This window comes from Lepisma saccharinum, chromosome 23, assembly GCF_977018435.1.
Source record: "Lepisma saccharinum chromosome 23, izLepSacc3.1, whole genome shotgun sequence".
Lineage (NCBI taxonomy): Eukaryota > Metazoa > Arthropoda > Insecta > Zygentoma > Lepismatidae > Lepisma > Lepisma saccharinum.
In genome coordinates, this window is record NC_139251.1 from 27,237,139 (window position 1) to 27,381,317 (window position 144,179).

The 144,179-nt window shown below is 37.6% G+C and overlaps 4 protein-coding genes and 1 long non-coding RNA gene across 9 annotated transcripts; 2 read left to right on the forward strand and 3 right to left on the reverse strand.

The window, feature by feature from the left end:
* Window positions 1-15,522: 15,522 nt before the first annotated feature.
* Window positions 15,523-38,419, reverse strand: LOC146005280 (heme-binding protein 2-like). Its single transcript, XM_083144401.1, has 6 exons — window positions 38,315-38,419; window positions 27,620-27,746; window positions 24,773-24,853; window positions 18,156-18,279; window positions 17,781-17,952; window positions 15,523-16,752 (listed from the first exon to the last, which is right to left on the reverse strand). Exons 2-6 carry the CDS (start codon window positions 27,683-27,685, stop codon window positions 16,572-16,574), a joined length of 624 nt encoding a protein of 207 aa, XP_083000527.1. The 5' UTR covers window positions 27,686-27,746; window positions 38,315-38,419; the 3' UTR covers window positions 15,523-16,571.
* A 9,233-nt stretch (window positions 38,420-47,652) lies between these two features.
* Window positions 47,653-62,894, forward strand: LOC146005333 (uncharacterized). Of its 2 annotated transcripts, XM_083144502.1 has the most exons (15): window positions 47,653-47,780; window positions 50,364-50,458; window positions 50,609-50,680; window positions 51,564-51,647; window positions 53,525-53,596; window positions 54,476-54,556; window positions 55,389-55,466; window positions 56,409-56,501; window positions 57,045-57,137; window positions 58,443-58,520; window positions 58,876-58,950; window positions 59,760-59,846; window positions 60,690-60,779; window positions 62,124-62,210; window positions 62,582-62,894. In XM_083144502.1, exons 1-15 carry the CDS (start codon window positions 47,766-47,768, stop codon window positions 62,670-62,672), a joined length of 1,191 nt encoding a protein of 396 aa, XP_083000628.1. In that variant the 5' UTR covers window positions 47,653-47,765; the 3' UTR covers window positions 62,673-62,894. The 2 variants fall into 2 exon arrangements, with proteins under 2 accessions (XP_083000628.1, XP_083000629.1); XM_083144503.1 differs by lacking the exon at window positions 50,609-50,680.
* A 5,882-nt stretch (window positions 62,895-68,776) lies between these two features.
* LOC146005177 (uncharacterized) lies at window positions 68,777-77,083 on the forward strand. 3 transcript variants are annotated; one of them, XM_083144212.1, is made up of 7 exons: window positions 68,777-68,945; window positions 72,011-72,096; window positions 72,521-72,586; window positions 72,909-73,016; window positions 74,541-74,696; window positions 76,196-76,347; window positions 76,690-77,083. In XM_083144212.1, the coding sequence occupies exons 1-6, from the start codon at window positions 68,934-68,936 to the stop codon at window positions 76,341-76,343; spliced, it is 576 nt and encodes a 191-aa protein (XP_083000338.1). In that variant the 5' UTR covers window positions 68,777-68,933; the 3' UTR covers window positions 76,344-76,347; window positions 76,690-77,083. The 3 variants fall into 3 exon arrangements, with proteins under 3 accessions (XP_083000338.1, XP_083000337.1, XP_083000335.1); XM_083144211.1 differs by having other exon boundaries at window positions 76,199-76,339; XM_083144209.1 differs by having other exon boundaries at window positions 68,780-68,945; window positions 76,196-76,339.
* A 4,223-nt stretch (window positions 77,084-81,306) lies between these two features.
* Window positions 81,307-96,918, reverse strand: LOC146005249 (uncharacterized). Of its 2 annotated transcripts, XM_083144342.1 has the most exons (12): window positions 96,779-96,918; window positions 93,832-93,905; window positions 93,392-93,508; window positions 91,770-91,937; window positions 90,002-90,145; window positions 88,922-89,182; window positions 87,677-87,979; window positions 86,499-86,765; window positions 85,387-85,641; window positions 84,533-84,775; window positions 82,976-83,041; window positions 81,307-81,775 (listed from the first exon to the last, which is right to left on the reverse strand). In XM_083144342.1, the coding sequence occupies exons 1-12, from the start codon at window positions 96,797-96,799 to the stop codon at window positions 81,640-81,642; spliced, it is 2,055 nt and encodes a 684-aa protein (XP_083000468.1). In that variant the 5' UTR covers window positions 96,800-96,918; the 3' UTR covers window positions 81,307-81,639. The 2 variants fall into 2 exon arrangements, with proteins under 2 accessions (XP_083000468.1, XP_083000469.1); XM_083144343.1 differs by lacking the exon at window positions 90,002-90,145.
* Window positions 96,919-131,605: 34,687 nt separating this feature from the next.
* LOC146005407 (uncharacterized) lies at window positions 131,606-135,678 on the reverse strand. The gene is made up of 3 exons (XR_014444022.1): window positions 135,543-135,678; window positions 135,006-135,075; window positions 131,606-131,742 (listed from the first exon to the last, which is right to left on the reverse strand). It is a non-coding gene; the product is annotated as an uncharacterized LOC146005407 (long non-coding RNA).
* Between the last annotated feature and the right edge of the window lie 8,501 nt (window positions 135,679-144,179).

Genomic DNA, 144,179 nt, shown 5'->3' on the forward strand with positions numbered 1-144,179 from the left:
TTAGTTTATTTTACTTCGCGTTTTGTGTCTCTTGGCTAATTTGTGAAGATGGGGATTGTAAGCCTTGTTGTGTGTGCGTGATTTCTTATCTATACATTTACAAGACATACAAACACGTAGGTTCAAATTAACAACGTAACTTTAATACATGGAAGCCATTCACGTACATCTTACACACGGATACTATAACAACCAATCAATAACATGCTATAGAATACATATTCTTCTTCTTCCTCTTATCATGCGTCTATCATCTCCTCCTGGAGTCTCTTTTTGTTTTGTTTTAAGTGCTGGTCTCACCGTATCTATCAGGAGGTCTCCTAAGTCTATTCGATCTTCTGATTGGTGTGTGCCCAGCGTCTGTATATGGTTGGTTTTGGTTATCTCTTCCCTCTGCATCCTCCGGCTGTCCTGCTGGTATCGATTCAAAGTTTGGATCAGGAGTATCTGTTGATGAGGGGTTTGGTTCACACTCACGTTTTCGTAGCCACCTGACGTGTACCGTTCGTGTCGATCCGTCGAACAACTGCACTTTATATATTAGGCTGTTGCCAACTCTAGACAATACCATTCCTGGTACATGCTTCGGAGAATTTACCTTCGGGGTCTGCACCCAGACTGGATCATTCGGAAGATATGCAAGATAAGTTTTGTCAAGTCTCTTCCTCTCTTCTCGGCCCCGCCGTGATCCAAGAAATGGTGGGCGATCCACTCGCCTTTCCCGTTCAGTCATGTATTTATGTCTCTTGTATCGCAGTTGGTCACTTTCCCTTGATTCAACATCCTTATCTCTCATTGCCTGTGTTCGAATTCCAGCTCTCTCTTCTCTCGCCTTCTGAGCCAACTGCCTCAGATGCTCTTCTTTCTTCTCCTTTCCTTTCGGGTCAAGTTTCTTCTCCAGCTGTGCCCTCAAACCTTCACTTTCCGGTATTTTAGTATTAATATCTGCGTTATCATTTCGTTCGGACCCCGTATTTGTGAACAATGTGTTACATTGTGCTAACAGTTTTCTCCAACCCGGATGAATACTGTCCAGCCATGAACGTCCAATCAACGGATAACGCAGTTCTTCTTCACACAATATAACCGGCAATTGATACAATACATCATTCAATGATAAATCAACCAAGGTTTGACCTTTCAACTTTAACTTATCATTATTCACGCCTCGTAACGTTAGTGAAGTACAATGTGTTCGCCGATGTGGAAACAATTGTTTGAAAGACTTGTTATTAAACAAAGTAACCGTAGATCCAGTATCTACTTCACATTGTAAAATTCGCTTATCAATACACAAATCAACTACGCACGGTCCTGCCGACACAAGAACATTAGTGCCATCTATAGCTTGTGCTCTTGGCTTGAAACTAACACTCCTTGCTTTTGAACGAGTGAGTGTTGCATCTTCCACTTGTATATTTTCTGTGTTTGATGAAATAGGGCAAGTATTATCTTCTGGCGGATGAGAATCACTAACTTCGACGTGCAATAAAGACAAACCATGAAATTCGTTATGTATGTTTTGTTCAACAATAGCGTCTAAAGATTTAATATTAGACGTGGGTATTTGATCACTTGTAATTGTCTTAGTCGCAACTCCACCATTATTTTTCCTAAACTTGCATTTTACATGCCAATGACCTTTCTTTTTGCAAAATGAACATATCGAATATTTTGCTGGACAATGTCCAAGATCATGTCTTCTGGAACATCTATCACATTCTTCGGTGCTTTTATAACTTCTATTCTGAGGATTGACAAAGTTCTTTTTGTGCGCTTGCGAGAACTGGAAACATGGTTTAAATTTCTGTGTCCCAGCAAATGCAACTACATTAGAACTACATTTCTTTTCACGATGTGTGAACATTTGTGTTTCCCGCTCAATTAATTCCATTTGAAGCACAATATCTTGACATTTTGCTGTAGTCAATGTAGATTCAGACAGTAATTTCTTTCTAATGGCGTCAGACCGAACGCCTACAATTATTTGCTCTACAATGGCTTCTTGTAAGTACTGACCAAAACTACATTTAAGTGCTTGTTGCTTCACACGTACCATAAATCGTGTTGCATCCTCGCCGCTTTCCTGCATGCACTGCCTGAACTTAAAACGTTCCACATATTTGTTTATTTTGTGGCCATAATGTTTAAGTAGATTGTCCTTGAGGGTCGAATACGTTTGCCGTTCGACTGGTTCAGGTGCAAGGATAGTCTTCAGCACTTTGAAAGTTTCAGACCCTATAACTGCAATCAGTATGGTTACCTTCCTGGCTTCATTAACATCATGAGCCAAACAAAACTGTTCAAACCTCGTTAAATAATCTTCTATTTCTTCTGAATCTGGCCGGAACTCAGAGAATAAATTCAAACCGAACATATTCATAATTGTGGTCAACTAAATATCACAATATCTTAAACTCAATCCGTATCACACTGATTTAAACTTTGTTCTTGTACAATTATTGTAAATAATACACAAACCGTGTAATCTTGGTTCTTACCGTAGAAATTGATCAAGCCGACACAATTTCTGCTTGCATAAACCTATGCTGGAATGATGATCGTCGCGTACTCTTCGTGACGTCTTCATCCATACTTCTTCTTACGAAGGATTACCAAGAATATCCTGTACGACTGCGCCATAGATGTAAGCCTTGTTGTGTGTGTGTGATTTCTTATCTATACATTTACAAGACATACAAACACGTAGGTTCAAATTAACAACGTAACTTTAATACATGGAAGCCATTCACGTACATCTTACACACGGATACTATAACAACCAATCAATAACATGCTATAGAATACGTATTCTTCTTCTTCCTCTTATCATGCGTCTATCAGGGATGAGTGATGAAATTGATGAATGGACATTCGCAAACAACCAAGCCCGAGCGGGATTCGAACCCGGGACCCTTGGCGTCGCAGCGCGATGTGCTAACCACTCGGCCACAGGGTTCAGCTAGAGTGCACGAAAGAGCCAGATCTAGCTCCAAGAGAGCTAAGTTGGCACACTGCCATGGACGGAAGGGCTTGGGAAGACTCCCGTGGAAATTGTATCGCATGCCCTTATTTTTAAAGGTCCACGAATTTTAAATAAATTCAATTCCGGTCCAGGAGAGACATCATAAGCATGAATGGATTCTGGACCATAAGGAACCTTTTTATGTTTAAAGTATTTGAATTCGGTCCATTAACCTTCTTTCCGAATCAATTTAAATACTGTCAAGGAACCTTTTTTCCTGATCAATTTAAATACGGTGCAGGGACCTCTTTTTCTTGATCAGTTTAAATACGGTCCAAGTTCCGTATTGAAGTGAAAGAATACGTAACTTGAACCGAATTTAATTTGTGAGAGAAATAAAGTTTCCGCTCCTGTTACTGAACTCAATATAACCCATTAGAAATTATGGGTCCCTGGAACTTTAACCAATCGGCTTTAAACATGCCTGAAGGTAATTTTAGCATGAACTGATTCCAAGTCAGGCCTTGAGAGGGAAAATTAGCGATCAGGGAACAGATCACAAAATGCTGGTTGTTGTATAGATAAATAACAGCCTAGCCGGCAAGTGCGTTGCCACAAGATGGGTGAGGTGAGCTCTACTGAAGTAATAATTGAACTGTAAATAAACACCATATACGTAAATTGGATTGATTGAGTTGGTATTTTAAGTCCACTTGCACAGTAAGGCTAATTGGGACTGGACCTACAGCTTAAAGTGGGATCCGAGCCACTATGTGCCTCCACCGAGACCTTTTGATTCCAAGGCAACAACGGAGTTTGTTTTCACGGAGAAGAAGTTAATCCGTGATTCAATTGTTTACGTACATGCCAATTGAGGGATTCCAAAATAGAAAATGGCCCTACTTCAGATGGATACACCTATGATAAATACAATGTAGTAACTACTGATTCAAAAGGCACACTTGGGCAAACAAAATTACGTAACACATAATATTACGCATTAAAAGTCATAAGCCTCGCCTGACAGATGAAAAATTGTTTTTGTTTGAGGAAGAACTTAGCAGTCGCATGCGTACTGCTGCCCACAAGGAGGCTCTTACGTCACACCCTAACCAATTCCTTAGTTCGTCGCCTTCCGACCAATTTACAAAAGCAAATTTGTTCTAAGGCCCCGCACGAGTTCCAGCCTGTTTACGCGTGCGGACAGGCAAGGGCATGATTTACAAACGAGGATTAACTTCTTTCTCTACACATTCTCGCTGCTTCGCTGTACTTGTGAGTCAGTTTCATGGAAAACGTGGATTGATAAATATAGACCTCACGAACTCTCTGGAAATATTAAATCTTAACGCCCACTTTGACGCGGAGAAACACGGTAACATAACATCTGTTGTCTGCTTCTATTGAAATCAAATGATGTAACGCCCACTACGGGGAAACGCGCTGAACCGATGCGAGAATTTCCGTGCCATAAGTCTGCAGGTTATCTTGAAGCATATCGCGCCCACTGAGACGCTGTTCTGTTGCCGCGTCTCAGTGGGCGTAAAGCTTAATACTCCTTTAAGGCTACGAGGGACAGTTTCTCACTTGGAGGGCATTTCAATAACGTTGAAATGTGAACTGCTACTGAAAAAAAAAAGACAGAGGCAAAAGAGAACATGAATTTCTCCCCATGTTGGAAGTGGAAGCTGTTTTTAAAGTTGGTTATTAAGCCAGAAACTGTTTGTGAAAAATATAATGAATAAGTATTTACAGGATCCCATATATTTCTTATGGAGATGAAACTTCATATTACGTCTTATCGAATGGACATTTTCACGTTTCCGAAATGAAATCTTGAGCCTATTCTCTTTCCGTTCATATGTTTTTCTACGCCATCGGAAGTTTGGCATTCTCAAGAGAACAAGTAAAAAAATACACCCATAAGCGTAATGTTAAGTTTTCCCCCCCTCCTACAACCATCCAGCGCACAGGCCTCTTTCTCCAGCTCGCCGCGAGGAAAGGTCTGTGGGGTTTAGGGTCCTCGCGACTAGCTGGACGTGGAAACTGTCCCTCGGGGCCTTAACGTCTCTTTCCTTTCATTTTTAGCTAAATCGCCACGATGTGAATGAATGATGTTTGGATGAAATTAATTAAGAAAACCTTCAAAGGAACACCCATCCCAGTCCGATACTCGAACCCGAAACCAGCGGTAGCGAGATCGTAAGTTGATCGTTTAATCGCTGGGCCATCTAAGTGGCTGATACATCAGGAATGAATGAATGAATGAATTAATTAAAATTTTTGGCTGCGTCGGCATATAGCCTATGGACATTTTGCATCCTTCTCAATGCATACGGAAAATATCCCCTTATTCAAAATCCTTACCTGAGAGTTTAAAAGTGGTATAAAAAGTCCCTTGATGAGACCAGCACAGGACAAACACATTGAAAAACTAAACTCAGACTCAGTGGAAGAAGCCCGATTTCTAGAAAAGCTTAAAACAGTAGTTAAAAGTCTGACGTCATCAAGAAAATCATTGGAAGCATATTATTCCATAATGTATGTTCAGGTGGAATAAATGTTGATTTTAAATTAGTAGATCGTATGAATAAACTTCCACCTAGAATAAACACTTCCTGTGGATCGTTTACTTGACAGTATATCTAGGTACACGATATATCAGTAATACTCAGCCTTATGACAGCAGTTTAGGTCACGTCAAAGAGAAAGTTATGGTACCACTTACTGGTCTTACGTTTTCTAAACCAAAATTTAACATTAGAACTAATGTTCTATATTTTGCTACTCAAAGCGTTCTTGAAGAGTGGCAGACCTTATCCAGCATACTGGAGATTGTTTTCCGATCAATAAATCAAGTAGATTTGAGTCATCTTCCTGTAACATTCTTTCTTTCAAAATATAAGCACTGAAAAGGTCAGAGATATACTTGTGACACCTTGTTGCTTATGCGTCAGCACCTTAATGTAAGGAAAAGGAAATCTCGGCAATCATTTCCACATTTCTAATAACCATTACCTCTTTCTTCAAGAAAGACTTTTCAGGCTCACAAAGACTCTGCGATAAGTTACCAGTTCCTAGAACAACAATCACAATGTCTGTCATATATTATCTTTATCTTCTTCACAATACAGCAACGTCAAGCCTTAGTCATCAATTAGTAGAATATTATAATAGGAATTCCCTGATTAGGAGAGCAATGTATGCGCTCGAAACGTTGGACGCTAATGCCGACATAACCTGGCTGGTAATCAGAGAACACTTGTTCGTAATATACAGGGTGGCTCAATAAGTCACTTGACACCCTCAGTACAAGGCCACTGCGGCATGGAATTTGAAATTGGCGATGACCAATCGTTATCTGGCCAAGGGGGAACCACATTGACGCCACCCACACGGTCGGCGGCCATCTTGATGTCCGCCATCTTGAATTCAACTTCAGAATTTTAAATGGGAAGGGGGTCGTGCGACATATCAAAATGGGCTAGAATTTCACGAGAAATGCAATGGTGAAGGTTTTTTCGACGTATCTTTAACCAGTAAAAAGTTATGACTGAATTCTTGTACCAATTTGCTCCTTTTCGAGGTGTTAGAAAAATGCCTTAAAATTTGTTTAGCGCTTCGGTAATGCATCGAGATCAAAGTGACGTCTATGAAGAGACGTTCGCATGTCATTGCACAAGATTGTAATCGGATACATCCATGAAGAGCTGTGCATTATGAATGGTTGTCGCGAACAATTTACAGTGTGACGCTTCCATTGAATTAAAAGTCCTTCACAGTGACAAGGCTAATGTTTATGTTCATAAGGAAGTTCATAAACAGAATATTCGATGATTTTTATCTGATAACCCATTTTCGACAGATCAAAGCTGAATGGTTAGTGTTGGTAAGTTAATGGTGTGGCGTGCTGTGTACAACACGATTGGTTAGTCAATTTTCCATCAACGGAACCTTAAATGCTTAGGGCTACTTGGATTTGTTAAATAAACAGTTTTTTCATCCTTGCTTATGGAAGAAGGTACTTTTTACAGAGTTTTTTCAATAGGGAAGAACACCAGAACACTTATTATTATTATTATTATTTATTATTATTATTTATTATTATTAAAGTAGGGTTACAATTAAGCTTACATTTTTTTTACATTGATTCCGAACAACAAAAACAGCTTTTTGCCCTACATGAATTAATATACAGTTATGCTATTTGTTTATAAGTATACATACAATGGAATATTATAAATTTATATAATTGAAAAATATAAGAAATAGACTAAAATAAACATTTTTTTGCAGCTACGTTTTATGAAGGAAGAAATGAGGTAGAATAGGCACAGTGTCAGTATTCATAAATTAATGTCCTAATCTGTTGTTTAAATGTGGCCAAATTTCTCTCCTTTCTGCAATTTACAGGCAGTTGATTCCACGCTTTACTTGCCAGTGATGACAGGGATTTTGATCCGTATCTTGCCTTGTTACATTTTGGTACTCGGATACTGTTGGTGTTGTTGGATCGCAGATTGGGATAATTTCTATTACTAGATATCATTACTTTGTCCTTTAATAAGTGGTGGTGCTTGTTAATTGCCTGGTGAATTTTTAGTAGAAATGCATATTTTCGTCTGGATTCCAGCGTGGGTAATTGGAGTTCTTCTCTGCTTGCACGTGAGGTCGTGTGCGCTGTAGTTCTTATGCTACGAATAGCCCAAATTTGCATTTTCTCTAGTTTCGTGGTGTTATTTCTATTAATCCCATAAAGTACAGAGGAACAGTATTCAAGTAACGGCCTAATAAATGCTTTGTAGAACGCTAATTTGTGGGCAAGGTGTACATATTTGCAGACAAATTGAAACTGCTTGATTTTAGGTGCTGCGCGTGAACACATTCTTTTTACATGTTGTGAAAAGGATAAACTTTTATCTAGGTGCATACCGAGATATTTTAGAGATTCACATGGTTTTATATTGAAATTTCCTATTTTAATGTTGTCAATTAGCGTATTGTTATTATTTTCACTGGATAGTATTAATACTTGCGTCTTAGACTCGTTCACTTTCAACATGTTAGATTGATACCACTCAAGAACTTCGGGCATATTTTCCTCAATATTTGCAATTACTTTTTCTAATTTGCTTGACGCGCAGTACAGGAGGCAGTCATCTGCGTACAAATATAATTCAAACCCAAATTCCCTGTCTGCGATGTCATTCACAAACATGTTAAACAGTTTAGGACCTAGAATAGATCCCTGTGGTACACCGAAAGATACATTTACACGGTTTGAAATCGAGTTGCCTACTTTTGTGTCGATACTCCTATTCCATAAATAACTTTCGATCCAGTTGCATGCAAGGGCAGAGAAATTAAATTGCTGATGTAATTTCTGTATTAATAAATTTGGTTGAACACTGTCGAATGCTTTACTGATATCTAGAGAAATAATGCCAATGTATTGCTTCCCTTTACGATCTAATATATTTCTCCAGTTATGTATCAGTTCGTGCACGAGTAATTCTGTCGAGCGATTTTTTCTAAAAGCAAACTGTCTATCTGTCAGTAGATTGTTAGAATGTAAGTATTGTTCTAATTGCTTGTCTATTACCTTTTCAAGAATCCTGCTTAATGAGGAAGTAATTGATATGGGGCGATAATTATTAACTTGCGTCGGGGACCCCCCTTTAAATATAGGTGTGACCCTTGCGTGTTTCCAAGTGTTAGGAAAGATTCCGCTTTTTAAGGATGAATTAATTATATCTGTGAGAGGTTCGACAATCCATGGGGCGAGTAGATATATTATGCGATTACTTATTTCATTGAAATCTGGACCTTTTCTGACGTTAAGTTTTTGAAGAATTTTCATAACGTCATCACTTGAGACGGGCTTAAAACTGAAGCTGGTTTCTTGATATTTAGCGTCTTTTTCATTTTGTTTGCTACTTTCATTTTTCTTCGCCCTTAAATTGTTAGTGAATGTGTTGGATATTGACTTACCGACGTTAGCAAAGTGGTCATTGAGGACGTTCGACACCCTCGCATCTTCCGTAATTGTTTCATTGTTATGTTCAATAGATGCGATGGATTGGCTTTTGCTATCATTTCCAGTTAAGAACCTGAAAATCTTGAATTTGTTATTGCCTGAATATTTATCGGAATAGATCTGCGTAAGGATATAATTTCTTTTCGCATCTTTTACTGTTTTTGTTACATAGTTCCTTATGGTCTTATATTGTTCCCACGTGTAATTATTATTATTATTTGGACTACGTGCGCGCTTAAACATCCGGTTCTTGAGTGATATCAATCTAAGAATACCGCCAGTGATCCAGGGACGCTTGTTGCCCCTAACACGAAACGTTTTTATTGGCGCATAGACATCCAGAGCTGCGGTTATTAATGACTGCAAATATGTCACCTTATCGTTTATATCCGACATCATTGTTGTTTTGTGAAAGGGTAGATAAGAACAATGATCAACGAACTGTTGTTCAGGGAAATTTTTAAAAGAACGCTTAGTTACGAGTATTCTTGGAGATCTTTGTGGCCTTAGGTTAATTGAGGTGTATATCAGAAAATGATCGCTTAAATCATGCATTACTACGGCGGATTTATCATGCAATTCTTTCTTGTTGGTAAAAATGTGATCTATGAGACTCTCACTCGTGTCGGTGACGCGTGTCGGCAGGCGAACGAGCTGCTTGTACCCCGCTGATTCCATCGTATCGAAAAATGCATTGTCCGCTGCAGTTGGTTTCATGACGTCATGATTTGTATCCCCAACGAGAACCGAAGCGTGGCAAGCCGGAAATGACTGCAAAATATTTTCTAGTTTTTCATTAAAAGTGACGGGGGCCTTGGGATGTCTATATACGCATCCTAGAATTAAAGGTTTGTCATTCTGTTTGAGTTTTAAAGACACCCACAATCCTTCAATGTCTACATCTGACACAGAATATATAAGTTCCGATATTACAGCTGTTTTTACGTAAACAATAATACCTCCCCCTTGCTTAGGATAGTCTCGATCAAGTCTGTACATTTTGAACCCTTCAATTTCAATGTGTTTGTCTGGAATGGAATCATCGAGCCAAGTCTCGGTGATTGCAACGCATGTGAAGTTTATTATATGGGAAGCTGCGATTTCATCTATTTTGTTCTTTAGGCGGTTAATATTGATGTGGCCCACCGTGATATTTTCTGCGTTTTCGGGGAAAGCAAGGTCTTCTACGTGCGGATACAAGTTTGCAAGGAATCTCCGGTTTGCCACGCTCAGCCTGTGTAACGTCACGGGTGGTGGCGGCTCATTGCCAGGCGGGGAGGGAGGAAAACTATTTACAGCCCCAGCATTGTGGTCTCGACCTTGGCCTCGGGGGGAAGGGAGAGAGTGACCATTCTTGCAAATATCAGGGAACATCTTTCAGGGGTGCCCAACGAACTATCTGGCACTGACACTGCACATTGACCTCTTGCCTTCCTACATTTGAAACAACGAAACTCATTATTAATAAAATGACTGAAAAAAATATAATATATGTGAGACAAAAATTAAATTATTTAAAGAAGAAAGGTAAAACTAAAAAATATAAGATTCAGAAGCACATGATTGAAGTGAGTGAATGATTACGGTGGTTAATATATGCAACGAGTGCCAACCGAGGGCAGAGTTTGTCATTTTCCATACTTGTTTAGGTCATCCAGGCTGTCTATTTTAACTGTGGCGTTGTTGTGTAGTGCCAGGATGTTGCCATCCGAAGTCCACACGCGTTGAAAAGTTCCACTATTTCTTACCTGGTGAAACAGCTGCAGGTTTTGCCGGGTGAGGTTTTCCGTGATGGAAACGTGGGGTGCGGAATCCTTCAGGATCTTCTTCTTCTGAAGCACCAACCGACGAGTCCTGTAGGACACGAATCGCACGATCAGCGCCCTGCTCCTCCCGTCGCGTCGCTTCGCTCCCAGGCGGTGGCATCTCTGGATCTGGGATGCATCGACGGGAACCTGCACCTTGTCCCGGAGGATGTCCAGCACCTTCACCTCGCAGTTCTCTCCCTCAGATTCACCCACGCCATGGATCACGAGGTTCAGTCTTCTGTCATATTGTTCGATCGAGTTTATATGCAACTGTAATGTACTCACCGTCGACCTAAGAGCTTTGATTTCGGCATCGTATTTCTCCGTTGTTTTACAAACGGCTTCCTCCACCGCCTCGGCTATCATTTGAGTCAGGGAGCTCTTGATTAGCGACTGAACCTTGTCGCTAACAAAGGCCAGGGCTATCCTCTCGTCCAGATCCCCCAGTTGAGAGTTCAGTTCTTTGGCAACAACCCTTTCCATCGTGCTCTCGATTCTGTTCCATTCACCTTTTGTGATGCCCATGTTGCGCGAAAAATATTAATGCACAAACAATTAAACCTGTTTATAAACTTCCTTATGAACTTAAACATTAGCCTTGTCACTGTGAAGGACTTTTAATTCAATGGAATCGTCACACTGTAAATTGTTCGCGACAACCATTCATAATGCACAGCTCTTCATGGATGTATCCGATTACAATCTTGTGCAATGGCATGCGAACGTCTCTTCATAGACGTCACTTTGATCTCGATGCATTACCGAAGCGCTAAACAAATTTTAAGGCATTTTTCTAACACCTCGAAAAGGAGCAAATTGGTACAAGAATTCAGTCATAACTTTTTACTGGTTAAAGATACGTCGAAAAAACCTTCACCATTGCATTTCTCGTGAAATTCTAGCCCATTTTGATATGTCGCACGACCCCCTTCCTATTTAAAATTCTGAAGTTGAATTCAAGATGGCGGACATCAAGATGGCCGCCGACCGTGTGGGTGGCGTTAATGTGGTTCCCCCTTGGCCAGATAACGATTGGTCATCGCCAATTTCAAATTCCATGCCGCAGTGGCCTTGTACTGAGGGTGTTAAGTGACTTATTGAGCCACCCTGTATTATAAATTATATCAGCATCGAATTTCAGGATGAATAGTCTTGAATGAATATCAATGGCTCTCAAAATGTATACCTACTATTGAGAATAACCAGGGAATATTGGATTTAGTCTGTTATGAAAATTTTCCAAGCCAAGCAAAGTACATTTTATGTATCTCTTGTTAGGATACGACGTCAGGGGTCCCGGGTTCGAATCTCGACCTGGGCATGGATGTTCGTGAGTGTCCATTCATCAATTTCATCATGTCATCGCTCATCCCCATCTTCGCAAATTAGACAAAAGCGACACAAGTAAAATAAAGCAAATCAATCAATCAATATTTGTTAGCTTCAAACAAAGTGCATATAAATGTTTAGATGTGATTGTTGAAACAAACTTCAAATTTGCATCTCGTTTCGTTCAACCCCGACCTGCCTCCAAGGTGACACTTTAAGTTTATTGTGCGCAATGACGTATTTGGAGGTAAGGTTAATGTTTCACTAGAATATGAAACATTGAAACGACAGTGTTGCAATATGCAGATATTAAACACCTGAACAAGAACAATCTCTGTAATAATGTTTACCATCAGTGGCGTGCCCAAGGGCGGTTGGTGGGAGTTATAACCCTCTCTTTTGGCCCAGTATCCTAAAAAAAGAACGTCAATGTAGAAAAATATGACAAAATGAGGGCTGACTACCAAGAAAAAGTATACATAACCCCTCCCTTTCGAAAATCCTGGCACGCCACTGTTTACCATAGCCTATGGAAAGGCGAACGTGGAAGTCATTAGCGGTTGGACGGCAACTTTAAGTTACAAAACCATAGACAAGCAACAGGCGTTTGCGATTAGTTTGTGGCCGACACGAGACTCATGAAGCGATTTACTAAGTTTAATCATATTACATTGTAGATTGTATTGTTTGTTTTACATTTTGTGTTTATACCATAAATGCCACATCAAAAAATTCTTATCGGCCAATAGTTTCTATTTCATATTATGTATAATAAGTACCCGTCAGCATATTCAGTTTATCTGAAGCCAGAAACTGTAAATGTTTTTATTGCTTATGAAGAGGAAAGCAACTGACATCAGTAAATGCAAATTTGTGAACGCGATTAAGTGTGTTCAGTTGTTCGACATTTTTCTATGCGCACAGTGCAACACTAGCGCATAAATTTCGTATTCGTTTCATGATAAATTCATCTTCTACCGTCGTTACATCATCATCCATCTACCCAACCTATATTTTTCTAATAACCATGGTTTTATTATATGAGCATTTCTGGTCACGGCTTTTCCTGTATGTTCTTTTAAGACACTTAAAATTTGGTAACTTAGATTATTTTTCCACCATAAATGCATTTATATGGCATCTGTATTATTATAAGAACAAGATTCTGTATTTATTTTCTGAAAAAGAATGAGCACCGTTGTAAAATTCCTTAGATGTGTACACACGTTATCGAACTCAAATTCAATTCACTTCCCTGTTGCGAAAGTTAGATTCGCGAACAAGTCAATGATAAGGTTTTGCTGTATAATGGAATTTAGTTATAACATATCCAAGTACACCTTTTTCTTGTCAGACTTCCCTAATAGTTTAATGCGTTCTAGTTCAGTTCGAATGGGGCACACATTTCTTGTAGACTTTCAATATACGAAGTGAACTACTAAATAGCTATCAAACTGTGACTTGCTACCTGCTTTTCATTGCATTTGCAGTACTCAGTACTTATACAGGGTGTATCATAAGTAATAGCGCAAACTGACACAATTGAAAGTACACGATAATAGAAGCAAAAAAGTCTCAGTAAACATGGGTCTGCAAACGAGCCGTTTTCGAGGTAACTGCGATTGTATGGTTACAAGCCACCACTGACTTCATTGTTTGTAAACGTCGTTCTAGTTGGTAAAATGCTAATAATACAGTAAGAAAGGTCATTGGAGATCTCATTGCTTTTATTGAACATTCTACTTACTTTAACAAACGTTAGAATGTTACATGTTACAAATTACTGTACACTCGTACCCGTTAAAGGAGGTGTTCAAAGTATCGTCCTTGCATCTGGATGCAATACTGAACGCGATTCAGCATTGAGTTTCGAATTCTTTCGAACACTCCCCGGTTCATTTCGGAATTGGTCACAAGCATGTACAATTATCTGCACTGATTGTATCCATCCTGTTTGATTACAACGCCACCTCTCGGAAATGTTCTGTTTTATAAACGAAGAGCAAACCTTGGAACGCGCAAGGAGTAAAGCATTCGTTGTTTACAAAATGCAATCAGTGACTGCTTCTAACCACACATTCGCACACATTATTAGCATTTTACCAACTAGGACGATGTTTACAAAAAATGAAGTGGGCCTCCCCGATGGCGTAGTGCGTTGTACTTTCGCAGCACCTTCATATGAATGTAAACTGCCAAATATTTTGTTTTAAGGATAATATTACATGTAATAATGCAGTGTTGTCTCGCCGATGGCGCAGTGGTAGCGTCGCCGCCTTGTAATCAAGGGATCCAGGGTTCGATACCCGGTGGAGGCACATAGTGGTTCGCATCCCACTTTAAACTGTAGGTCCAGTCCCGATTAACCTTGCTGTGCATAAAGTGACCTTAAAACACCAAATCAATCAATGAATCAAGCAAACAATGAAGTCAATGGAGGCTTGTAACCACACATTCGCAATTATCTCGAAAACGGTGGCCATGCTTACTGAGGCTTTCTTGCTTTTATTTTCGTTTCAACTGTGTCAGTTTGCGCTATTATTATATACCCTGTAGATGTGATCAGGAAATGATTTCAAGATCTATAATGACAAGAAATCTATGTAGGACGGTTCCTATTGTCTTTATGTGTATTTCAAGTTCTGACTGTGTTTCAAGAGGGTACGCAACTCTCTCGTATCTTATCCTTTGTTTAGAAAATATACAAATTGATGCTTTTAGCTTGTTAAATCGGAAACGAAAAATACATTTGCTGTTGACGATAGGTTCTTGTCAAAACTTTTAACTATGGAATTCTCAAATTTTAGTCCTCTTTTGTTACAAGCAGCAATACAAGCCACCAAACATCCATCACCAATGCAACATCAATGTGGAATATACTATACAGATAAGCCAAACAGTCAGGTTCACTACGTGCAAAGATAATTGTAGGCGAATTATCCATAGCTTTTTCATTCATTTCTGTTCTAAATCCTGTATATTTAAAGTCGAATTTTACTATATCCGGAGAACAGGTGGTCGTGTAATTCGTTGGCATTTTAGTTTTTCAATACCTTATACTGTATAAAGCATGATACTGGACTATTTGCCTACTACTTTCCTTGCTGTTGACTATACTTCTTTGTTTACTGTGATGTTCAAGTGACGCGGGTTGGAAACCCTCACAAACTTACAAAAGATGTATATTCTGGACTAATTTCTAATTAAGTTTCTCCAATGTCAATCAATCATAAATCATGGTATCATACCGTTTAACTTTAACATTGAGTAAACAGGTGAAAATCATGTTTATCTCTTAAACATTGCGAACGTGAAAATGTTATCTTGAAGTATTAATCTGTGGTATTATTGTTTAAGAGCAGAAATACTGAAACACAACAAAATATTAACAATTATTTATTTTATGTCAACAACAATTATTCTAACAACAACAAATACATTGAACACCACATTAAGTTACATTAATTCACATCGATTTTCTTCTCCATTGTACATACGCACACTTTAACAAATCACATAAATTGAATAATTCAGTGTTCAGCATATAAATGCACACTTAACCTATTTTATTTATTTCACATATTTATTTTATTTATTTTGATTAAATTCCAGCCTATTTATTGCTATGTATCCGTTATCCTATTTGTTGCTTCCATCTTAAATTCTCTGCTACATTATGAATTAGATAATTCAAAATCTTTATTTACTAACAATAATATTCCACGATCGATATGTGACAATCATCTACATGGAAATAAAAGTAATATTCACGGTGGGTTTTTTAAAGTCCCTTTGCTTTTACAGTTCACTAACAAATAATAATAATAATAATAATACCTGAATATTTATTTTATTTTTTCATATCGCCTTATTTAGTAATGTATTGGGTGAATGACGATTATGTTGATCCAAATTCATTTTCTAAAAGCACTTGTGATGATTTTAGTGCAAGTACTATCATCTTAATTTCATATTTCGTTTAGCTTGTCCATAGTACAAATTTGATTGATATGCTGTGCTATAAATTCCCAGAACAGTGCTGTTAACATTCATTTTATATATTACTTTATTTGTTTATTTTTAAAAAATAACATAATTACTTTCTATTATTGTATTTAATAGCGAAATTTATTAGATACTACTTAATGCTGACAGTAGCTGAACACATTTTGGCTTTTGCTCCATGTATATTCGTGAACCAAACATAGGTAAATGGTAGTTTGACAATCTATTAAAATACATATAGCTTTCAACCTAATTTAATGCGAGACTTTATTGTTACATAACTCGAATTTGAGACCAGCATAGCAATCGTAAATGCATTTTCATTAGTCCGTAAGTGCTTTTATGGAGCTTATTATCTGAACACCTATGGTTAATAACAATTTTGAAATATTAACTTCGAGTGAAGTGGTTCCTTGTTTTTGTCATCTCATGGTTTTGCCAGGAACCACACTTCGTTTCTTCGGTTCCTTAGACGCCATGGAAACTCGTATGTGTTCCTGTAGTAAGCTTTGGAAGCGAGTTTCCGTCCTTTGCTGGCCAGCAACCTAACCAGCTCTTCAGCCTCTTGGCGCCATTCTGCATCAGACGAAACATAGCCACCGAATCTCCTTCGTTGAAAACAGAAAATGTTACATGTAAATGTTGTGATGTAATTCAAGATATTTTGTCACTAAGAGTTAAAAATATTTCAATACGTTATGCATACCGTGTTAATGTCAATCTCACGAGTTTCTAGGGTATTTAGTAGGCTAACGCGGTGGCTCAGTCGGTAACGCGTCTGACTACCATGCTCAAGGTCCCGGGTTCGATCCCCGGCCGGTTCAAATCCGGGAACTTTTCTAACGGTGGAAGCGGCCCCGGCGCCTACCCAGCGTCGAATAACATGGGTACCTGGGGGAAACCCTGGGGGGTAAAGGCGGTCAGGGGCGTGATGCTGATCACATCACCCCCACTCACGACCGGATCAAGAAAGTGTGGGGCGTTACCCCCACACCCCCTATACGCCTTCATGGCGTGGTGCTATGCACAGGGGAACACTTTTTTTAATCAATTCTCTTTTACAGTCTACAAGATAGTCTATCCAGTCTCAGTGGTTTCTTTCCTCACTAATTCGATCATATCTGGTCATTATAAATTTTGCTGTAATTAGTGTAATAATGTATAAAGTTGAGTCATTTGTATGAAACTTTTAGAGCGTAGTATCTTTTTCTGCACGTGCATGATAGTGTTTTTACTTTAAATTACCACTTCCTTGAATAGTTACTAAAGACTGACAATCATATAGTAGTCTACTTAAGATGTGAAGTTTTGTTTATGTGTTCACAACCATTTGATGGGTCGTGTGGGGTATTAAATGAACTTGGTTATGCAACACCACGTGCAGATTTTTTATTTTCTGATGAATAATAATATTATCACTTTATCAGTTTTTATGTGTCGACTTAGTGATTCCCCGATGATGTAGTGGTAACATTGTCACTTGTAATCAGTGGAACCCGAGTTTGGTTGCTGGTGGAGGTGCACATGGCCAATGGCTCCACTCCCCATTAACCTACCTAAGCATAGAACTAGTTTAAACTTTGTTTGAAATAACACTGATGAATTCTGAAAATGCAGGCTTGGGAATATGTCTTACCTTGCATACACAGTCATGGAGTTCCTCCTCTTCAGATAGATGTTTCGGTCCTTCGGGAGAGGCGGGTTGTCTTGGAGTGCCGACGACAGACAGAAGCATGTTTCGTGAATGTTCTGGGACTTTCCTCCTTCGATGAAGCTACTTTGGGGCATGGTTATTGTCAATTTGGTTTCTGAAAAGGAATCAAAATAACCAATGTCAAGCCATATCATCTAGTAGATCAAAGCCCATTACCAACAGGAACAGCTACGGAAAAGCAGATTTGACTCTCTATTTGTAAATATAGTTGTTCTGAGTTAATTACATAACTTGGTTGTCTTATCCGCCCACAAAATATAGAAAAAATGATTATAGCAATGGAGGAATTACGCTTACCATTTTGATTTTCGCCATCGAAGTAATCCAGCAACCTTAAGATGGCTGGCTTCTTCCTCTTCCCTTGAAGACCAGAGAGCGTGCACACCCACCAGGATGCTGGATAGAGCCTTTCTTCGAATTCCTGCACAAATAAATACCATATTATTAATATGTGTTATTATTTATTAGTTCAGCACAGCATACATCTCCCAATTATGTTGAACATAGTATACAGTACTATGCATAGAGAAAAACAGAATGAAAATGAAAATCTATATACACAATATTTACACTAATTTATGCACTTGCTGATGTATTTTTTTCTGCAGTGCACTAAATGAATCTGTGAATATATCAAATTCTACAGTTTTTAATAGTTCGTTCACTGTGCCCTGTATTCGCACTGCAGGTGAAAACCTATGAACGTTGACTCTTGATATCTGTGTGTAGAATAGATTTCGTTGTCTTGCACTGTGGCGACCTATATTAAATGTTAGAGTTTGTAATATCTCGGAACACTGGCAATCATTTTTCAGCAATTTCTGTAGGAAAATGACGTCACTGACAACTCTTCTGTAAAAGAAAGGGTCCAGACCAAAATGTTTATAATGTTTTCCTTGAAGTTATGTAAGTATATACACATGCGCATATTAAATCACAATAAAAAGAAGACGCCCAAGACGGTATATTGGGATATTTTATTCATGTTTGCCCTGTCCTACTTATTTTGAACGGTTGTTTCCACATTTATGAACAATTTTCATATTGTTACAAATCAACATAAAGAGTAAGTTTACATTAGGTCTTAAAGTATTGTCTCAATATGTATATTATAGAAATAACATTTGCTCTTAATCGGTCATATTCGTGTATCTACATAAAAATATTACAATATTTAATTCCACTTTATCAGCAAGAATAATTAAGTAAGTAAATTGAAAAATAAACAGCTATTTGAAAATTTGGAATGAACAAAATGCGATTCTTTGTCCAACACATTCGTTAATTTTAACAAACCATTTTCGAACTGTCGAAAACTAGTCCTTGGTGTTTGACACGCAGCCTAAAAGAACAAAAATGATTCGGTTTCAAGGTGGCAGACGCTGGTATGTAAATTTGTAGAAAGGGTTGTAAATTTTGCAAGAAGAATGAAAGTGACATGAATGGATATAACAGGAGGTCCCTAGTTTACAGGTGTTACAAATATTTAAACATTTTTTTTATGTATCTTTACGGGAGAGCACACGCTATCTTCATCAGACATTTGATCAATGGAGCGACAATAAGATACACATAAATTTGACAAAACAAAAAAACACGCATGTATACAATGAATCTTGTCAATAATGTTACGTTGTTATAGCATTTTATTCGTGTTTCCCTATCCTATTTCTTTAAACTTAATTAACCGTGAAATGAGGAATCATTTTCCGACTGTTATAACAGTAGCATTTATCAAGCTACAAAAGTCTGATACCTGGTGGAGGCACATTGCACAGTGGTTCGGATCCCACTTTAAACTGTAGGCCCAGTCCCGATTAGCCTATCTGTGCTTAAAGTGGACTTAAGAAACAATTAAATCCACTCAATACAAATGTCTGATGAAGCAAGCGTGTGTTCTCCCGAAACGTTACATCAAAAAACGGATTTAAATGCTTGTGACAACCGTAAACTTGAATAATAATTCTACGATGTAATCAATATGTAGGTACAAGGAGAAAGGTAGTTAGAGACTATCGAAAATATATAACTATGACGTATCGCAAAGAACCCCAAAAGTAATGTTTCCTGCCTGCTAGATGGTTAAGCGTAACTCGAAAATGAAAATGAGAGATACGCTACGGTATCAAATTGTCCTTGCTTGCGGAGGAGAATTTATGCTATTTTTTTATATGTTGAATCGTTTAATCTGAATCACATGAGACGACGCAGTTATCTATACAAAGCTATAGCAGAAATATCATCGCTTTATTGCAGTCATTCAATGTTGTTGAAGAAGATTTTAGCCAAGTATAATGACACATATTAATAATCCCTTTATCTCGTTTTTAAGTTGTTTATTAAGTTATTAGTTAGGTTGATACATGTCATTTATTGCATGCTATAAGTTGTAAATGCATCATATTAATCCCTATTGTTGGGCCACACCGACAAGGTATTACAGCTGTCGTCTTGTAATCAAGGGGTCCTGGAGTGGGTTTCCGTTGGGGACACTTGCTCGGATTCCTTCAAACTATAGGCTCAATCCACATTAGATTTTGGTCATCGAATGGCCTTTGCCTTTCTCAAACTTGAATCTACATTATTATTGCTTCATATAACTTTTTATACATTTTTGTATATTTCTTTCTAGTTTGGTGTGCTTTTTGTAATACTATCTGGAATATTGAGAACTATAATAGTTAAAAAAAATAAAAGGGAGAGATAGTTTTGTGTAAAATTGCCGTGGCTCAGAAGTCTCGTGGTTTACTTCATGTAGCTAGGTCAATCTGTGGCTAGGTTCTTGAAACTAAAACCACAGACCAAGGTACCTTTATTAGGTAGGCCATTCCCAAGGTTCCAAGATTTTTCCCATGATCCTGTGCGCGCTATGACGTCATGAAGAGGACAGAATCGAACTTACTTCGTTAGCGTATATGGAAGCTTGAAATAAATGGGTGAATTTCTTAAGGATACACACCTTTTCTTGAATGTCGGTATAACGAGTACGAATCACTCTGTTTGTGCTATTGCTACGTGCAATAATAATGCAAGAAAATCGTCTGAAATAAAGTAACCAACGCTTCCAAAAAAAACAGGATTGATTTAATTTGTTCCTCCAAACTTCGAACTTATTTCCACACTCGCCTTCCGCATCATCAAGTGTGCAACTTTCAAAAACCATTACACAATAGTAACTCAGTTTCTAATTATTGCTTTATTGAATATTAAGAGCAAGATAAGATCTTTTTAGCTTTGAAGTTGAAACATCGCCCACGAAAATAATGGTTTGAATATCTCGTGGGTCACTTAAATAACACTTGCACTCTGTTACTTTGACTCATGTGCGATTTTTGAGAAATAGTGCTGAAAATGTATTGTACAGTGGGATCCATGAGTATTACCGTGCAAATTGTCCATGACTATTTTCATTAATTTTTCTCTTAGATCCTGTGTGTTTTTAAGCGATGGATTTTTATGTATGCTGGTGAAGAAGTTGTCAACAACTTGTTTTGAGTTTTCTTTTAACTCTTGAGGCTCTTATTGGGTCAATTAAAGTGCACGAACATGGTGATGGATATTTTGCAAGGTAATACTCATGGATCCCACTGTACGACTTACATTACAAGACAGACGTTTTGCCCTTGCACATCCTTTCAACATTCTCGTCAAACAATGAGATAAGCTGTGTCATGTAGATAATGCCGAAAGAAGCTATTCAATGTTATGCATACTTATCAAAGCGAGTACAAGTTTATCAATATTTTATTTATTATCAATATAATATTTTATATACACGACTATTTTATTTATATATTATAACGTAAAGATATCGTACAAATATAATACTATTTTGCTGGCTTTAATTTATTTCCTATGTGCTTTAAAAACTGCTGTGGTCCAGTCGGTAAATAGTCTGACTGCTACGCTGGAGACGCGGATTCTCAGCAACGTCCTTGCATGAAAACTGTTTTGAGGGTCTAATAAAATATTATTTAAGTAGTGTTCAAGGGTCTAATGAAAAAATAGTATCTGGGGGTTAACACCACCTTTATAAATGGCCGAGATTGTGAATCATAATTCCTATATTCATTCATGGCATGCTGCAATGCGCAGAGGGTACTTCTGCTTTTAAAACTTAGCGCAAATTTGGTCCCACACCGTAGCCGTTCAGTTTAAGGCGGCATGCTTTGGGCTCCAGTTCCGGGATGAACCATGACAACTTTTCTCCTGAGATTTCTGCTTGTGTATGAGACCGATGGCCACCTACCATTGTAAGGAAATTGAGGAGCTATGAATGAGTAGCGTAACCCTCTCAGGAAAACAACAACAACGACGACTAGAAGTTCGTCTTGCTCACCACACGTCAACCCGTTGGTCGGATGATCTTGCGCCTCGGCAGGTGGAAGTGAGGTCGGCAGTCGGTAGGTATTTAGCACTCACGGGCTGTTGCGCCACGGGTTATTATTAATACTGACCCTTTATGAAATTTGTTTGACTCAACTCAAACATACTGTTAATAGCCGGCCTCCGTGGCATAGTGGTCAGCACATCGTGCTACGATACCAGGGGTCCCGGATTTGAATCCCGATTTGGGCATGGATGTTTGTGAGTGTCCATTCATCAATTTCATCATATCATCACTCATTCCCATCTTCGCAATTAGCCAGAAGTGACAGAAAAGCGAAGTGAAATAACAAAATAACCATATAAAAAAATCGTAGATTTAATATTTGATATTGTATTGCTTCAGAAGTCTAATTTTCTAATTGCGCACACTTAAAGACGCACTGCTAGGTCTATTATTTAGTAAAACACATTTTGTGTGTGTGTTGGATATGGTATGACGTAAACTGCTCTAATTGATTATGGATTTGCCTTTACCTTGCAATCTTGCAATAAACGAGATATTATTTTCTCACAACTTCCAGCCACTAACAAATGTCTTTCTAATTAATAACTCAGCTAAATCACTTAAAGTTATTATTTGTACACTCGCCTCAATTAGTACTCCGGCAGTTTGTTTATTTATACACGATATTTGCAGAAGATATAATTCAAAATACAAGTGTAGCAATATACGCTGTATAAAACACAACTTATTGCTAACTTAGTTGACCCTGTACAACCCATCATGGAAGTACAGCGCCACATTTCAACGTGGTGGCGAAAAATTGAACTACTTTTTTTATCGCCATCCTTTTCCCCATGGTCTGCATAGTGGATTCACCAAATTTCAGAGTTCTACTATGCCTCAAAAAAGCTACAGAGGGCTCTGAGTTGGGTAACTTTAATTCTGGCCACCCGGTATGTATTTCTTCTACTTTTACATCGCTTTTCTGTAACTTTTGCTAATCATGGCAATGAGGATGAATGGTTTATTTTATTATTCTCTTATCTAGAGTCGCTTTCTGCCACTTTTGGCTTATTGTGAGAATGAGGAAGAATAGTGAACGATGATGATGATGATGATGAGCAGTGTGGGGAATGGAGGAGCAGGAGGATCCATCATCCCAACCAGGCGTTTTTCCAAGTTTTTATTTTGAGTCCACTTTATGCACAGATAAGCTAATCGTGACTGAATCCGAGCAACTAGTGCCTCCGCCAGGTATCGAACCTGGGACCCTTTTGATTACAAGGTGAAAACATTTCCACTGTGTCTTCAGGGAAGGATTCCCAACAGGAAACTTAGATAAAGCATATCTCCATCTGTTGCTCATTTAGCTATAGCAAAGAATCATCCCCCAGCTATCTGCAAAGTTAGATCAAAAATCTAACGAATTACGCTCGTATGATAATAAATAACGTTTCCAGTAAGCGGAAAGCGAGTAGCGGACAGGAGTAGCGTAGCGAGCTACATTTTTGGACGAGTATGGGTAGCTGTAGCGAAGCTATTTTTAAAATGTAGCGTTCTGATCACTGTCTAAAAGCCACCGTTTACTTCTCCCACATCTAATTCATTCGCCGGCTTGGTAGCCGAGGGTGTTAAGTGGTCGACCTTCGATTTCGTCTCCGAAGTTCCCGGATTCAAGTCCCAGCGTGGGCATAGGTGTTCCCTATGTGTCCCTTCATCAATTTAAAGCATTCATCACTCATCCTTTTCGTCGCGATTAGCCAAAAGTGTAAGAAAAGCGACGCTAAATATAAGGAAAACAGAAATACAAATGTATCCTCATCGTCGCGATCAACTGGAGAATCTGAAAGGTAACGTAAAATATTAAAGGAACATTCCAGGATATTCAAGAAAAGTCATTTCAGAATACGTCCGGACAAGAACTTTCCTTACAATAAGACATTTAAATACGTCTCCCCAAATAAATGCAAAGGTTAGCTGCAAAGAAAAGCCGGACTACATGAACAAGATATCACGCAAACAATGTCTGAAAAAAAAACTATGCATTGTCTTGGAATAAATGTATTCTCCTATCGCGTATTTCATCTCTTGTTATTAAATTAAATTAACAATTTTGGTGTATAATATCAAAAGATGTATGAAAACACCGCGTTCCGTGGGCCATCTATTACATTCTCCGCATAGCTTCCTTCCGCTCGTGTCCTCTTTGTGACGCCACAAGCTCTAGCCAATACCGTGCAAGTCCCGGAGTGGCCCCCCTCTGACCACAGACAATAATTCATTTGTCTGTGCTAAAACTCACCACATACAACGATAATTTTTTTTCATAACACTTATAGTCTATTTTTAGAGTCAATTTGAGCGAACTCAATTATTCTACTGGAATACTTATTATCTGAAATGTTTTATGTTAATAGTGTCTATGAAAACAATGTTTTTTTTAATGAGGTTAACGATGGTAATTTACATAGCCCCATTCTCCTCGCGACGCCCATGGGGAAATATTAGAATTTACCAATTGGAATGAAGAAAACAAGATGAAAACAAAGAGTTAATATAGCGAAATATCTTTATAACTTACCCCGTAATCTTTAATAAGCGTATAAGGTGCTATTTGAGCATCAGCCGTCGCTTCTTGAAGTGCTAGAAGAACATCTACAAACTGTAAGAAATAAGATATTGCATCAATGCACAAAGTATTTGGAATATTATAAAGCAACTTGACAATGTTCATTAAGTTTGTATAAAATCATTCCAGGATAGATTTTTAAAATATACGAGTTTCAACTATTTATATTCAAACCCACTGTTCATACGAACCGTGAGATCTAGATAAATTGATTTGAAGCTAATATTATTACAGAACTCTTATACGAGAAGTAACAATTGAAATAAAAGTGTGTACATTTTTAATAAGTGTGTGCAATTCCAAAAGAGAAAATAGTTTCTCCAGTTATGTTTCTCATAAGAGTTTCGTCTGTAGGAAAAATATGGTGTGCAATTCTTTCGGAATAAATCTCTCTATACATCAGTTAAGGGTGATGAACAAAGCATTTTTTTGTAGTAAGTGCATATCTTCCAAGTAAAAATATTTCGCGGTTGCCTTGTTTTATATTTTCCATTTATATTAAATTAATGAACAAAACATTAACAAATGATACCAGAACGCAAACCGTGTGCAATTATTAAAGCAAATTCCACACTTATACAGAGTGAACCAAAAGTAGGTGGATAGTAGGTGATGAAGCTTCTTTCAAATTATCCGGTCATATTAACAGACATAATTGTGTTTACTGGTATAGTGAGAACATGCATTTAACATTAGAGCAACAACTAAACTGTCACTGTTTGGGGTGGTATTTCAAGTTCTGGTGTTTGAGGACCAATAAATGTCATCATTTACTGTCCACCTACTTTTGGTTCACTCTGCATCTAGGCGCCCTAAAATGCCCCATAATTTATGAATGACCAATTATGGGTATCGAATAATTATTACCGACATTATGCGAATATAAAAAGATCCGTTTATTCGGATTATCCGGGTTAGAAGGATATTCAGATCACTCGGAAATCCCTTATCAGTAGGCTAGAATTTAAGGGTGGAGCTACTCCTCTTTTCTACATTTTCAAAGGGACCTCCACTGGGGAGAAATTGTTTGAAAAGTGCCACAAAATGAAAAAAAAGAGATACTTGAAATGTGGTAAACATATAAATAAGGTAACTAACAATCTGGTATACTTTGGCCTGAAAGTTATAACTGAAATTGCATTGTAGCAGCGAGAGCTCACGATGTTGTTAGCTCTGAGTGAGTCTATCTCTATGGACTGGCTAAGCATGACGTCACCAGAGTCGGTGTTTCGGATGTATGTTTCCAATCAAAGTTTCACACGTCAAACCCCTATGCTTCGGCATTGCAAAACAGAAAGATGATGTGTATTGTACTTCAATGTAAAGACTAGATTCTGGAGAATATTCAGATATTTCACTCATTCCTCACGGATAAGGGGTTAGTGAAGAAGTAACATAAGAAAATCGGGTAGTTTTTCAAGTCTTGTGACCGGTATAATGTAGATATCAGTATTTTGTTTCCTAACTGCTGTCACAGAAACAAATAGTAATCTTCTTCGATCAGCTTTCACCACGTAAGATATCTTCATATATTTATTTTAATATGGGCTAAAACCGCCAATGTTCCGAGGGCTTCAATTTTCATGCGTTTCCGAAAAAAATACCCGATTTTCATACATTATTTATTAATTAACCCCCTCATCTGTAAGTAATTAGTAAAATATCTATGTATTCACCAGAATCTAATATTTACGCTGATTTTCATTTCACCTAACTTCTTTGCTTGCTAACTGCTCACTGAAACAAAAGATATCCGTTTCCAACAGGCACGTATCTAGAAATATGTTCCAGGAGGGGGGGAGGGCCCGAACCAAGTGTATCAAAATAATAATAATAATGTTTTAACAAAAATAGTTATTATATTAAATTAATTAAAATAGTATTAATTCAAATATTCAAATTATTTAATACATATTTATTACATGAATAGGTAAAAGGACGGTAAAAGGACGGTAAAAGAATAGTGATATAACAGCCCGTATTCATTATCTAGCTTACGTGTAGTTAAGGTCGGCAAAATTTGTACAAAGAAAAACTGCCCTGGAAGAAAATTAATGTCAAATAAATAAAGAATTGAATATTTATTACATATGAAAAAAGTTGTTAGATCCAGTTGGCAAAAAGTAAAGTTCCTCGTGATATTTTATGAATGTTATGTTGTAAGTAATAAAAAATCTTGCATAAATATAAGTACTTTGCCACTGTCATTCAAAATAGTATAATCACAATATAATCCTTGCCTTCCAGTAAATAACCCTAGATTAAAAACACAAGTATATTTTCATTATTTAGTTTTAGTTATTTTATTATTTCATTATTTAATTTTTGTAATCAGTAAGTGTTTCAGGAGGTCCGGACCCCCTGGACCCTCCTAAATACGCCCTTGCTTTTCAATACATTTTCAATGCAAAACGAGAGGAGCAAGCAGGTTCAATCTCTTGTTTGGAAACATACATCCGGGACATCAGCTGCTACTGACGTCACCGCTTAACCAGTTCATACATACACATAAAAATTCGGTCCTCGTTATCCGGAATCCCATCGGAATTATAACTCAAATTAAAACAACTCAACTTCTCATTTTTATCGTAGTACGTAAACATAAACATGTCTATATTCTTAATTAACTTGCAATTTAGAATTGAGTATTTCGGTAAACTGAATTGAATTGTTGTTTTAAGTCCATTTTATGCACAGCAAGGCTAATCGGGACTGGACCTACGGTTTAAAGTGGGATCCGAACCACTATGTGAGTATTTCTGTAAACACAATGCAAAAATATTCTCGTGAAATACTTACGTTTCCATGGGCAAAAACCGCCAAGGACAAGAGCGCAAAACCAAAGAGGTACAGCCTGGTTGTCATGGTGACATCCGGATCTGGGACTAGGATACAATAGACTCGCTCACTCTGCGGTGTTTAGGATCTGCACAAGAAAAAGAGGGAGAAATCAGAATTGGGGGTGTACTGGTTCCTAGGAGAAGGGGGCATCTGTTCCATGAACCCCACCCGTGCTCCGTTAAAACTCGATACTAATCAAAACATATTCCATAATATAAAATCGTTGTGAAATTTAGCATAAAGCACAATATATAACACTATTAAGGTGAAATTCATAACTAAGTTGTAAAAGATGCTACCTCTCATTCGTGGATAAGGTAAAGCTCCACGTTATGGGCGCCACTAATGCTACGCCCCTTGTGGGTACGTACTTAAATGTTATTTACCACGGCTACAGATATCTTAATCTCAGGGGGATAGGTTCTTTGTTTGAGAATTCCAAATAAGAAAGCGTTTTATAGCCAAGAGGATATAGTAAAATGCGGATCTATATTCTGAGAACTTGACAAAATACAGAGAATATATATGTATATGTATAATCGAAAAGGCTTCTTCTTCTTTTAAAAGGCTTCTTCTTCTTTTAAAAGGCTTCTTCTTCTTTTAATATGGAAAAAGCTTCTTCTTTTCTTATGGAAACGGCTTCTTCTTCTTTTAAAAGGCTTCTTCTTCTTCTAAAAGGCTTCTTCTTCTTTTAATATGGAAAAAGCTTCTTCTTCTTTTATTATGAAAACGGCTTCTTCTTCTTTTAATATGGAAATGGCTTCTTCTTTTTCTTTGAATTTCTTCTTCTTTTATTAAAGCGTAATCTTATTTATGTGCTCGCTTTCCCCCCGCTTCTTTGTCAAACAATACAAGCTATACTTGTAGAAAGAGTAGGGTCGACTAAACTGACAATAGCGCCACCTCCTATTTGACGACCAAAGGGGAATAACCAGGATCGCTAATAACGAGCGCTGCCAATGGCCCAGTGCGACTAATAAAAAGCGCAACCGAAAAGTGCTTCGGGGCGTCTAATTTGACACAGCGCCACCGGGGAACGGACAAATGCAAAAGCTGACGATGTTCTCCTCGTCAGAGAATCAAAAAGAAATTGAGATGAGATACATTTCTGAATTCATTTGGTCGCTTAATGACTTTCCTAAACGTTTCATATGCGGCTATATTCTGAATTATTTTACATTACTACATACATCATTCTATTTACTTCTATTATAGTATTTGAACTCTTCTTTTATATATTTCTCTTATTTACTATAATATATATAATCCCTCTTCTCCGCTCTAAGTTTTTTATAATTTCCTTCACTCCTCATTACATAGCGTGCTGCCATCTCTTGTCGATTCCGAGAAACCATTCCTCCTTGCAACATTCATTGTGTCGTCGAAACTGGCACGTGACACAATATCCCCCTCCTTGAGGATAAAAATTTATATATTGGAAAAAATCTTTTGGAAATAGATAAATTTTTCCACTTTCTCTACATCTCGTTTGACTTTTCTCATTGGTTCTCATTTCTACAGCTTACATTGCTTTTCACTTTCACTGTGAAATTATATCTCCTGGCAGGCAGCATTTTTCCTCATCTCTCGATTTATCTCTGCTTTCTATTTTCGTTTCTAGACATCTTATCACCGTTCCGGAAATATTCGTGACCTCTTAAGTTATTTTTAGATACAAAATATAATTCTTCAATAGTTCATCTCCTGCAAGTCTGCTCGTCTAATTTCTCCAAGATAGTCTTTACCTGACAATGTCATGCCAAAATAGTAATTTTCGTTTCACTCTTTTCTTCTTTCAGCAACCTCTCTACAGATTATCAGTTAGCTCAGATTTTTCCGTTTCAAAGAACTCTCTCTCTTCTCTAAGTTGACCATCTAAGTGTTTTTATCAGCTACACTAATTCTTCACATCAGCCTTAATTTCATATCAGCATGTATCTAGATATATTTATTTTCTGGGATTACTACCCTTTTCTCGGAATACAACCGATTCTTCTTTAACTTCTGGGATTACAACCCATTTCATTTGCACTTTTCTAAATACACGATGACTTTTCGTCGTCTAAGCTTACAAAGAATTCATTTTACTGATACTATTCGATCTTCTTTCATATTGTTTTCTCCTTTTTCCTGAGAGTTTTCTTCATAAATTACTTCATTCTGTGCCTAACTGTTCCATCTTCTTCGTTCTTCTGTTCGTACGATTGAAAAGTTTACTTCCATTTTCCATATTACTTTCTTTGGCTTCTTTCCTTTTACAGGTTTCATCTTCCACTATCGGTCTCATTGTTCACTGGAGTGGTGACATAAATTAGCAGTTATTATTCTTTCTTAACATATTACTTGCAGACTAGATTTTCCTCCAACGATGGGTATTATATATCTTCTTACAGGAACTAACATTAAAGAACTAAAATTTTCTTCTTTCAAATATATCATTAATATTTGCCCAAACTAATAATTCCACGAATTTTTCTTCTTGTAAACTGAAACTTTTTCAGAGAACTTTTTTAATCCTAGAAACGTCTGCTTGCCAGTCTAAATAAGTCATAACATCTCCTTCCTTTGCACTATTCAGTCATATTTGTTTCTTCCGATTCTTTCAGATACTCGTTGCTTGTTATTATCTTGTTTCTCTTTTCCTTCCTCTTCTTTTCTTCTCTTTCTTCTATTTTCTTTTCTATTCTTTTCAAGATTCTTCTTCCTCCTCTTCCAACTTTCTTCCAGTAAAGAAATTACTTTCATATCTCTCTTCTTCCAATCTGGTTTCTGCCAAGTCTTCTTCTTATGTTCTACATCTTCATCAAATGCATGCTTTCCTTGTCTTTTCCGTCTCGTCTTCTTCTTCCTTCTCTTTGGCGAAGTAGCATCAAAATCCATTTCATCTATGTTGACCCTTTTTATCATATTCTTAACTTTCTTCAGGTTCCTTTCTATTTTTAATTTCTTTCTCTTCTTCTTCTTCCATGTCTTTACGTGAATATATCTAAATCTCATTTTACTTTTCTTTCTTCTTTGTTTACATCTTCTGCTAGGCTTATACTTCTTTTCTTCTTCCTTCAGAGACTCGTCACTGGAACTTTCTTCTATCATCTTCACTTCGACATGGATTTCTTCACCGTTACATTGACAACTACATTTTTCCTCACTTTCTATTTCTCTTTCTTCTTCTTCTATTTTCTTATCTTCCTCTTCTTTGACCTCTTTAAGTTCCTGAGTGGTTTCTTCTCTTAACTTTATAGCTACTTCTTCTATCTTGCCGTCATGCTCGTCATTGGAACTTTCTTCTTTTATCTTCATTTTGACATGGATTTCTTCATCGTTACATTGACAACTAAATTTTTCCTCACTTTCTATTCCTCTTTCATCTTCTTCTATTTTCTTATCTTCCTCTTCTTTGTTTACTTCGCTTAACTTTATAACTTCTTCTTTTATCTTGCTGTCATGCTTGTCATTGGAACTTTCCTCTTTTTCTTCTTCTATTTTCTTCTCTGTATCTTCTTTGTTTACTTCGCTTAATTTTATAACTTCTTCTTCTATCTTGCTGTCCTGCTCGTCATTGGAACTTTCCTCTTTCATCTTCCAACTTCTATCTTCTATAAGGACCTTCGCTTCTTCTATCTTGTTTTCGTTTTCTTCTATTCTGGAAACATCTTCTGTCTTGCTGTCATTTTCTTCTGTTCTTGAAACAGCTATTTCTATTTTGTTTTCGTTTTCTTTTATTCTTGAAACATCTACTTCTGTCTGAGAATCGCTTACACCCATTTTCCTTTCCGGACTCTCATTTCTTCGTTCATTTTCTTCTCTAATCTCATAAACCTCATCTTCGCTGCTTCTATTCATTTCTAAACTCGTACTCTTGATCGACAGCATTGTTCCCTGTATTATTCTCTCCCTTTTGTCGATCAATGCCAACATCCTTCTGTAGTGCTCTTCTTCCTCTCTATTCCTTTCGTCAAGCATCTCCATCATCCTTCTATAGAACTTCTGGCACGTTTCCATCATGGTCATTTCTTCTATTTTCTCTTGTTTTTCCTTCACTTTCTCTTCTTCCTTTTCCCTTTTCTTCTCTTCTTTTTCATTTATCCTTTCTTCCTTGCAATTTTTGCATACGTAATCTCCTCTTTCACTTATTCCTATGTACTTTTCTCTTCTTATCTTCTCACATAGCCAATGTTTCATTTCTTTGCATGAGCTGCATAGGATAGTTTCTTCCTTATTTCCCTCTTTTCCACAGCAGTTTAATATTTCCTTTCTGTCTTCCATTTCATCTGTTATAGTTCCTCTGTTCTCTCCTTCGATATTATTTTCTTCCTCCATTTTGGCCTTCTTCCTTTTTCGCTTTCTTATTCACAATTCTGCTAGCCGCAACGTTGGTCGCCACTAATGCTACGAACTTATGTAATGCCCCACGTTAGGAGCGCCACTAATGCTACCTCTCATTCGTGGATAAGGTAAAGCTCCACGTTATGGGCGCCACTAATGCTACGCCCCTTGTGGGTACGTACTTAAATGTTATTTACCACGGCTACAGATATCTTAATCTCAGGGGGATAGGTTCTTTGTTTGAGAATTCCAAATAAGAAAGCGTTTTATAGCCAAGAGGATATAGTAAAATGCGGATCTATATTCTGAGAACTTGACAAAATACAGAGAATATATATGTATATGTATAATCGAAAAGGCTTCTTCTTCTTTTAAAAGGCTTCTTCTTCTTTTAAAAGGCTTCTTCTTCTTTTAATATGGAAAAAGCTTCTTCTTTTCTTATGGAAACGGCTTCTTCTTCTTTTAAAAGGCTTCTTCTTCTTCTAAAAGGCTTCTTCTTCTTTTAATATGGAAAAAGCTTCTTCTTCTTTTATTATGAAAACGGCTTCTTCTTCTTTTAATATGGAAATGGCTTCTTCTTTTTCTTTGAATTTCTTCTTCTTTTATTAAAGCGTAATCTTATTTATGTGCTCGCTTTCCCCCCGCTTCTTTGTCAAACAATACAAGCTATACTTGTAGAAAGAGTAGGGTCGACTAAACTGACAATAGCGCCACCTCCTATTTGACGACCAAAGGGGAATAACCAGGATCGCTAATAACGAGCGATGCCAATGGCCCAGTGCGACTAATAAAAAGCGCAACCGAAAAGTGCTTCGGGGCGTCTAATTTGACACAGCGCCACCGGGGAACGGACAAATGCAAAAGCTGACGATGTTCTCCTCGTCAGAGAATCAAAAAGAAATTGAGATGAGATACATTTCTGAATTCATTTGGTCGCTTAATGACTTTCCTAAACGTTTCATATGCGGCTATATTCTGAATTATTTTACATTACTACATACATCATTCTATTTACTTCTATTATAGTATTTGAACTCTTCTTTTATATATTTCTCTTATTTACTATAATATATATAATCCCTCTTCTCCGCTCTAAGTTTTTTATAATTTCCTTCACTCCTCATTACATAGCGTGCTGCCATCTCTTGTCGATTCCGAGAAACCATTCCTCCTTGCAACATTCATTGTGTCGTCGAAACTGGCACGTGACAAAGATCGTTACTTTTTCGTTAGTTAACGTTAGTAAACTATCTTTTCTTAAAAAAATCTAATACAGGGTCACACAGAAAAACGGGAACTTTTGAAAAACCCACCAGACATCAGAGAAATCAGATAAGAAAACATAATTGACAGAAACTGAACTGTTACAACTTGCCATTTAAGATACAGTAATCCACAGTATCACTTTTTGAAAATTACGACCTTGAGATGGAGTACTTTGATAGCTCTGCAATCTTGCAATCTGCCATTGGGGTCCCTCATTGATTGCTGCAACATGTCAGGTGGGATGGCACGAATTTCGTATTCAATTTGTTGCTTCAATTCATCCTTTGTTCTTGGCCGAGACGTGTGTACACCTGACTCTTAAGGTGGCTCCACAAGAAGAAATCACATACTGACAAATCCGGGGATCTTGGTGGCCAGGGAATGTAACCAAATTGAGAGATAACACGATTACGAAACAATTCTCGCACAGTTGTCACGGACTGCCTTGCAGTGTGCGCTGTCGCACCATCCTGTTGAAACCAGGCTTCGTGAAGTTGTGGGAACCTGTTAAATTCAGGTGCAGCAAAAGTTTTCAGCATCTCAACATATCGCTCCGAATTGACAGTCACTGTGCTCTGTTCTTCATTCATCTCAAGGACGTAATTTTCAAAGGGATACTGTGGATTGCTGTATGTTAAATGGCAAATTGTAATAGTTCAATTTCTGTCAATATATGTTTTTTATCTGATTTCTCTGGTGTCTGGTGGGTTTTTCAAAAGTTTCCGTTTTTCTGTGTCACCCTGTATAATTCTGAAAGGAATGAAACTATCGTAATTGTAAGACTGAACATGTTTGTTTTTAAGTGCATTCCATGCACATAGGCTAATCGTAACTGGACCTACAGTTTAAAGTGAAATAGGAAGTAAACTGACTGTGACGCCAGAGCCTCGTTAGTGTGCAAACTGCAGTGGAGGGCATAGAACAGATTTTGATATTTGAGTTCCTTCCGAAAGGATCATCTCTATACCCCTGTATGTGTCACAGTTCAACATTAAATCTTGTGGAACAGGTATTATTAACTTTGTTCTCTATCACTGCTAGCTAATACTCTCCCTCCTCGTCGTTCGTAGTAAGTGGTGTAGGTCAAAGTTCATTCATATAACACCGCATGCAATGGTAGATATCAAAAACCTTCAGCGGCCAGATTGACTTTAGTCCGCTAGGTTCTCCTAGCCTTCTTCTTCTTCTCCTAAACTGGCCCCTCCGAAACTTCCACATCCCCAACTTTCTGTGGCTAAAGCCCCTATCACACGGAACTGGATTTCTAGTACGAATGCCCTAGTTGGCGTTGAACTGACTTTCTAGGTAGAAATCATGGCCGCCTGGTTGACTGCTTGACTGGTTTTGAGGAATAGGACATGTTCTAATTGCTACTGGCTTTCCTCGACTAGATCCTGTGGAACAACCAATCAGAGCAAAGTTTGGGCATGTGAAGATAATCTGTGACTTCGCAAAAGGGAGTTTTTTGTCTGTGCTTTCCGAGTGTTGGCTGTTTTTGTTAGCAACGAGATGATGACGTGCATTGCATTCGTGTTCAGTTCATTAATATTAAGGTATTTATGCAAAGCCATGAGATGTGTACGTGACAAATAAAATGAGCACAAAATGAAAATCCTTATTATTAGTTACAAGTGTATTAAATTAATGTTTGATTTTTTTAAAAATCTGAATGAATTCTGCGAATCTCATGTATGAATATTGATATGCTACCAGAGTTTTTTTCTAGCCAATCTCTAGTCCATACTTTTATTTTTCTTATTTTTGATAAAAGCACAACATTCTTCAAATTGATCGTCCATCTTTAAGCCAGCTTTAGACGAAAGCATTTCCTTTTAACATTTTTGCTAGCATAAATGCTATGAATTACACCATCTATGCTGAGTGCACAGTATTTATTTACAATTGAAACAACTAAAATATTGTTCCATACGTCTACAGTAACCGTTATAAAGTATGTATTTTAGCAGTGCCATTGTTTTATACCTAATAACGTTTTAAACGAGACGTTATTCGTCCGGGTTCAATAGTTATCGGCTTTTAAAAATGTGAAGTGATTGTTTACATCTCACCCGGCAGCCATTACATTTTCACTCGTCTATCGACAAGTACGATACCAAGTATTGTGTGAGGTGAAAACTAGCAAATGGGTAGCCAGTCCAGCGCCAACTAGGGCATTCCTACTGGAAATCCAGTTCCGTGTGATTCAGGCTTTAGAGCAGTGGGTTAACAGTTTAGAGTGGGATCCAAACCACCATGTGCATCCGCCGCGTATCGAACCCCGGGACCTCTTGATTGATCATAGAGAGTATTAATTCCAGTACGTCTAGGCTTGTTGACAAACATAAAATTTGGTTTAAATTGGATGACAACTACAGACTCTAATGGAATCTTTAATTTCCTCTGCCCAATATCATTAAATTAACTCTGGTTGCAAATCGCTTCGGTTCTAACTCGTGAAAGGATTTCCTCTTATCGTTGATGAACCTCGAACCAAAGGTCATCTTTCCAGGTAGTTGCCAGCTTGGGCTGCAAGTTGCAAACTTCAGGAGAACCTCTCGTGGCCCGATATAATTGATGCCAGGGGCCCGCGGTTAGAGGAAAACTTACTTTAATATATTTTTTAAAAAACCCAAACAATTTATTTAGAAAACTTTGCATGTACTTCGCAATCCGTTCCATTTTTTATACGTGTTGTACTTGTAGGGATATAGATTAAGTTGAATATAAATGTAATCATGTGTTTCTTGCAAGTATTCAAAAAATATTCAACGTGCCGGTTATTATATTTCGTAAATATTGACTTGTGACTGTTCATGCTATATCTTGTTGAAATCCTCTCTTGTACACATAGAACTTGAAACGTAGAACGAATTGTGGTCAGGATCAATCCGTTACTTTTCATAGGAAGCTGTTATTTACTTTCCCTTCGTATAAACGACCGAGAAGCTAAATATACACAGAATGAACTTTGTCTGTTAATAGCAGTGAAAGTGACAAACAGGAAGAGTTCCGTTGCGTTTCATTTAGATATTGCAAATTCTCTCAATATTCTGTGTAGGGGTTTCACCACGGTTTTTTTTTTCATGATGTGTGTGAATTTTGCAGAAAGTTTAACCGTTTCCATATACGCTTCACGCTTTTCTTACACTTACCAACAAATAAAAAATATTCAATCATACTTTAATGCTTTGGACATTTTTAATTATCTACAATAGAATGGTTGGGTTATGTCAAAATAACTTCATTAAGCAAACGGTGGCATTATAAAAAGGGGATACAAGATCCTCAAATCTTCAGGAACTAAGAATTATTCTAGTTTTTATCCACAGGCTAATCCAGAACTTAATACTTTGTGCCTGGCACAGAACATGTAAGCGTAACATTGGAAATATACTGCGTAGATTTTTACGGGAGTAAATAAGAGAAATTTGTTTCAAATATGCCAAAATGAAGATAATTGTGTGTATGTCTTTTCACATACAAACAATCCCAACAAAAATATTTGTAATAGTCTATGCTCTGTGCGTTGATGAGTTAATGAGTGTGACAAAATCTTTGTATGTATACAGGGTGTATCATAAGTAATTATGCAATCTGACACAGTTGAAAGTACACGATAATAGAAGCAAAAAGTCTCAGTAAACGTGGGTCTGGAAACGAGCCGTTTTCGAGATAATTGCGAATGTGTGGTTACAAGCCGCCACTGACTTCATTGTTTGCAAACGTCGTCCTAGTTGGTAAAATGCTAATAATGTGTGCGAATGTGTGGTTAGTAGCCGTCACTGATTGCATTTTGTAAACACAGAGTGATTTACTCCTTGCGCGTTCCGAGGTTTGCTCTTTGTTTACAAAACAACATTTCCGAGAGGTGGCGTTATAATCAAACAGGATGGATACACTCAGTGCACAGTATAATATAATCGTACTGCGGGAGTCACGTCAGTTGTGCTGTACTGTGTAGTGAACCTTACAGCAACGAAGAGTACATTTTACCAACTAGGACGACGTTTACAAACAATAAAGTCATTGGCGGCATGTAACCACACATTCGCAATTATCTCGAAAACGGCTCGTTTGCGGACTCATGTTTACTGAGACTTTTTTGCTTCTACGTATTATCGTGCACTTTCAACTGTGTCAGTTTGCGCTATTACTTATGATACACCCTGTATGTTGAAGATATAGTATGGAAACAGATTAAAGATGTAAACTGGTGCAACACCAGGAGAGCTCCTCCCCCCTGCCTACAGAAAAACAAAGCTTAAACAAAACAAAGCTTAGCTTTAAAAGAGCTATTTCTCTCTATCCATATAATCTACAATCGTTAACTAAGCTTTGATATTGATACTTTCAGACCCGTAGCCAGAATTTAATTTCGGGAGGAACTCATCCCTTATAAGGAGCCCTGAAGATGAATTTCTCAGTATATTACAACTTACTATTCAAGATGTTTAATCCTGCTAAGAAAGTAAAATTAATTACCGCTGTACACTATTTAAATTAGATATTTGAAGGATTTTGGGGGTTGGGCTGAAGGCCCCGAGCCCTCCCCCCTGGTTACGTGCCTGATACTTCTGTATTTAGAGGTTCAGAAGTTTAAGAGGTTTAAGTTTACTTTATGCACAGAAAGGCTAATCGGGTTTGAACCTTCAGTTTAAATTACAGGATCCGAAGCACTATGTGCCTCCACTGGATATCGAACCCGGGACCCCTTAATTACAAGGCGACAACGTTACTACCACATCGGGGAAGCCTCACGCACCTATGGTTAACTGCTTATACGAAACATTCCCTTATCAAGTTAACTAACTCCTAAACCCGAATGTTTATGGCTGCAGCAACACAATCCTTCCATCTGTCCCTACCCTGGGCAAGATCAATTCAATATTTTCCATCCTTACCGATTTCCATTAGGTCCATATCAATGTTATCCCTCCATCTTCGTCTTGTCCTTCCTACAGGTCTCTTACCATCAGGACACCAATTTACAAAGAGAAAAACACAACTAAAAATAAAGGAATTGTAGTAACCTGATAAAAAATAAAGAAATAAAAAGATTACCTTCCAGTAAACACAACGTGCACACTACAATACCCGAAGAACTCTAGCAGCACGGATGACGGCCACGTCATATAAAGCGTCTGGATTCGAGTCAGGGGTCACTGAACAGACATTACAAGACGCTCTGCTGCAGCTAACAGTAAATCGTCATGGTAGGTCGCACGGAAACTCAAGGAAATGACCGTAGTGTCTGCTTCTTCCTTTATCTGCCTCCCGTCAGGGCCGTGGGCTGGAGCAGAACAAGAGACACGCTCGTGAACAATCCTTGTATTCGAGTCCCAACAAGGAAGAGCGAACAGAATGCACCGTAACATCATTTTCGTATTGTTGATGTCGCTTTCGGTAAAATGGATGGTTTCGTTCGATTTTTTAAACCCAGTGATTTATCCACGCTCCTAACACCACCCAAAAATTGTTCACAAATGTACAATTTTGGATCTAAATTTACTCTTATAGCTATTACCGTGTATAAGGGTCGTCTAGGCTTGAAATTTTACAGGAAAATAAGCAACAAGATGACAGTGTTCAACTTCAAAATGATATTTTAAAGTTAGAAACGTGGACAATAAACAATGATTTAACATAAATAAATGCCATTTTGTAATATATATCTACTCGAAAGAAAAACCCAGTTGAATTTCGATATCAAATATACAACCATACTTTAGCAAGAAATTTTACAGTCAAGGATTTAGGGTTTGTTTTTGGTCCAAACCTTACGTTTAATAAACACGTAGAACATAATTAGTGAAGCGTTCAAGAACCTTGGGTTTATTCTTAGAATGGGGGGGGGGGACTTCAAGAGTATAGATACACTAAAAGTTTTGTATTATTCATATGTAAGACCAAAACTCGAATATGCATCTGTTATATGGAATACAGACACAGCAAAGTACAGTGTAGCAATTGAAAGAGTCCAATCAAGATTTATAAGATTTTTAAGATACAAATTTCAGAAAGTTTACCCCACACTTTGAACACTACGAAAACCTAATATATGAATGTCGGTTTACAAAGCTGTGTCACAGAAGAACGTTACATGAAATAGAATTCTTTTGGAAATTGTTAAATCATGAGTTAGACGTTGAACTACTCTGTCAGATTAATTTTCGAATCCCGTCGTCGAAAACTAGACTCAAGAATGAAGTTTTTCTTATGAAGAAGGCTAGATCTGAGAATGAAAATAATCTCCATTGTGGACCATTGCCATATTTTCTATGAACCTAAGGGAGCTTAGTAAAGCCACTATTAACGCAATGGCAATGTCTTAAGCTTAAACACATAATTTCCTAATGGGATGGTGTTATAAAGTATATGTGTGTGTGTGTGTGTGTGTGTGTGTGTATGTATGTATATATCTAAATATAAAATTAATAATTTAAAATATATTTTCATTATATTTTTTCATCTACTTCTATATTATATATGTAACTGTATTCACTATGTATCCATTATATGGGCTCTGTAATTAGGTATGTACCTGTTGAGTTCAATACATAAATAAATAAATAAATAAATAAACATTTTGCACGAATTGTATAATAAAATAAACATATCGAAATTTCCGACCTCCGTGGGGGAAAGGTTAGCACATCGCGCAACAACATCAGGGGTCCCTGGTTCGAATCTCGCATAGGTGTTCTTTGTGAGTGTCCCTTCATCATTCATCCTCATTCTCAACAAAAAACGATCAATGAAAATTGGTGAAACCAGTACGTCGATTGTAAAGGTTATGAAATTATTAAGGAAATGAAATTACATTAATACGATTACACATGTACACAAAAAAGTAAAGTTATAAAAATACATGTTAAATGTAGCTATAATATTGATTTTCAAATCCTTTACAGCTAAGCTTACAACCCCCTTAAATATATACTTACACTCCCCAGGTGGAAAATTCTTGATAATCCCCTTCCAGAAATGAATTTACGCATTTTTTAAAAAATCATTGTGATAGTAATTAAGGACCTCAACTCTCGCAAAATTTCAGTAAGAATTGAGAACTGAAAGTGGTAAACGTTGTAAGTGCCAAAAGCGAAAGTGTTCCGCACATCAGCCCGTAAGAACGTGCACACGCCCTTTGAACTACTTAGAGGGCTACCAGCCACATTTCACGTTTACCACATTATAAAGCATGGCACATTTCACAGTGAAAAACGGTGTTTGATTTTATTCTGGCACTTACAGCGTTTACCAATTTTAGTCTTCAATTACAAATGGTGCAAAATGCTTTTACTATAGACATTTTCCAGCTAAAATATTCTATATTTTTCTTCCGATTTTAAATAGTAATCACATTCTTACTGTGGCAAACAGAAGGACTAGCTTTGTTTCATCCGCGGTATATCAGCAGTAGGAAAAGCGCAGAACCTGTTTTAAAAAACTGGATCCTCGCAACGATTTTCACTAATGTGTTTCCCTAACAATTCCAATTTACCCCAACACTCAGCCTTTGCCTGAAGATCATCTTTGAGTTCATTGTCTGAAAACATGCATAAATAACCCTACACGTTTCAGAGTTAAAGTACAAGATTTTTTTTTTAATGGAACAATTGCAGAGTCACGGCACATGCTGAAGGTATAAACAATTCATTGTGTGAAATTTTATTATTATTTTTATTTAAACAGTTTGTCAGTTTAATTCTCTATTTCGGACGTCTACCCCAAAGTCAACCTCACTATCACGTGGCACACCTGGTAACTACAATCTTGACGGCTAACAAGGCTCTGGCGTCTCGACCTATGGCCAGTATGATCCCCCGTGGAATTCGTGTTGTGTCGTTCCTATATGCCGCTTCATCCGTATCATCATCATCATTCGTCGCTATTAGCCAAGAGTGGTAAGTAAGAAAGCGAGGTGAAATCAATCAATAAATTATGTGTATTTCCTACAGGTATATATGTATTATTTAAATGTAGCTTATTTCTCTATGTGCAGCTTATATGCGTAATATTATATAGTTGTACAGTCACGCAGATTCGTGAGTTTTAAATATCCCAGGGGCTTTACATAATTTAAAGCTGCATTATTGATTGATTGATTGATTTGGTGCTTAAAGTCCACTTTATGCACAGTAAGGCTAATCGGGACTAGACCTACAGTTTAAAGTGGGATCCGAACCACTACGTGCCTCCACCGGATATCGAACCCGGGACCCCTTGATTACAAGACGGCGACGCTACCACTGCGCCATCGGCGAGACAACACTGCATTATTACATGTAATATTATCCTTACAACAAAATATTTGGTAGTTTACATACATATGAAGGTGTTGCGAGAGTACAACGCACATATGAGCCTGCTTGTTAAATTGCACGAACATAATTCCTCATATAGTCTTCCTGTGTTCGTCACGATTTCACTCTTGTCCTTTCTTCCGCCATCTCCCGCTTCAGTGCGGACATGCGCAAAAGCTGTCAACAATAATTGTAGAGGTACTACAAGCATTAGGATCAGTCTTGGTGACGCCCTCTGGCCCTACCACGACATCTGTCGGTTTAATTTGAAAGCCTAGGAACTGTATGGATTTTGGGTTTTCTTGTTAATTTCTTTGCATTAATAAGGCACTTTCTGCCTCACTCCCCAAAGAAGCTCAAGTAGAGGGGCACAGTACCATTTTACCCTCCCAGTATTCACAATCAGTTAAGACTTTTTACTTGGAATGGATAGTGTGAAATACGGCATATATAAGAAACCCTATGACGGAGTAGTTAGCACAGCGCGCTACAATGCCAGCGGTCCCGGGTGAGAATACAGACATGGATGTTCTTTGACAGTGTTCCTTCATCTACTGCATATCATCACACATCCTCATCGTAGTGATTAGCCAAAAGTGGCAGAAAAGCGACGATAAAATAGCAGAAATAAGTAAAATAAGTTAAGCTAAGTTTTATCTTAGTACAGAGCATTCCCTGACATTCGATACGAGACTCGTCGGCAAGCGGCCCGGCGTTAGGGCTTGTCTTTCCCGGTGAACGCGGTCCGCGACAGTCGCTAGAGTCGGCTATTAAAATTACAGTTTTCATATTGTGTACTAACCTTGACTACAGAAGGTGTTGAAAATGATGTCCCTCTGCTGCAACACATTCCTGGCATCTCCGAAGGAAATTGGCATTTACACGTGCAAGTTCGTCTACTGTAATTTTCCCGATTTCTCGTACAATACTCTCTTTTAACTCACGGATGGTGTGCAGATTGTCTTTGTATACTTTATTTTTTTAGATTTTCACATTTTTCTTTCCACTTTTATTTTATTTATTCAGAACTGACCCTGTTACTCTAAACTTTTTTACGAGGTTTAATATAGTGGTCCTATGCGGAACGGGAACACCAGGAAATTTCGTTGCAAAACGTCGTCGCACTTCTCCACTATTCCTCTTTCCGAAGTAACACTCGACAAGATAAATCCTTTGTTGTAATGTAAACTTTTGTGGTGCCATATTAAGCCACAATCTTCAACACACGGACACGACACGACACAGCACAACTTCCGAGGGAGGATTATGCAGGCGTCAACAGAAAGGGAAAGAGAACGAAGGCAGGGAGAGCGGAAAAAATACTGTAACGTGCGACTGTCGCGGACCCGTTCACCGGGAAAGACGAGCTCTGACGACGGAGCGCTTGCCGCCGAGTCTCGTAGCGAATGTCAGGGAATGCTCTGAGATACTTGGTTTTTGCAGCTTAGAATAGAAAGCACAGACAGCCACTGATGCCAAGCTGTTTTAACCGACCACAGCTATGGGGTGGTTATCACTGCACGCTACGACATCAGGGGTCTTGAATCCCGGCCTGGACATGGATATTCTTTGTGAGTGTCCCTTCACTAATTCATATATTGTTTGTATACGCATACTTTTCAATCCACAGTAATGTTTCATTTTTATACCCTGTTATTGATTTGACATTTAGCGTCACTTTTCTGCCAGTTCTGTCTGATCTTAAGGATGTGGATGATCATTGAATACATCTGAATATCCTGAAACTTATACGAAGCTAATTATCAAGAAATATTTATAAATTTCTTAGAACTATTTTAAATTGTTTACAAAAAAGCTTAACATATTCGGCCAATACTTGCATGTGGTGGCGAATTGTGTAGCTCAGCAACCTATTATCACATGACCAAATTAGAATCAATTCAGAAACTATATATTTGTCCGATTAGTATGCATGACCATTCAAAGTTGTTATGTAACATTTTAATATGAGGAGTGGTTCAAATCTCTTTAATTTACAAGGTATTCAAGACGATGTGAAAGAATAGTATGTATTTGGACAGAAAATGTTCTCATCCAAGACTGATAGCGACTCTTTTTTGATAGCCATTGCTTAAAATGTTTCTACAGGACTAGATTCTAAATCGGACTGTTAATCAGAAGAGAACGTCATGATTTGATTGACTAGAAATGAAAAAGTAAATGGAAATGAACACACTGTCCTTCAAACGCATAAATTTACCTATTCATGTCACGATACTGTGCAGTGGAAACTCCTCCTCTTCGTCTATCTTTATCACGCTGTCGTCTTGTGCTCATTTCTCCATAATATCAACCTTCCGCTAATGAAACCTCGTCGAAGAAAAGTGTAAAAATGCTTTTAGCGCAAGGAACTTCTCCGAAACACTGCAAATTTTGTTTTACGTCCTTCGCACTTCAAGGACAGACAGAGTGTCATGTTGCGACGAAACGTGCCGAACCGGTTTGAGGTGCAAACGATGGTGACTCAAGGAGTCCTTAGCACCAGTGAACGAATGACTTGTGAGCTAATTTGTCGCTGTCAATGCGTCTGTTGACGCTTGCACCGTCCTGTAGTCTGAAAGAGAACTGATGCAGCCGGCTCTAAAACCTTTGTGCATTCACTATTAATAGATAGACAGAATTTTCCCCTCTTCTCTCTTGCTTTATATACATACATCAAGGTGCGAAATCACTAAAGACTGGTTGGGGGAGGAAGTTCTTCATTTACAAATACACACCCACATTCATATGACTGATTATATAATGTACATATTTACTACATAATAAAATTAATAATATAAAAATTAAACATTCACTAAATTACTTTTTGTAATAACATAATGTTTTTATATTAAATTATTTTATTATTAATAAATAAATTAATTATATTATTAAATATAGTTTATAATGGTTGATTGATTGGTGTTTTAAGTCCACTTTATGCACAGTAAGGCTAATTGGGACTGAACCTACAGCTTAAAGTGGGATCCTAACCACTATGTGCCTCCACCGGGTATCGAACCCGGGACCCCTTGATTACAAGGCACGCTACCACTGCGCCATTGGGGAGGGTCTCGTATATAATGGAATTAATTTGTTATATATATACGTATATATATATATATATATATATATATATATATATATATATATATATATATATATATATATATATATATGTATGTATGTATGTATGTATGTATATAATATATATATATATATATATATATATATATATATATATATATAAAGTAGCAAACTAATACTTTTACCAACTGGTTAAAAATGTCAATAGGGCCTCCCCCATGGCGTAGTGGTATCGTCTTTGCCTTGTAATCAAGGGGTCCCGGGTTCGATACCCGGTGGAGGCGCAAGTGGTTCGGATCCCACTTTAAACTGTAGGTCCAGTCCCGATTAGCCTTCCTGTGCATAAAGTGGACTTAAAACAGCAACTCAAACTCAAAAATGTCAATAAATTACAAAATAGTTGAAATGTTTTTATTATGTATAAGTTTTTGATTGGTTTTTGCTTTCTATTAATATAAATCAATTAGTTTTCAAAATTATATTTGTCTTGCATTCTTGTTTTACTTTTATTGTGCATATATGGTTATTGGTGTAGATCTGTTACTGGTCTCTCGTCTTAAAAAGAAAGATAAAAAAAAACATACAACATTCACGAACACATATATTATTCTTCGTTCTTTCTGTGTATTTTCGATATTATCCTCAGTAAAGTATATTTGAAGTAAAAACAAATTGTTTATCTTTGATGTGAAACAAAAACTCTCCCCCCCGAAAGTTTTTTGCGGGGGGAATTTTTAGGACAATATTGTTGGTGGGGGAAACTCCCCTGTCCCCCCAGAATTTCGCACCTTGACATGCACACAGACACAAACATGTGAAGGGCACAATCCGTTGACCTAAAACTAAATCCAAACTATAGAGACTTATAAAGACCAGACGCTTTGGTGAAGAATCAAAGCTAATAACAAATAATAAACACAAGTATTACGGTCAACATTATTCGAGCTAACAATACAAACAAGCTTGCCAAGTAAACTGCTAAGCCAAAAATTACTTTAATTTTTCAGAAATCTTACAATGTAAACGCTCTAATGAATGGAAAGGTAAATCACAATGCATGTTTTGTCCAAGGTTTTACGTACACATTCAAATGGGATAAAAATAAATCATTATGAATTCTGTGTCGACGTTTCTTGGGTATTCATTCGTTCGTCAATTTTATGTAATCATCATTCATCCTCAGCAACGCGATTAAGTATAATGTAATTCTTGAAGCTTACGTATAAGTTGTAACACACAACTATTTTATTTGTTCATTGACAAATATATTTTCCGAATCAAGTACTAATTTGTAGATTGTCATACATTGAAGGAGAGATATCTAAAGTTACAATTTATAATAATAATAGTTTATTGTTACTTTTTACGTCTAATATGTCCACAATTAGTTCACATAATTATTAAAATTATATATTAGGGTTATTATAAGTCTGTCATCGTTGTTACAATTGCAATCACTGAGAATAGTAAATTTTGTCTATTCCTATATTTGATTGATTGACTCATTTGTTGTATTTTACTTCGTGATATCGATGAAAAGGCAATCTCAAAAACGTATTGACAGGACACATTGCACGCCCATAGAGGTTTATACTGGCTGTGAGTCCAGGCGCCAGAGCCTCGTTACTCTGCTAGAATGCAGTCCAGGGATATGTGGAAGAGAGATTGACATTTGAGTCTCTTTAAAAAGGGTCTGGTCATCTCTCACACACATAGTCCAACATTTAGGAATCTTGTAATCAGGAGGGTAACTTGGTGTCTAACTTTAGGTGGGGGCTATACATAAGCCTCAGGTCCCTGGAGGTTAACAAAAGTAGCATTATTTTATATACTTAACAATGTAAGGGGGGGGAGTGCCCCCTTCTCACAAAGTTAGTCTATCCTTGTACGCAAAATCTCTCAAAAATTAAGTACTATCAAACTTCGATAAGATAATATTTTGTACAAATACACCTTTTTACTCCTTCTTGAAATAATAATAATACGCTTGAAATCCAACATGGTCCTACAGTTATTCTATCCAGTAAATCTACTAGACTGTGTAGTTCCATGTCCAGCGAATGGGAGATTACTAGGACTTATAAACTCACCTTGCACAACTTTCTCTATTTCGGGGGCGTTCGAACCAAGTGTCTCAGAAATAATAATAAAATTTAAACAATTAAATTATAATTAAATATTAGTTAAAATATGTAAATTTATTAATATTACATTTTCATTATTGCATGAATACTTAAGAAGATGGTAAGAATATAAATTCGTATAACAGCATATATTTATTATCTAGTTTGCGTGTACTTAAGATCGCCAAATTGTGTAAAATAATGAAATTAATGTCAAATAGATAAAGAATTGAATATTTATTGAATAATGAAAAAAATAATGTTCCTGATTAATATTTTATACATATTTTCATAACTAGTATTGTGCATAAATCTTTTTTAATACTGTGTTACAAGTTCATATGCAATAAGATTATAGTACAACAAATGCTAAAAAGTACTTTTTCATTATTTTATTTTAGTAGTTGGTAAGTCTTTCAGGGGGGACCAGACCCCCCTGGACTTCCCCCCCTAAATACGTCCTTGAATATACGTCAAATGCAGGGAAACATGGCAAATATAGGAATGATTACTAAAAGGAGGGCATAATCCACCCTCTTTCAAAATTCTGGACACGCCACTGGAATTCTTCAAAGCACTAGGTTATCGGGAAGGTTTCCATTGAAGACCAAAATGAACCTTTATGGAAGAATTATGAGCTTTTCTCGAGACGCGGTTCAAGATCTTGACACCCTACACACTTACGAGTTTGTTTTGTTCCGCGGAAGAAAAACAAACAACTTCCGCTTACATTTGAAAGTGCGCGAGTCTATTTTCAATCTTCCGCATAAAATTCGCACCAATTTGCGAGCAAACACTTGCTTTCTCTCTTCCCCGACGCAACCTTGAAAGGTTTCTTCTGAGAATTCTCTTTCGGTTGCGAAATGACGGCGCCGAAGATGCGACTCGAGCCGGTTTTCCGATTGTCAACTGTTGGTATAAATATGTGTTGCCGGTTAGGTGTTGTTCTATTCAGTGTCCAACAGCTCTAGTGGTCTATTCATTCGACAGTGATCAGATATGGGAACTTTAAGCGTAAGTACAAAGTGGAAGTCGTTTGGTCTATCTGAGAACGAAATGAATTCAAAACGAACTAAGACAAAAATTATTTCACAGTTGTGTAATTTCATTTTTGTATAAGTTTAGCGTCGTCGCCTTGAATCAAGGGGTTCCGGGTAGGGCACAAGTGATTCTGATCCCATTTTAAACTGTAGGTCCAGTCCCGATTAGCCTTCCTGTGCATAAAGTAGACTTACAACCAAAAACTCAAAGCCGAAACTCTACTACATTGAACGGATCCATGCGTGTCGGAATGGGGGTAGAACCACCCCTGGAAATAAGCACCATTCAAATATAGTTACAAGAAAGCATAAAGTTATAGTTAATATTGTTAATAACAAATAAAGTTAAGTTAATATTCGAACAGAATAACTAAAGTAAAACGTGCGCTGAATGAAAAAGATTGAGTGTAAAATGCAGGAATTTTCAAAATTCCAGAAGTGAAATTTTTATCTTAGCGATCACAGAAAGTAAATTTTGTGACTAAAACTCCCCCATCACTTTTATTTTTTTTTCTTGGATAAAGTGGGTAAAAGTTAATAACAAAATATAGTAACTATGCATTTGAGTGTACTAAGTGTACGAAATGTAAAAAAAAAGGGTTAATGAAAAATATTTGCGCTGGATAATCAAGTCATGTGGTGGATCGAGTAGATTTGTCTCCCCGAATGATATTATTAGTAGTAGTAGTAAAATAAAATTGGTTTATTTTTATTAATTTATAATAGCTATAATTTTATATCAATAATTTTTGTTGTTTTTATTTCTACTATTAAAGTTTTACCGAAGGCCTGACCCAGCCACCCCTACAAAAGTCTCTGGCGACGCCAATGAGCGGATCGTCCAAATTGAAGTGCTCAACCCAAATCCCCACCCCGACGATATTATCGCTGCTTAGAATTTGAACCCAAACCGCTAGATTGCTTATAATATCTTTAAATACTACGAATTGAAAGCAACATTACAGATTAGAGATAGGCTTTTAATAAGAAACATATCTGAATAATATGTTTCAAACGAGTCAAATTCTACTGGATTTCAAGTAATGTCGTTATTTTATTGCAAAGATTAATGAATGATGTACTTCTGGAAGTTCTGTTCTCCATTTCATTGTTGTAGCTGCTGTAGAGGAAGTTTATGGTCCGTGACACAATACATTACCATGCTCTGTCAACAACTTGTACTGGAAAATTTAATTCTGCAACACTTCATGATTATACGAAAACGCCTCTAAGATTGGCTCATGAGTTTCATACTTTAACTTGTATCTTCAACAGTGACCTCCAGAAGCTTTATTTCAGCGACTATTTTGATCACAGGTTGTACTGGTGGATTATGGTGTTAACGTCAAACCCCACGGAAATTATGTAAACAAATTGAATCGAAAAATCAAAATAGTCATTATTCTCTTTCAAGGGAGCTTTCACATGTGATAATTCACTTTGGGTATCTTGAGGAAAGAAGCATTACTACTGCTGCATCTTAAAACACATACAATGAGTGAATAACTGCAATTTAGAGTAAGTCCTTGGGGTTATTGCTTGCTCTAAAATGGTCAAATATGAAAGTTTGATATGAGTGTGCTTTATACTTAGCTCGATCCGAACCACTGAAATATGCTCTCTCTCATCTTTGGTCAACCGTATCTGTAGAATAGTCTGAGTTCACATATGGCATTTTCAGAATGATTTGTTATGTAGTAGAGTAAGAAACACATACACAGAGAGATTCAGAGACACAAATAAGAAAGGAGGACCGTGATAGAAATATTGATTTAGTTTATTTTACGTCGCTAATCTTTCAGTTTTGGCTAATTTCGACGATGGAGAGAAATAGTGATAAGATAAAAATGGATGGAAGGACAATCTCTAACATATATAGACGTTACAAGTCCCACAGGAGAGTATCCAGACTGTGAGTCCAGGCACCAGAGCCTTGAATGTCTGCAAAAATGCAGAGGTTGACAATTGAGTGCCTTCAGCCAAGGTCAACCCTTACACCCATAGAAAGAGTTAAGAAAACAGGAAGAGAAAATAGAGACAAAGGAATATGAAAAGGAAGAGAATAGGGAAATCCTAGTAATCTTGAAAATATTTCGCCCACCGTATATCCCCTTGGAAAACGACATTCTGAGGACCACCCTCTGTGTTGGAGCACTGATTGAAGACTGAGGTTACAAAAAGGCTTCGATACAACCGGCGGAAGATTTGATGGTAGGGAAGAAAGAAACGCTGCTGGTTGTGACTCTATTTGCCACAGCATCGATAGTCTTCACGTTCAACCTCTCAGCATGCAGACATGTTGACAGTTTAGTTTCCATCCCTAGTAACATTAGCATTCTATCGGTACACTTTTACCTCCATTGTTGTTCTACAATGCTCAAATAACGGCAATAACATCAAATATACGCTCATATTCGCAAATATCCATATAAAAAATCCGTAAATCTAAAACATTCAGCAATTGTTTTCTTGCATCATCCTTAAAACCATTTCGTAATATGTAAACTCATGTTAGATTAATGTCAAAGATACTAACTTTTGCTCTTTGTTTGTGCAGGTAATCACCCTGCTATGTGCAGCATTTCTACTAGTCAACTGCGGACCTGTGGGCCAGATCGAAGACAAGTCTGACTCTGCTCTGGATAGCCATGAGTGAGTGAATTTGTACACTTGGCAAATTATTTCTTGAATTATGTTCAGTCTACTATAAACGTTGATTGTGCTTAGCTTAAAGGTATTTGCATGGTACATAGTAAGTATTAGCGAGACATGAAGAACATGGGCATTTCTTAACTTTTCCAGACTTGGTGAGATTCCAGACAAGTACCTTCCACTAAGAGGTGAACTGAATTATGACCCTCAAACAACTCCAAGGTGAGATTTTGATTGAAGCTTCTAGTATTGTACGTACACATATAAACACATGTGAAGTATAGCAACTTTCATACAAGGAGGGGAAAGGTGGATTATTGCTATTTATTTAGAAGTAAAGAAACACACAGGAGAGTCACTGTGGATCTCTTTGGTTCTTAATTTCGACTCGGCACTAACGATATAATTAATATAGCCGTAAGACTTTGTGTGAGTAGCTTATTTCTGACATACAAACATGGTAAATGAATATCTTCCCAGATAGCATGAAAGCCTGTGGCAAGCTTGAGGTTGCTTGCTTGCAGCTTGGATACGGCAAACTTGATATAAGCATGATGCAAGCTTATATGCTTGCAGCAAATTTGTTTCAAGCTTGTAGCAAGCTTATTGTGCTATCTGGGTTACTATCGAATCTACGATGAACGTTGCAAAAGATAACATTCTAACTCTAACTTTTTTGTCATCTTTATTGCTTCTACCTGTGCCTTCCCTTGACAAGATTAATCTACTCTTGACCAATTTTCTTCAGTCCCATCTTAAAATTTTCATCCCATCTTCGCCTTAGCCTCCCCACATTTCTATTACCAGGTTTCCCAACACTAAATAACCCTATAAACACTTCTATTCTTTCCCATGTGTGCTACATCACCTACGCATCAAATGCTTCCTGATTTAATGATTCTAATAATATTAGGGGATGAATATTGTTTAAGGAGTTCAGTATTATGAAACGTTTTATACTCATCTGTTGTTTTATATCTTTTGGGACAAAATATTTCTTAAGATTTTATTTCCAAAAACTCTGAATAACATATCTCAATTAACTGCATGTGGCGCAATATATATAAATTTTCCTTTGGTTTATTTCGTGTTCTTTTACTTTCAGTTTCATTCGTCCAGCTCCGTTACCTGAAGAAGCAGCACAGAAAGAGGAACGTCCTGAAGTAGGCCCTACAACTACCAAAGTAAAGTAAGTCTCGCATGCTGATGTTGCTTCGATTAAGACCATGAACGCATCATCCTCATGTTCTTGTCACATTTATTCCAGCATCCCTTCGACCCTTGGATGAGATTGATCAAAAAGCAAGGTTTTTAAAAATCGAGGAACGAAAAAATTCTAATGGGTTCTATAAGGTTTCCGCAACATCACCGGAACCTTTCTTCTCGCACAATTGAAATTCGGTCCAAGTTACGAATTGTTTCATTGAAAAAATGTTCCTGGACCGTATTTAAATTGATCCGAAAAAAGGTTCCTGGACCGAATTGAAATACTTTACAGATAAAAAGGATTCTTTACGGTCCAGAACACATTTACGCTTGCTGATTTTCTCTCCTGGACCGGAATTGGATTTATTTAAAATTCCTGGACCTTTAACAACCCTGCCTAAAAGAAAGTAGCTAATTAAAGGAGATCTACCACGGAGTTTCTTTCCCCTCAGTTGACCAACATTTGTAACAAAGGTTTTACTATTAGAGTATAAGATGTTAACATGTTCATGAAGCAAGCAGATGATTTATTGTTTTCAAACGTCATCAGTATACTCCAGCTTATTATCTAAAATGCACATTAATGCAGGAAGTTCACATTATAACCAGCATTTTGCAGGGCTTCTAGTTCGCCATTTCACATTACATTCTTGCACAAGAAGACATATTTGATTAACTGTTTTCTTAATATAAGTTCATTTAAATATGTATTCTCTATAAACACAGCTACATTTGTCGTAGAACGACAAAATAACAAACATATTGCAAATTGCAATAAAAATTGTACTAGGGTAAGTCAAAAATGATATGCACTTTTGCCACAACTTTTCTCAGGTTGGCCACACTGCCTTCAGCGCTTGTGTGCTATAAGGTTGTACTTTTGTGGTCATGTGGCCGAGGTTTGATCTTAATCGCTCCATTTTTCTTTCTTTTGTTGCAGATTGAACATGGCCGCTCCACTGGCAGTATGCACCAAGGAATTACAGCTATCAGTGTTCCGATTTCTCTGGTCTGAATGTGTGTCAGGGACTGAAATTCATCGTAGGCTTTCAGTACATCTGATGATGTCAGAATAATCTCTTTGGATGATGGGTGACCATGGGTTCATCAGAACCATCTCTCAAGCTTGTTGAATCTTTCCATCAGTGGTGGAGGTTGATGGGCATACTCCCACTTCGTGTTTCACGCTTGTCCAGCCATTTTTAAACCTCTCGATCACCTTATACACAATTCTACGTAGTAAAGCGCTGTTCCTGTATTGTACTGAAAGGCTGTGATGAATTTCAACCCCTGACACATCTTCAGACCAGAGAAATCGGATCACTCATTGCAGTTCTTCCTTGGTGCACACTGCCAGTGGACCGGCCATGTTTACTCCGTAACAAAAGAAAGAAAAATGGAGAGATTAAGATCAAACCTCTGCCACGACCACAAAAGTACCACCTTTTAGCACACGGGCACTGAAGGCAGTGCGGCAATCCTGAGGAAAATTACGGCGAAAGTGCATTTACTTTTTGACTTAACCTAGTATGTATCTATTGTATTTTAAAATTGGACATTATTGAATGTCTAGTGTTTTTACGTTACTTCTTCGATCTGCACCACCGGAAAAGAAAAGTTTGTTCATCTGAAGACGAGAGGAGGGGAGCTCTCACGAATAGTAGTGTTAGACTAAGTAGAGATAAAAGAAGTAGACAATGGATAATATTAAATTAATATTGCACGCAAAAAGCAAGTAGGTAAGTTATATACTTTAAGTTTAGGCTAAAACTATTAGATCTATAACTAAATTATTCTTGATTTGTATGACTTTACTTTTTAAAACTATTAATATCAATAAAAAAAACTTCCTCTTTTCAGACGATCATTAGAAGAATCGACATCGACGTCGACAACTGATTCATCAGGAATTATCAAAAAGAGTCTTGTTTCGTAAGTATATAATTTTTCATGATTTTTTATGCAATCGGTTGTATCTTGAGTTTAACGATTCTCACTAACAGAAAAGGCTAGGTAGTATAAATATGTTCTTTCTTTTGAAGCAATAAGAGCAAATATAAAGTTGCCTGGATTTAAAAGACTGCAAAACCCAATGTAAGAAGCAAAGATTTATGTATCCTGTTTCCTGAGTAACATGGAGCCCCGTTTTGGGGTTTTGTAGTACATCAGAGATATCAGCAACTGTCTGTTTACGTATCAAAATTAATTCCCCCAAAGAGAATTAGCTAAATATACGTCACTGAAAGCTAAAATGGTTTACCTGTTTGAAATACCTAAATGGGGCTAAGATATTTGAATTTCATGTACTTTAGAACCTATTTTCCTGTTTGAAATACCTAAATGGGGCTAAAAAAATTAATTTCATGCACTTTAGAACCTATCCGATGACGTGGTAGTAACGTCGTCGCCTTGTAATTAAGGAGTCCTGGGTTCACTACCCGCTTGAGGCACATAGTGATTCGAATCCCATTTAAACTGCAGATTTGTCCCACTCAACAATTCTGTGCTTAAAGAAGAGTAAAAAAACAAACTCATATGTACTTTATTGAAACTGTATCAAAAACTTTATTTTGTATTTAAATTATATTAATTTACAACAGATCCATATATGCCTGAGACGACATTATTAACAAATAATTAAATGTAATATTAATGCATACAAAACAGACAAAATTTGAAAACTATTTCCATGCTTAGAAAAATGAGATGAAAAACAACATTTTGACTTATTAGTTTGTGTAAGTTAAAGCATACAAAAAAAAACTCTTTCTCTTTTGTGCCCTTATTATTTTTGTTTATGTTTTTTTAAAGATCTTCAACAGATGCAGCGAAGACAGCAGAAACAAAACCCAGTGAAGGAACCTCTACAACTGAAAAACTCTCCAGAGAAAGGTAATGATTATTTTTGTGTACGTTGATATAGGTTCCTTACATTAGCTTCATAAAATATACTTCAGTAAATCGATTAATAAGCAGTGTCTATGCAGATGAGAGATTCAATGATGAGCTAAATTAATGGAAGATGACTTCTCAGTCAGGTATTATATTGTTCTAATTGTTGCTGAACGTATCAAGGACTGTGTCTATGATGTGGGGTGCGGTATCTAAAAAGAGAAATCGGAATGGAATTATATTAGACAACCAATAGGGTTTTTGAAGAGGCAAACAAAAGTATCACTAATTCAGTTACAGTGTTTGAAGATCACAATTAAAAGAAATACACTGATAAAGGAAGGACTTGCGAGGAATGGAATGACAGTCATAAGTTGAATCTCCGTTTATTATTATTATTATTAATTGGCCTGTATTTTGTTATAGGACATATTCATCTTATTTCCCGATTAAGTACAAATTTATTATTATCAGTATTATTACAGGTGACCCCTCCCGAAATATAGTTCGAAATGTAAGTCTGACGTAGCGTGATTGAATTCCACAGGAAATACATCTTCTAGTGTTCTGGTGACGAATGTTGTAGTTTTCTCTTATTATTCACTAGATAAGCTCTGGAAAAAATTTCAAGCTCTCAAGAGCCAACGCCATTCACTCAAAAAGGATTGGATAAGAGAATGAACTTATTTTCTTCCAAGCTTGTAATCTTCCTTAGTTCATCACACCCAACATAATTTCACAATTGTATAAAGACAATTAACGTGGAGGTGACTGTGAATCTAGCAGGTAACTTACTTGTTGGTAAATTTTCTCATCTTTTTTAAACTTTCAGGCGTGATGATGATGACAGCAGTGATGAAGGTGATGATGATGATGACAGCGAAGGAGATCAGGATTTTGTAAGAAGGAGGTGAGTAGACCAACCTTCTCTTGATTATTTCATCTCATTTCACTAATTCACAAACATTTAATGTGTCCTCGGTTAATTGAAATCAGCAAGACAAGTGACAGATATTTTTGGACTAACTGCCGCTGATGTATAATGCAGATTAACTGCTTCTGTGGTGTTCCAGCGATAATTTGCCTCCAGAAGTAGTGAAATTATAGAGGATAATGCAAATAACGGTGTATATTATATTATTTTTAAACATTTCCATGTATAATTGAGAGGTGACATAGTCAAGATCAAAGCTAAACCGTGTTCTGTTGTAAGTTGAGACTGATTGCCATATGTATTTAGCATGTGGCATACAAGCTACATGGTGACAGGCAATTTACTTTCAAATTCTTGTGTGCGAGTGTACAGTCAGCAGCATTAGTAATGGGACAACTATAGCTTGAAATATTCGCTTCCCTGCAAGATGTTGGGCGTGTTGCCTAACTCTGAGGCGAAACGTGGATTTTAATAACAAGCTTTCAATGACAAGTTTCATCACCGCCGTAAATTTAGGCAACACACATAACGTCATTCAGGACAGTGAGCATTGCAGGATCTAGGTGGCCCATTTCTATTGCCGGTTATTGTGCATCCAGTGGCTTTTGTAGGTATTCTCCATTACCATCATTAGCGTTGTAATGTTCGTCACCAAATTCAAACCCTTCATCTTTATGGAGAATTCCTTCCGAATTCTGAATTAAGTCCTATGTATATCTTAATTTGATCTAAGTTTTACAATCAAAAGTAAAGTAAAGTGCTCCCCTGTGCTTTGCATCACGTCATGAAGGCGTATAGGGAGTGTGCAGTTAGGGCGGGGGTGATGTGATCAGCACCACGCCCCTGGCCGCCTTTACCCCTCAGAGTTTTCTCTAGGTACCCACTTTATACGAAGTCTTCCATTTGTTGTATTTTTAGGAGAGCAGCTGTTGAAGAAGAGACTGAAGAAGATAAAACCTCTGAAGAACAAGGAAAAACAGTCCCCACTGCTAAACCTGGTGACAGAGTGAGGTGAGTTGTTCAAATTTGCCAACTTAAGTTGTAAAAATATCTATCGAGCATCAAATATTGAACTATTTATGCAATCAAAGCCTTAAATCCGATGTACTTACGAATTAATACTTACCACCAAATGTTCTAACAAAAACCGTACATCGAATTTATATGTATATGTTTCGTTCTGAATGTACCATCACGGATACTTCTGCGTTGTAGCAACCTCATTGACTTTCAATGGGTTCATTATATCCCAGAAGTGTCCGCTAGTGTACATCTGATATATTGAACTAAACACATAATTGACTCTAGAAGTACGTTCTCAATACTTCCCTTGACACACTAACATAATATTGTAAAACACGAAATAGGCTCCGAGAAACATACACAAAAAGTAACTTATAAGTGTCATATTATTACATAATGTACACATTTCACCCCAGCTATGTCACAGATTTAGGTTTTATGACAGCGAATTCAATAACTTTGGTAAGGAGAATGAAGGTATGATGTAATGTAAGTTGTAAGTTGTAAGTCTTCCATTTGTTGTATTTTTAGGAGAGCAGCTGTTGAAGAAGAGACTGAAGAAGATAAAACCTCTGAAGAACAAGGAAAAACAGTCCCCACTGCTAAACCTGGTGACAGAGTGAGGTGAGTTGCAAAATAAGGAACAAATGATAATGTGATTTGGTTCATAAGAGTGCATAAAATCAAGCGACTTGAGAAAGAGAACAAAAAAAAATCACAGACTCTGTGTTTTAAAATCATGCTCTGTTGATACAGACAAGTTTGTTAGAATGTCTTGTACCCTCCTCTTGTGTTCTGAATATGTAATTCGTACACCTTTCTCTGACGATCATGGTACAGACAAAATAATGCTAGATCGCTCTCAGCAAAAACAATGGCAGTGATTCTGCCACAGCTGTTTTCGTATGTCAGTAGAGAAGTGGAACTGTCGTGAGTATGGTGGTGGCCATTCACCAAACTTCGGTTATGTATCACAATGTGCTACTTGCGCGTTGGCGAAGTAACTTCAGAATTTGATCATTGCCTGCATAATCACAATCTGACCGATCAAGTCTATTCCTGACAGATTTATTCGCACATCTTCAACACCCATTTTTCATCAGGGCCTTATTTATTTTCCTTTAGCTCTAAATTATTCCTTACACCTCTTTAAAACGTTCATAGTTAGTTGATATAAATTATTCTGGTGCCTTAAGTACTTCATCAATGGAAAATATAGTATGTGATTAGCTACTGATAATAATATATATTTCCAAAACCAGCTCTCCAGAGCATGAGAAATTATAACGTATTTTAGATGTACTTCTCACGTCGAATTCTTACATTTTTAAGTTCAAGGTTGAATAGATAAGACACACGAAGAAATAAGCATCAAGGAAAACCGTGGCAAGATCGTGAATTCTCTCGTCCATATTTGTGGAGCTTATTTTAGATATATATTGACTAATGTTGTAGAGTTCTAATCCTTTAGAATAAGAATATGAAAACGGCTATGTTTTATGGAATTAAAGTTCTCTCTGGTTACCAATCAGAACATACCTTGGATTGACTTAAGTTTCAAGAACTATTGTCTTTAATCTCGCTACAGAAATTGAAATTACGTTTATTAAATGAGCGGCTCGGGAGCAAAACTTGATAACCCACAAAAGTATGAAACTGAGATAAACGAGGGTGAAAATTCATCCATTACATTGTGGCTTATGGGTTACCCAGATGTTCCCGTGTGTTTCTGGCTAGAAACTTCATTCACTACAGCAACTGCATCCAATGTTAACTCAATTTTGAATGGAGATTATGATTATTAGATAGCAAGTTTTATTCCCGAGCCGCCCAAATATTGAAGGCAAGGATACTTTTGAAGCTTTGTTCATATTTGCTTTCTCTTTTTAGAAGAATATAATAGTAAGATTGTAATGTTTCTTCTTCTAGGAGAGCAGAAGATGATGACGAAACTGACGAAGACAAAACCTCTGAGGAAAAGAAAGAATCTGCGACTAAACGTGCAAGGTGAGAGTACCAACATACCTTTCATGTTTCTGCAGACAGTAGTGACAACTACAATCGTTGAACATTCAATAGTAAATAAAACCCTCTTATTTTATTCTCTAATATTTCTCATTGCTAGTGCGGATCAAAATAAATCAGAAAATATGGACATTGTAAGAGATCATCCATTGATTGCTTCCTTTATAACGATTCCACTAGATTCCCTAAGTATGAGAAGGTCATTTCTATAGAAGGTCCCACTATTGTCTCCAGAAAGAGCAATGAGAGTTCTGATAGTTGAATTGGGTAGCAATCACATTATAAGATTATTGTATAGTAACAGTTAATGAATCATTTTTAATCATTCTACTTGCAGGAGAGAAACAGAGGAGGACAAAACATCCGAAGAAAAGGACAAACCAGCACCAACGCACCATGATAGACGTGTAAGGTGAGTAGTGTCCGTAAGCGTTTATCTTGTATACTCGTGGCAACATCACTTTGAAAACTCAGGAACCCAGTGTTTTTTTCCACACTGTTAACAGCTTTAAGCTTGGGTTTATTTTAGTAGTATAATCGTAGTGTATCTACCATTGAACTGATTATCAAGTCACTTGGATTTCTCATACTAACAATTAAAAGATCGAGTCGTAAATTCTTAAACTGACTGGTTTTTAATTGAGAACTTAACTGAAACAATTGATTAACAGTCTTGAAAATTATGTAACAAATTTTTGAATCACCCCCTCACCACTTCTCATTCTGGCGTTGTCAGTAAAGCATGGGCATAACTTGGGACCTAACTTTGGGGAGGGAAAGGTGGGGGTGGGGCCAGAATCAAAAAGTTTGCTATCCTGTAAAAATATGATCCAGGACTATTTTGCTAAATAATTTGAGAAATCATAAAAATTACTATTTATTACTTTGCTCCTCAAGTCCCAGGAGGTTAACAAAAGCACCTTGACCCCGCCAAGTTACGCTTATGCAGAGAAGTCTAAACAACACCTTCTTAAAGTCGGAGAAATTTGACTCTGCTATGAAAAGATAGGCTCTCAAACAGGTTTTTGTGGTTTCAGAATAATGGCTGAATAATATTTGATATGTGGTTTATTCTTTTAGAAGTGTGGACATGTTATTAATATCCCATGATTGGTAAAGATTAGTAAATTTTAGAATAACTTCTAAGTTACTGATAAAATGAATGTATACTTGTTTAATTTTATTTTCCTTATCGAACTCTTTATTATTTGTAACTTTCAGGAGGGGAACAGATAAGGATGAAACCGATGAGGACAAAACCTCAGAAGAGGACAAACCATCATCTGCACATCATGATAGTCGTGTGAGGTGAGTACTACCGTTTATCCTTTGTAGTCATATCAGCAGATCATTTTGAGGAATAACTTACAGATGAGGCGAGAGTGAGAGTTTTTATTTTTTTAAACAGCTTCGAACTCAGTTTTATTCTTAATAGTATAATTCACTGTGGATTTTTACACAGTAGAAGTTAAAACCTCAACTCGTAAATTCTTAGACTGATTTTTCAGTTCAGAGTGTTGAAAATTCTTCAGTTGATTTCGATTTGGTGGTGATGCAGACCGCTTCAATGAGCCTACCCTAAGTTTTTCCTCTGGTGTTGACATTAAACCCCCAATAAGAACTTTTTATTGTCGGGGAAAATTTTTAAGTAGATACGATATTGATTGATTGATTTGGCTTATTTTACTTAGCATTTCTGTCACTTTTGGCTAATGAGTAATAATATGATGACATTGATGGAGGGACAACCAAGGAACACACATGCCCAGGCTGGGATTCGAATCCGTTGTAGCGCTCTGTGCTAACCACTTCGCCAAGGAGACCGGCTATTTAGAGTAGTGCTTACTTTCAAATTACTCCCCGAAAACAGTTCTCATTGTAGCGAACACCACTCGAGTTACAATAGTACCTCTCTCTAACTCTCTAGCCTTCTTAAACCCGAAGGTTCATGGCTGCAGCAACACAGGCCTTCCATGTTTCCCTATCTTGAGCAAGATCTATAGTACCTATCCTGTTTATTTCTTAATTGGTGTCGATAAGTGTGTGGTTATTTAATAGTGAAATTCGGAATAACAAATACGTTGTGGATAAGAATAAGGTTTTTCCTCTAATTTACTTTTCTACATTGTTTCTTAATACTTGTATTTCCAGGAGAGCAGCAGATGAGGATAAAACCGATGAGGATAAAACCTCCGAAGAAGATAAGAAACCAGCACCTGCACATCAGGATAGTCGAGTAAGGTGAGTTGGTTTATCCTTCGCAATAGCTTTATGGAACTTTTGAGTGGTTCTTTTTCCATTCTTAAATAGCTATGAACGTAGTTGTATTCTTTAGCAGTGTAATCATCAGAGAATAGATTTATATGTAGTAAAAATGTGCTAAATATGTAAATACATATTTAGTTATTTTCACCAAAATATGGAGTTAAATATGTATTTAAAATTGTAAAAATGTACATTTTTAATCATATAATACACTGCACGAGCTACAGTACACCTACATTGACATTAATTATAAAACAACACAAAATGTGTTTTCATTTTCTGTTTCCAAAACAGTGAATATCAAAATTTCCTTGTAAGTGTTTGAACGTTAAATTCTTTCTGTTGTCTCTTAAAAATGGATTTATATCGACTAAAACTACGTTCAATATCGGAAGCGTATTCAAATTTGTCAGTTATTCGCAAGAAATCCACCGAACTCTTTCAAATATGGAGTATATGTTGAGAAATGTTCTGAAATATGGAAAGAATTTGTAAAAATAACTTATAATATAAAATATGAGCCAAAACCTAAAAATTTGGAAAATAAGAACTGAGTTTTTCGAGTCTACATGCCATGATGTGCAAGGATAATACAAAATATAACTGATTTCACCTTCATACATAAATATGTATTTACATATAGATCCATCCCTGGTAATCAATCACACAGTATCTGATATGGATTTTACATAATGAAAGTTAAAAGTTTGTTTCGTAAATTCTTAAACTGACTTTTTAGTTGAGAGTCTTGAAAATTCTTCAAGTGATTTTTTATTCGCTGTGGATGCAAACCCCTTCAGTTAACCTAGCCCTACTTTTACCTCTGGTGTTGTCATTATACTCACCCCCCACGAGAACTTTTATTTCTTAATTGAGGTCTATAAAGGGGAGATTACTGGTGAAATTTAGAATTCCAAATAAGTTGTGTATAAGAATAAGGTTTGTTTCAGATGAAGACAAAACTTCTGAAGAAAGAGACAAACCAGCACCTGCAAAGCATGATAGCCGTGCAAGGTACATAATAAGTTACCTGGCGTAACGATGTTAATAGATCCTTCTCTGTGATTTTGAAGCAAGATATTAGAACTTGTATACTCGTGAACTGCTTTTGAAATCGAATTTGACATTTTTTTTTAGCAGTATCAATTATCCTTGTACTGATATTTTTTTTGTATTAATACGTGAATTCTTGAATTGGTTGATTTCACTGAAAATACTGAGTAATGGATTTAAAGAATTCAATCGAGTTTCTGGTCGGAAACGTCTCGTTCTGGGACTTGTATGTTATCTTTCCTGATTATCCTCTGTTTGTCTTGACAGGAGAGAAAGTGATGAGGACAAAACGGATGAGGATAAGACATCAGAAGACGACAAAACATTCAAAACTAGCACCGAGTCTCGGGAAAAGTAAGTTAACTTATTTATTACATGAAATAATGTAAATCCATGGATAATATTTTCCTTGCATCCTTTGGAAACTATACACCTCAAGAAGTTACTGCCTATGTTCCTGAATATTTACTATCATTTACTTCATACACAAGGATTAATCAATTTTGGAAACTAAAGAATCGTAGGGAATTCTAAGGACTCGCTTTCTAACAACTAGACTTTATACCAAAGCTTTGTTTACAAATCTATAATCTTATAATCTGGACACCATATTTCCTTTTCCTTCATATGTTTGATTCCTCGTACGGACTACACTAAGCTTTAATGAAATTTGTTTGTTCACAATCCAAGCCAAAATATTGATACTATCTCTTAATCTTTTCCAGGAGACAAGTAAAAGAAGTCACCGAAAAGACGAGCAAAGAATCTGAAGAATCGACATCCACCAGTGCCAAGCCAACAACTGCTGATCTCTGATGAAACAAATGAAAATAATAACACCAAGGTTAAATCATAACTTATGGCCATAGATCAGCTAATGGAAATGAAAGATATCTTTGTAATATTGTCATTTAGCGATTTTATAAGTCGCATTGTTTAAATATAATTGAAACCAGTGTTTAATAAAGAGTTGTTGTATCTTGTAATGTATGTAAATTATGTGCATTTGTTGTATAATAAAAGAACACTGCAATTGTACACTATCTGCTTATTTGTAGAGTAAAATGCATAAGTATTACCAAGCAAATTGTACATCACCATGTATATTCTCTTCGTTTTAAAAAAATGAAAGTTTCAAGAATCGAAACAAATCACCAAACAAGCTTCTGACAAGCTCTGCACAAGTAGACGTACAAATTATTTTTTTTAAAACACATAGGATGGAAGAGAAAAAATAATGAAATTAGTCATGGACAATTTGCTGAGCAATACTTGTGTATTCCATTGTAAGTTCACTTTGCATCCACAATTTTCATACTTTTCACCATATAATAGTGAGAGAGAGAAAATAATTGAAACAAAGCTTAAATGGCCTTTCTTTCTTCTCGCATTATAGCCTACTTTATTTGCTTTACGCTTAATCCAGGCATTATCGAGTTACTGTTAATCAAACCTTACAAATGTGTGACCTAAACAACCGCATTAGAAGAACGAAATCAATATAATTTGATGCATTGAAATATTTGAATGACGCTTAAAGCTTATGAAAAGTTAAACTAATACTGAAATATATTCACTGTGATTGTACGATTGCCAGAAATGAAAGTCTGTGGGAAATATTGAGAAGCAAGTGGTCATGTCGAAATTCATTTTGTTCTCAATTAAAATAAAGAAAATATTTTGTTGTTCAGATACATTTGGATTCATTAGCAGAATCTCGAGTCAAGCAATCCGAAAAATATGCTCGATAATATCCCGCAACAAATGTAGCTAGGTTTTGACATAGTTCGTATCTAGAAACCATATTTGTGTTGTTTGTGTGGTATTTATGCAGTTAAGATATCTTAGATACAGCACATAGTGGCCATTTTACACTGAAATCATGAAAAAAACAAAGCATAACACATAAAAATTAAAAACAGAAACCTTGAGAACCTTTATTCTAGTAGATCACCCAAAGGAATACCCTGAGAATAATATTTCTACAGTTAATGGGAGGTCACTATTTTGTATGCGATATCTGTAGAAGAGAAAACTTTAAAAGAAAATCAGCCCAAGCTTTTGTGTTCGTATTACGTGCTCAGTGAATGTGTGTGTGTGTGTTAGAGATGAATTAAATACATAAAATAATGACACACAGCGCACGAAGATTGTGGAAATTATTATAGTAAAATAAAAAGTAGCTAATCAAATTATAGCATATATATATATATATATATATATATATATATATATATATATATATATATATATATATATATATATATATATATATATATACGTATATACTCCTCAGATATATTTGATTGAACTATTAGCAGAATTTCAAGTCCAGAGTCCAGCAATCTGCAAATCTGTGCGCCAGTGAATGTGGTAGGTGGGTGGGTGTATGCGTTCGACAATAATATCTCTCCTTAAAAGTCATGCGATGTCCTGTACTGTCTTAAAATGTTCACATGAAGTCCAAATATAGGATAGTAATATTTGCACCACAGATTATAGCTTACATTATTAGGAAATTCTGGCACATAATTTGAACGTAGCATATTTTCAGTTCAAAAATTATAATTTAAACAATTTTTAAAGCATACAATCAATAACAACACTAACCACATGTCTTTTGACAAGTTTTCTCAAAATTTTGCGTTTATATATGGTTTTAAAAGTCTTAACAGTTTAAGTCTTTGAAATTGTACAAAACCAAAACCAAACATTTACAGAATCTGAGAAAATTATTTCTCGCATCAGTCCACTGCAAAGACCCACTCGACATATGCGATTACCTGGGATGGTAAACAATTATTATGCAATTTTTAAAGATTCTGAATGATATTCTGTTTTGGGAATCTGTGGATCAAGACTGCGCATAACGGTAGAGAAGGGAAGAAAGCGAATGGTTGGAGCAAAGCAGTGCACGTTGCTGCAAATTGCTGGTAGCTGTAGCCGCGTTTATCCCTCTCGCACGTTCATTGGTCGAGCCCATTCGAGTCCTACTTGCACAGAGGAATTGTTCTCGTTCGCCTGATACCCGGGACAGAATATACTAGATTGGCTTCGATAGATAAACATAAGCTGAAAGTAGCGCGTTGGCATGTATCGAATCAAAATTAGCAGTGGTGAAGAAATGCCGCTTTGATTTGAAGGAATACAAAATTCACTTTTAAAAAAAATCATACGGGTACTTAAAGGTGAGATGGAGAACAGAGAATCAGCACACGATTGGGCGTCAATCGACTACCTCCTCCGAAATTCTATGAATTTGCGAAATATGTACGCTTCCAAGCAAAACACTATGTACAGTCACTGACAATAAAAATGGGACAGCTAGATTCTGTAATACTGGCATCACTCATCCCCATCTTCGCAAATTAGCCAAAAGTGGCACAAGAATGAAGTAAAATAAAGTAATCAATCAATCAATCCGGTGAAAACAGAACTTCCTATTGCAAAGCTGCTATCATCGCCGTAGAGTTAGGCAACACGTACAACGTAATACGGGAAAGCCAGTATTTCCGAATTCAGGTGTCTCATTCTTATGGTAGATGACTGTACATGATTGAAAATTGCTTTCTTTCAAAAAATACTGGTAAGAATCTGAATGATTTAATGCTAAAGAGCATTTTTTTTTTCTGTTTATTTGACTTTTCCATTTCTTTTGACTTTGAAATGAGATAAGAAAATGTTCTTAGTGATGTATCCATGCATGGTCTCGTGGGGCCAGAAGACCCTCCAGACATTTTGTCAAATTCCGCTGTCATATAACTTCAATTTTTACAGAAACGAAACAGAATTACTGTTCTTTACAGATTTTGGGGCGCCGTATTCGAAAATGACATTAGCTTGTTTTCATGGTAAGCAAGAAAATGTAATTGAATCTCCTCTCCGTGCCACCTATATGAAGAGATAGACCTTTAATATTCACAATCGATCAAACAATACAATTTTTGTATTTACGTAATAAATAAATGTATAACAGTCTGCAAAACTAGTGTTCTTTTAATGCAGTAGCCACAATTTATATATATAATGACATTTAAGTTCTCATTTTAGTGTGATTTCCCACTAGCTTCTTTATATCGAAGGTTGGCCCTTCACGAAAAAGTCTTGATGACTCCTCTACATGTTAACTGTAGTCTGCCCAGAGGAACTCTGAAGCGAGCGAAAGAGAACAATCTCTGCGCACGTAGTAACTCGAGAGTGTTCCATGAATGAACACATGAGAGGGAACGAGATTGCGTGGAGACTGCAGCTACCAGATTTTGCAGCAGCGTATACTGCTTCGCTCCGCCCACTCGATTTCTCCCTTTCTCTAACGTTATGCGCGACCTTGTTCCAGAGATTCTAAATATGGCTTCATATGTTTCAAAAATTAAGACTTCTTGAAACTCCGTACATAAAAATCACTACACAGAAAAAAAACTGATCTGTTTGAATTAACAAAACACATAAACAAAAAAAATGGTAGCCTTTACTAAATTTGGTAATTTTGACCAAATGGTCGATATTACCAAACTTATTTGATTCTAGAGAACAAAACTTTGTTTCTCGCCCATTTAAGCAATTATTTCGTTATCAGAAACTACTTAGTTCGATGCCCGGTGGAGGTACATAGTGGATCGGTTTCTACTTTAAACTGCAAGTCTATTCCCGATTAGCCATACTGTGCATGAAGTGGACTTAAAACACAAACTCAATAAATCAAAACCAGAAACTATTACTTGGTTATTCCAAATCTATGTATATTGAAAATAGTGTTGCCCACGGGACGAGACGGGACAGGTTTTTAAAAATTCGAGACGAGACGAGATTGATCATGTGTCCCGAGACAAATGAATATTTTTCGAGACGAGACAGCATTTCACAGCATTTCCACGAGACGAGACAGGCCAAAGTCTCGTCTCGTTGGCAACACTAATTGAAAACATGCCTTATTTTTTAAAAAAACACATGAATAACATTTCGTGTTGCGAATTGTGTGCTTTTGGTGTTAAGATGGGCTAAAAAATATGTTTAATATTTTCATTAAAATATACTTCGACCAATTGTATTGAACTTGTCAGGGGGGGAATGATGAATTTAGGGGATACTGGCCCCCTAAAAATTTGGAGTACAGTGCACCCCTGGACTCCCTCTTCCTGTGCTACTGGAGATTAGTATTGTCTTTATTCAGACCTTGGACACCGCTCTTCAAGGGCAAGTTAGGCAAGACTCAATGCTTGTCTGCTTCCTATTAGGAACTCTGTGTTAAGGCCGAATTGACAAGCATGCTCCAATGACTTACATAATCGACAGTCATTTGTTAACCGAAAGATGACGTCACAAAGTAAGAAGATGCACTGAAAATGCTGTGTTCGGTTTTATGTTATCTTCAAAGCCTTGGTCGAATTCTCAAAAGGCTCTCTATTTATATTTCGGTAACAGGGGCCAAGGAAGCTTAACTCCCCCTAAATTGTCCAAAAACTGGTTTCATTGTATTCCTTCATTTTCTTCTAATGATGCGTAATATACGTAAATAACGTATGACTTCAATCAAGGGTTAAAATGGAGATGGAAGGTTTTTTTTTTCAAAATAATAAAAACAATTTCCACGTCAATTATAAAATTAATATTTTAAGGCCTACCAAATTTTATTCTTAATTATTGTACTAATAAATGAATACCTGCGTATTAAGTAATATGGATATGACAGAAGCCGATTTCTGATGTAAGAATATCAGCCGTTTGTGGAATATCGGAATCAAAAAAATACTATATTTAACCGATTCAAATATTGAATTACCTTGAATATGATAATGAATTTTGACACCTTTAACAATGTATATTGCTAACAAAACAATGTGTTTTGGAAGCTCAGTTTTCTCGTATCGATTTCAAATCATTCTCATAAATATGTGAAATAATCTGTTTTTGTATCAGTGTAAGAAATATTTGGGTATTCCTAATACACAAAAAAAATCTTATACCATTTTTAATTTTACAATGCTGTTAATGGTACTATCTTTCTGTTAAATAATTACCCATCAATTCTTGACACTCAGGCAATATTTTCTGAAACTGCCTCTTCTCTTCTCTCCCTTGTCCAGCGCTTGTCCCTTCCGCTTTCATCTCCTATTGTATCTTCGTCTCTTGTTTCCAACCCCGTCTTTTTTACTGACTTATCTTCTCTCCTGTCTCCTGTCTTCCACTCTTCTTCTCTCCTCCCCTCCTCTGCTCTTCCTTCTCTCCTTTTGTCTCGTCTCCTTCCCTTTGCTCCATTCTTCTAATTATCAGCAATGAAAAAGTAGGAAATCAATTTTCTTTAAGTAGAAGTATGGGCATTTCTTTCATAAGTATTTTGTTATTTGCGATATAATACTGAATTATTTGTATTTTTAAATACATAATGCTTTTTTTATTCCCTTCGTGTATTTCAAACATATCTATTGTGCTTGTGCATGTGGCAACATTGAAATTGAGCCCCACTCACCAACGCCTTGTGAAAGTTGGGTTGCTTATAAAATGTTCTGAAACTTATGGTGAACGCTGTACAAGAAGTACCGATCATGAGAAATTTATTCGCAATAATTGACACCTTATTGCCCTGAGCTTTCATTTTTTTTTCAAACAATGAATGTTTCAAAGGTAGTGCAAAAATGTAAAATGCGATCATTACGTACACCTACCGAAATAAACTTTCATAGAAAAACACATAAAGCATGAGTCAAACTATTCCAAGAGATACCGGAAAAACTCCTGAAAATTTTATGATTCCGTACTGTTTGCAAGAACGTGGCAAGTGTTTTAACAAGCCATTTTACCCCCTGCGACACCTACTTCAAAGATTATTAACAACTGAGTGTGAGTTTCGTGGAACTTTTACCATTGTGGGAGAAATAGTTTACCTTGAGCGAGAGATGAAGTAAACTATCGCCCCCTCCCCCTTCTCGTGCATTAGTTCTTTCTATACGTTTAGTGTGTGAAGAAGAGTGAGTCATTCTTGCCCAACATGAGAAGCCAATCGAATAGAATATAAACTGAAGTATTGTTCACGCTGGGTCCGCATTCAGTTTGTGATCATTTGAAGGACTATCGTACAACATGAAGATTTCCGTAAGTATGCAAGCTTACAGCTTGCTATTATACACTTGCAGAAGGTTTGTTTCAAGCTTGAAGCAAACTTTCTGTGCTATTTAAATGTCTTCAGACACAAGCGTTAAGGTTTAAAATTTGTTCAGCAACGTGCTACATGTTGAGATTCCTAGACTTTTGTATGACGTGTTATTTTTCACCACATTTTTAATACCACATGTAATATATTTCATGGTTATATGTCATGAAGCATTTCTTTCAATGTTAAGTACAACTACAGATTACAGCTTCGGAAATTAATACGTAGTGTCAATCCGGAATGACAGATGTGACTGCTAGCAGTTTGTTAGAAGATATGCACAATCTGATAAAACTAGCCTCACAAATGACTATTATAGAGTGATTATTTACAGTTAAGGATTTTCAAGGGAATATAAGACATAAAACTGTTAAAATTATCGTGGCATAATTCTCCAGGAACTGAACAGCTTTCATATGACGCCATTTATCCTTGTTCATTGAATATTAATGGAATCTCCTGTATAAATTTTACCCCATGAGCCACTATACCGATAAGAATGATGCCAAAGTGCTGCAGCATCCAAGGAGGTGGATATATATCGATAATCAGTTACTTTTTCAAAGTAACTCCGTTACAGTTACTTTGTTAGAACATTAACTCAGTTGCAGTTACTCTTTTTAAAATGTAACTCCGTTATAGTTATTGCTACTTAAAAGAGGAACTAGGTTATTTTTACAATCAATTTATCCTAGATAAAGTATAAGTTGGATTGATTGATTGCTTTAGTTTATTTTACTTCGCGTTTTGTGCCTCTTGGCTAATTTGCGAAGATGGGATGAAATTGATATATGGACATTCACAAACAAAGAAGCCCGAGCGGGATTCGAGCCCGGGACCCTTAGCGTCGCAGCGCGATGTGCTAACCACTTTTTTTATTATTATTATTTTTATTAAAGGAATACCCCTACGCGGTGGTATACACCGTCATTCACACTTTTTCAACTTTTACACTTTTTCAACTTTTACACTTTTCAATTTTTACAGTGTTCTCAGTTTTTCACGTTTGGACAAACACAAATACCCATGCCTTACCCGGGACTCGAACCCGGAACCCGTGGCGTTGCAGCGCGCTGTGCTAACCACTCTGCCACGGTGGTCGACAACCACTCGGCCACAGAGTTCGGCAGTATAACTTGGAGAACGTGTTACATGTATGAACTGCAAAATGACGGTTCTTTATTTACTGATGACCGTGTGAAATTAACATTTACTTTCATCTATTTATATATATAAAAATGGATGTATGTGTGGATGTCTATATTTTCTTGTTCCGGCATAACTCTCGAACGCCTGGAGTAATTTCAACCAAACTTGGTACACGTATCACTTGCAATCTGGAAATAATATTTTGGGGTAAGACACCCCTGACACCCCTAGGGGTGGGGTGGGAAGGGGTGAAATGTAAAAATATTCGAGAACCACCGATATTAAATTCCGCACAAACAAACATCCGTGACTCTATGCAATCCGCACAACGATAGCGTTTCTCTGGTTGTCTAACATTCAGGCTGTGTTGCGAATGGAATCCATTGTTTTTGTGACACTCCCAATGCGGTTCAACTCCAAGTTCATCATCTATCGGCATGGAGGGAGAGAGGGGGTGAAAAATAAAATGCCACAAATGACCTAGGTTAGTGTCGAATCTATAGTTTTCGGAGTCGCTAAGCTAATTGGTGACATTCACGATCACATTTAAAATTAGTTATATTTTACACTACAGTTAGAATTCAATTCATTATTTTCCTGTCTAATACAAGATAGGGATAAATATATACCGGTCAACGGTAATCAGCTAGTTAATTATAATAAACCTCATATGTTTAAATATGAAAATATGAGGGAAGAAAATTCACAGTAAATCTTTATACTTTTAAAAATTTCATCATACAAAACCTTTCTTGGTAAGAAATGTATAACCTATTATTGAGATTTGGTTTTACCTTTTCTTAGCAACTCATAATTTTTTCATTACTGTTGAAACATACGGAAAAGTCATATAAAAGTAGTACTAACTGTTAAATCATTTGTGGCATCAGTCCAATAAGCTGGTTGGCGTCATTGAAAAGATCCAATCAACATATGCGTTTACTTGAAATGGTAAACAAATATTCTGCAATTTTCAAAGATTTTTAATGGCACTCACTAGTTTCTAGGAACTAAGTGAGCTTTAAAATAGAATTCCGCAGAGTAACCATGAATTTAAAGTTGCATGTGGTCAAGTATCAAGTCGAAATTAGTATTGACACATATTGTATTACATTACATAATAATTTACTAGTACAATTCAACATCACGTTAGAAAATTTTTCACAGACGCTCTATACTTTTGCTTGTGGCTAATCACAAGTCTGTAAGTTATTGTCTGTGGTAACAAAACTGTTAAGTGGATATTTTGGCCCGATTTTGTATAGGATTTTGATTCGCTTTTATAATGAGAATTCCCATACTCCATACAAGAGATGAAAACAAAATGGCCCATTTATTTCTCTAAGAATGACACTGATTTAGTATTGAGAGAATTTTATGCAAGAATTTGAAAGAAAAGTACTTTTCAAAAAATTAATCGAGTGAAATTTCTGTTAAGAGAAACGAAGAAAAACATCTAATATGTAGCAGATAGATCCTGGAGGACACAATAGGTTCAATGTAGACGAAAAACCTTGTAGAATACAAAGGATGAGGCTGTAAAATAGCAAAAAGTGAAACGGTTCTCGTTCTTCATCTCTCGGCGTTGTTGACCCAGGAGTAAATGTTTATTACGTTCAAATAACGAAATAAATAATAGACGAATGCGACTATCGATACTGGATTTATTTGCAGTAAAAATACAAAATCTCAATTTGTGATGCAGTACTTCAGTTCCTTAATTAGCGAATGTCATCGAAATCTGTCGATTGGTGGCGAAACAAACGGAAGAACATACTGTATATAACTTAACATTCTATTAAAAATGTATTATTTTAGGTAAGTCAATTTTACATATTTCTGTCTCATATTTCTGCAGGTAATATTAGTGGCCCAGTTCATTCTGCTGGTCAGCTCCTCGCCACTCACAGACGAGACCACAGAAAGCAGTGATACCTATGATTAGTGAGTATAATTATTAAAAAATTATGCGAATAAGATCTCCTAACAAGAAACTGTTGTTTCAAATAATGTACACCATATCATAGATTCAGTAATTTTCTTTACAGATTGGCAATATAGCCTTTCTTCACAGACATATTTTTCTGTTTTTACAATCAGTAATAGCCTGATAAGAAAATTAAAAATTCAATATTAATGGTATAATTAAGATTCTTATTTCAGAACTTCCAAACTAGATTTTATGAATGTTTGTATCAGTTACTGCAAGTCCTATGATTCCTTTTGTTATGAGATCTGAAAAATATTTCCATTGTTTCTAATTAAATTTATTATTGACAATGATGTTCTCAAAATCGAATCAATCTTTAAAACACACTAAATGCATAATCACTTAAATCTTGATTGTTCACTGTTATTTCTCTTCCAGTCGTGATTCGCGAAGTATAGATTTGGGAAGCTCAGAAAATGACACGAAGTTGGCGGAAGTTTACAGGTAAGAGTCTGAATTGCATTTAAACCTGTATTATCTTCGATTCTTTCAATTATTTTGTTAAGTCTGTTTTTGTGGCTTCGTTTCACATTATTCAAACTTAACACAACGGAGTTAAAACCATGAGATATAGGAACTAAGACAGAGTTTTATTTTATTGTTCGCAAGAAGTTGGGTACTGTCCTTCAAACTACTTCGTTCAAACAAGCAAGGAATATGAAGCAGTAAATTGAATCTAAATGGTAATTATACAAGTAGTGTACAAAATAATTCATATTATCTAAGTGTGAGCAATAAAATTAATATTACAACTTTGTTGTTGCAGTTCTGACTACCCAGTGTACGTAATCCATCAAGTGGTGATACAAAAATACTACGATGTTCCCACAAACTGTTCCTCAGAAGTAAAAGACGACAGCGAAGAACGTGAAAAGTAAGTGAATTAGAACTTACCACCCATCGCTAGTTGAGAAACAACCACAAGACATATTATTTAGGAAAATAATTTGGCATATATTCGAATTTTTGTTATTTTACGTCACTTTTATGTCTTTTTAATTCAATCGCAACGATGAGAATGAATAGTGAATTTATGAAATATATGAACACAAAGCCACTCAACTACGGAGGCTTGCACTGATTTATATTTCATGAACACTGCAACCGTTCTGGGGATGAATCCTAGCTCGTGTTTGTTCTTGCATCAAATCATCATTCCTCCTCATCATCCCGATTATTATCGAGAGGTAAAAGGGTGACGTTAAATGGCCCAAAAGAAACAAACAATTCTTTGTTCCTAATAATGATGGTTACAAGTAACTTGTAAATCAAAATTTCTCTTTCCACGTATAACATCTTGCAAGAAGCAACTCCTGATACATATTTCAAAAGTCTATTTACCTTGAAGAAATACTATTTTCTGATGCTGTAGCCTATAATGTAGAACTTGATTCGAGACACTGTACAGACAAGTTCAACAGGTACGTGAACCCAAATTTCCCATCACAATTTTCATTCCCTATGGGCTTACAAGGGAAAGTTTTGTACTAGTGGCTTTGGAAATGGTATGATATAATTTTTGACATGCTGGACGAAATTGGTATGGATTGGCGGATTGATCTTGAACAGCATAGGAACAGGTAGTCATTGAGATCTGTCTTGGATTAGCCCCACTGTGTCCACATTGAATGGTCCATTACAATGAACATGCGTTTTGCAAGAATGCAATTTTTCTACGCGGGTTTGAGATTTAATAGTGGCAACCCTGGTGTATAAACCCCATGAAACGGAGCCGGTGCTTCTCACTTATACCACACGTTAGTTTGATACCTAACCTACCTCCCAGTAAATGGACTCTTCCTTCCAAAACCAGGCGCATGCGCTGTAACGAGAGGAATAGAGTATCGTTGGAGTTGGCGGTCTAAGGTTGTGTAGTCAGTACCCCATTAATGTGAAAGTTCTGGTGATTCTCGCTGTACCTTTAGGACAGACCGTCAATGTCATTTTTGGAACATAACCTGCGACCTGCGTTGCAAAAGAGGAAGACACACTATCTGCTGAATCCTCCCATCATTTTGCTGGACAATGCTCGGGCGCATGTAGCGCAACCTGTGGCTGATTTGTTAGCTCGATGGGGTTGGCAGATGCTCTACCAGCACCTGCGACTTTGATTTGATCCTTAAGATGAATGTTCCGAACTGTTTCAGAGATTCTTCAGGCAACAGCACAGGCACTGCTACAGAAATACTACGGCTTCCACGTCGCTGGCAACGGTTGAATATGATGCTGGTGACTACCTCAAAGGGCTGTAAAAGTTTCACAGAGGTATCTTTTTTGTATCATATGTAAATAAATAGTTGCCACTATTAAATCTCCAACCCACGAACATAACACAAGAAGTTTACAATGTGCATTTATTATAACACGTTATGCAGCTATGTTGTTTTTATTCTTGCAGGCGTGACGTAATTGAATGGTTCAAGGAGAAATTAGGAATAAGTTCTGGTAACGATTCCGCCGAAGAAGCTAGCGAAGAGACTTCAACAATTCAAGGAAGCACAGAAAAATCTTCGACTGGAAGTTCAACATCCAGCACCACACAAAACGCGCTGAAGTAAGTTTCAAAAGTTAAACGAAAGCATATTAGACTATGTACGTATATTGTCGTAAGATCCGGATTTATACATGTAGAGTTGTTTTAGCGAACTTATTTTCAGACACCCGGTATTTCGAAGTTCAGTGTACACATCCCCCCCCCCCCCCCGAGAAGTTCGAAACTTGACACAGAATTTGAGAATGGTAATACAGTAATGATGCTATTTATATTGATAGTCATTTTTTTTCTAAAAACTCGGGTTCATTGCACGTGCCCCTCTCAATATCAACCAATGGTAAGTAACTTGAGGATTGCCAAGAAAATACTGCGGTTGCAATAGCGGAACATTACAGATAAGGGTAACAAAAGAGTTTACTGGTTAAAGGCATTTTTGTCACTGTTGAGTACTTGCTTTAATGAATAGCAATTCATTTGTATTCAGTTTGCATTAGTGTAGAGTAAATAATGAACTTTTCATAGACAAGATTCAATGATTAAGACCACTCCATTCAAACTTATGGAATACCTGCATAGTTATGCACAATTATCTTTCTTGTCACCCACCTCTGTCGTGGAGTGGTTATAACAGCGCCCTACAACATCAAGGGCCGGATCGAAGTGTTCTTTGTGAGTGTCCCTTCATCATATCATCACTCATCCTCATCTTCGGGATTAGCCAAACGGGGCAGGAATGCGAAATAAAATAAACCATATCACTCAACTCACAAATATCGTGTTGTAATCATAGGCGTAGCTACGGGGTGTGCCGGGTGTGCCTAGGCACACCCTAATGGGCTGCTTTATCAAAGAGAATTAAAGACAGATATTTCAATAAGAGAGAAAATAAGCGGCAGTTTGTAAGAAGTTGAAAATGTCATTACTTGGTACAAACTTGTGCATTGTTGCTGATGAAACGAATGTCTATAAATTTTCGATTTTTTTATGTCATTGGAGAAAAAAGATATTTACTGCATTCTATTCTGTACTACAGCGCTTTTCTTCTATACCTGTCACAAGCTGCACGTGTGAGAGAGCTTTCTCCAAGCTTACCCAAGTTAAAACTAAATTAAGAGCAACTCAGAAGCAGGATAGACTGGAAGCCCTGCTTTTGCTATTTGTGGAACAGGAAAAAGCTTAGTCTATTGATGTAAATGAAGTTATTGATGAGTTTAAGAACATTGTACCTTTTGACAGACGTCTCTTGTTATAGATGACGTGTATTTTGATTATTTGTTTGTAACATTTATGAACATTTTGTGTGTGTGTAATTTCTATGCAATTTGATTTTTTTCTAGTACAGAAATTTTCAACACTGTCATTTAGTGAATTTATTATATTCCTTTACAAACATCAGTGCAGTTAAAGAGTCAAGTGATTGTGTTGCACAATATGCTATTAACAAGGTACAAGACCTCATTTTTTTTCTTTGTGCACACCCAAATATAAAGTTCTAGCTACGCCTATGGTTGTAATGGGTTAAGTTAGTAGCTACTTCAATAAAATGTGTTTATTGTTAGCAGAAAACGAGACACGGAAGAGAAAATTTCTGATTTCGACGATGAAGTAAAGGACAGCAAACAAGGAACCAGGAGTGAACCTGCTCCAGAAACTTCTTCAAGTCCCAGTTTGGATGTGACAACATACGCACACGGAATCAGAGGGTAAACCAGTATGTTACTTATTACTAACTCAGATTTGCATTTTGTACCTCAAAATATCCAGTTTTTTTTCCTTGTTTAGTGTAATTGCAGTTAATGATTTATAAGATCAGCCATATTGCTGGAAAGTTGTCCACTTTCAGATACATTTTTGTATGTATTCATGTTTTATCTCCATTTTACTGTATCCCTGTAGATTAATATAAATTATTCCTATGTACACCTACAAAGTAAATGATTTTTCATTAATTCGACAAAAGCTACTTACAATTGGGAATAATAATATAGAATATGGTACTTACTGTACATTATAATTAAATGTCTAATATGAATTTATTTTTTACTTATTCCAGAGAGCGAGATGATTCACCGCCTGCGTCATAAGTTACCCGTAACTTTTCTTATCTACAACTGATAAAAAAAAAATGAACTCGAGACAGAGTCCATTTTTAAAGTCTCATTCATCAAACTGTGAAACAAATTATTTTCAAGAAGATTGCAGTTTGAAGCGATCATGCAGAACTGTTTATGTATGATTTGCTGTCATCATCCTAGAATTAATGTCCTCACATTTCAATAACATTCATGCACGTTGTGTTCAGTATTATTGTTGTATATTATCACACCATCACTTCACTGATTATATCTTGACATTTTATGTAAGTAAATGAAGATTAGTGTTAAATTGACGTGTAGTCGCTGTTTGTATTCGTAATGGGGAAATAAATCTTGGTGCATTACATTTAAGATTTTCTTTTATTGTCTTTTCACTTTTGTTATTATTGCCTTCTGTATTCAATGTCGTTTCTTAACGTTGATTGTAACGGTCTGTAAGCGCATAACAAAGTTTATATAGGGTGACCATCAGTAGAGTAAAAAAACACGCTCAGTTGTGCGCCCCTATTCGTTCATAAAAAAAGCTTTCCTTTCTAAAATATTAATTCAAGCCCACATTTATATTAGGTACATACAAATATGAAAATGCATGCATGTAATTTGAATCAATGTAAAAACGTTTACGAAAGGTTAAGACAACAAACTGTAAAAAAATATATATTACAATTATGTATGAAAAAACGTGAGTTTTAAGAAGTGAGTCGTGCCTCTCTATAAGGGCTTGTTGTAAGGCCAATTTGTAGTCAGATAAGCTAATCGGGAGTGGATCCCCAAAGTGGAATCTAAACTTCCACCAGGAAACGAACCCACTTCCCCCTGATTACAAAGTGATAACATTTTTGTGGTTCTTAGTTATTTGTATTAACAATGGTTTCAGAAAGGGATACGCATGAGAAATCATTTCATCAGGTGATACTGTCATAAAAATGTGAAATATTGATCTATTGCTTTGTGTCCATCGTTTAACATGCCATATTGCCTTGATTTTCCGGTGTTGACTTATTTAAGTGACTAGTAAATCTAGTCCCGATAATGTATGCCGGATAGTTTTACTGTTTGAAAAACGTTTGCTCGAACATTGTTCGTTGTAATAGAACACTATCAATACTTTTTGAAGTACTTAATCTCCCATTTTGGGGGGAGCACGTGCTCCGTGCCCCTCTCGCTAAATACACCAATTATTACTGCTGCCAGGTTTATAAAGGAATGAATCTTAAGATATTTCTTTGCCTTTTATTCATCTTGTTTCTTCCTTTATCGAAATTCAGCACAACTTGGACGTTTGTTTTAAATATTTCTCACTTCATTAACAATAACTACATAAGAAACTTAGAGGGAATTTCCGTAATATCTTTGGCTATTATGCATTTGAAGCATCGGAACGAGTCACAACTCTCGAATCAGCCAATTATCCAAGCGAGCCACTGACGTCATCACAACCCAGAATGTATCACTAAGCCCCTTGCTCAGGTTCTACACGCCCACTAGGCTCGCTAGACAGACTCGCGCAGTCCGCTGGAGATGTTCTGAAAGTAATTCGACTCTAACAACATACGGGAGCAGCTTAATTTCACCAAACCTTGCTGAAACGCGGGCGGTAAGTAGGGGCGGGGAGGGGTGAAAGCGTTGCCAGCGTATTTTCTTGCCTGTCGTCTACCCTTCGGCGACGTAATCAATGACTTGAAGTATTCAGCTAATAAAGCTTTTCTTCTAATCTGGTAATCCACTTTCTACTTTTATAGTGATTAACATATTCTGTTGTAGGGACATAAAACTATGAGATGTTTGGTTGAAAATATATTGTAACACCGAAAGGAAAACTTTTGTGAACTATCGGTCTTTCTTAATTTATCATTCTTACTGCGCCGCCAATGCTCGTGCGCCCCCCCACCCGCACAGCAGGGGTGTTATTTACGCCACTGGTGACCATGGGCGTAGCCAGAAATTTTCCTAGGGGGGTCGAATCGAAGATGTCGAGGACACCCCCTCCCCTCAAAAATATTCTGATACAGACCAGTGGCATGTACAGAAGTTTGTCAAAGAGGGGTTCATTTTTAAAATTATTTCATTATCGGTATTTTAAATTATTATTATTATTATTACTAGTAGTAGTAGTAGTAGCAGCATCAGTTGTAGCAGTACTAGTTTTAGTTTAGTTTATTTTAGCATCCAATAAGTTTATTATATGAATAATATAGTATTTGTTACAACCAAGATTACATAATAGTTACTTCGAACATTAGTAGCATTAGCAGCAGCAAACGCAGTAGTATAAGAAGCTTGAAAACGTGTGGAATTATAATTTACCGAGTTTCAGTGTTGCAAATTATGAAAGCTTCGTACCAAATTCGAGACCATTTTTAAACAATGACGCAAAATGAGGTGAAATAAAGTGCTTCGTTTATAAATTGCCATAAATTGAAAAAAAGTAGATGGAAATTTCCTTCCAACGCCCATGCTGGTGACCATAAAGTCATGAACCAGTGGAAGAATTTATGAACAGTGTTCCATTTATCCACCATCAGTACCTTCATCAATTTCATCCTATCATCACTCATCCTTACCTTCGCGATTAGCCTAAAGTAGCACCTTTCTCAACATGCTGGCCTCTTCTACCGACGATTGAGCTTTTTACTAGCTCGTGAACAGTATAATTGTTTAAGCCGAGCGGTGCCCTGCATTGCCTGTGTCTTGGGAGAGAGAGAGAGTGCGAGGCCCTTATGTATGCCCCACGTTAGGAGCGCCACTTGTGCAACGTCCCTCTAGTGCACTTCTTAAAATGTTATTTACCAACGCTACAGATATCATAATCTCAGGGGATAGGTTCTTTATTCGAGAATTCCAAATAAGAAAGCGTTTTATAGCCAAGAGGATATAGTTACATGCGGATCTATGTTCTGAAAACTTTACACAATACAGAGAAAATATATAACGAAGCTTGTATATACATTGAAAATATATATATATATATATATATATATATATATATATATGTGTGTGTGTGTGTGTGTGTGTGTGTGTGTGTGTTAATTCCAGATTTACGTCGGTTATATTCTTCTTAATTATATATGAATAATTGAAAGGAAATCTTCTTCTTTCTTCTCGTAATTTGGAAAAAAAGGCTTCTTCTTCTTTTCTTCCTTCGATTATGGGAAAATGCTTCTTCTTTCTTCCTTCTATTTTTGGGAAAAGGCTTCTTATTTTTTTCTTCTATTTTTGGAAAAGGCTTATTCTTCTTTTCTTTCTTCTAATTTATTGTCTTTCCTTTTAAAGCGTAATCTTATTTATTACATATATGCGCTCGCTTTCCCCGCTTCACAAGCTATACTTATAGAAAGATTAGGGGCGTCTAAACTGACAATAGCGCCACCTCCTATGTAACGACCAAAAGGGGAAAAACCCAGGATCGCTAACAGCAAGCGCTGCCTATGGCCCAGTGCGTCTAATAAGAAGCACAACCGTAAGTGCTTCGGGGCGTCTAATTGGACACAGCGCCACCGAGGGACGGACAAATACAAAAGCTGACGATGTTCTCCTCGCCAGAGGTATTGAATCAAATTTTGATCACTAGGATCAAAAAAGAGAGATACATTTCTGAATTCATTTGCTCACTTATTAACTTTCCTAATTGTTCCATATACGAGCATATTCTTATTTATCTTAATTGGCAATATACAACATTTTATTCACTTTTTCTATAATTTTTATACTCTTCCTTTATATATTTTGCATTTAGTATAATATATATAATCACTCTTCTCCGCTCCTAGTTTCTACAATGAACTCTGCTCTTCTTTACATGACGCGCTGCCATCTATCGTCGCTCTCCGGAAACATTTCTTCCTTGCATTTATCATTGTGTCGTCGGAACTGGCACGTGACAAGAGGCGTATGCCACGTGGAACATATATATTGTTGGAAGGAAAGAGGAAGTTAAAAGATGGTGAAAGATGAGTGGAGACTGGATATATTGCTCGATATTGCGAACTCTTGAGGATCTCGGCGGGGTTGGGGCGATCACCCGCTCAATGAAAAGCAAATTATTATTATTTTTTTTAAAAAATTATCATCATCATCATCTAGCCCGACAGTCCTCCCTTCACCAGTTCTTAAATTTCTGTGCTTACAGAAAGTATTCCAGCCAGATAATTTTGCGTACTTTGGTAGAATCTAAAAGTTGCTCATTTCATAAAAACATCGTCCATAGACTATTTTCTTAAATAACTGTTTAATATGGGAAATCACAAATTATCTTTTATTTCTTTATTCATCAGGTTCCAGGAGGTTAACAAAATTTTAATAAACGTGAACATTTTGGGAAGGCAATTGTCCCCTTCCCCGTCAAGTTACAACCATGCCAAGCACATTCAGTGGATAACTTTTGATGTAAGTTCATGGATTCGAATCCCGGCCTGGACACGGGCTTCCTTTGTGAGTGTCCTTTTATCAATTACATCTATAATCATCACTCACGATTAAACAAAAGTGGCAGAAAAGCGACGTAAAACCAAAAATACAAATAGAATGCACAGGAGTACACTTACTAAGATATTTGTAAACAAAATTAATGATGATTATGATTAATATTATCTTTATTTGGTAAAAATGTACATAAATCAAATTAACATGAGAATATTATATCACAAAATAAATGTTCGACAATTTCTCTGAAATATTCACAAAATGCATATGTTTGAAAATATTTAAGCAGCTGTTAATGTGAAATAAGTTAATAACGAAACAGAGTGACGATATTGCTTGAAAACTGGATAAATTATTTCGTAACTCCAATATTTATGAATGCACATATAAGTTCAATACTTCAATTAGAAAACAGATAGAAAACATCTTTATATATTCTAATCAGAAGACTTGTAAAAAATAGTTAGCTTTTAATTCATCACAGTTTATGCAGCTGCACTGGTTGGGTTATCGGTTTTGTCTTCAGGTTTTGGAGTTTTTGGTTCAGAAGTTGCACCATCATTGAAACCGTCAGCTGCCTCCTTTTCCACTTGTCTATTGGATCTGGGGAAACTTTCAGGCCTATAATTTAGCAAAAAAGGCACAGTTAGAATATATATAACTTTTACACATTTGCATAGACTGGCAGAACTTATATTTGTTATCAAGAAAATATACATGTGTGTGTGGAAAATAAAGCTATCACTGCACATTGCAATATGACATGAAGGCACATAGAGGGATACATATAAGCGATCTCGGTCCATTTGTGGAGGTGATGTGATCAGCACCACCCTACTCCCTAGGGTTACCCACAGGTAGCCATATTTATTTGAGGCTGAATAAGCTGATCCATGCAGGGACATTCCCACCACAAATCACCCACCCTGGGAAATGAACCTGGGTATCCCATGGCAGTCATGTTCCCTACTGGCTAAGACCTATTTGGCTCTGCATGCATGTACGTATGTGTGTGTGTGTAAACTGTAAGGTCCGTGGTGCAATAGGTCTGTGAGGGTCAAGGCCTGCCAAGCAGCTTTTCATTGTAGTTAGTATATCGAGTTCTATCTGGCTTTTGAGATCGGAATTTTCTATCATTACTATTATTATGAAGATATTATTATGCTGTAAGGTAGGTGAACCAAAGGTGGCACTAGTTAAGCTTCTAGGGCAATTTACAAATCTGTAATGGGAGATAAATTTATGAAATTAAATGAAAGAACTCCTATAACTAATTAACAACGTGTACCAAATTGTTATTTTGTAACATTTGCTTGTAACTTTAAGAAAAAATAATTACAAAACCGTTACGTCTGTTCCCAAGGTGGCCCACGACTTATAGGTGTCTTAGAAAATTATGCTTGTGCTCAAGAAAACATTTATTCATGTTTATTTATCTTATTAGAGACAATTGTTGGTGTCAAACTTTTGATTGTTGACATGCATTATATACAGCAATGAACAATAGCTGACCTCCGTGGAGGACTGTTCTGCACAGACCCTACGACGTTAGGGGTTACACAAGAACTTAAATAAAATGGCTGCTGGCCGCCCAAGACAGTTCATTTTCTGCATGGTGCACCTGAGGGAGACTGGGTATATTAATGTAGTGCCATTTAGCTGTGTTAAATATTCATATGATTTTCGTAACGTGGCACCTTGGGAATACAGGCTACCTATGGCTCACCTACCTTATATATTCTGAGTATACGACTGCTGGGAAGAACACATACTTTTGTATAACTCTTGAGAGTGTATTCGAAAACTATCATAGCTACTTACTTTTGGTCATTGCCAGTATGTTCAATTGGGGAGCTAGTGGTGGTAAATGCATTCACAGAGTCTCGCCTGAAACATACAAAGAAGTATTTAGAGTTTTGTGTACAGACAATGGAACTTTAATACATGCAAATAATTTTAGCCGAGTGTTTAGGAGCCTAGTTCATCGCGAAACCTCAACTTGTCTTGAATGATAAATTTACTTGCATTAGAAATATATTTCAGTTTAAGGTTATTATTGTTCCTGCATCTACATTTTGGTTATTTAGTATCAGTTTTTTCTGACACTTTTGGCTAATTGCGACAATGAGGTTGAGTAAAAATTAGATGAAATTGACGAGGGACCATCACAAAGAACGCACATGCCCAGGCTGGGATTCAAACCTGGAAACTTTGGTGGCGAGATGAAAAGTCGGCCACTTAACGTGCTCGTCCACTGAGTCAGTGTCAATGGTCTTAGCGAAGCATACGGGACTGTGTTAATCATCATGATCAGATTTTATGTATTCTCTGGACTTTTAAGTCTGGTGCATTCTAGAAACAAAATATGATTTATTTTTATACTTGCAGTAACAATGGCACTTCAAAATAGGAACACAGTAGCATAGTTCGACCCCACAACAATTATCTTAACATCAAGGATGTATTTAGGGAGATCCAGGGGTTCCGGACCCCCCCCCCCCGAAAGACTTACAAAGTACAAAAATTAAATAATGAAATTTTAAAATAACTAAAATGAAATAATGAATACACTTGTTGTTTAATCGAATGTTATTTACTATTTCAGCCGATCATTGGAAGACAAGGATCATACGACTTTGAATAACAGTACCAAAGAAGATTTAGGCAAGATTTATTACTACTTATAACGTAATATTTATAACATATTACCAGGAACTTTTCTTTTCGTCATTGGATCTAACATCCTTTTTGATATTCAATAAATGTTCAATATTTATCTATTTGACATTAATTTCCTTGCTACGGCAGTTGATAATTTTACAAATTTTGCCGACCTTAACTACACGTAAGCTAGAATGAATACATACTGTTCACTATCCTCATACCGTCTTTTTACCTATTCATGTAATAAAAATACATTAATTAATTTGAATATTTTAATTCATACTATTTCAATTAATGAAATATAATTATAATTATTTTAATTAAAACATTATTATTATTATTAGTAGTAGTAGTACGATACATTTGGTACGAACCCCCCCGCTCAAGATATATTTCTAGATACGTGCCTGCTTAGCATGTGGAATTACCTGATTAGGGCTTGTTAAAGAAATGACATTTGTAGTAGCCGTTTTTTTTTACAATTCTTACAACTCGTACAATCTGAAATTCTGAATAGATGATTAGCTTTCTGAGCATCAGAAAACTATTACCTTCTTTAATATTATGCAGATTTCGTCTTCCTGTTGATTGAATAACAAATATTCCACAGTCATTGTTGAAAATCTAGCTTAATTCACGCTTCACGGTGTTAAAATATTTCATTCGGCTTAGTTACTAATGTTAGTTTATTCTAATGAGAATCTATTCACATACTTCTCTCGAAGGCCTGTTCCGGGTCTGTTGAATTGCTCACTTTGCTGTCCAACACCTGCTTGTCCATATTGTTGACCTTCTGGATGATAATAATCATAGCGGCCTGCTTGTGGCTGAGATCCACCAGTTTGGCCAGAGCCTGCTACTGGTTGTTGATCGAATCCAGTGTTGGACTGGGAATAAATACCAGGCGGTAGCTTCGTTGTAGTGGTTGTAGATGTTGATGTTGTGTCAACCTGTCGTCTGAAATATGATCAATATAATAAAACAACAGTAATTTACTGATTGTTGATAATGCTTCTTAAATTGTTACATCCGATCATTGTTACATGAAATTAGTCTAACGTAAGCTACCCAAAATGCTCTGTAAATTCATGGTTGGATATGTATTACCACCAGAATACAAACTTTCAACCAATTTCTTTCTTAGACTTTCTCCCCGTCGCTAAGTGGTTAGCACAGAGATCGCGGGTTCAAGTCCTGGCCTGAATGTGGGTGTTCTTTGTGAACATGTCTTCATCTATTTCATCATATCATCACTCATCCTCATATTCGCATTTAGCCAAAGTGGCAGACAAGCAAAGTAAAATTAACGAAATCAATGAATCAATCTTATACTTTATCATAGCTAGTATATCTCAGCGTTGAATATTGAGAGGCAATATTCTGCAACCCCTTGTCCTAGCTGTCAATTTAAGTATTTTGTAATGAATTAAGTACTGTTTGCACATCAATTACTTTCATATTCTAATATAATGGAAATAATAGTTTCTAATTGGATTTGCATTTAAATACAAATTCTGAATAAGCGATTCTGAATATTTTTACAGGAAGCAGGTAATCTGACTACATACTTTTTCCTTAATCCTGTTCCTTGTCTGTTGTAAGTGTCACTCTGTTGTACACCATCAACTCTTGGCTGTCCACTATCATAGCGAGGAGGTTCCGGTCGGGTTTCACCTAACTGCCCATGCTGACCATATCGTTGAGTCTGTTGAGAGTCGTAATGCCCTGGCTGGTATTGATTGCTCCCAGAACCGGATTGAGAATAAATTCCAGGTGGCAACTGCGTAGTTGTTGTTGAAGTAGAAGTTGTGTCAACTTGTCGTCTGAGAGATCAATAAAATTTATCATTTACGTTGTTCACATTTGCAGTTGTAAACACACACAGTTAAACAAAAGTCCAGGAGTCACTATGGACTCATAGTGGACCTACATCACAAAATACATGGACACAGATACAAAAGATTAACAAGAATATGTTGCTAATGATCGAAATCATACATGAATATGCCAGAATATACAACTGATGATTTTGGTCAGTCTTAATGTGAAATTATTGTTCACCTTGTAGCAGAATAAGATGACTAACCTTTCTTGGTCATTTAATTTATCGCTATTTTTGTCAGTTTTGTATGACTTTATTCTGTAGTGGAAAATAGTTCATAATGCCCATAGGTGTAACTTAGAACCTAATTTTTAGGCTGCAGAATCGAACTTGGGGCTCAACTTTGGGAGAGGGGGTCCAGACTCGAAAAGTTTTCCAGGAGTATTTGCCAAACAATTGTGACATTTGCGAAATCACAAATATTACTTTTATGCTTTGCTCCTCAGGTCACAGAAGGTTAACAAAATTACTTCTAATATGTAATTTCAAATACTAATTGACATTTTCCCGGCAGCAGTAAAAGGTGTAAAGACTTTTCTATGGCTACAAAACAGTAAACGTGGATATACCTTTGAAACCTCATGTTAACAATTAAAAAGCTTCATTATTTCTATTGCTACATGATCAATAGACCAAGCCAAGAATGATTCTAGACTGTTGCAGGTTATTACTTCTGAAAGCAATGACTGAGCTGCAGTTCTAGTGTCTGTGTATTTATCCTAATGTTTGGCAAGGCTCTGCACCTATTTGTTCTTTTGGTTTACTATTACAATTTTAATTGTTCCCAGTTACACATACTTCTCTCTAAGGCCTGTTCCCGGTCTGTTGTAGTCACCCTGTTGTGCCGCTCCAAATCCTGGCTGTCCATAATGCTGGCTGTCGGAGCGAGAAGGTTGTGTCTGGACTCCTCCTGGCTGTCCGTACTGGCCATGTTGCTGATTTTGAGACCCACTTGATTGTCCGGTACTGCTACCTGGTTGATTGACTCCCGAACTGGATTGAGAGTGAATTCCAGGTGGCAGTCTAGTGGTGGTCGTTGATGTAGTTGTGGTAGTCGCTTCCCGTCTGACAGAAATAAATGCATTATCACTTTTGCACTAATAATTAGACCATTAATATCAATAATCATGCACTTTAATTAGTTGCACACATTTTAAATGGTTAATAGTAACAATTTTAACAATTCATAATTTGAAGTAGTAGATCATTGAATGAAACAGTAGGATTTGTAGTGTCATAAATAAGCTTGTAATTCGAAATGCACTATTTTATCCCTTAATTCTATAATTAAATAAACAAATTAAATTAGTTCAGGTGTGAGAACTGCATATCCTGAACCTCGCTTGGTCAGTAAAAATATTATTATTATTATTATTATTGTTGTTGTTCAGATGAAAAATTGTATTTGAGAGGTCATGGGTCAAACTCCACTCATGGTAGAGTGGTTAACACAGCATACAGCATGCTTTAAACACAGAGGATTTGGCATGGATGTTCTTTGTGAGTGTCCCTTCATCAATTTCATCATCCTCATTGTCGCGTTAACCCAATGTAGCAGAAATGTGACGCTAAGCAATAGAAATGAAATCATATCAAACTCCACAACCAACTATCTCGACTGGTTTTCCATGTTATCCTTGTTCTTCTTAAGGCATACAACTTTATACTATGAGGCCTTTTCAACTATATTCCTCCATTATATTCTATCCTGGATTCACTCTGTTCACTGTGGTTTCTCTTCTCAGGTTTTTTATAGGTAAATCTGTGACAAACTTCATTTAATGAAGGCCACAGATGGCTCCTTGTCCTTTATTTTCATCCTCCATGCAATATCCTTGTCACAGTCAACCCCATATCACAAGTAAGCGACATTAACGACATTTTCCAACCAACCATAGTTGACAATGAAAAATTACAGAAATTATGAACAGTCCTCGAAGATAATGGAAGACACATTTCTTCCCCCTCATACGTACTTCTCTCTGACGCCTGTTGCGGGTTTGTTGTACTGGTCGCTTCGTTGTGCATCGCCAAATCCTGGTTGTCCATACTGCTGGTTGTCGTAGCGGCCAGGTTGTGTTTGGACTCCTCCTGGCTGTCCGTACTGGTCATATTGCTGGCTTTGTGGCTGATAATCGTATCGGCCTGCTTGTGACTGGGTTCCAGTTGGTTGGCCAAAAGCACCACCTGCTGGATTGCTTCCAGAGTTGGACTGAGAGTAAATACCAGGTGGCAGTTGAGTGGTTGTTGTCGATGTGGATGTCGTGTCAGCTTGTCGTCTGCAATTGCAAATATTGGTTCATCATAAATATGGCATTGTAATTTAAGAGAAATAGGTATATATTTCAAATTATGATGATTTGGCATAGATGTTCTTTACTGTTTGTACACAACCGCCTTTGTAATCACTGATTGTAGTAGTTTTTATCAGTATGAATCTATGGAAATACAAAATTCTATCGCCCACACGATGGCACAGTGGTAGTATCGTTGCCTTGTAATCAAGGGTTCGATACCGTGGAGGCACATAGTGGTTCGGATCCCACTTTAAACTGTAGGACCAGTCCCGATTAGCCTTACTGTGCACAAAGTGGACTAAAACACCAACCCAATCAATCAACAAAATTCTATCTTACCATAGAGCACTAATGCAATTGCATATAAATCATGACTTTATCAGTGAATGCAAACTTGGTTGTCGACCTCCGTGAAAGAGAGGTTAGCACAGTATGCTACAATGCCAGGGGTTCTGGGTTCGAATCCCAGTATGAGCATGGGTATTTTTGGCAGGGCGAGTCTCCTTTCATCAATTTCACATCATCACTCATCATCGTCTTAGCGATTAACCAAAGGTGGCAGAAAAGCGAAGTAAAATAAACCAATGAAGCAAACATGGCACATTATCATGAGATTATCAGTAAAATTAGCCTCTCCATATCGTCATCACTTTATAACCAAGGATTCCCATGTTCGATACCTGGTGGAGGCAGGATCACACTTTGAACTGTAGGTCCAGTCCCGGTTAGCCAAAAGTGGACTTAAATAAACTTTGACAACATTATTTCAAATTTCAGGTGATACTCGTATTTCGAGAGTATTTAAACGATTACTTTGATTTTACAAAAGAGCATTTAAGTATTAATTCTCTGTTTTCTAATAATGTTCAATATTCACTGACAGTTTATTGAATCATCTGGTTCCAAACCTTGTTTCTTACTCACTTCCTTCTGAATGATCCTGCTGGCCTGTAATCACTTTGGTAGGCACTGCCACCACTTGGTTGGTCGTATTGGCCATATTGACTCCCATACTGACCAGGCTGCGTCTGAACTGGTTGGCCATGGCTGCCATATTGTTGCTGAGAGTCATAACGCCCAGGCTGATCGAAACTGCTCCCTCTCGGATTGTTTTGCGCACCAGATGCAGGAAAGACACCAGGTGGTAGACGAGTGGTCGTGCTTGTGCTTGTATCTACTTGCCGCCTGTAACATCATCAACCCTTATTAAAATTGGATCATTTGCCAATTTCTAGAGTAACACACAAGAAATATTGATATTTTCATGTCTATTATTTCAATTCTTGAATTCACTTATTGTCTGAAGCCTTACAAGCAAATCTTCCAGCTTACATGATTTGATAATTTAATAATCATTCTTATTCTTGTTAGACATTGTATCGTGTACGGAGTAGCACAAAGTGTATTGGCTGCCCCTTCCCTGCCCAATATTTACGCTTCTATGTCACTAATGTGATATTTTAAAATGTTCATATACTGAGCTTTAATCACCCTGAACAAATATGTTTATATTAATGTAAAACAATTAAAATAAAACAAATTTGTTTTTGTTGTTCATATTTGAAGTGTCTATATGTGTGTGTGTGTGTACGTAAAATACCTATTTGGATTGAAAAACTCTTCCATATATGTAGTGGATGAAAGGAAGGAGAGCCAAAGGGGGCGGGTTGGTGGGGTCATAGCCCCCTTTTGCCATTTGGCTCCTTAAAAGAGGCAGGAATGTGAGGACTGACTACTAAAAATAGTATACATACTCCCCCCTTTCCAAAACCCTGGGCACGCCACTAGCCAGAAGGGCTAATATAAAAAATTAGAAGGAAATAGAAAACACTCACCAGACAATGGAAATCTTTAAATGTGCATGGTCGCATATTCCGATGTAAGTAAAAGACGGCAGAAACTGAAGTGTCTGGTGACTGTCTGTTCCATAGTTTAATCTCATTATATATATATGTATGTGTGTCTGTGTTTGTCTGTGTATATATATACACAATATCCACTCACCGATCTCTGATTTCAATTCCAGGTCTCTGCTGTGTGGGATATCTCCCTACTTGCCCATAATAAGTTTCTTGGCCTTCGGTAGTACCAGAAAGAGGACGAATTCCTAGCGGAATCTTTGTTGTGGTAGTTGTTTCTACCTGACGCCTAATGAAGCATACAATTTAGTATCTTTAAGACTTGTAATAGTCACAAAGTATATTTGAATATAATTTAGAACACTCAGTGCATAGACGTAATACAAAATTCACTTGTAGCCTAGATTCACCATCAACAAGGTTAAACACAATAGAAGATAGTTACAAATATCAAGAAAATAAACTATTCAACCTGTTATCAGAAGTGCGGTGCGCACGGTCTTCCGGGGCGCAGTAAGAATGATAAATTAAGAAAGACCGATAGTTTACAAAAGTTTTCCTTTCGGCGTTAAATTATATTTTCAACCAAACATATTCTATTTCTATGTCAACTGCAAACAGAAAATGTTAATCACTAGAAAAGTAGAAAGTGAAATACCATATTAGAAGAAAACCTTCATTAGCTGAATAGTTCTTCATTGATTGCGTTGCCGAAGGGTAGACGACAAGCAAGAAAATACGTTTTAATACTGCGTTTAGAAATTGTAGTAAATCAAGTAAACAATAGATTTCAGAGTATGAAACACATCAAAGAAAGCTTCACCTTTTTAAGCCCCACCACCCTAACGGAACACACAGACAGACAGTTAATGGAATCTGCTATTTTCTGGGAGAAATATGAAGACAATGTATTTTGCACTGTAGCTACAGACATTGTTTGTTTTCGGAATGTAGTGTCAAAACTGAAATAATAATAAAAATTAAAAAAACGTCGAACATCAGCGCAGTTTTAGAATTCATCTTGACAGAAAACAAAATTCTGGCTAGTAGCATTCCTGACGTATGCACTGCTTATACTAGTATAGCCTATGCTGTATTTGTCCATACCTGTGACTGTGACGTCTTCATCAACTGAGACATTTGCGTATGCAGGATTTTTTTTCGGGAGGGGCTGAAATTGTAAAGGCGAATAGTGCATAGCTGCTTTCTATGGGGATAAGATAAGATATTTCGTAAATGTATTACTTTCCACTTTCAAAAATGGCAGACAGTGGTCATTTCAAGATCAGGGGTTAAATTTACCACTGTTTTTTCCTGAGTTCTTCACTGCTTTTATTTGTAATTGTTGATTTTCTCAAAATTTCAGAGGGGTCTGTAGCCCCTTCAGTCCCCCTCTACGTACGCCGGTGAACTGAGAGGTCGTTTTCGAAGCTAAAATTGATCAAAACTTACTTGAGCACAATGACAAGAGTGAGAATGAGTCGACTGGCGCTGTTTAGTATCAAAGCGATCCGGCTTGAAAACTGGATTTGACCAAACTAGCAGAGAACTGGTAATGGGCATTTAACAATATCGTAATTTTTGTAGTAACAGTGTATTGTCATATCTAATTATAAAAAAAATGTTTACAGTTTGTCTCTTGTCTTAACCTTTCGTACCAGTTTTTCTATTGATTCAAATTACATGTATGCATTTTCATATTTGTATATGTCTAATATAAATGTAAGCGTGAATTAATATTTTAGAAAGGAAAGATAAAAAAAATGAAACAAGTAGGGGCCCACAACTAAAAGTTGCAGGGTGGCGCAGAGCGTGTTAGTTATGCTACCATGGGGAGGGTTATGGGAGAAGTAGAGATACAAGGAACAATTTTCTGTACGGAAACTGTGGAACTATGCAACACTCATACTTACTTTTGCCTGCTATCTGGCTTATATAAGTCTCCCTGACCACCATATTGACCTGGTATGGTTTGTATCCCTTCTGGTTGTCCAGATGGTTGGCTATTTACTTGTCCGGAAAGTGGTTGTACTCCACGAGGGTATTTTGGTGTTGTTGATGTCGGGTCTCCAAGTTGCCGTCTACAAACAAACGAAAAAATATATAATTTACATTAGGATTTATAGCCTCAACATGTCATACAAGGATTCACAATATGAATCTATCAGTGTGATGAAAGGCTGACTTGTTAAAATTGAGGGCTCAAACTTATCAAGTAGCTTTTCATGTCCACTACCTGCCTAGCTTCCCATACTTGATATTAATCATTTCAAATCTACTAAAATGTATCTGTTCAAACCATTAGGTTTGACGATTCATTCAAAGTATATTGTTTACTTGACATCAGACTTGTTTGAAGGCCAGACAATTAACCAGATAACTGGTCGTCTGTTTGACTAGGAAGAGGATGAATACTTGTCGGGGATTTCGAATGTGACTGGTGTCTGGAAATTTGTGGAATTTGTAAACATTAATATTCGTAAAATAAAATTAAAATATTTTGAGGGGAACTGGTAACATATATTTAAAAAACAACATTACAATCTCTGATCTAGAAAAGTAGTTTTATCAGAAGATATCATTGAATTACAATATTTTTTTTCTCTTTTTCATTTTATCTAGGACACTACTGAAGATGGGGTATTGATTTGGAGTTGGAAATACCGGCTACAAGGTAAGATAAACGAACATTTATTTCTAGATAATTTCTTGCTTGAATATTTATGGAAATTCCTAACTTTAGAAATGTTTTAGTCTGCGTTCTGAGTTAAGTTGGGTATTACATAGTTGCGTTCTGGAGAGGGGCAGGGATACACAATAAAATATTTCATTTTAAAAGTTGTTCAAAGACACAAATGGTAATTGCAGGTTCTTTTAAAGGAGGTTTGCATTTTGTTTTTTCCACAAGTTTTTTACTGCTTTTATTTCAAAACTTTGATTTTCTCAAAGTGTCGTCAGGGACTGTAGCCCATCGGCCCCACCTCCCTCCTGAGTACAGCAGTGGATGGAGATATACCATCATCTTCCATATCCCCCTTCACTTTGAGCACTGTTGGAATCTTTGACTACTACTTTTGGCTAGGATCAAAGATGAGGATGAGTGATGATGCTATGATGGAATTGATGAAATCACAACGAACACCATGCCGAGGATGGGATTCCAATCCGGGACCCCTCGTGTCGTAGCATGCTGTCATAACCACTCCACGAGAGAGGTCGGCTAGATAAAATTAATGAAGGGACACTTACAAAGGAACATACTTACTCAGCAGAGGGCTTGAACCTAAAATATTCAGTTGCTAGATCGTAAGATGCCTCTCAAAATGCTCAATCACAAGGGCAGTTAGGACTACTTGTGTTCATAATCACAAACATCAAACTGGTGGAGTTTTGGTAGATCACACACTAGTATTTATGAAATTAGAAATTTAGAACTTGATTGTAACAATTTAAGATAGTTATAAAACTAGCGTTATTAAATCAGGCACTTCAATGTTCGCGTTAAAAAAATGAGAATGGGAAAATTCTAACTTACCGCCTTCTAGCATCAAGTATTGGTTTTGAAATATCCTCTGGAGTTTTAGGTACTTCCGGTTCCTCTTCATTCACATTGCGAGTAGATGAAGCAGGCGATGGAAGTTTGTCTTCGTTCCTTCATGTTGATAAAGTAAATAAGTTTTAATCTCTATATTTCTTAAAACAAAAACACATTATCTTTTTGTATCTATCTCTCGCATTAAGTATGAACATAATTAAGTTCTTATCTTTATCTAATAAATCAATTAGCTTTATATAAATTTGGGGTAAAAAAGGTTAATTTAATATCAAAATAACCACAAAATAGATCCATTTTGAAAAAAGTGTTAGAAGAGTGCAAAAATTATAGGTGTGAAAGGACATAATTTTAGATTTGATTTTGGCCAGATTCCATTGAAAAAAGATGTTCAAAATTTGATTCCAACAAAATGTACTCACCCATTGCTGTCTTTACATTCCTCTTGAGGGATAGAAAAGGTAAAATCCGCAATCAGAACAACAATACACAGGACCTATTGAATGAGAAAATTACAATGAAATCTCAATTAAACATTTTCCAGAATACTGTGGCTATAGTTACTATTTGAGAAATCAATCTGGAGGAACACTTTGCCAAATGTAATTTTAATGCAACCAGGAGAATTAAGAATGAAAATATAAAATTTGATGTAACAATTGGATGTAGATATGGCCGTCACGAGGGGCGTTGAACTGGTCAGCAGACCCCCCGCCGTAAATTTGCATCGTTAATTTCAAATTAGAAATAAAAGTACAAAGCGTTTTGTTTTGATAATTGATAACAGAAATTAAGTTGAGTCAATGAGAATCTATCAGAATAACTAAAGGAAAACATGAGTTAGCCTGAAAAATTAAGTGAAAACCACACCAGATCTTCCATATTCTACCACTTAATCCAAGGAATAAATGGTTCATGGGTATTGAAAAGTCAAATTATAAGATTTTTATGTGGGAGGTCATACAAGGTGAACTTCATGACTAAGATAATAATAATAATAATAACAACAACAACAATAATATAATGTATTAGCAATAAAATTACAAGGCAACAAAGTTATCACTCCATTCGAGAGACCTACTTGCAATGTAGGAATGTCCGATTTAAGATATTGAAAGAAAGTATCTAGTTAATATTAAACGAAAGAGAATGAAACAATAATGCTGCAATTCGTTGTTTCAGCAATTCGTTGTTTTCATTCTCTTAAGGAAAGCCCCTTTCTTTCAGTCTCAAACAGATTTGGGACACTAAGTTCATCTTCCAGGGAAATTTTACTTTCAGAAGAAATTCTTGTCCTATTCTTTAACGAGACTTAACAATTTCTATAAATTTATCTTTTGCATTCATCTCGGGAATATGTGGAGCAAGACCGCGCATAACGGTAGAGAAGGGGAGAAAGCGAGTGGGTGGGGGAAAGCAGTGCGCGCTGCCGCAAACGGCTTGTAGCTGCAGACGCGTTTTTTCCTCCATACACTCACCTCCCCTCCTCACACGTTTATTGGTCGAGCCCTCTCGAGCAACTACTTGCGCAGGTGACTTGTTTTCGTTCTCTTGCTCCAGAGATTCCCGGGACAGAGTGTAGATGAAAGGGTTCCTGCATAGCCAAATGGTTAGCGCTCTCGCCTTCGGTGCGAGAGGTCGCCGGTTCGATATCCCATGGAAACCCACAAAACTTCGGTGTTGACTCAGCATCCTGAGCAGGGTTCGGTCTCAAAAGCCAGAAAACAGGGGCGATGGGACCCTATGTGCTGGCCACGTGCAACCCAATGAAAAAAAAAAAAACGCTTGGCAGTCATTGGCCCTGAAAGAGCTGTTAGGCCATGAAGAGAGGAGAGATGGTTATTTAGATGGAAGTTGATTTTTATAAACGTTATCTGCCCATCAATAAGACAGCCCACTCTTAGCTGATACATGATTTTTTTTAATTATCAAACAGTATCTATGTCGTACCTGTGTAATGAAGAATTCCATGTTGTACTTCCTTATATCGGGTTGCTTTTCTTCTTTTGGAAGATAACCTTCTAGCAAACTTAAGCAGAAACCTATTTGTTTTAGCTTCAAATCTTGCTTCAACTCAACTCAACAAAGTTGTATTGGACTTACAGCTTTACATGTGGCTGTTTATGCCCAGCATATTCAAATCTTGCTTCAAGTGAAAAACAACGATCATTCATTATTTACGGTTAACTCATATCTTATAAATCGATATCATTGGTCGGTCAGAAGACATAGCGTTCCGCCACATTCATCGCAATTCGATGTTTTATGTGGTTACAATTGTTCCCTAAGTCCTACATAGGTATAGCTGGTGTTTTTCAGACATTTCTAAGACTTTCTATGCTAACATTTACATGAATCTACTTAGAAGTGCATTATTCCTGACTGATAAATTTGTTGTAGAAATACCATAATACTCCATCTAAAACAACATTCATCAAAATGTCGATTTCTCCAATATCACGCTACATAGTTCAAAGTGAAGTAATTTATGACTGCTTTCATGTTCCATTTAAACACTCCCATAATACGATTTTTAATAACTTATGGGCTACATTTAGTACCTCTTCACGACGAGGTAAAGGCTTTGAGTATGTGACAGTGGAATGAAAATTTCGACGAAACTTAGACGTGTTTAAGAGACCAGGCGTATATGGTCCGAGTGAGGGGAGGACTGAGGGCCAGACAGACCGCCAGATCGATATACTTTGTGTTCCAGCATTAATAGATTCTGAGAGATAAGCTATCATCCCCCACTCCCTTTTAGAAAAGTGGAATTAGATACACTGTCTAAAGAAGAGTGGCAACCCTGCTTTCCGAAGTGGTACAGAAGAACGAAGAGATTTGTATAACATCACGGAGCGTTCTTTGAGAAATTATTATACAGCTTGGCACGCTTCTTGCTTTCTTTTTGAGTCCCAAAACTTTTGTAATGACCCTCGTGTGTGGGTCTTATCTGTTATTGAACAAAGAAAACAATTTAAGCTCGGCCTTCCCGATGGTGTAGTGAAATGTCGTCGCCTTGTGGTACCGACCGTGTTCGATACCCGGTGGAAGCACGTTTCACAATGGTTCTAATCCCACTTTAAACTGTAGGTATAGTCCCGAATAGCCTTTGTTTATTGGTTTGGTTTGTTTTACTTCGCTTTTGTGCCACTTTTGGCTAATTGCGAAGATGAGGGTGAGTGATGATATGATGAAATTAATGAAGAAACACAAAGAACAAAAATGCCCAGTCCAAGATTCGAACCGGGAACCTCTGGCGTCGTAGCACGGTGTGCTAACCACTCCGCCACGAAGGCCGGCGACAAGCCTTTGTATGCATATAGTGGACTTATAAACGAACAAACTCAACAACGAATTGAAACTTACCCAGAAAGCTTTCGACGTCATTTTGTCAGTTCTGGCACTAAAGCAACACTGACAACCTGGAAGAAAAAGCCTTGTTCTTTTATAGAAAGCAAACGGACGAGAGATGTTGGCGATGGAAAAATCTCGAAGGCCATGTGTTAGATCAGAAACTCAAGTCAAACAAGAAAACAAGAAAAAATAGGGTGTGATTTCGAAGAAAAGGCGAACGCAAATTGAAGTCAAGTCACGTGACTCAAGCACAAACAAGTGTTTATTGCATTTTGTAAGGGAAGACCAGGTAGAGTCTAAGAGGGAAGATAAAGAGCTCATCATAAATCTGACCCAGCTTTTCAAAGAAGACAAACTGCGTTTCAATGACGTTTGCAAGGTCGTTGAAGGCTCCCAAAGAGATTATAACTGACCAATAAGTCTCGTTGTTGTTTGTGCATGAAGATGTGTTGCAAGACTATCTGTTACGAATATGTAAGTCTTTGGGGGGATTTGACAGCTCCGTGTTAAACTGTTCGAGACATGCACAGCTTGCTTGAGAGTCTCCACTAATCTCTTAACAAAGAGCTTTTCCAGAAATGAGTCAGTCACTTGCTCTTTCGACGGAAAAACCTTCAGCCTCTGTGTAGCATGGTTTCAACTTTTTCAATGAGTTTTAATAAGCACTTTACGCACAGATGGACGATAAAGTTAAAGAAGGATCCGAACCACTGTGAAATGTGCCTCTACCGGGGTTCGAACCCGGGACACCTTGGTTACAAGGTGATGACATTACCACTACGTCACCGGGGAAACCCAAGAAAATATTTTTGATATTGATGTCGTTAAACTGGCTCTTGTGAGCAATGATTGAGCCTACATTGTAAATAATTTGGAACGCATATATAGTGCATGGCCTCCAAGGGAATATAAAATTATATTTTTGTCTGTGATATTTAAGTTTAGATTTATAGACAAAACATTCTGTGATCTCTTTGTGTTATTTATTTTTATGCATAAACAATATGTCTTTTAGCTATTAATTTGTGAAAAAACCCTACAAATTATTAACTTATGTAGTTATTTCTCATTCCTGTAATTTATGTAGTAGAATAAAATTTAAAAACCAGTGGATTGGGTGAAAATTAAAAAGTATAGTGGATGTTCAGTGTAGTAGTAGTGTATTCTGAAATTTTACCTGTTTGACCAACCACAAGTAATCTTATTTATTGTATATTTTTATAATATATGAATTAGATATTGTAGAAAAAAACACCAATGCAGGCATGCAAGTAATACCAAAACTGAAGTTTGAAAACTTCAAATTTTGCAGCAATTTATACAAAAAAGTTGGTTTACCAGCAATAAACCAGATAACATGGAAGAATACGCCTCTGCAGTCTTCTCTTGTACAACCTATTTTGCTTCATGTTTAAGTAAATAGTTTACGTTCTAGCAAGATATTAACCACTTGCCCTTCAGCACTACACAAGTTTACTCTTTCGATGATTTTAAGTACTAATGAAAATAAGCATGCCTTTCTTTTTCTCACTACAAATAATTTGATTGGTTCCCTATCTGCATAAAGCAACTGTTAAAACTGAAAAAGACAAAAGAAACATTCCTAATGTACGGAGTGAATTGGATTTTGGAACGAAGAACTTTTTTCCCCCATCTTGCTTCACATGCAGGGCAAGACGTAATTGTAATATTATGAAATCATGAAATCACAGTAATGAAATGAAACATATATTGTAAGTATAGAATTGTGTAAACCCACTCAAACAATTAATTTTTGCACAAACCACATCCTCACCTTGGTTTAACACATCTGCAAACAATTATCCATCCGTCGTGCATCAACATGACAGTTGCCTTCTTCAGGAAATCGTGACCATAAAGCCAGCGATCATCTGTCAGAACTTTGACTGTCATTAGATTCTTCATCCTTTGCAGAGGAAGATTATCTCCCACCATACAGTAGCGGCTTATGCCTATTCGCACATATGCATGTGCACACCCAAATAAATTTGTAATGCAAATAATTTTTATAATAGTTATTCATGGAACACCATCTCCTTTAAAACTTAAATGTTCCCATCAGGCCCGTAGCCAGGCTGGGGCCAGGGGGGCTGACAGGGTCGCCAGCCATCCTGGCACTGCCGCAGCCCCCTTGAAATTAGGTAAAACTAATTTGTATTTTAATTTGTTTGAGATGAAGAGTGAAGATGTAGACTTGTTCACAACTTCGTTCATCTTGTTTATGAGCAGAAGTCTAAGCAGCGCCAAGTGTTTCGAAGATTCTATAGACTAGAAAGTTCTTTCATAGGGAGCCTTCTTCATCTGTACCTTCCCTACTACTGTTGCAGCCTCTTGTTTGACAGAAATCTGTGACTTGATGTAATTATCCACATTCCTTCCGCATCTGCGTCAAATGTCAACAGATCCTAAGTTTTATTGATTTGGCCGGGGGTGGAATGTACAGTAGGAACTATGATTGAAGTGAATATTGTACATTTTAACATGTATGATATAAATATCTGTATCGTCAAAAATAGTATGGAGTGTGTATTAAGAGGTGGTGTCAGTAGCAGTCATTAGCACTTCAAGAGATGTTTTGGAAGATATATAAACAAAAAACGGTAGTATTCGTGTGATATTTCAAAATTTTATATTTTTAATTATCTTAATGATCCCGACACACATAATTTACCTTCATTTAATACTATTAAACTATTGAAAAATGGACTTGGTTTACAAGCCCCCCCCCCCCCCCCGGAGGTCAGTTCTAGCTACGGGCCTGATTCCCATGCCACTCCACCTGCTTCAATTCAGCAGCATCTGCCTTAACCTCTCACGTACACTGAAGATGTGAACACATTTTAACTTGTGTTATCTCTGGCACTGTCTACAGCAAAAGCGTAGAGAAAACCAGTTCCCTCTTTGACTTTTGTCACAGGGACTTCATTGGGTTCAGGACAATTCCACAACGAACATTTCTGCTCAAGTTAAAATTACAAACTTTTGCGTGCAGCGATGGAAATGTAAGGGGTGTAAGTGATATATCTCTCCCTAGTTTAAGTTTTCCCTCATGGACACTTGTGCATAGGGTAATCTTTCACTTTCACTATAGGTGAAAGATTACCCCCACTACAGGGTAGAATGCTATGAATAAAAGCAAGTCGCTGCGGTATCGGCCAATACCAACAGTCACATGAAAGACTTGCACAGAAGGAAAGAGTACAAGAAGAAATTGTTGAATCCACAACCCTCCCTCCCCGCTTGAATGGAGATAAAACAATACAAATTCCACAGCGACCTTCACCCTTTTTTCCCAAGAACTCTGCAACTGGCTCAGATATAGCCCAGCATGATAGTAATGCTGGTTTTAAAAATGACCATCTTTCTTACCCGACGAGTTTGCCAGCAGCAATTGGAAATGAATGATTTATTTTATTCCACACAACCTTTACCAGGTAGTTACACGTCTTTCAGAAGTTTTGCAGTAGCTACCACTTTGCCCATGCCTTTGATCTTGTCAATCATCTGCTTTCCAGAAGGGTGGGGGTTTTGTCCAGCGGTTCTAGGAAAACTGCATAGGGAACTTCTTGTGCTCTGGCCTTTCAAAAGAACAAACAAGTGTCTCAAAAACAATGGTATCGGTGGAAATAAAGGGTGTTCCATTAATTTGGAACGATATGAAATGTAAAATAAGGTTAATGTTTAATGTTTTTTTTTCTTTTTCTTTCAGATTTAACAACTTTAGTCTTTGGCAATTGCAACCATGGAAAGACTAACAATCGAGCAACGTGTTAAAGTTATCGAAGGGTATTACGAAAATGGACGTTCAAACAGAAATGCATTTCGGGCACTTCGCGATTTTTTTGGTCAACATAATCGACCAACCGAGTGTGCAATTGGCAAAATTGTTCGTAAATTCAAACAAACTGGGTCGGTGGCAGATGTGAAAACGCCAATGCGTGCTCGTTTACGCCGTTCAGCTGAAAACTTTGCTGCCGTGCGACGGAATGTGGCCACGAATCCAGACACCTCTATTCGTCATCGCGCGCAGGAATTGAACCTCTCCACAACAACGCTACATCAAATTTTGACAAAGCATCTGTCTCTACACGCTTACAAAATTCAATTGACACAAGAATTGAAGCCTGCTGACCATTTGAAGCGCCGTACATTCGTCAATTGGATGCACGAGCAAACACAAGCCGACGATGGTTTTTCGCAAAAAAATCATCTTTAGTGATGAAGCCCATTTTCATCTTGGTGGGTTCGTTAATAAGCAGAATTGTCGCATTTGGGCTGATGAAAATCCAAGGAACATTGTTGAAAAGCCACTGCATCCACAAAAGGTCACTGTTTGGTGTGCATTTTTTGCTAGCGGAATCATTGGCCCGTATTTCTTCGAAAATGATGCCCGGAATTCTGTAAAGGTTACAGGCGAACGATACCGTGTGAAATGATAACCAACTTTTTATGGCCTGAATTGAATGCTATGGATGTCGAAGATTTGTGGTTCCAACAGGACGGCGCCTCAAGCCACACAGCCAATGCAACAATGACTTTATTGAATGAGAAGTTCCCAGGTCGCATCATATCTCGAAACAGCGATGTCAATTGGCCACCACGATCGTGCGACTTGACCCCATTAGATTTCTTCCTTTGGGGTTATCTCAAAAGTAAGGTCTATGCCAACAAGCCAACAACAATTCAACAGCTGAAGGATGAGATAAGGCATATTGGTGAGATCCAGGAGCAACTATGCAGAGACGTCATCAAAAATTTTGACCATCGAGTGGACGTGTGCCGCCGAAGCCTTGGCGGACATTTGGCCGATATTGTTTTTCACACATAATTGCCATGCCTCTAATAACATGGTCCAAAAGTGAAATCAATAAAGTTTCACCAATAACACCGTTTTATTTACTGCTAACTTTGATCCGTCTTAATGGAACACCCTTATTTCAACCCTAATATACATTTACTGAAGCATATTTTCCTCGATTTGTTTGGGTGGGCACACGAGAAATTTTGGGGTTGGCGGTTGCCCACCTGCACCAACACTTAAGCCCGTTTCTGCCCTGCGGCTGCTTCAAACACATTTTGACTTTTCTATACTTCATCAAAATTTTATTTAAAGGTTCCAGGACCGTATTTAAATTCAACCAGAAAAAATGTACATGGATGTTCTTCATCAATTTCATCATATCATCACTCATCTCATCGTCACGATTAGCAGAAGAGGGGCAATAAATAACAAAAATACGTCGGTTAACCTCAGTAGATTAATGAGAGCGATCAGGACAATGAGATGATCAGATGAAATTGATGAATGACAAAATGTTTGATTGATTCATTTGCTTTATTTTACTTCGCTTCTTGTGCCACTTTTGGCTAATTTGCGAAGATGGGGATGAGTGATGATATAATGAAATTAATGAATAGACACTCACAAACATCCATGCCCAGGTCGGAATTCGAACCTGGGACCCCTGGCGATGTGATGACCACTCTGGCACGGGACCGGTGAATGAGAAAATGATTTTGACAGAGTTTGTTGTCGCTCCACTTCATGCTCGGACTTGTTTATCGGGACTGGGTCTGCAGTTTAAAGTCCAATTCGAAATACTGCATTGTGCCTCCACCGGAAATTAAGCCTGGAACCAATTTATTACAGAGCGACAGCAAGCATTGCCACTACGCCACGGGTAAGGCCCGTGTGTCAAGATCGAATAGATAAAATATGTGACAAATCGTGCCCAGGATACCAGGGACGGCGACAGGGGTGGACACGGGTGGGCAAGCGCCCACCCAAAAATTCTTGTGCCCATCCGATTGCCCACCCAATCAAATTCAATAAGTACATATACTTGGGGATATATATATGCAGGGACGGCGACAGGGATGGGCACGGGTTGGCAAGCGCCCACCCAAAAATTCCTGTGCCCACCCGATTGCCCACCCAATCAAATTCAATAAGTAAGTACATATATGTACTTGGGTATATATGAATGATTCAATAAATGAGTGTATTCTGGTGTTCATAACATGTATATTTTACTTGTGAATATTATCTATGCTGAAATGTTCACATAATATCAACCCATAAAAAGTAAATTTTGTCATTAGAAAGTGAAAGTAATTACTAGAGCTATAGAAACAAAAACTGTGATCAAATGAATGCTTCTATGATTAAAAGCAGCTAGTAGGCTTAGGAGGCTCAAAATTATGCAGGGTATGATCAAGATTAGATCAGAATTTAGGGTGAACTTGAGGACTGCAGCTCCGGGCCTCCACATACGTATATAAATCCCGGCCTGGGTATGGTTAATAATTCTCCAAATAAACAAATAAAAACATCATCTTAGCGTTACTTCCTCCCGAACACAATAAATTATTTCGACTTTTTAATTATTATTAGAATAATTTAATCAAGAAGACTTAGATGGGCAGGCCATGTGACGTGAATGACAGAGGAGAGAATAGTTTACAGGATTCTTGTTGGGAAACCTGATGGTAAGAGACCAGTAGGAAGGCCAAGACGAGGATGGAAGGATAACGTTGAGATGGACCTAAAAGAAATACGTAAGGATGGGAAAGATTAGATTGATGTTACCCCGGATAGGAACAGATGGAAGGTTTGTGTTGTTGCAGCCATAAACCTTCGGGTTTAAGTATGCTAGAGAGTATAATAAAAAACAGTAATGTAAAGTGCTCCCCTGTGCTTTGCACCACGCCATGAAGGCGTATAGGGGCTGTAGAGTTAGGGCCCCATACTTTCTTGATCTCGGCCGAAGCTGGAGGTGATGTGATCAGAGTATAATATAGTTTTAATTAGCTCTGCACTGAAATTCTAGAAGTGTCCCTTTTTTATATATACCTGTCATCTTCAAATATCAATATGGTATGCGAAATATCAATTTTATATTCGTTCTACTAATAAGTAGGAATCACAATAATCACTACAATACCAAAGAAAATAAATTTTAATAAACCAGTTATGTATGGAAAAAGCTACAGAATTATTCAATTGCTAATGAGTGGCTTATCTTATTTAGAAATCCTCGTTCCACACATAAATTTTGCCACATGAATCAGCCGAAAATGTCAACAGAATCTGTAGATGCAGCTGAAGTAAATAAAAAAGAAGTTATGTCACGAAGCATCCAGAAGACGACTTTGTTAAGTTTCTTTTTAAGCCCACTTTTATGCTCAGATAGGCTAATTGGGACTAAGCCTACAGTTTAATGTGTAGTCCGAACCAGTGTGCATTGTGCCTCCACCAGAGGAGGGGGGAGTCGAACACAGGACCTCTTCATTTTTAATGCGACAGCGTTATGCCATTGGGGAATAAATATACAGAAAGAACTCGCACCAAACGTGTCATTTTATCACCACAGAAGATGCGTCCATTTTAAGAGGGTGATTGCCTGAGACAAATATTTGAGACTTTCGAAAAACAATGTCATTGTTCACGTAATTAGCTGCCTTGATCCACTAATGAAACGCTGTGCAATTGAAACTACCACCTCAACTTTCTAAGAGGTATGAACTAATGAAACTCCATTGATTTGTTTTATTTTAAGTCATTTTTCTGCTAATTTTGATAATAACGACGGTAAGGTTCAATGGTGATTAGATGAAAGTAACGAAGGGGCGAAAACAAACACATGCTGACACTCAAAATACAAACCCTCATAAATTTTTACTTTGACAGTGGTTCCAGGCGCCAGGGACTCGTTGTCTTGAAAGAATATAGTTTCCAGGGTATGCTGCACAGGATAGAGGTTGACATTCTATCGAAATGGTCATGCCATACAACCCAAGACATCTATGAAAAATACATGAATTATTACTGGTACGGTGATCAACTTCAATGAATTCCTTGTGTCCTAAATCATTTTGTTACCTAAAAAAATATGTTCATGTAACCATACGTGTATTGTTTCTCCCGCATTAGTAACGTGACTGTTCAAAAAACGAATAGCAACTTAGCTAATAATCTCTTCAATTCTGAACAGATTTTTCAATCTTACTTGTGTATTACTTATGACTGATATTTTGTCAAAATAGCCTTTCATTAGCCTATAAATACTTCATGGACAAGGAACAAAGAATTGGTTTTCCGCGTGTGTTTTAAATCATTCCTAATAAGACGTTCATTTTAATCCAAACATTCAGTGGCGGTGATTAGGAGGAGCGGGAAGTAGGGGATGCAGTTCCCCCCGCCACTTTTTGCCCCCGCATTATGGCCTCTTTATGCTAAGCCTTTTCTACCAAGAAAAAGTGCTAAGAAATGTGACCCCCAAGGAGTAAGAAAACTCTTTCAGTCAAAAACTCATACGATGAAAATACTATGCTCAGGAGCATGCATTTAAATTACGAAGAACTTCACGATTGTCTACCATCGCACTTTCTATCATTGTCGCCGAATACACAAAATCAAGTATGTGCCTTGTATTTGCAACACAAGCTTAAACCTAATTCACATTTTTTTCACTGTATTAATATCCATGAAAGAATGTGATTAGAATGTATGGCTGCGCATAGGTAAACACCCTTGAAATAATTTTGTCCATCAGAGACAAAGCGAAAGGAAATGGAACAAGATGCGACAATAGATTAGAAAATAATAAAGAGGAAAACAAGAAAAGGAAAGGAAAAAGAAGTAAGAGGAAAATCGGGAGTGTAAGAGAGAGGAGATACATACGTCTTACATACACATACGTAACGTATATACAGGGAGGTTATTTCAGTCGTTCACCGCCAGCGTGTCGGCCCTTCGGCGGACTCTTCATGCAACAGGTCCCGGCAAATTGCGTTCAGGAAGTCCGTAACAGAAACCGCTTGTTTTGTAATGTTTCCACTTTTCACAATTACAGTTACAATTACAATTGAAATAAGCACGTACCTTGTCGCAAGGATGCTGTGTGTGTGTGGAAAAGGTGTCCTCCCAAATACAAATATTTCTGGCACCTTATTTCTGACAGAAAATCTTAGATTAGACATCGTTACTTTATCCTCAGTTGTCGCGACAGCGCCGGCAGCTTATCGGGGGTTGGGTGAGTTGTCAGCCGCGAGAGGGCGCTTCATACTGCACGTGTCGGCAGTGATGCCAACCGTAGGGACATGTCCCTAAGCATAGGGACTTTTCACTAAATTTCGCCCGCGTAGGAACGTAGGGACAGATTTTGCCAAATGAGGGAAAACGTAGGTACTTTTTTCAATCTTGGTAAATGACATTTTATGAATTAGTTTATCTGGATACTTTAGCGAAGAGGAGAAAAAAGAACTAACTAACAAATCTCATCAGAATTTTGGAACATGTTATCGGTTACCAAAAACTTTCAAGGCAAGTTCCTTTTTGAAAACATTTCCACTCTCGCGAAAATAGTGCTAACATTGCCACATTCTAAAGCGGAAACGGAAAGAATATTTTCAATGTTAAGTGATACAAAAACAAAAAAGGGAAATAAAATGGGACCATAATTGTTAAAGACTGCAGGAAATACAGCATCACCAACCAACATCTATCTCTGCACAGCAGCAGCATGTATGACTTCAAATAACATAATCAACAGTAAAAGACTCAACGTTATTCATTAGGGGTGTGCGGGATCCTTTACTTTAAAAAGTCGTTAATTCTCGACGTTTTCTGCCTTGTAAGTTTCTGGAACTTATCGAAAATTGTAAGTTTTTATTCTAGAAATGCAAAAACAATCACTTAAAGTGAAAATGACTTGTAAAATTCGAGATTTCCAGTGCTTCGGGAAATTTCGAACATTTCCCGTCCCGAAAATTTTCCGACTTGGTCGGGAAATTGCAAATTTTTCAGTCCCGAATGTCGGGATTTAAAAAAATTACCGTCCCGATCCCGTCCCGACCCAAAAAATTCTGTCCCGCACACCCCTATTATTCATTAAGGCAAGAATTTACAATACCGGACCCTTCTGTAATTTCTATGCTACGTCTTATACTCACGAAATAATTATTCGTGATGATTTATCTCAAGTTAACATGTTGGGGTGAGGGGGAAAAAATGTTAATTAACGTGTAGAAGTTGTAAAATAAGCATTTTAATTCTCGCAATGATTCTCCGTATACAAGTATGGTAGCCATATTTGTTGATATGAACAAATTACAATTAGTTACGCCGTCTACACCGTTGCCACACTGTTGATTTCATACTTGGAGAGCATGGATTGTGTAAGAATAGCGGAAGAGAACAGTAAAAAAGTTGTTAATGTTATACAGATTGTTAGGTGGAGTGTGCAGGAGGGCTAATTAATAAACTTATTCATTTCAGTATGTTGCCCAAAGAACGTGCTTACATGTGACAGCGACAATCACGATGTAGAAGAACTGATTTGATTACAGGTAAATTTGGCAACATTACATCAATCATAAAATTGCAGGATACTAAAATGGCGTCTTCGATGATGTTAAAGTGCTACGAAAAAAATATTTTTTATCGGTTCGTAATCACAATTACCGCAAAACCATTCAGGAATAGCCCCACTGAGCATTCTCGGTAAGGTTAGGTTAAGTTAGGTTAGGCAAGGCAAACATAGTTAAAATTTGGGCTCGAAAAACGGGTAGCCCAACAAACCATTGACGGATAGCCCCACGAACCATTCAGGTACAAAAAAGGTAAAGTGTTCCCCTGTGCATAGCACCACGCCATGAAGGCGTATAGGGGGTGTGAGGGTAACGCCCCACACTTTCTTGATCCGGTCGTGAGTGGGGGTGATGTGATCAGCATCACGCCCCTGACCGCCTTTACCCCCCAGGGTTTCCCCCAGGTACCCATGTTATTCGACGCTGGGTAGGCGCCGGGGCCGCTTCCAGGTACGGTTAGGTTAAGTTAGGATAGGCAAATGTAAATTCGCTCCTTCATTAATTGTGGAAGCACCGAGCAGAAAGATTTGGTAAGTAAATGTGTATATTTTATCTTCTGTTTTGTATGCTCATGAGGTGATAATTTTTTTAGTCGCTTTACTTGGCGTAGGGACATTTGGTCAGTTGTAGGGACATTTTGACTACGTCTGTAGGGACATTGCCGAAAAATGGTTAGCAACACTGTCGGCTACCAGACGTCAGTGTACGTTCATGTTCACTTCTGTTTGCGTTTATCAGTACACGTGTTGCTTATACTGTGTTATTGTAATGTGCTACTCATGGCCAGTGCTTTATTGTGTGTTAGTTGTTATTCATTCATTAGTTATGTCGTTAAACAAATATAGTCTTGAACAGAGAGTTTTTATGTACGATAATTACGTGAAAACGAATTCTTGCAGAAAAGTGGTCAGGGAATTACGATAGACAGGATCTCTTGAACCTAAGAAACGTGTTGTATTGCTGTTAAAGGAGGTCATTTTCAACATCTCTTAGTTATAACACAGGAGGTTAGTGATCATCATTATTATTACTTTTAAATATCATTTTACGCTTTCGGTTTGCTTTATGCGCCGGGATGCTGTCTTCCCTTTCTGACAACTGACGATAAAGTAACGATGTCTAATCTAAGATTTTCTGTCAGAAATAAGGTGCCAGAAATATTTGTATTTGGGAGGACACCTTTTCCACACACACACAGCATCCTTGCGACAAGGTACGTGCTTATTTCAATTGTAATTGTAACTGTAATTGTGAAAAGTGGAAACATTACAAAACAAGCGGTTTCTGTTACGGACTTCCTGAACGCAATTTGCCGGGACCTGTTGCATGAAGAGTCCGCCGAAGGGCCGACACGCTGGCGGTGAACGACTGAAATAACCTCCCTTATATATGGTCTTACATTTATACTGCCCACCCTAATCTATCAATATGGAGCTTCTGCACACCCGGTCGAAAATTTCTGGCGCCGCCCCTGCAGGATACGGATCTAATATACCCTGGGGTCGAAGTGAAGAAATAACCAAGCCGTCAGACTAGATTCTTGATTTTTGTTATAAACCAATAATCCGAATAATACAGCCCCTGGCCATATTATTAGACGAACCACGATTTTTTTTTTTAAATAATAGTTTTGAAGGGGAAAATTATACAAAATTCACCATTAGTTATCTGAAAAATTTCCTGTACGTTATTTGAACCCTGGCAAGTACGAGTAATACGTACAAATGAACTTTCTTGCACAACATTGATAACAATAATTGTAATAGTAATAATAATACATAGTAATGTAATTCGACACAGTGGACAATTTTAACAGTTCGCTTACTTCTCACATTTAAAATGTTGCAATAGGGTTCTTTGTGGCTGAACTTTTATTATTGTAATGAACAATACGAAAAGAGGAGGTACTGTTGTTACAAACAATACCGCCAACACCAAACGTCTTTTTTGTTGAACGAACATGCCGCAGTTCAATTCAAGCTGAGTTGAGAGGAGGACGTCTTGCGAATAGTGAATCGTATTTGTGCTAAATTTTGCAGTGATATTGTTTTTGTACACTGTCAGTATATTTTTTTAAATTTAATTATTAACATTAGGGAGTCATGGGTAAAAAAAAAGTGACTTGACACCGAGAAAGATGGCTGAAATTTAGACACTAATAAAGACAAAAATGTTCTCTAATCGTGAGATTTCTCGACGATCTGATGTGTCTGAAGCATCGGTGAGGCGAATAAAGAAGAAAATTGAATATGGTGGACAGTGTGAGCCACAAAAGAAGGACAGATGTGGACGTAAAACATTTTTTACTCCAAGATCCTTACGCTGTTTCAAGAACATTTGCCTCACGAATAGATTTTTGAGTACAAAGGAACTTAAAGATAAACTTGAATAAGTGGTGTTCGTGCATCTGAAAGAACAGTAAGGCGTAGGCTCTCTGATATGAACCTGAAGGCACTCAAACCTGCTAAGAAGCTAAAATTAACCCCTGCTATGATTCGTAGGGCAAAAGCTTACAAAGAAAAATATTTGAACTTTTGGAGATCTGTTTGCTTTAGTGACGAGTGCACGTTTGAAATCTTGGGGAATAAATCTCAGTTTGTGAGAAGACGTCCAGGTGAAAAATACAATCCTGATTGTGTTGTGCAGACTGTCAAACATCCGATAAAAGTTATGATTTGGTCAGTCATTAGTGGCAAAGGTACAGGACGTCTGTATTTGGTTCAAGGAACAATGAGGCAAGAACAGTATAGGGAAGTGCTTAGAAGAAAGTTGCTACCTCAAGTAAGAGAATGGTTCCGAAATGGAGAACCGTTCGTATTCATGCAGGATGGAGCCTCATGCCTCACTTATATTAAGTCAGTGTTATGACATCTATAAAAATAAAGAATAGACATTTTGTCTAACACTCGTTCTCTAATAATAAGCAGAGAAAATAGATGGTGGAACAAACATAGAAGAAGCACATCCAGTTCCTTTTCCTGAAGGTAGACATTTAACAATATTAGTTAATAAATTCTAATATGATTGTGAAACTTTATAACTATTCTTAATATTGTAAATAATAGTTTGTATATGTCTTGTCTGGTAAGATGCTGAATATAATTTTTACTGTTACGTACCCAATAGGACCAAGTATTGTAAATAGTTTGCCAAAGAGAAATAGAGATGGCAGCACCAGGCGTGCAAGATTAAGAATTGGCATAATATATGTGAATAACTTTATAAATAAGAACAAAGCAAATTGGAATGATGAAAAACAATAGAATATATTATAAGAAGACAAAGAATAAATATAAAATAAATATATATATTCGATAAATCAAATCAGTGATCATATGTAGGATATGAAAATTAAAGAAGTCAAAGCACTGATACAAGTTTGTGTCTTTGAACAGATATTGCATCTGTCTGATTGATTTACCATTCCTATAGGGGAAATTTTGTTTACATCAGTGGCGGCGCGTTCCAGTCGACGCCCCACAGCACTTTTGGTTGCACGTTTCAACCGTAGCACCTACTTGGATGCGCGTGTCAGTCGTTTGCACCAAGTATATACTCTGTTGTACCCAGTTAGTGTTGGCGCGTTCCAATCGCAGCCGCAAGGGAGGAGATTAGTATATTTCCCAAAGCTTAAGGGGAAAATTTGGAAAAAGGATATATGAATTCATAAATCGTCTAAGAAGCTGAAATAGAAGGAAGTCCAGATCCAGACCATCCATTAAGAAGGAAGTCCAGATCCAGACCATTCATTAAGAAGGAAGTACAGATCCAGATCTGTCCATTAAGAAGAAAGTCCAGATCCAGACCGTCCATTAAGAAGGAAGTCCAGATCCAGATCTGTCCATTAAGAAGGAAGATCACGTAGGAAATCCAGAATGAAGTCAAGACTTGTCCATTAATAAGGAAGTCCAGATCCAGATCTGTCCATTAAGAAGGAAGTCCAGATAGAAGAATATACAAATAAAGAAAAGAAATTATAAAAGACATACAAATATAAAACTTGATTGTAAACAAAAATTACAGAAGAACGTAGCTTATCATGTAAATATTATTATTCCATGTATCCTGTGTTTAAATAATACGTATATTCATTTAAACGTCTCCATTGGAAGGCATCCTGTCTGGTTTCGTTGTCTACAAAGAACCCTACCCTATAGATAAACTAGCTGAGGTTTAAGATTAAGATTTATGCTCCTTGCACCAAATGGAGGTAGCATTACGATTACTAGGATAACGAAAATGAAGCAATATTTTGGTGTAGTAAGATTACTAGCCAGTTATAAATGTATTATATTACAGTTTTATAGTTGTAAATAATGTTACTCTGTTAACAAACCAAAGAAACAAATTTGTCTCATATGACTGATTGAACCATTGTGTATCCCACCATTGTATTAACTAAAAATCGCTATATTAACCTAAGTAAAAGAGTTATCCTTGCTTATTGTTCATTTGAAGACAAGTTGTTCATTTAACATGTAAAATTTAAGATTATACATTTTCGAGATAACTCATCTTCAAATACCTGTTGGAAGTTATATAAAAACTCATGTTACGAGAAAATACTTCATATCTATATTCTAATCTGCACATCGTAAGTGTTTGATAAATATATCTTTATACAGATACTCCTTCTCGCCCTACAATAACACTAAAGTAGTAAATATTGGAAGTTAAACATAAATTGTTTGCAAACAAAAACTTTTATTGCCGTGACTTCTACAGTTGCACCTGGGATCAGTTGAGGCGAATTTGAGGTGAGTGACTCTTTCTTCTTGCAGGAGACACCTTTCTTGACTGGAAATAAAATTTCAACGCATGCTTTACTGACAAATGCAAGCTGAAAGAAATACACTCTAATCACGTATAAGGACTTGTAGTCTGATGCTATAGGCTATACAAGAAACTTTTGGATTTTTAGCGAAATTACATCGCGTTCAGTTCTCTTTAGGTGGAACCATATTCTGCTTGCAATTCTCTTTGACAGAATCTGACATTTGGTTCCTGCAAGACGGAATTTTATTTCGGAGTTTCAGCTGATGCACATAAGATATATATATATTTGTAAACTAATGTTATCCTACAACATAACTGAAACGCGAGTCTGTTTTTGAATTCTTAATCAACATTCAACATTCAACATGGCCACTTTAAGTAAGTGGCGGATCCGGAAGTTACAGTTGGGACGGGCGAATGTCAGTCGGGTACCCCACCTCACAGAGAATCAATTCTAAGCTAAACTCAGTGTGAGAATTAAGCTTTGGGGAGGGGGGATGTCCACTCAATGTTGTATTTGTGATTTCATTTCCGGGTGGGGGATTTAAATATGCAAATTTGTATATCTTTCCAGTTAGCAAACTCTACTATTGCCTTCCAGTTCCGAGTACCTAGAACATTATATAGTGTGATAACATTTGGATGTAATTTAGAAACCCCCGTACATTTACATTCTAAGAAAACCCATGCACAAGAAGAGCTATTCAACTAGTAACACCGAGAAAACTTGGCCAAATATCTGTTGCGCGTTCAACTCAAAGACGACGTGCGGCTAGAATGTGATCTGCGAACATCCAACGAATAAAGCTGGCGGCGAGGCTTTCGTAGTTTACTTGACAATGGACAGAGCATCGGAGTTACTCTAGGAGCATTTGGAAAAACCTCTGCATCCGACGACAATAAACAAATAAACAATGAACTATTTTAAAATAGAACTTCTGACGCGAAGTAGGGAGCAATTGTCTTAAAGGATAATTAAGTGTTTTCCCCAATCACCAATATCAGTGGTGTCTGTTCCTACTTAAGAAATGGTGTAATATGCTTTCAATTCCATTTTCTCTGGCGGAGGATAAGAACATTCCTGCCAGGGATTAAAAAAATGTTTCTTCTGCAGGGGATAAAAAAAGGTGTGTGCGTGTATGGGGGTGGGGCTGATCCCCGGCATATACCCCGTTAATTCGCACACTGGGTACACTTGCATTGTGTAGTGTAAATAATATATATTGCCACAAACAAACAGGAACCAACCTGGCTTCCATATCATGGAGATTAGAGTATTATTTTACAAAAATAAGGTCCAAGGTTGGAATGGGTAGTTATTGTAGTTAAGAGGTTATCCGATTTCCTCCCATTGATCAGATATGCAGAGTAAAGTAAATACAGAAAGCAAGCAAAAACCTGTTCTATCAAGATCTCTCGGGTTCGATACCGTTTGGAGGCATATTTCACAGAGGTTCGGATCCAAATTTAAACTGTAGGTCCAGTTCCGATTAGCCTATTATGAACATAAAATTAATTTAAAGCAAACTTCATAAAAAAATCATGGAGCTTGTTAAAATTTGTGATCACACAGAACATTTGAGTGTTCATAAATATTAGGCATAATAATGTATTTACAAAAACTGCCAATTTGGAGAGACATTAGCACCCACGTCGATCCGCGTCTGCTCTACCTTAAAACTGTTTGACTTCTTTTCAAACGATACACATTTTACATTCATACTACATCACATAAGAACTACAACATTTACCTGTGTACGCTGCACTCCATGTTCTTGGATAGCTGCATAATTTGTCGCAGATCTCTGCCCTGACACTTTCCCTTTTTTTATTTTTTCTATTTTCTTTTCCTCCCCCCCTCCCCCCATGCTCCCGCGGAACTGGAGTTCCACTCTCTCATGGATTTATCAACCTTACATTTTCCTTCCCTGGCTGCTTGAGCCTCCCTTCCCCAGGATCTAAGTGCCTTCTGGGCTCTTTAAGGCCCAACTTGGCCCTTTAGTCCCCCGGGACCCTTTTAGGTTTCCCCTTGGCCTCTTTGAGGGCCCCTGACACCCCTTTGAGCCCCCAATCTCCCCTAGGGGTAAACCACCACTGCGGAAAGGATCCTGGACAATGGAGGAGCCCAGGTCGGAGGGGGACGTGGGGTACCTCCATGCCTTCCGCCCTCCTCCCCTCCGTATCCCCCCTCCCCGTAGGTATGAGCCCCGTAGTGAACGACGAAAGGGACAGAAGAGGCCCACACACACGCACATACACACATAAACAAATACGCACGCACACACACTAAAAATAAAATATAAACTACGAGCTAGCAGGAACTAAGGGAGGACTTGGAGGGTGAACTACTAATGGGCTCGGCCTCCGAATAGCAGCCGGAGACCCCCTTACACTTAATGGGGTCTCTAGCCGCCTCTAGGCAGCCGGAGACCCCTTTACACTTAATGGGATCTCTAGCCGCCTCTAGGCAGCCGGAGACCCCTTTACACTTAATGGGATCTCTAGCCGCCTCTAGGCAGCCGGAGACCCCCTTACACTTAATGGGGTCTCTAGCCGCCTCTAGGCAGCCGGAGACCCCTTTACACTTAATGGGATCTCTAGCCGCCTCTAGGCAGCCGGAGACCCCCTTACCCTTAATGGGGTCTCCAGCCGCCTCTAGGCAGCCGGAGACCCCTTTACACTTAATGGGATCTCTAGCCGCCTCTAGGCAGCCGGAGACCCCCTTACACTTAATGGGGTCTCTAGCCGCCTCTAGGCAGCCGGAGACCCCTTTACTCACTAAAGTAAGCATAAAAACCCATATTGTACCTCAGAAATAGCGGTAGCACAGAAACTCTCTGGTGTGTGGAAATAGTTTTAGTGTAACAGCATGTTTAGATCCAGCCTCTTCGCCATTCCCACTTGTATCTTGGTACCAATGCTATTCCTATCGAAGAAGAGATGCTGGAGACTGTCAAGAAGGGAGGCCATGGACGCCTACAGGAGGGGGATGCCTAAGCAGAATTTGGGCTGACATTATTAGCATGATCCGGAAAGTCAAAAGTCCTGGGTTTGAAACAGATCTAATTTTATAATCATCCGTCACTTATTATCATCTGCGTGGTTATCACAGCACGCTGTGACTCCAGGGGTCTGGGTTCGAATCCTAGCCTTGGTATGGATGTTCTTTGCGAGTGTCCCTTCTTCGGTTTCATCATATCATCACTCATCCTCATCTTCCCGATTACCAAAAAAGCGAAGTAAACTAAACCAAATCAAATCTAAATTCAAGCTTTAGTCACTACCTGTGCTGTTCTTCTGGTGGTACGCAACGGTACGCTGTATACACACCTTGCTCTAGGTGAGAAGAAACTAATAAGTATTTTAACAACAACATTGTTTTGTGTGTGTGTTTGTAACAACATCAATGCAAGATATTTCATGAACCCATCACAATATTTTGAGTAGGATGACTGCAGAAAATATTTCAAGGGGTGTCAAAATCGAAAAACTTCATCATGAAGTTAGATATATTGACATCGTGTTTACGTTGCATCATAAGAAAGAGATAAATAATGCGGTAGAGAATGAGAGGAAGGAAGTGAAATACACAGCTAGAGAGAGAGAGAGAGAGAGAGATGAGAAGGAATTAAGAATGTGATAGAGAGAGAGAGAGAGAGACGAGAAAGAAATAAGAATGTGAAATAGAGAGAGAGAAAGAGGGAGATAGAAGAAAAAGAAATAAGTATGTGCAGTAGAGAGAGAGAGAGACGAGAAAGAAATAAGAATGTGAAATAGAGAGAGAAAGAAAGACAAGAGAGAGAGAGAAAGAGGAGAAAGAAATAAGAATGAGAAATAGAGAGAGAGAGAGAAAAGAGAGAGATGAGAAAGAAATAAGAATGTGAAATAGAGATAGAGAAAAACAAGAGAAAGAGAGAGAGAGAGAGAGAGAGAGGAGAGAAAAGGAAGGTAGAAAGAAATAGAAAAGCGTGAGAAAGGAAAGAGAAATTTAGGCATAGAGAGGGGGAGAGAGAAAAGCGCATAAGGTCGATACAGAGAGAGAATAAAAAAAACACAAAATGGAAGGGAAAACAGAAAATAAATAGTCAACATGGTGCCTTAACCAGGCACGCAGTGGCGCAACCAGAGGGGGGGCAGGGGGCATTGCTCACAACCTTGGACGGAAATTCAGTCTAGCGGAGGGGTCAGGGTGGGGGTCAAACATTAAAGTACAAGAAAAAGCAGGCTAGCAGAATTTAAGAGTAGCAGGGCTAAAGGGGGTGTCGGGAAAAATGCGCCCGGGAAAATTGCGCTCTCGCAATAAAAGTGGGAAAAATGCGCCCTCCCAAGAGTAACCACAATGAAAAGTGGGAAAAATGCGCCCAGCACACACGTCCTTCACAAATATGATAATATGTTGATTAAAACAACCTTGACGCAGCTTCCCCTCACACTTAAGACAGGTTTGGGACTGTCAGGAAAGAGATTTTTTTTAAAAAAAAAGTCCAGTAAAAATATTCTCTTTTCTGGCGTGTTTAGAAGCTGGAGATGATGTGCTTTGTCATATATTTTTTTTACTTTTGTAATTTTTATTTAATATGTTGTAATTTTTATTTTATTTGATTAAAGTTTTTATTTATATTTGTATTTCTATTTCTTGTGACCTCCGTTGACGATCTTTTCCTCCATTTTTTGGATGTACGCCAGACTTCTCAGGCACTTGGTAAGGTCCTTGGGTGTGCTTGTTTTGTAAGTATGTAAAATTTTGCTAATCTGTTCATCCAGTTTTATGTACGTTTGTTTCCTCTTCGTTCCTCCCAAACCGATGCTAGCCCTGTCATATTTGTATCCGCTGTATTCCGCTTCCTGCTTCAGCGTTTTCAGAAGGCTGTAGAATTTGGGATGCTTTCTCCTGCAGCTTATTGTTCCACCCTTCGACAGCATTGTTCGTTCGGTGCTTTGCATCTCCACAGTGCCACACATCAACTGGCGTACTATGGATTTGGAGCCACCCATTTTCAACGTCCTAGCGGGGGATCATTGCCAGAGCGCTGCACATGCAGACATGAAACCTTACTTCTTCGTCATTCTTGTAGTCCGGTACCAATCCAACGTCTTGAACTTTGCGCCACAGACACTGGTTAAAGTGGAAGTAGCATCCCTTGATGGTACAAGTCGGGAAGTTTGAAATGAGGGAAGAAATGCACGCATCTTGGAAGTCAACCATGATTCTTTCTGGATTCCAACCCGGTAAACATTCCTTCATTTTCCCAAAACGAAGGTCGTAAGTTTCTCTTTCATTTGTTGGGCAGAAAGGCGAATACTACTGGAGCGATGTTCGTCTCGTTATCTGTACTGCCAAGGTCTGCGTGGATTGTATAGAGCTGGGTGAACTGCTTGCTACGCGATTTGAAAATCCCGTCCATGAAGAACTGATTGTGATTCTGTAGTATTTCCCTGCCTTTGGAGCTACAAAAAACAAGGATTCTCTGCTCGTCTCCTTCATCTACCAAAAGGAAACTTGAACTGTCGCCCATTTTCAGGTCTTCTTCAGATAAAACGATGTTCTCTCTGGAATTCGGTCTCGACGATCTCCTTGTGCCTGCCTCCTCACATAGTTCATGCTGCGTTTGAGGCTGGAGTACACAGGAACTTCCGCCAAGAGGTCGAATCCTTGATTAAACAAGGGACCCATTTCTTTCTGGTAGAGCTTAGACATAGATTCGTCACCTTCTGTTGCTCGGTTCTTAGCTGCCACTCGCTTAATTGTGTGCTGGGCGCATTTTTCCCACTTTCTAATGTGGTTACTCTTGGGAGGGCGCATTTTTCCCACTTTTATTGCGAGAGCGCATTTTTCCCGGGCGCATTTTTCCCTGATTCCTAAAGGGTACTCAAGATGGAATTAATTTTCATATTTTTCTTGCATTTTCATTCCAGACGGCCAAGGGCACCTGCAGAGGGGGAATGGAGGGGTAATTGCAACCCCTTGATTTCAAATTTTATGAAAGTAGAAATATATTATAAAATATTATACAGTCTCATCAAGTTCAATCCCGTAGCAAAGGGGTAGCGGGAGTCGGCCCTGAGCGCCGAACGATCTAAGTGAGAAAAGTTTTAAAACAGAGAATGCTATGGCGGCCCGTGATATTATTTGCTATTAATGTTGGTTTGTTACGAGTTGGATGAATTGATTATGTAATACGTCGCTCCATGTGAAAAGAAAATATTGTAGATGGAAATTTTACATGCCATATGTATGTACATTCGGAATGCATTTATCATGCACTTTCTTTCTTCCAAAAACAGTTTGTGTGCTTGTTTTCCATTATTAGTTAATGTGAAATTGACGTGTTGAAAAAAAATATTTCTAATCCTCTGTTTCAACACAAATGCGTGAGAACCGACTTCTACCCCCTTTTTGCGTGATTTATGAGGATAATAATGCCTTTCATGCAACTTTATTACTATTATTGTGATTGTTGTTGTTGGCACGTTTATCCAAGTACTTGCCCCCCCCCCCCCAAACGAGGGTAACGGCAATGCCCCTGGCTGGCTACGGCCCTGGTGTTCGCAGTAGAACAGTGTGTTGTTTGACTCGCGACCTCAGCGTCGAACGTGACATGTTTCAGTCCTGCCCTATATCACTATATATACGTATATTGGTTGTTTACGACAAATACTTATGGATCTTGTGCCACGGAAAACCTATTTCAATGTGTGTGTGTGGGGGGGGAGGGGGTTAGCAACATTCGTAAATCTCATTTCATTGGTGATGTGGCTTACGAAGCTTTGAGTTCCCTTTTTTAAGTAGTGAAAATCTATTACAGTTGGCAACACCGCAGAACGGTGTGGGCCCGGTGCAGTTTCTACTCGAAGCAACTACGTCATGCAGAGGGAGGGGTCTGCAGTTGATGGAAAGAACGAACTGAGACCTGCTAGGTATCGTAAGACTGCGGGTACCCGGCGGGTCTACAATGCCTGCCAGGAACGATCTGGGCAGGTGGTCAGACAAGCTGCTCAAGCGAGGGTGTTCCGCAGGTTGCATGGCATTTCAGGAGCGATGTCTCGCGAACGGGTCTGCTCCAGGTCTTGTGCAGGTCTCTGCAGAGAGGCAGCCCGATCTCACTTTCCAAGGATTTATTAAGAATAGTGAATGCCACCCATGGTGACAGAGTAGTTACATAGCATGCCTGGAAGCTAAAGGCCTAGGTTCGAAATCTGTATAAGGTGTGGATATTTCGTTAAGTGATCCATCCATCCTCGTCGGTGCAATTAATCTAGAGATGTCTAAAAACGCCGCAGAAGAAAATACAACCACGGTGGGCCGAAGGTTCGTATACTGGACGTGAAGTTTTCGTCCCCCCCCCCTCTAAATTTGGATGTTATTTTTTACTGCAATTCAGTGTTGTTTTTCGCGGTTTAGGGCAAAATTCGGTGTTATCAATTTAAAATCTGTGTTATTTTTAAATGTATTTTTACTGTTCCTTTTATGCTTAAGGTTCTCACATTGTTTTAGTTCTGGAAAATTGAGAGAAATTTTAGTTCTAATGACAAAAAATTATTATGGCTTACCTTTGTGAGAAATGACCAATTTCTTCCATTTGGAAAACTATTTCATCTCATCAGCCAATAAATATGAAATGTATTTGTTGAATGATAACACCCAAATGTATTAACACAATCATACGCATCATATTTCCCTAGCAATGCCAAAAATCCTTCTGCAACCTCAAAATACAGTTCTGTTGATTGATTTTCTTGTTTTAAGTCCACTTTATGCACAGAAAGGCTAATCGGGACTGGACCTACATTCTAAAGTGGGAACCGAACCAGTGTGCCATGTGCCTCCACCGGGAATGGAACCCGGGATCCCTTGATTACAAGGCAATGACGTTACCATGTGTACATACCCATACACGCCCTCCCCCTTCCAACAAAACAGGTGCTTCTCCCTGAAAATTTTCCCGTTCCTATGAAATCTCGCTTCTGAGAAAATCCCCCTTCCTCCTGAGTGAATTATATTTCGGAACGAGGTTAAGCACTGTCAGTCTTGTCTGTCCCAAACTGCAATAAATGAAGCGTGACAATCTCTTTTGAGTTGAACCATCACCAGCTAGACTAGAATAACGGTTTAGGTAGTTCCTTTTGAACAGAAGAAATGTTATCCTCAGTTCATATTCCATATTTCGCGTTAAAGTGTAAAATTCGGGTTTATTCTGAAAAAATGGCATAATTCGCGTTATTTCGCGATTCCGAAACACCAAAAACTTGCCTCCTCTAGCTACCCAAATACATTTTAAACACTTTATTATGCTTTCCTCAACTTCTCGGTGTAATCATTAAAACGAAAACTTCACGTCCCTAAGGACAACGGATGGAAGAAATGTCATAGGCCTAAGGGTGATTCTGGTGGACAAATTAAGAAATAAAATAATCCCCAATAGGTCTGTGAGACGAAACGCTTAGCATCTCAAGAAGCAAGGGGTTCTTGTTTCGAATCCTAGATAAGCCTACATGTTTCCTTTTATCGTCGCGGTTAGCATACAGAGGTACAACAGCAACGAAAAAGTTCAAAACAAGAAACGAGAGCATTAGAATGACAATATAGCATTTCATTTGGTACCTTTGCTGGTATAAATGATATTTAAATAGCAATTTTTACAGCAGACAGTACTTTTCACAGAAGCATTTCATTTGTACAGTAAGCATTTGTGATTGAGATGCGAAGCGTGGATAAGATAATATGTACAGAACGAAAGTCATATCAAGTTACAGGGCTTTCATTTAATTAACAAACTTAAAGGGGAAGGGGATATCGTGTAAACAAACTGAAGTTCTTTACCCTTTCTTTTTTCTAACACCTAACCTCGTATATATGGACCTACATATATATTGAGATATTTCTGTGTTCCCATATGTGCATTGGTAAAGTACTACAACGTATAATGTGAGCAGCGCCATTCATTTGCAGCAAAAACCTTTTCGTAGAAAACGTTTCTTCCTGTCGGGTTGAACAATTATTTTTATGTGAAGTGATACATTGTTTACACCGTACTCGGTCGCCATGACATCTGCACTTGTGACGTAGAGTTCACTTTTGATTGGTTATGCTACGCGAGATACAAAGTAAATTAGACCTGATTCTATCTGTGAAATATGCAACGAAATCTGCTATGGTATCAGAATGCTATAAGATTTCTTCACTTTACACAGTATAATTTCGATCACAGCAGGAAGATGCCATGGAAATGCTTTCGTCTAAAGAGAGCCTAACACACACGCACACAATGTACACACCATGACCAAAGAGAGAACTCCATTAAATGAAATAGCTAAGCAAACTAAGAAGGTATGATAAAAAGGGACATAAGAAAATGTGTGGTCCAGTGGCTCGTGGTGTGTCACATTCGGTAGCCAGCTGCTTTTGGATGTCTAAGTCCTAGGTTCGGATCCTGTGTAAGGCAAGAACGTTCAGTTTGTTGCCCGTCTATTTCATCAAAATCCATTCATCCTCATCGTCGTGATTAATGTAGAGAGTTTAAGTTGGAAGTTATATGAAAACTCATGTTACGAGAAAATACTTCATACCTACATTCTAATCTGCACATCGTATAAGTGTTCGATAAATATATCTTTATACACATACTCCTTCTCACCCTACAATAACACTAAAGTAATAAATATTGGAAATAAAACATAAATTGTTTGTAAACATAAACGGTTTTATTGCCGCGACTTCTACAGTTGCACCTGGGATCAGTTGAGGCGAATTTGAGGCGAGTGACTCTTTCTTCTTGCAGGACATATCTTTCTTGACTGGAAACAAAATTTCGACGCATGCTTTACTGACAAATGCAAGCTGAAAGAAATACACTCTAATCACTTATATGGGCTTCTAGTCTAAATGTATAAGCTATACAAGAAACTTTTGGATTTTTAGCGAAATTACATGGCTGGAACCATATTCTGCTTGCATTGCTCATTTACAGAAGCTGACATTTGGTTCCTGCAAGATGGAATTTCATTTCGGAGTTTTAGCTGATGCACATAAAATAAATATATATTTGTAAACTAATGTTATCCTACATAATAACTGAAACGGGAGTCTGTTTTTGAATTCTTAATCAACATTCAACATGGCCGCTTTAAGTCAGTGGCGGATCCGGAAGTTAAAGTTGGGACGGGCGAATTTCAGTCCGGCACTTCACCTCACAGAGAATCAATTCTAAGCTACACTCAGTGTGAGAATTAAGCTGTTTGCTTGGGGAGGGATGTCCACTCAATGTCGTATTTGTGATTTCATTTCCGGGTGGGTTCAAATATGCAAAATTGTATATCTTTCCGGTTAGCAAACTACTATTGCCTTCCAGTTCCTAGTACCTAGAACATTAAATCTCGTCATAACACTTGGATGTAATTTAGAAAGCCTCAGTACGCTTACATTTAAGAAAACCCATACACAAGAAGAGCTATTCAACGCGTAACACCCAAAAAACTTGGCCAAATATCTATTGCGTGTTCAACTCAATGACGGCGTGTGGCGAGAAATGTGTTCTACGAACCTCCAACGAATACAGCTGGCGAAATCAGCTGCTCATGCCATGGCGCTGGGCTTGCGTAGCTAATTTGACAATGGACAGAGCATCGGAGTTACTCTAGTAGCATTTTGAAAAACCTCTGCATCCGACAATAAGCAAATAAACAATGAGCTATTTTAAAATAGAACTTCTGTCGCGAAGTAGGGCGGAATTGTCTTAAAGGTTAATGAACTGTTTTCCCCAATGACTTGTCAGTGGTGTTTGTTTCATAGTTAAAAAATGGTGAACTATGCTTTTAATTCCATTTTCTTTGGCGGGGATAAAAGCATCCTTGGCAGGGATTGAAAAACGTTTCTTCTGCAGGGGATAAAAAATTGTGTGTTTGTGGGGGAGAGGGTCCCGCCGGGAAATCCCCCGTTAATTCGCACACTGGGTACACTTGCACTGCTTAGTGTAAATAATATATATTACCACAAACAAACAGGTACCAATCTGGCTTCCATTTTAGAGATTAGAGTACTATTTTACAAAAATAAGGTCCAAGGTTGAAATGGGTAGTTATTGTAGCTATAACATTATGAAATTTCCTCCCATTGATCAGATATGCAGAGTAAACTAAATAAACAAAGCAATCAAAAGCCTATTCTCTCAAGATCTCTCGGGTTCGATACCGTTTGGAGGCATATTTCACAGAGGTTCGGATCCAAATTTAAACTCTAGGTCCAGTTCCGATTAGCCTATTATGAACATAAAATTAATTTAAAGCAAATTTCATAAAAAAAGTCATGGAGCTTGTTAAAATTTGTGATCACACAGAACATTTGAGTGTTCATAAATATTAGGCATAATAATGTATTTATAAAACTGCCAATTTGGAGAGACTCTGTCTTAAAACTGTTTGACTAATTTTTAAACGATTCACATTTTACATTCATACTACATCACACAAAAACTACAAAACTTACTTGTGTACGCTGCACTCCTTGTTCCTGGATAGCTGCATAATTTGGCGCAGATCTCTGCCCTTGCACGGTTTTTTTCTTTCTTTCTTTTTTTTTTTTTCATGCTCCCGCGGAACTGGAGTTCCACTCTCTGATTTCTCAGCCTTACATGTTCTATCCCAGGCTCCTTGAGCCTCCCTCCCTCAGGACCTAAGTGCCTCCTGGGCCCTTTAAGGCCCAACTTGGCCCTTTAGTCCCCCGGGGCCCTTTCAGGGTTCTCCTTGGCCCCTTTGAGGACCCCTGAGACCCCTTTGAGCCCCCCAATCTCCCCTAGGGGGAAAACCACCACTGCGGAGAAGATCCTGGACAATGGAGGAGCCCAGGTCAGAGGGGGACGAGGGGTACCTCCATGCCTTCCGCCCTCCTTCCCTCCGTATCCCCCCTCCCCGTAGGAATGAGCCCCCAAGGATTCCTGGGCGCCGGCGTTAAAGGCGCAATGTATCCGAATCGCCGTAGTGAACGACGAAAGGGACAGAAGAGGCCCACACACACACACACACACAAATACGCATATGTACACACACACTCGCACACACACTAACACACCAAAAACATATAAATTACGATCTACCAGGAACTAAGAGGGGATTTGGAGGATGAACTACTATGTGCTCCAGCCGCCTCTAGGCAGCCGGAGACCCCCTTACACTTTACGTGGTGGCTCTAGCTGCCATACAGCAGCCGGAGACCACCCTTAGTAGCTATGGGGTCTCCAGCCACCTCTAAGCAGCCGGAGACCCCCTTTACTCTATTTGGTGGCTCTAGCTGCCATACAGCAGCCGGAGACCACCCTTAGTAGCTATGGGATCTCCAGCCGCCTCTAAGCAGCCGGAGACCCCTTACTCACTAAAGTAAGCTTAAAAAACCACATGCTACCTCAGAAATAGCGGTAGCACAGAAACTCTCTGGTGTGTGGAGATAGTTTTATTGTAACAGCATGTTTGGACCCAGCCTCTTCGCCATTCCCACTTGTCTCTTGGTGTCAATGCTATTCCTAACGAAGAAGAGATGCTGGAGACTGTCAAGACGGGAGGCCATGGACGCCTACAGGAAGGGGATGCCTAAGTAGACTTTGGGCGGACATTATTAGCATGCAAAAGTCCTGGGTTTGAAACAGATTTCATGTTATAATCATCCGTCCCCTTTTACCATCTGCGTGGTTATCACTGCACGCTGTGACTCCAGGGGTCCTGGGTTCGAATCCTAGCCTGTGTATGGGTGTTCTTTGCGAGCGAATGAGTGAATTTACGTGTACAATATTTCATGAACATTTCACAATATTTTGAGTAGAGCGCCTGCAGAAAATATTTCAAGAGGCGTCATAATCGAAAAACTGTATCCTGAAGTTAGATATACTGTATTAACATCGTGTTTACGTGCCATCAGAAGAAAAAGATAAATGAAGCGGTAGAGAATGAGAGGAAGGAAGTGAAAGAGAGAGACGAAAAGGAAATAAGAATGTGAAATACAGAGAGAGAAAGAAAGGCAAGAGAGAGAGATAAGAAAAAGAAATAAGAATGTGAAATAGAGAGAGAAAGGTAAGAGAGAGAGAGAAGAAAAAGAAATAAGAAAGTGAAATAGAGAGATAGAAGAAAAGGAAATAAGAATGTGAAATAGAGAGAGGGAAAGAAATACAAGAGAGAGAGAAGGAAACAGAAAAGAAAGAATTGAGAACGTAAAAATAATGAGAGAAAAGACAAGAGAGAGAGAGAGAGAAGAAAAAGAAATAAGAATGTGAAATAGAGAGAGAAAGACAAGAGAGAGAGAGAGAGAGAGAGAGGAAGAAAGACGAGAGAGAAGAGAGAAAAGAAAGAAAGAAACTATACATTTAGGCAGAGAGGGAGGGAGAAAGGAAAGGGCATAAGGTCGAAACAGAGACAGAATAAAAGAACCGACAGAAAATGGGAGGAAGAACACAAAAATAAATAGTCAACTAGTCAACCAGAGAGGAAGTATACACGCAGGAGTATGTACTAAAACCGAGAAAAAGTCAAACTCTAGGAGGATACAAGGAAATAAAGGGGGGGAAAGTTACAAGTAAAAGGAACGGACGAAGGGGTTGTAGACATTTCTTCCTTATTCCAATGGGTGAGGGGCAAAGGACCCCTAACTTGACGCTCCCTGCGGACACTCGTGAGTTCTTATGATGAACAAAGTAACACACCATGTTCAAACGTAGCGGAAGCTTTCTTGCCTGAAAGCAAAATCAATGGTCACGAACATTTTTTCTTTTCACCATTAGCTTGCTTTGGATATCCTAGAGTATATGTCCTTTCATTTTTCTTGTCGCGTGTAACCAAAGAGTTGGAAACCCTGTAAGCGTCCATGCCACAGCCTCATGATGACAAGAAAGAATGCAAAAAAGAGAAATTTAAAACCTCGTAATGATAATGGTGAGTGAGTAGTGCGCACAGAATGGATGCAATGCAAATAGCTACTTAAAACACACGGCAAACTATGCACCCAACCTAACAGCAACTCATCTAAAGATATCCTAACTATCCAGTGCCTTCGATATCACTGTCATTTCCTACGAACCAATTCAATACTTCTCATTAGCTGTAAAATACTCAACTAATTGACGTATTTCTCTTGTAGCAAGTGCTAATCCCGTAACCGAAACCTTAATTATTCTAATGATTTCTATATTTCTCTCTTGGCGCATTCTGAACTAGGCTATTACTAATTGAGCCGAAACCTTAATTATTCTAATAATTCTGTATTTCTCTCTTCGCGCATTCTGTTTCCGTGTTTCTATTTACGGATCTTCTCTTAACTCTAACACCCTAGGAATTTCATCAGATGAAGCACAGTTTAGCTACATTTGCTGTCCTTGTGCAGTGCGCACCTAAGTAAGATTCACGTTTCCCTATTTCTTTAAACCTTATTTCTTTACCTAACCCTGCCTGTTGCACAGCTGCGTCATTTCAAAGTATGTTTTGAACATACTTTATATATTTTACATACATATAATTATAATTATTTTTCAACCTAAGTAAGTTTCATGTCGCTCTCTATCTTAATTCAACCTAATTCAAATCTAATTCAACATGTTGCTTCTTTCTTCTTTATACGGCGCTACAACTAACTCTCTGTGAGTTTTGGCCAGCTCAACAATATTGTGCCACTGCTTTCTAACTTTGGCTTGTTGTCTCCAATTGCTAACTTTCATTCTCCTCAACATCTTACTCTATATCAGCTTCCCATTTCTTTTTTGGTCTTCCTCTTAATCTAGTTGAAAATGGTTTCCATTTTGTTATTAACTGTTAAAGTTTCCTCCATTCGTTCAATATGGCCTAACCAAGCTATCCTTCGAGATTTCACTTCTCTTACTATATTCCTTGTTGCATAGCTGCGCATTTCCCCTACAAGTTGCTGTGTAGTAAACCTTCCGATATCTATACCTATAGATTATTTACCAAGCTAGATACAAGTTGACATTCTAACGTTGCCAATTTTCTTACAGCATGTAAATGATGTCCACGTTTACGGTAGATACGTATAGTAATGCTTAAAGTTAATAGTAATTTGTTCGACTGTGACCTAGATGTATTTCAATTGAGGTACAACAAGTTGCTAATCGTATAACACATATTCTAAGTGTTGATAATGGTGGGAATTGATTGTGGAAGGTGTGACGTCATAATGAAGAATGGCTTCAGTACAAGTTAAAGACCTGTTGCATCTGAAACATGGACATCGCACCAAGAAAGTAATGTAGAGGAAGACTGTAAGCATGGCAACAAGAGGCAAAGAAGAAACACAGAGGCAGCCCGATCTCCCTTTCCAAGGGTTTATTAAGACAAGGGAATGCCACCCGTGGTGGCAGAGTGGTTACGTATCATGTCTGGTAGCTAAAGGCCTAGGTTATGACACGGATATTTCATTAAGTGATCATCCGTCCTTTTTTTCAATTAATCTAGAGATCTAGAGATAAAATAAGGAAATTCCAGCTCAAGAAGGAGATGTAACATTTAGGGAGGAGAAGAGTGACAGGAAAGACCAAGGTGAAAGAGAGCGTGGAGAGGAACAGTGATAAATGGAGGAAGGGCCGAAGGAAGATCGTGAGCAAAAGGACAACGGATGGAAGAAATGACATGCAGGTGATTCTGGTGGATAAATTAACAAATAAAATAAATTTACCTTACACTTAAATGACATCGAGGCACACAGAAGAAAATGCTTCAATCTCTTAATCTGTTGTTAGTAGGTCTCTGTGACGAAGCTGTTAGCATCTATCTCAAGAATCAAGGGGTTCTAGTTTCGAATCCTGGATAAGCATAGATGTTCCGTTATGTGTACCCTATTAAACTTCACTTCATCATATCGTCGCGGTTAGCATAACATCTTTGCTCATATAAATGATACGTAAATAGCATTTTTACAACAGAAAGTACTTTATACGGAAGCATTTCATGTAAAATTCTGGTTAGCATTTAGATGCGAAGGGTAGAGTAAACATGAGATAATGTATACAGCGCGGCTTTCATTTCATTAACAAATTTAAAGGGGAAGATATGAAATTTAAGAGAGGAAATCGTTATTCAGTTCCTGAGATATCGTGTAAACAAACTGAAGCTCTTTACCTTTTTTGTAATATCAAGAAACAACCACCTAACCTCGTATATATGGACCTATATATCTGTCCATGGGGCAGTGCCCCGTGTTTAAATTGAAACAACTGACGAATTCTTCCGTAGGTGTTGATTGATTGATTGATTGAGTTGGTGTTTTAAGTCCACTTTATGCACAGTAAGGCTAATCGGGACTGGACCTACAGTTTAAAGTGCGATCGATCCGAACCACTATGTGCCTCCACCGGGCATCGAACGCTTCCGTATTATAACTAGTGAAGTTCTGTATTTAAGCAACGCCATTGATTTGTGCCAAAAACCTTTTCGTATAAATAGGTTCTTCCTCTGGGTTGAATAGTTATTTTTATGTGAAGTGATACATTGTTTACATCGTACTTCGGCCGCCATTAGCTACACTTGTGACGTAGAGCTCACTTCTGATTGGTTATGCTACGCGAGATACTAAGTAAATTAAAACCGATTCTATCTGTGAAATATGCAACGATATATCCTATGGTATCAGAATGCTATATCTTCACTTTACACAGTGTAATTTCGATCACAGCAGAAATGTTAAGAAAGATGCCATGGAAAATGTTTTCGTCTGAAGCGGGCCAAACACACACGCTCGCATTGTACAAACCATGACCAAAGAGTGAAACTCCATTAAATGAAATAGCCAAGCAAACTAAGAAAGCATGAAAGAAAAGGGACATAAGAAAATGTGTGGTCCAGTGGCTCGTGGTGTGTCACATTCAGTAGCCAGTTGCTTTTGGATGTCTAAGTCCTAGGTTCGGATCCTGTGTAAGGCAAGGACGTTGAGTTTGTTCCCCGTCTATTTCATCAAGTTTCCATTCATCCTCATCGTCGTGATTAACGAGAGAGGTAAATAGAAAAAAAAACAAAATACACAAACCCGGTAGCCAAGCTATTTGAGTGAGGAACGCTGAATCTTCCCACCAAACATCGACATATTTTATATGAACCTAAAAGAATATATGAGTATTAAAAAATGTTTATCCTTGAACTTGTTATTTCTAACTCAGAAATTTTATTGTTGAATGTATTCTTTGATTCTATCTTGTCAAGTTTATTATAATTATTATGAATGAGTACAGTTCGAGATTTAATAAGAATATTTATGGAAGTGTAAACCAAGTTGTGATTACAGAAAGCATATTTAATTTCGTTAAGATCCCGTGCATGAGATTACAACTGTACTCAGCCTGTGTTAATTACATTGTCACGCTTTGTTTACAGAACGGTGTAACTGGGTATCTTCTTGTTGCGTTCCTAAATAAATAAATAAATAAATAAATATTCCGTGTTCTAGTGCAGATACGGACATGGGTGTTACTTTGTGTTCATTAGTTTCATATCATCATCATTCATCTTCATCGTCGCAATTAACATAAAAAGGTGAAAAACTAAACAAATTCGCTCCTTGTCCTTTCAAAAGTATTCCCAGATAGAATTCACAACTAGGTGGTTCTGTAAACGATAATATGCTCTTCCCCAGTGTAAACTGACCGTAAACATCTGTGTGTGTATCATTCAAAACCTTCTTGAGAAGAAACATTCAACACACTGAATGATATCTTATGTACGTGGATGGAGATTAATAATAGCTTGAAATGTATTCAGAAGTTTTGTAAAAACATTGTTGTATGAGGAAGCCTTTAGATTGTTAACTGCGCTATTTTGGAAAGTTATGACAATGAGTAATTTAGAGATATAGTTCAGAAGTATTGTTACAACTATCTTCGCTACGTAAGATGAACGGCTGTGTATACAACGCCTATAACTAGGAGAGAAAATTGGATTGTCTGAAGAGTTTGAGATCTAAGAGTAGACTATTGTTCATAGAAAGAATATTAATAGACTTTGAGCCTGTTGGTGATATTTAAAATACATTGATTACTCAACTGTGGTTAGAAGACTAGAAGCGTATGAATGGAGGTTTGTGTGTTCGTATGTAGACTGTTGTTCCGAAGTGTACACAGGCTTGTTGAAGCAACTACAACTATACTCCGTGGCGGAACAGCCCTTGAGAGCCAAGGCCTGTCAGGCGGGTTTTCATTGGGTGACAAGTGGTCAGCGTATCGAGTCCCATCGCCGCTGTTTTCTGGCTTTCGAGATCTAAGCCCGCTACATAATCTCTTCAAGAAGCTCACCAATTGTTCTCCGACCGGAAATCGAACAGGGGTCGCTGGCACCTTCCCCATATCCCGTCCAAATAAATTAAGAAAGGTATTAATTTTACCCCGATAACCTTTCTCCAGCGTATGTTAGAAAATGCCGAGTGAATTAATTTATTGTATGTTCTGTGTGTGGAATGACAAGAATAACGCGATGCGAAGCCAGGTGTCTTAGGTTCGAGTCCTGGGTAAGGGCAAGAATGTGATTGTCTCATAGTTTGCGTCGTCATTCGTCCTTGTTGTTGCGATTAACCAAGACTAGTGGTTCTCAACCGCCGGATCGCTAGAGGTTTATATTCGTCAACTTAGGGTTCAAGTTACAGCAGCCCAATGACAGTACAATATAATAGCTATAATTTTATTATTTTTATTATTATTACATATTTATAGTTGTTAATAATTACTATTAAATTATGAACAATTAACATTTCCTCTTAACAATTTGGATGTAAATATTTGCTTAATATAAGTTAATTACATTAAACTTAACAATATTATTTTTAGTATATTTAAGTTAAGTTTTCATTTTTAGAACATGATTTCAATCCATATAATGTATTGACTAATATAGTAATGTTGTTTATTTGATTGTACAATTAGTGTAAAATGTTTAGTAAACAATGGGAACGGCTTGCACTCTTTAAACTCTCACTTTATATACAGTAATCGAACTATTATTCTTTATGATTATGCCATAATTTATTTATTAATATTTAATTTCAAGAGTATACATTAATTAATATATAATGGTTTAACAAATAGAAAGTATTTACAAGTATTCTTTTTTGGAATTGGGACATAACTTTTCAAGAAAGAATTTACCGGGCCGCGATCTCTCAAAGGCTGACCTAGACAGGTAGAATAGAGACAGAAAATAACGTAACCAAAATAGAATGTGGATAGTGTTTCCTACTCTCAACTGTCTCTTCTGACTGTGACACCACGAGTCACTGGAGGAATCGCTGGAACCGCTGGAGAAATGGAAAGGAGATCGAACTGCTTCCAGACGACAGAGGACCGAGCAGTGTGGAGTGTAGATGAGAGAGTCAAGCGAGTTTCCATGCAACCACTACATCCCCTGCAACCCTTCCCCTAACGCAACTAACAGGGTACAGGGAGCGGCCTCCCCCGCCTCTCACGAACGCCAACAGAGGAGACCCGGATACCACCTGGATGGCGTGCAGGAGCCCCGAAAGGTTCATGCAAACGGGGCTCGTTAAAGGGTGGAAGTATGGAGTTTTCACCAACGAGTGCTTCCTCAGCAGCCGCTGGTGCCTACGTCCCTCCCGGCTTGGTTACAACCCCCACTGACCATTCACCCCTCCGCAGCGCTGGTTCTCCCCCCTCTGTAACCCTCCCCTGCCCTCCCCTTTACCCCTAAGGCTGAAGCGATCCTTGGAAAATGGACCCCAGTTTTTCTCGTGGCCTTAAGTAGGCTTTCTGAGGGGGGATTTTTTGGTGCAAGGCAGTGATCTGTTTGTTAATTATGCTTTATTCCCCTTTTTTTATTATTGGAACCTGAAAGAAAATAATATACACTTAGACCTCTTGGGAGATGATTTAAAATACAACGTAGACTTAACAGTTAACTAATAGACAACGGCGGTGATTAGGGGGTGCGTGTGGGCAGTTCCCTCACTTATTTTCCCCCCGCACTATGGCCTCTTAATGAAAACCTTGCCTACCAAGAGAAAGTAAACTGCCCTTGCCCTCAAACACAGTTTTGGCACCAAATCACCGCCACTGCTTACAGAAGAACTCCCAGAGATGGGGGAGTTCTCGAGTTGCATGGACGAGGATAGACTTCCTGTCTATCTTACGAAACCATTTCGCTAATGCCGTAGTCAAAGTTAACCATTAGGGTGCAACGACATTTCAAGCATCAACCATGCAGACAAAGCTCACAAGGGAGGGGGTACTTTCAGGATGGCAGAACATTTTGCAAGAGGCAAGGAAATGATTTATTGAAATGGTGAGATAACTTTTTGTGCACCCTGTATTTTAGGTTAGGTTCTTGATAATGCATTTCATAGGAGTCTCTCGAAGCTGTGCGATTGATCTGCATGATTGCTGCTTGTGCCACTTCCAGAAAAATCACTGTTCGGAAAGTTACTTCTTAAAAGTAAACTGACTTACAGCTCCAGTCACTTGCTTCAAACAGTAACTGAGTTACATTTACTCATTTTGAAAAGTAATTCAGGGACAGATAAGTTACTTTTACATTTTACACTTACGTGCAGCTGGAAATTTTTTTACTAACATATTACAAACGAGCAATGATCATTAACGAAATAAAATAAATATGTGAAGTCTTACAAGTATTTTATTATTGTCTTTGGTACATAATGTATGTCTTCTTATTAGGACTAAGCCGATACCGATGTATCGATATCAGCCGATACCAGAAGTATCGATATTATCAGGTTAGGTGATAGATGAGTATTTGCCGAACCTTGCACAAGAATAAAGACCATTGAATTAAATCGAATCAAATAGGGCCATTCCAGCGTTACGCGTGTGACATTTTACACACAAAATTTGAACGGGTTTAATAGAATTATGACGTACTTTGTCGTGCCTGATAACAAATTAAAAACTTCGAGTATGATGGCATAGGCTGAATGAATGAAAAACATTAACAAAAATGTGTTACGTGTGTGATACTTTAAAAAATGTAGCAAATTTTGACTTCATTTGTCTGTGAAGCATGTAGGCTGCAGATGCTAGTAACATTTATTGGTGAAATGTACAAATTATATGCATTCACAAACATCTAAACCTTAATACAATTAAAAACAGTAATAATTTCCGTATTTATTCATTTTGTTTGTAAGTCAAATTATCCCGAAAGTTGTGTAAAGTTTGACATTTCCATTGATTTCGTAGCAATATTAATGTAAAAGTGTACTTTGTATTTACATAAAAGGTATTATAATATTTTGATGTAATTTTTAATGATTTTAAAGCAAAACTGGTGACGTTTTACTTATAATTGGAGTGGAATTTTCACACACTAATATTAATCTATATTTTGAACAGCTTTTATTACAATTTTTAAGAATCGGTATAGGTGTTGGTGGGTATCGGTTAGAATATTGCTATCGGTTTGAAAGTGGTATCGGCTCAGCCCTACTACATATAGTAATATTATTAACAAATAAAAACATATAACAACAAATAATGGAACAAAACAGTGAAGTCTTCATTGGATATGACGAATCTCCTTAAAGCGAGGATGTTCTAAATTTATCATGCAACAAAGCCTATAGTTACCGGCCTTAACCGGAACAATCCCAATACTTACCCACTCCAGACATCACGTATGAAACGTGTAAACAACCTTTCTCGAGCAGACCGCACGAGATTACAAGTACTGTGATCTCAATAAGTATATACTTATTATAATTGTGATTGCAATAAGTATTACGAAGCAAATTGCCCACCATATTTATGCTTTTTGCTTTATGCAATGAAGGCCTTGAGAGAATTGAAACAAAACGCCAAAGAAACTGCTGAAAGCCCTGTACCAGCATACGTACAAATCCAACCGGCCCATGTGGCGGAGTGGTTAGCACATCGCGCTACGACTGGTTCCAATCCTGGCCTGGGCATGGATGTTTGTGAGTGTCCATTAATGAATTTCATTATATCATCATTCAACCCCATCTTCGCAAATTAGCCAAAGGTGGCACAAAAAGCGAAATAAAATAAAGCAAATCAATCAATCAATCAATCAATCCAGTCCCTGAAAAATAGTCATTGACAATTTGCTAAGTAATACTTTGGCATTCCACTGTACACACTGTGTCTCGGGAAACTGCAGAGCAAGGTAACATAATGGTAATTGCGAATGGGAGAAAGCGAGTGCGCGAAGCAGAGTAGTGGGCAACGCTGCAAGCGGATGGTAGCTGCAGCTGCTTCCCTCCTCCCCCCATGCATTCACTAACCCCACTGACATGCTATTAGTCGAGATCTCACAAGTTCTTTGTGAGTGTTCCTTCATCATATCATCATCGCAATTAGCCAAAGTAGCAAAAAAGGGAAGTGAAATAAACCAATCCGAATAATCAACCAAGCAGGACCCGTCCTCATGCCAGCTAGCCGGACAGTCACCCAGTACCGAAGATCGACCCGTGTACAGAGAAGGTGGACAACAGCCCAGATAAGTGCCCTTCTCCGGTTGCTGTGCTCACCCACACATCCTAACTCATCTCTCATAAGTTGGATCGTAAGTGGAGTACTTATAGCACATGCATCTCAAGCTGTAATGTGAACGTCCTGTTTGTTGTTGTTTTAGTGCATAGGGCCATTAGTTGGAATGCGTTGCGTATTATTACAAAAATAAACAAGTTTATGATTAAATTAAATGTTATATCTGAAATGTGGAAAGAATATTATTGGAAAACTTAAAGGCGAGCGGTAGTCCTACAGGATTTCACCCTCTGTCCTGATTGATCCCATTGACCAATGGGCGGCGATGCAGGGATATAGCGAATTACGGTCACAAATTTCAAGCACAGACATATTCATCATACTTCACAAAGTCCCAGAATATCTTGATGCTACGGAGGTTAAATTTGGTACTGTACATCAAAAGTAGCAAGAAATTAATTGTTAAGTTCGAGGTATTTATGAGTTGCCAGCCGAAAATTATATGGACATGTATTGAACGTGCAAATTATATTGAAGGTATTCTAAATGACTCTCGTTTCATCAAAGCAATGATATTTTGGGATGTTTGTAACGACTTAAGGATAGGTAATATGAATTCATGTACTCACCAACCATTCCTGGTGGGTCCACTTGCGAAGCACAGCATTTCTCTCCTGTCCCTGCGTTACCGTGTTGCCTCTGAAACGTACAAGTAAGACACAAATAATCCATGCTGTAATGTTATTTATTAAGAACTAGAGTTAAATACAACTGGAAGCTTCTCATCAGAGTAGCCTCCAGTTACCTTCCACACTGTTAAGAACGAAACATACTGCAGGAAATGTCACCACTTGCTTCAATCTACAGGCATCTATTACGCTCAAGTGCAAGTCTGGATATGTACTCTAAGATGTTTATCTGCCGCAACAACTCAATGTCGCAATATTACCAGGAACTGTACATTTCGCTAACTGAATCATACAATCAAACAGTCACGTCTGGTTTGACTAGGTGAAATTAGATTGTACCAACAAGGCTAAAGTGAAAATACCTAGTTGAGAGTCTTGGGGCTAGCTGGGGGTAATGCTAATAAGGTTTAACATGACAATTTTATGGTTTGTATAAATTCTCATTGCTGTATAAAAATAGAGACAAAGGATTCTCACCTACTGCTTGCACAGTACTCCTCTTGCTAGGTGCCGGCGCCTGGATTCTCTTCTCCAATTTCATTGGCTTAGGAGACGTGGTGAAGTCCAATCGTAGACGAACTTCCGTGTTTCCTCAGGCTGTCTTGTCGAAGTCTTCAAAGCGTGGCGAGACTTTATCTGTGAAGTATAAATGTATTCTTTTTGGACTCCTCAAGTCGTTTCACAACTTTAACTTATGCAAAATGGACAAGGACATCTTCAGGATATATGTAAATAGTGCGTATATATAAGAAAATAACAAAACCATATCTGATTTTAGGCATAAACATAAGGATAATGTTAACTGTAATTGCATCACATATACCAACCAACCAACAAAACATTTAATAGGTATATCATTCCAAAGCTCAGAGGCAACAAAACAAAGGGTACATTCAAGGGGTTTAATTTATTCTTCACTGCAATCTAAGAAGGATGACATTCCAATAGTGATATTTACTATATTTTGTACCCTGACACAAATTTCTTTCGAATTCATTCATAGACTTGAAAATCTGCATAAGGTGGTTGAACAGTGCTATTTTAAATTAACATGACGGAATTACCAGATTCAAATTGAAAAGTTATTAAAATAATTGATATAAGAGAGCCACAGTATACTCAACAAAGTGTTCAATGAATTTTCCACACAATTGCTGAGTTGGTGTTTTAAGTCCACTTTATACACAGTAAGGCTAATCGGGACTGGACCTACTGTTTAAAGTGGGATCCGAGCCACTTGTGCCTACACCGGGTATCGATTACCCCTTGATTACAAAGGCGGCGACGCTACCACTGCGCCATCGGGGAGGCCCTTCCACACAATTGCATTGACAGATTTTCAGACCTTTGAAAGTAATATTAGAAAAACTTTTAAAAGTTATTGTAAAAGACCTTCTCGATTGTTAAATATAACAGAATATAAACAGTATTTTACACAGAAATAGCTTACCGTATACCGAACTCTCCCTTCCATTTTCATTAAAACAACAAAATGACAGATGCACAATATATTTTATGATAAAATGTGTATGAACGAGCTTGTTATCTGTGAATCCTAACTTTCATAACAAACTTAGGTTTTAAAAATGAAATAGCAAAGTATATACTAATTTACATTAATTCATGAATTGTTCAAAAACACGCGCGCATAGTTCTCATAAGGTATATTATGCGCAATTTTAAACAGTCGTCACTTCATTTATTTGTCTACTCACTTATAGATCAGTTTATATTAATAATGAAGATAGTCTATTCCACTGATCACTGAAAATCTGATACCAGTGCAACTGAGAATTGTTAACTTTGGATAAGCTCACAGTATTTATAAATTATGTAAATATATATATTGTATCTTAGTACCTTTCTTTTTTTTGTTGGTTGAATAGCCTACTGTCAAATTGGCTTTCATCTGGTCTAAATAGCTTCTAACCATTTGCGAAAGCCAGGCATTTGAAATCTCATTTTTCATAGTTCATTTGTACATATGTTCTATGGAAACCTTTAACTCGCAAGCATTATTATTACAAGCCAACAATGCATTATTCCAAATTGTTTAAAATCATTTGTTAAAAAATTCATGCTAGAATATTCTCTAGATTGCTGTTAGGTTCAAAATAATAAAAAATAATGAATATTCTCTAGAGTCTGCACATGGATTGAATTCGTCAATGTCTAGACAGCGGCGCAAACTAATGGGCGCGTGGAGCTCGAACCTACTCAATAATTGGTCTATTATTATCAGAGCCCGGAAGTTCAGGCATTTATTTTCTTTAAAATAGGCAGGCAAAAAGGCATTTATAATGTGGAAAATAGGCACTAAAAATGAAAAAAAAGGCAAAATAAACTTTGAAAAAAGACACATTTGGAAGTCGCTTACTTTTATCTATAATTTCTGGCAAAATATTAAAATCTACATTGGGAAGACCATTTCAATTTTCTCCGTCTTGATTGCACATAACTACAAGGTGTTTTTTTTTTAAGTTCTCAACATTCATTGATAGTCGTCTTGTCAGAGAGAATGTTTTTCATAATAGAAAATGATCTTTCTACTTCGACAGAAGTTATTGGAGCATACATAAAACAAGCTAATGTAGCTGAACTCATTTTGGTAACAGCATTTTCACCTTTTAGAATATCACAAATTGTTTTCAATTGTTTCAAGTCATCATTTGCACTCACTACCCGTTTGCACTTTTCCGCAACAGCTCACCCCTTTTCTCCTGGCACTTCCATCATCTGCTGCATAGATTCCTCGAAGATTTTCATGGATGCTATAATTGTAATTGTCTCTGGAAATGCACCATAATGTGCAAAAATAAACTTGAATAGCACAGGAGTTTTTTCACTTCACGAATTGAAACTGCTTCATTTTCTGGAAGAGCATCGATCGCCTCACTGATTTTTTCAAGGTTGTTAGCATAATAGTATATAGCTGCTGATATCCAGGTTTCCCATCTCGTCAAGACTGGTTGCGGAGGTAAACTAAGCTCAGGCGCAACTTCCTGAAATTTTCGGGTTCGAGAGGGAGATTTCAGAAATATCTTCTTTGTGTTCGAAATCAACCTGTCCACTTCAGCAGTCAATCATGCATAAGGAAATGTTAACCGAAAGGCAATATCCTAACTCAGCATGAAATACTTTTTTCTCACACTTTTCTCCTTCAGCAATGTTGAAACATGCATGAGTTCAATATTACTTAAATAAGGCGAAAATTATTCACATAATAAACGGAAGAAAAATAAATGCCAACAACGTTTTTTGGGAGAAAAATAATTTATATACACATTTTTTTAAAAAAAATTGTCAAATTTCATTGAAAAAGGCAAAAAAAGGCATTATAATTAAAAATAGGCAGTGAGGTCCCAAATAGGCAAAATAGGCAAAATGAAAAGGCTTCTCAAACATTCGAAACAACATAAGAAACGTATATCCGGAAAAATTTTATCAATATATGCAGTAGATAAAAAGAGGCATTTTGCCAAACTTCCGGGCTCAATTATTATTATTATACGTATTTATTAAAGTAGTAGACTGAAATATCTAAACCACATGTTTCCTATTCAATTCCTGCCGTATTGTAGACATCATACCCATTAGTCATATTTTCACACTATGTAGGCTCAAGACAATTATTACTATTTTGGCTTTCAAGTAGTTCAATAATAACAAAAAAAATTATTGGTTTAACTATACATAAAGATCGTGCAGAAAGCAAAAGCATTACTTATCAAATTTCTCACACCATATTTACTCACTTCGCTTTACGCAGCGCTTGGAAAGTGGGAAATGTTGGGGTTATCTTGGGGGATGCTTCTATGGTTTAACGTGGTGACAATAATACAACTGAGGGTCCATGTCTTGCGAAAATTTTGCTAGCTGGGAGGGTGCCATCCCCCTGCATACTCACTCACTTTGAGTACTGGTTCTAACCATGGAGAGGATTTGCCACTAGGCTATCCTAGGTTATAGAATAGGGGCCGCACAAAAATGAGCAGACTATATTGTAACAATAGCAAAATAAAACAACATGAATTGACTTTGAGCCTCTCACTTAAAAGTCTTCTTCTCTGATCCTTATCGTGGATAGCAAACTGATTCCCTAGGACTGATCACATAAGCATCATTACGTAATGCATTGGAAGCCACAGTCTTACATTTCATTACTTTTGAATGTTTATTTACTTTTATATTTCCAGATGGAACCGGATTCTGCTGGTTATGAAGATAGAGCAACATTAAAAAATATAGCCTAATTTATTTCACTGTCAGATACAGATGATCTGCAAATCGAAATAACTTGTCGCTTTAAACTGGCACTGGCTATGCTTTCAATTGAGAAATGTTTTGCTATATAGTTTTCGAGAAATCGACGGGTGGGTTCAATCAACTGTTGTCTCTCGCGACCAGAGAGATTGCATTGTTTTTTTTTTTTACTTACTACAGTATACTCGATTTAATTCGAACTCCAAGGCGATACAAAAACAATTCGAACTATCCAAAATTCGAACTATCCAAAATTCGAATTAACCAAAACATGCATCACTGAAGATGGTTTCAATGGGAATAAACTTCTGTTCGAATTACAGAATACCTCGAATTATCCAACTTTGAATTATCCAAATTCGAATTATCCAACTTCGAATTAACCAAAACACACGTCACTGAAGATGGTTATGAGAATATACTTCTACTTCGAATTATCAAACTTCGAATTAAAAAGAGCTCAACGTATTTCGTAGCTCTATAAGTAACAAAATTTGTCATTACAAGTACGGTACTACAGTGCGTCCAGTTCCTTGCGAGGCCGAGAGATCGGGAGAAGTGTGGCGGGCGGCGCTAGCGGAGATGCCGACATTTTCGGCCAGTAACGTCCCGCTTATTTTTATGGACATATCTTTAGCATGCAGATATTTATATTAATATTGCAAAACGAGCACTAACCTGTGTTATAAGAGTTCTTCAAAGTGATGTCCACCTACATTCACACATTCCTGGCATCGTTTGATCAAATTTTGATTCACACGCAAAAGTTCTTCTTCCGTAATTCTTCCAAGTTCTGTCCTTATAGTATTGTCTTTTAGTTCCTCGATACTATGAGGTTTATTTCGGTAGACTCTATTTTTTAAGGTCCCCCACAAATAGTAATTTCGTCGATTTTTCTTCAGTTACAATCCGTAGTTTTTGCTTAGGGGTTCTAAAATTTAACGATCCAGTTTCTCGTAATGTAAGGACAAGACGTCTAACCATCTCTCTACCTGGAGGTGAAACGCCAGGGAATTTCCGTGCAAATTGCTTACACACGTCTCGACACGAGTCTGTTTTCATATAAGTGTCATACATAAAAATTATTTCTTCTAACATGAACTTTGCGGCTGCCATTTCAATCTCCTCACTTACACACAACATACACACACTGCAATTACACAAAGAAGTAGCACGTCAAGTAACCAAAAACCACACTCTTTCCCACAGTACGAAATTAACACGCTCTTGGTTCAAGGTCTGTTCCTCACTCCATTCGTATCTCTGTTCAGGGCACCTGGAGTCGCGAAGGAAAGAATAACTCAAGCTCGGAGCTTTCAGATTGTAAACAATGTTCACGAAAACCATTGACTTTTAACGGTTTAGTCTGCAACGTACTCTTGATACAGTGTTGCACATTCGAAAACCTCCAAACGATTCCGAGCGAAGTAAAACGCTTTCGAGGGTAAACTTAAGCGGGACGTTACTGGTCGAAAATGTCGGCATCTCTGCTGACGCCGCCCGCCACACTTATCTCGATCTCTCGGCCTCGCAAGGAACTGGGTGCACGGTACTATCGGATTAAAAATTATAGATACTAGAGTTCGGACCCCACCGCACGCATTGTCTCGCTGGAGCAACCCGAATTTTCCGAGTCTTTCTTGTCGCACAACAGTTTTGCTAGCTTGTGTTCTGACGTCAGACGAGAAATGCATACGAGGTTAGGTTAGGCCTGTTAGGTTAGGTTCCATTAGCATAAATACAATGAAAAATTATTATTTAGGCTAAGAGAACTAAGCACAGCTAGCCTAACCTAACAACGTAGGCATTTAGCTTAAAATTAAATAGCTTTCTCTCGTGACGTCAGAACACAAGGTTGCTCAAGTGTTGTGCGATAAGTGAGACTAGAATTTTCCACGGTTCAACGACAGCGCTGTGTGCATTGTTGTCACGTTCTGCGTACAGCTTTACTCCGCTGAATAAAAATCTGTATAAAATCTGTTTCGAAATATGAATTGACAATGATACGTCATTTTAAAAACAGATGCAAAAAGCTTACAAACAAGACCAATATTGTATTTGTAGGGCTGCCCAATTGTAAGAAAACATTGTGTCGCAAAATTGCTAAGAACAGCTTTTCACAAATTTTGAAAATCTGGAATTAAATAATTGCGTTTAAAACCTTTCTGCCTGCACAGTACTAAAATTTCATAACGATCGGACGACCCGTTTTTGATTTACAGAATATCAAAGAGAGCGATCGTTTACAAAACCAAAAAAAAAGGTCCTTTTTTCGTTCTCACGGCGATAAAATATACAAGGCATACTCGAAAAAAAAAGTCTTAATTGGAGTTCAAACTGGAGTATCTTCAATTTTTAATCCGATAGTAGTCAAGGACAGACGGACGGACGTAACCAGAGCATGAGAGTACTTGTGCAGTAAGGGAAGTATACCAGAATGAACAAGGTGAAAATTGATTATCTTATGTGGGAAGAGGTACTTCAGATGACTGGTCTGGTATTGTATTTGAATAGTCAACCGAATCGTTTCAAGATGGCGGAAGAATAATCGGATTTTTCTATATTGTTGGCTTCAAATCACTGACTGGGCTATATTTATGGGGTCCAGACTGGCAGTAAGTTTAGAGCATAATTTGCGGTACAACGTTGTTAATGAACTTCCCTACTTTAATGCGTAGTTGAGGAGGGAAGTGGGGACTAAATAGTACACATGTTAATTTCATTCTTGTTACTTAGCGTCGCTTCTTTCTATGCGCAGAACTGGTACCCTAAGCTTCCGGCGCTGTAGTGCGCTGCGCTAACCACTCAGCTACAGAGATCGGCATTATACATTTTGACAACGATAACGATGGTAGTAAGAACAGAGCTTTTACTCTGAAATTCATACAGCAGCGAAATACCTCAGAGATTTTGTACGGTGCTGTATTTGCCAGAACTCGATCATAGGGCTTACAAGAAACCGGTTTTCCCTATCCTACGACGACCGAAAGTTCTGTATATATTTTAGACTATATTTTCGTAGATTTATTTATTTTATTTATTTATTACGTCTTGTTTACCATGGCGAAGTTAAAGCTTTGCAGTCTTTTCTACCACTTAACCATGTTTAGATAGAAATTTTAGTTTATGGAAATTGGAAAGCATCATTTAAACAATTACATAAAAAGGAAAATATTGAAAACAAAGAAAGAAAAATATAAAATTACAAAAGAAGAAAAAGTAAAAATACATACGTGAATGAAAGTCTAACCTATACTCACGGGCATACAACAAACACACACACGCACACACATACGAGTACATACGCGTATATATTCATGACAGCAATTAGGAATTTGAAATACGTATTAAGTTGAATAAGGGGTTTCAGTGTTTTTCTGCACCTGACTTTATTAATTTTGTCACTAACGTATACCTTGCACTAATGTGTCAACTATTTGTGCCAAATAACAAATGTTTTAATTGTGTCTTAAAGACATATGCTGAACATGCGTTCCGAATTTCGAGGAGCAGTAAGTGTTCCAAAGACGAGAAGTGGAAACGGAGAAAGATTTTGAATAAGAATTTGTCAAGGCTGTGTGATTCGGAAAGCATTGAGAATCTGCTCGAGAGATAAGCCGGTTCTTTTGAACTAATTGCTCTATAGAAAAGGGTGAGATTGCGTACCTTCTGCCCATCAATTAATTTCAGCCAATCTGGTTTTGTATAGAAAACGGATAATAGACTAAGCATATACGAATCAGAATTAAATTCAACCTAAATCTCGGATAATTTTATCTAGATTTCGAAGCTTTTATGACAATCAGTTTTTGTCACCTACTTTTTTTTTATTATTCTATATCCTAGGTTTTCATTATTTTATATTTTTATGTAACCTTCGTATCCTCTTGAAGCTTCGGTAGAAAAACACCACGTTTCTGAACCTTTTGTGTTTTTCTGCCTTTGTCAACTTTTCCCCCGTTCGGTCAGAGGAGCTGGGAACTAACAATGTGCTATGATAAATCTTTCACTGTTTTGAGCGACTTTTGTGCATTTGGCGACGGAAAGTCCACTTGGGAGGCCAATTACTGGAGGAACATGTTACGTACCGGATGAGGGTCCAGGCGATCAAACTATATTCTTTTCACCCATTGTAACGCAACACGTGTGCCTAAAGAAGCTGGACCAAGCAAAAAAGGGACGCTTGACCACCAACGACGCAACTTCAGATTTCCGCGCCTAAAAGTCAGTCTGTTAGATTTCGAAATTTCAAGTTGTCTTTAAATAGTGGCAGAACGGACAAACACATACAGTCTACCACCAGTTTCTGAACCGACAACACCTCTGCGACAGTCGGAGTAAAGATTCGGGACTTTGTCTTTTTCTACCGCGCTGTGTGTTCTACCATGCGTGAGTGAGTGACAGTGACTAGTTGTATAAATACGCAGTGTTAATTAGCGACCTGTGCACTGGATTCGTGTTATTCGTTTTGTGACGAGAAACATTAATACAAGTATGGCGGGCTAAATCACGAGAGAAGGAGGGCCATGGGTCTTCCTATTCTGCATGAAGCCAACGCCGCAGATCATCGCCGCCCAGCGTCGCGGCGCCACACCACTAAAACGCCGCCACGAAAGCCACAAACGCCACATCGCCACAAATGACATCCGCAGCCCAATTTGAAGCCATGTAATGATACCGCCGAAATCAGCGTCCTTGAGTACTTCGACGCCAACGCCCGACAAAAGTTCTACAGAGTGGGAAAGAGAGAGGAATGGGAAGATGAAGCGACACCAGCCCTCACCTATACCTACCGTGTAGAAGAGAAGGTTGAGAGACGAAGCGACACCTACTGCGTCTTGAGACGACGCC

What these genes read in the sequence shown, in the direction of transcription:
- LOC146005280 (XM_083144401.1), bottom strand. Translation starts at nt 27,685, where the DNA reads ATGACAACCAGGCTGTACCTCTTTGGTTTTGCGCTCTTGTCCTTGGCG. An exon ending in CGGTTTTTGCCCATGGAAAC is followed by an intron (nt 24,854 to 27,619) that starts GTAAGTATTTCA and finishes TATTTCTTACAG; the next exon opens with TTTGTAGATGTTCTTCTAGC. An exon ending in CGATGGCGAAAATCAAAATG is followed by an intron (nt 17,953 to 18,155) that starts GTAAGCGTAATT and finishes ATTCCTTTTCAG; the next exon opens with AAACCAAATTGACAATAACC.
- LOC146005333 (XM_083144502.1), top strand. An exon ending in ATCAAAAAGAGTCTTGTTTC is followed by an intron (nt 53,597 to 54,475) that starts GTAAGTATATAA and finishes GTTTTTTTAAAG; the next exon opens with ATCTTCAACAGATGCAGCGA. An exon ending in AAACCTGGTGACAGAGTGAG is followed by an intron (nt 56,502 to 57,044) that starts GTGAGTTGTTCA and finishes TTGTATTTTTAG; the next exon opens with GAGAGCAGCTGTTGAAGAAG.
- LOC146005177 (XM_083144209.1), top strand. An exon ending in AGCAGTGATACCTATGATTA is followed by an intron (nt 72,097 to 72,520) that starts GTGAGTATAATT and finishes TTTCTCTTCCAG; the next exon opens with TCGTGATTCGCGAAGTATAG. An exon ending in GACAGCGAAGAACGTGAAAA is followed by an intron (nt 73,017 to 74,540) that starts GTAAGTGAATTA and finishes TTATTCTTGCAG; the next exon opens with GCGTGACGTAATTGAATGGT.
- LOC146005249 (XM_083144342.1), bottom strand. Translation starts at nt 96,799, where the DNA reads ATGACGTCGAAAGCTTTCTGG. An exon ending in GGAATTGAAATCAGAGATCG is followed by an intron (nt 89,183 to 90,001) that starts GTGAGTGGATAT and finishes ATGATGTTACAG; the next exon opens with GCGGCAAGTAGATACAAGCA. An exon ending in GCAGGATCATTCAGAAGGAA is followed by an intron (nt 87,980 to 88,921) that starts GTGAGTAAGAAA and finishes TTGCAATTGCAG; the next exon opens with ACGACAAGCTGACACGACAT.